The sequence below is a fragment of the Thalia democratica genome, chromosome 7 (genome assembly GCF_965202585.1).
Source record: "Thalia democratica chromosome 7, ktThaDemo2.hap1.1, whole genome shotgun sequence".
NCBI lineage: Eukaryota > Metazoa > Chordata > Thaliacea > Salpida > Salpidae > Thalia > Thalia democratica.
In genome coordinates this window covers 190405-334583 of record NC_139171.1, presented here as the reverse complement: position 1 = coordinate 334583, position 144179 = coordinate 190405, and positions in this window count along the sequence as shown.

The following is a 144179-nucleotide window of genomic DNA, read 5'->3' as shown; positions in this document are numbered from 1 at the left end:
TGTTTTAGTCAAGAATTGTTTGTGTAAGAGTGCTAAAACGTATGGATTATACATTGACGAAAGCAAGCATAGGTGTTTTTTAATGTAAAAAGTTCAGAAGGCTGTAAAATTTTTTCTAATCAATTTTAAGCAAAAATAAAAAAAGCGTGTCGTAGCCAATACATAAAACAACATGTTTGCAAAGTTTTAACTGTTTTAGTCAAGAATTGTTTGTGTAAGAGTGCTAAAACGTATGGATTATACATTAACGAAAGCAAGCATAGGTGTTTTTTAATGTAAAAAGTTCAGAAGGCTGTAAAATTTTTTCTAATCAATTTTAAGCAAAAATAAAAAAAGCGTGTCGTAGCCAATACATTAAACAACATGTTTGCAAAGTTTTAACTGTTTTAGTCAAGAATTGTTTGTGTAAGAGTGCTAAAACGTATGGATTATACATTGACGAAAGCAAGCATAGGTGTTTTTTAATGTAAAAAGTTCAGAAGACTGTAAAATTTTTTCTAAACAATTTTAAGCAAAATAAAAAAAGCCTGTCGTAGCCATTACATTAAACAACATGTTTGCAAAGTTTTAACTGTTTTAGTCAAGAATTGTTTATGTAAGAGTGCTAAAACGTATGGATTATACATTGACGAAAGCAAGCATAGGTGTTTTTTAATGTAAAAAGTTCAGAAGGCTTTAAAATTTTTTCTAATCAATTTTAAGCAAAAATAAAAAAAGCGTGTCGTAGCCAATACATTAAACAACATGTTTGCAAAGTTTTAACTGTTTTAGTCAAGAATTGTTTTTGTAAGAGTGCTAAAACGTATGGATTATACATAGACTAGTAAAAAGTTCAGAAGACTTTAAAATTTTTTCTAAACAATTTTAAGCAAAAATAAAAAAAGCGTGTCGTAGCCAATACATTAAACAACATATTTGCAAAGTTTTAACTGTTTTAGTCAAGAATTGTTTGTGTAAGAGTGCTAAAACGTATGGATTATACATTGACTAGTAAAAAGTTCAGAAGACTGTAAAATTTTTTCTAAACAATTTTAAGCAAAAATAAAAAAAGCGTGTCGTAGCCAATACATTAAATAACATGTTTGCAAAGTTTTAACTGTTTTAGTCAAGAATTGTTTGTGTAAGAGTGCTAAAACGTATGGATTATACATTGACTAGTAAAAAGTTCAGAAGACTGTAAAATTTTTTCTAAACAATTTTAAGCAAAAATAAAAAAAGCGTGTCGTAGCCAATACATTAAACAACATGTTTGCAAAGTTTTAACTGTTTTAGTCAAGAATTGTTTGTGTAAGAGTGCTAAAACGTATGGATTATACATTGACTAGTAAAAAGTTCAGATGGCTGTAAAATTTTTTCTAAACAATTTTAAGCAAAAATAAAACAAGCGTGTCGTAGCCAATACATTAAACAACATATTTGCAAAGTTTTAACTGTTTTAGTCAAGCATTGTTTGTGTAAGAGTGCTAAAACGTATGGATTATACATTGACGAAAGCAAGCATAGGTGTTTTTTAATGTAAAAAGTTCAGAAGGCTGTAAAATTTTTTCTAAACAATTTTAAGCAAAAATAAAAAAAGCGTGTCGTAGCCAATACATTAAACAACATATTTGCAAAGTTTTAACTGTTTTAGTCAAGAATTGTTTGTGTAAGAGTGCTAGAACGTATGGATTATACATTGACTAGTAAAAAGTTCAGAAGACTGTAAAATTTTTTCTAAACAATTTTAAGCAAAAATAAAAAAAGCGTGTCGTTGCCAATACATTAAACAACATAGTTGCAAAGTTTTAACTGTTTTAGTCAAGAATTGTTTGTGTAAGAGTGCTAAAACGTATGGATTATACATTGACGAAAGCAAGCATAGGTGTTTTTTAATGTAAAAAGTTCAGAAGGCTGTAAAATTTTTTCTAATCAATTTTAAGCAAAAATAAAAAAAGCGTGTCGTAGCCAATACATAAAACAACATATTTGCAAAGTTTTAACTGTTTTAGTCAAGAATTGTTTGTGTAAGAGTGCTAAAACGTATGGATTATACATTGACTAGTAAAAAGTTCAGAAGACTGTAAAATTTTTTTTAAACAATTTTAAGCAAAAATAAAAAAAGCGTGTCGTAGCCAATACATAAAACAACATGTTTGCAAAGTTTTAACTGTTTTAGTCAAGAATTGTTTGTGTAAGAGTGCTAAAACGTATGGATTATACATTGACTAGTAAAAAGTTCAGAAGACTGTAAAATTTTTTCTAAACAATTTTAAGCAAAAATAAAAAAAGCGTATCGTAGCCAATACATTAAACAACATATTTGCAAAGTTTTAACTGTTTTAGTCAAGAATTGTTTGTGTAAGAGTGCTAAAACGTATGGATTATACATTGACGAAAGCAAGCATAGGTGTTTTTTAATGTAAAAAGTTCAGAAGGCTGTAAAATTTTTTCTAATCAATTTTAAGCAAAAATAAAAAAAGCGTGTCGTAGCAAATACATTAAACAACATGTTTGCAAAGTTTTAACTGTTTTAGTCAAGAATTGTTTGTGTAAGAGTGCTAAAACGTATGGATTATACATTGACTAGTAAAAAGTTCAGAAGACTGTAAAATTTTTTCTAAATAATTTTAAGCAAAAATAAAAAAAGCGTGTCGTAGCCAATACATTAAACAACATGTTTGCAAAGTTTTAACTGTTTTAGTCAAGAATTGTTTGTGTAAGAGTGCTAAAACGTATGGATTATACATTGACGAAAGCAAGCATAGGTGTTTTTTAATGTAAAAAGTTCGGAAGGCTGTAAAATTTTTTCTAATCAATTTTAAGCAAAAATAAAAAAAGCGTGTCGTAGCCAATACATTAAACAACATGTTTGCAAAGTTTTAACTGTTTTAGTCAAGAATTGTTTGTGTAAGAGTGCTAAAACGTATGGATTATACATTGACTAGTAAAAAGTTCAGAAGGCTGTAAAATTTTTCCTAAACAATTTTAAGCAAAAATAAAAAAAGCGTGTCGTAGCCAATACATTAAACAACATGTTTGCAAAGTTTTAACTGTTTTAGTCAAGAATTGTTTGTGTAAGAGTGCTAAAACGTATGGATTATACATTGACGAAAGCAAGCATAGGTGTTTTTTTAATGTAAAAAGTTCAGAAGGCTGTAAAATTTTTTATAATCAATTTTAAGCAACAAAAAAAAAAAGCGTGTCGTAGCCAATACATAAAACAACATGTTTGCAAAGTTTTAACTGTTTTAGTCAAGAATTGTTTGTGTAAGAGTGCTAAAACGTATGGATTATACATTGACTAGTAAAAAGTTCAGAAGACTTTAAATTTTTTCTAAACAATTTTAAGCAAAAATAAAAAAAGCGTATCGTAGCCAATACATTAAACAACATATTTGCAAAGTTTTAACTGTTTTAGTCAAGAATTGTTTGTGTAAGAGTGCTAAAACGTATGGATTATACATTGACGAAAGCAAGCATAGGTGTTTTTTAATGTAAAAAGTTCAGAAGGCTGTAAAATTTTTTCTAATCAATTTTAAGCAAAAAAAAGAAAGCGTGTCGTAGCAAATACATTAAACAACATGTTTGCAAAGTTTTAACTGTTTTAGTCAAGAATTGTTTGTGTAAGAGTGCTAAAACGAATGGATTATACATTGACTAGTAAAAAGTTCAGAAGACTGTAAAATTTTTTCTAAACAATTTTAAGCAAAAATAAAAAAAGCTTGTCGTAGCCAATACATTAAACAACATATTTGCAAAGTTTTAACTGTTTTAGTCAAGAATTGTTTGTATAAGAGTGCTAAAACGTATGGATTATACATTGACGAAAGCAAGCATAGGTGTTTTTTAATGTAAAAAGTTCGGAAGGCTGTAAAATTTTTTCTAAACAATTTTAAGCAAAAATAAAAAAAGCGTGTCGTAGCCAATACATTAAACAACATGTTTGCAAAGTTTTAACTGTTTTAGTCAAGAATTGTTTGTGTAAGAGTGCTAAAACGTATGGATTATACATTGACTAGTAAAAAGTTCAGAAGGCTGTAAAATTTTTTCTAAACAATTTTAAGCAAAAATAAAAAAAGCGTGTCGTAGCCAATACATTAAACAACATGTTTGCAAAGTTTTAACTGTTTTAGTCAAGAATTGTTTGTGTAAGAGTGCTAAAACGTATGGATTATACATTGACTAGTAAAAAGTTCAGAAGGCTGTAAAATTTTTTCTAAACAATTTTAAGCAAAAATAAAAAAAGCGTGTCGTAGCCAATACATTAAACAACATGTTTGCAAAGTTTAAACTGTTTTAGTCAAGAATTGTTTGTGTAAGAGTGCTAAAACGTATGGATTATACATTGACGAAAGCAAGCATAGGTGTTTTTTAATGTAAAAAGTTCAGAAGGCTGTAAAATTTTTTCTAATCAATTTTAAGCAAAAATAAAAAAAGCGTGTCGTAGCCAATACATTAAACAACATGTTTGCAAAGTTTTAACTGTTTTAGTCAAGAATTGTTTGTGTAAGAGTGCTAAAACGTATGGATTATACATTGACTAGTAAAAAGTTCAGAAGACTGTAAAATTTTTTCTAAACAATTTTAAGCAAAAATAAAAAAAGCGTGTCGTAGCCAATACATTAAACAACATGTTTGCAAAGTTTTAACTGTTTTAGTCAAGAATTGTTTGTGTAAGAGTGCTAAAACGTATGGATTATACATTGACTAGTAAAAAGTTCAGAAGACTTTAAATTTTTTCTAAACAATTTTAAGCAAAAATAAAAAAAGCGTATCGTAGCCAATACATTAAACAACATGTTTGCAAAGTTTTAACTGTTTTAGTCAAGAATTGTTTGTGTAAGAGTGCTAAAACGTATGGATTATACATTGACGAAAGCAAGCATAGGTGTTTTTTAATGTAAAAAGTTCAGAAGGCTGTAAAATTTTTTCTAATCAATTTTAAGCAAAAATAAAAAAAGCGTGTCATAGCTAATACATTGAACAACATGTTTGCAAAGTTTCAACTGTTTTAGTCAAGAATTGTTTGTGTAAGAGTGCTAAAACGTATGGATTGTACATTGACTAGTAAAAAGTTCAGAAGACTGTAAAATTTTTTCTAAACAATTTTAAGCAAAAATAAAAAAAGCGTGTCGTAGCCAATACATTAAACAACATGTTTGCAAAGTTTTAACTGTTTTAGTCAAGAATTGTTTGTGTAAGAGTGCTAAAACGTATGGATTATACATTGACGAAAGCAAGCATAGGTGTTTTTTAATGTAAAAAGTTCAGAAGGCTGTAAAATTTTTTCTAATCAATTTTAAGCAAAAAAAAGAAAGCGTGTCGTAGCCAATACATTAAACAACATATTTGCAAAGTTTTAACTGTTTTAGTCAAGAATTGTTTGTATAAGAGTGCTAAAACGTATGGATTATACATTGACGAAAGCAAGCATAGGTGTTTTTTAATGTAAAAAGTTCGGAAGGCTGTAAAATTTTTTCTAAACAATTTTAAGCAAAAATAAAAAAAGCGTGTCGTAGCCAATACATTAAACAACATGTTTGCAAAGTTTTAACTGTTTTAGTCAAGAATTGTTTGTGTAAGAGTGCTAAAACGTATGGATTATACATTGACTAGTAAAAAGTTCAGAAGGCTGTAAAATTTTTTCTAAACAATTTTAAGCAAAAATAAAAAAAGCGTGTCGTAGCCAATACATTAAACAACATGTTTGCAAAGTTTTAACTGTTTTAGTCAAGAATTGTTTGTGTAAGAGTGCTAAAACGTATGGATTATACATTGACGAAAGCAAGCATAGGTGTTTTTTAATGTAAAAAGTTCAGAAGGCTGTAAAATTTTTTCTAATCAATTTTAAGCAAAAATAAAAAAAGCGTGTCGTAGCCAATACATTAAACAACATGTTTGCAAAGTTTTAACTGTTTTAGTCAAGAATTGTTTGTGTAAGAGTGCTAAAACGTATGGATTATACATTGACTAGTAAAAAGTTCAGAAGACTGTAAAATTTTTTCTAAACAATTTTAAGCAAAAATAAAAAAAGCGTGTCGTAGCCAATACATTAAACAACATGTTTGCAAAGTTTAAACTGTTTTAGTCAAGAATTGTTTGTGTAAGAGTGCTAAAACGTATGGATTATACATTGACTAGTAAAAAGTTCAGAAGACTTTAAATTTTTTCTAAACAATTTTAAGCAAAAATAAAAAAAGCGTATCGTAGCCAATACATTAAACAACATGTTTGCAAAGTTTTAACTGTTTTAGTCAAGAATTGTTTGTGTAAGAGTGCTAAAACGTATGGATTATACATTGACGAAAGCAAGCATAGGTGTTTTTTAATGTAAAAAGTTCAGAAGGCTGTAAAATTTTTTCTAATCAATTTTAAGCAAAAATAAAAAAAGCGTGTCATAGCCAATACATTGAACAACATGTTTGCAAAGTTTTAACTGTTTTAGTCAAGAATTGTTTGTGTAAGAGTGCTAAAACGTATGGATTGTACATTGACTAGTAAAAAGTTCAGAAGACTGTAAAATTTTTTCTAAACAATTTTAAGCAAAAATAAAAAAAGCGTGTCGTAGCCAATACATTAAACAACATGTTTGCAAAGTTTTAACTGTTTTAGTCAAGAATTGTTTGTGTAAGAGTGCTAAAACGTATGGATTATACATTGACGAAAGCAAGCATAGGTGTTTTTTAATGTAAAAAGTTCAGAAGGCTGTAAAATTTTTTCTAATCAATTTTAAGCAAAAAAAAGAAAGCGTGTCGTAGCCAATACATTAAACAACATATTTGCAAAGTTTTAACTGTTTTAGTCAAGAATTGTTTGTATAAGAGTGCTAAAACGTATGGATTATACATTGACGAAAGCAAGCATAGGTGTTTTTTAATGTAAAAAGTTCGGAAGGCTGTAAAATTTTTTCTAATCAATTTTAAGCAAAAAAAAGAAAGCGTGTCGTAGCCAATACATTAAACAACATATTTGCAAAGTTTTAACTGTTTTAGTCAAGAATTGTTTGTATAAGAGTGCTAAAACGTATGGATTATACATTGACGAAAGCAAGCATAGGTGTTTTTTAATGTAAAAAGTTCAGAAGGCTGTAAAATTTTTTCTAAACAATTTTAAGCAAAAATAAAAAAAGCGTATCGTAGCTAATACATTAAACAACATGTTTGCAAAGTTTTAACTGTTTTAGTCAAGAATTGTTTGTGTAAGAGTGCTAAAACGTATGGATTATACATTGACGAAAGCAAGCATAGGTGTTTTTTAATGTAAAAAGTTCAGAAGGCTGTAAAATTTTTTTTAATCAATTTTAAGCAAAAATAAAAAAAGCGTGTCATAGCCAATACATTGAACAACATGTTTGCAAAGTTTTAACTGTTTTAGTCAAGAATTGTTTGTGTAAGAGTGCTAAAACGTATGGATTATACATTGACTAGTAAAAAGTTCAGAAGACTGTAAAATTTTTTCTAAACAATTTTAAGCAAAAATAAAAAAAGCGTGTCGTAGCCAATACATTAAAATACATGTTTGCAAAGTTTTAACTGTTTTAGTCAAGAATTGTTTGTGTAAGAGTGCTAAAACGTATGGATTATACATTGACTAGTAAAAAGTTCAGAAGACTTTAAATTTTTTCTAAACAATTTTAAGCAAAAATAAAAAAAGCGTATCGTAGCCAATACATTAAACAACATGTTTGCAAAGTTTTAACTGTTTTAGTCAAGAATTGTTTGTGTAAGAGTGCTAAAACGTATGGATTATACATTGACGAAAGCAAGCATAGGTGTTTTTTAATGTAAAAAGTTCAGAAGGCTGTAAAATTTTTTCTTATCAATTTTAAGCAAAAATAAAAAAAGCGTGTCATAGCCAATACATTGAACAACATGTTTGCAAAGTTTTAACTGTTTTAGTCAAGAATTGTTTGTGTAAGAGTGCTAAAACGTATGGATTGTACATTGACTAGTAAAAAGTTCAGAAGACTGTAAAATTTTTTCTAAACAATTTTAAGCAAAAATAAAAAAAGCGTGTCGTAGCCAATACATTAAACAACATGTTTGCAAAGTTTTAACTGTTTTAGTCAAGAATTGTTTGTGTAAGAGTGCTAAAACGTATGGATTATACATTGACGAAAGCAAGCATAGGTGTTTTTTAATGTAAAAAGTTCAGAAGGCTGTAAAATTTTTTCTAATCAATTTTAAGCAAAAAAAAGAAAGCGTGTCGTAGCCAATACATTAAACAACATATTTGCAAAGTTTTAACTGTTTTAGTCAAGAATTGTTTGTATAAGAGTGCTAAAACGTATGGATTATACATTGACGAAAGCAAGCATAGGTGTTTTTTAATGTAAAAAGTTCGGAAGGCTGTAAAATTTTTTCTAATCAATTTTAAGCAAAAAAAAGAAAGCGTGTCGTAGCCAATACATTAAACAACATATTTGCAAAGTTTTAACTGTTTTAGTCAAGAATTGTTTGTATAAGAGTGCTAAAACGTATGGATTATACATTGACGAAAGCAAGCATAGGTGTTTTTTAATGTAAAAAGTTCAGAAGGCTGTAAAATTTTTTCTAAACAATTTTAAGCAAAAATAAAAAAAGCGTATCGTAGCTAATACATTAAACAACATGTTTGCAAAGTTTTAACTGTTTTAGTCAAGAATTGTTTGTGTAAGAGTGCTAAAACGTATGGATTATACATTGACGAAAGCAAGCATAGGTGTTTTTTAATGTAAAAAGTTCAGAAGGCTGTAAAATTTTTTCTAATCAATTTTAAGCAAAAATAAAAAAAGCGTGTCATAGCCAATACATTGAACAACATGTTTGCAAAGTTTTAACTGTTTTAGTCAAGAATTGTTTGTGTAAGAGTGCTAAAACGTATGGATTATACATTGACTAGTAAAAAGTTCAGAAGACTGTAAAATTTTTTCTAAACAATTTTAAGCAAAAATAAAAAAAGCGTGTCGTAGCCAATACATTAAACAACATGTTTGCAAAGTTTTAACTGTTTTAGTCAAGAATTGTTTGTGTAAGAGTGCTAAAACGTATGGATTATACATTGACTAGTAAAAAGTTCAGAAGACTTTAAATTTTTTCTAAACAATTTTAAGCAAAAATAAAAAAAGCGTATCGTAGCCAATACATTAAACAACATGTTTGCAAAGTTTTAACTGTTTTAGTCAAGAATTGTTTGTGTAAGAGTGCTAAAACGTATGGATTATACATTGACGAAAGCAAGCATAGGTGTTTTTTAATGTAAAAAGTTCAGAAGGCTGTAAAATTTTTTCTAATCAATTTTAAGCAAAAATAAAAAAAGCGTGTCATAGCCAATACATTGAACAACATGTTTGCAAAGTTTTAACTGTTTTAGTCAAGAATTGTTTGTGTAAGAGTGCTAAAACGTATGGATTGTACATTGACTAGTAAAAAGTTCAGAAGACTGTAAAATTTTTTCTAAACAATTTTAAGCAAAAATAAAAAAAGCGTGTCGTAGCCAATACATTAAACAACATGTTTGCAAAGTTTTAACTGTTTTAGTCAAGAATTGTTTGTGTAAGAGTGCTAAAACGTATGGATTATACATTGACGAAAGCAAGCATAGGTGTTTTTTAATGTAAAAAGTTCAGAAGGCTGTAAAATTTTTTCTAATCAATTTTAAGCAAAAATAAAAAAAGCGTGTCGTAGCCAATACATTAAACAACATATTTGCAAAGTTTTAACTGTTTTAGTCAAGAATTGTTTGTATAAGAGTGCTAAAACGTATGGATTATACATTGACGAAAGCAAGCATAGGTGTTTTTTAATGTAAAAAGTTCGGAGGGCTGTAAAATTTTTTCTAAACAATTTTAAGCAAAAATAAAAAAAGCGTGTCGTAGCCAATACATTAAACAACATGTTTGCAAAGTTTTAACTGTTTTAGTCAAGAATTGTTTGTGTAAGAGTGCTAAAACGTATGGATTATACATTGACTAGTAAAAAGTTCAGAAGGCTGTAAAATTTTTTCTAAACAATTTTAAGCAAAATTAAAAAAAGCGTGTCGTAGCCAATACATTAAACAACATGTTTGCAAAGTTTTAACTGTTTTAGTCAAGAATTGTTTGTGTAAGAGTGCTAAAACGTATGGATTATACATTGACGAAAGCAAGCATAGGCGTTTTTTAATGTAAAAAGTTCAGAAGGCTGTAAAATTTTTTCTAATCAATTTTAAGCAAAAATAAAAAAAGCGTGTCGTAGCCAATACATTAAACAACATGTTTGCAAAGTTTTAACTGTTTTAGTCAAGAATTGTTTGTGTAAGAGTGCTAAAACGTATGGATTATACATTGACTAGTAAAAAGTTCAGAAGACTGTAAAATTTTTTCTAAACAATTTTAAGCAAAAATAAAAAAAGCGTGTCGTAGCCAATACATTAAACAACATGTTTGCAAAGTTTTAACTGTTTTAGTCAAGAATTGTTTGTGTAAGAGTGCTAAAACGTATGGATTATACATTGACTAGTAAAAAGTTCAGAAGACTTTAAATTTTTTCTAAACAATTTTAAGCAAAAATAAAAAAAGCGTATCGTAGCCAATACATTAAACAACATGTTTGCAAAGTTTTAACTGTTTTAGTCAAGAATTGTTTGTGTAAGAGTGCTAAAACGTATGGATTATACATTGACGAAAGCAAGCATAGGTGTTTTTTAATGTAAAAAGTTCAGAAGGCTGTAAAATTTTTTCTAATCAATTTTAAGCAAAAATAAAAAAAGCGTGTCATAGCCAATACATTGAACAACATGTTTGCAAAGTTTTAACTGTTTTAGTCAAGAATTGTTTGTGTAAGAGTGCTAAAACGTATGGATTATACATTGACTAGTAAAAAGTTCAGAAGACTGTAAAATTTTTTCTAAACAATTTTAAGCAAAAATAAAAAAAGCGTGTCGTAGCCAATACATTAAACAACATGTTTGCAAAGTTTTAACTGTTTTAGTCAAGAATTGTTTGTGTAAGAGTGCTAAAACGTATGGATTATACATTGACTAGTAAAAAGTTCAGAAGACTTTAAATTTTTTCTAAACAATTTTAAGCAAAAATAAAAAAAGCGTATCGTAGCCAATACATTAAACAACATGTTTGCAAAGTTTTAACTGTTTTAGTCAAGAATTGTTTGTGTAAGAGTGCTAAAACGTATGGATTATACATTGACGAAAGCAAGCATAGGTGTTTTTTAATGTAAAAAGTTCAGAAGGCTGTAAAATTTTTTCTAATCAATTTTAAGCAAAAATAAAAAAAGCGTGTCATAGCCAATACATTGAACAACATGTTTGCAAAGTTTTAACTGTTTTAGTCAAGAATTGTTTGTGTAAGAGTGCTAAAACGTATGGATTGTACATTGACTAGTAAAAAGTTCAGAAGACTGTAAAATTTTTTCTAAACAATTTTAAGCAAAAATAAAAAAAGCGTGTCGTAGCCAATACATTAAACAACATGTTTGCAAAGTTTTAACTGTTTTAGTCAAGAATTGTTTGTGTAAGAGTGCTAAAACGTATGGATTATACATTGACGAAAGCAAGCATAGGTGTTTTTTAATGTAAAAAGTTCAGAAGGCTGTAAAATTTTTTCTAATCAATTTTAAGCAAAAATAAAAAAAGCGTGTCGTAGCCAATACATTAAACAACATATTTGCAAAGTTTTAACTGTTTTAGTCAAGAATTGTTTGTATAAGAGTGCTAAAACGTATGGATTATACATTGACGAAAGCAAGCATAGGTGTTTTTTAATGTAAAAAGTTCGGAAGGCTGTAAAATTTTTTCTAAACAATTTTAAGCAAAAATAAAAAAAGCGTGTCGTAGCCAATACATTAAACAACATGTTTGCAAAGTTTTAACTGTTTTAGTCAAGAATTGTTTGTGTAAGAGTGCTAAAACGTATGGATTATACATTGACTAGTAAAAAGTTCAGAAGGCTGTAAAATTTTTTCTAAACAATTTTAAGCAAAAATAAAAAAAGCGTGTCGTAGCCAATACATTAAACAACATGTTTGCAAAGTTTTAACTGTTTTAGTCAAGAATTGTTTGTGTAAGAGTGCTAAAACGTATGGATTATACATTGACGAAAGCAAGCATAGGTGTTTTTTAATGTAAAAAGTTCAGAAGGCTGTAAAATTTTTTCTAATCAATTTTAAGCAAAAATAAAAAAAGCGTGTCGTAGCCAATACATTAAACAACATGTTTGCAAAGTTTTAACTGTTTTAGTCAAGAATTGTTTGTGTAAGAGTGCTAAAACGTATGGATTATACATTGACTAGTAAAAAGTTCAGAAGACTGTAAAATTTTTTCTAAACAATTTTAAGCAAAAATAAAAAAAGCGTGTCGTAGCCAATACATTAAACAACATGTTTGCAAAGTTTTAACTGTTTTAGTCAAGAATTGTTTGTGTAAGAGTGCTAAAACGTATGGATTATACATTGACTAGTAAAAAGTTCAGAAGACTTTAAATTTTTTCTAAACAATTTTAAGCAAAAATAAAAAAAGCGTATCGTAGCCAATACATTAAACAACATGTTTGCAAAGTTTTAACTGTTTTAGTCAAGAATTGTTTGTGTAAGAGTGCTAAAACGTATGGATTATACATTGACGAAAGCAAGCATAGGTGTTTTTTAATGTAAAAAGTTCAGAAGGCTGTAAAATTTTTTCTAATCAATTTTAAGCAAAAATAAAAAAAGCGTGTCATAGCCAATACATTGAACAACATGTTTGCAAAGTTTTAACTGTTTTAGTCAAGAATTGTTTGTGTAAGAGTGCTAAAACGTATGGATTGTACATTGACTAGTAAAAAGTTCAGAAGACTGTAAAATTTTTTCTAAACAATTTTAAGCAAAAATAAAAAAAGCGTGTCGTAGCCAATACATTAAACAACATGTTTGCAAAGTTTTAACTGTTTTAGTCAAGAATTGTTTGTGTAAGAGTGCTAAAACGTATGGATTATACATTGACGAAAGCAAGCATAGGTGTTTTTTAATGTAAAAAGTTCAGAAGGCTGTAAAATTTTTTCTAATCAATTTTAAGCAAAAAAAAGAAAGCGTGTCGTAGCCAATACATTAAACAACATATTTGCAAAGTTTTAACTGTTTTAGTCAAGAATTGTTTGTATAAGAGTGCTAAAACGTATGGATTATACATTGACGAAAGCAAGCATAGGTGTTTTTTAATGTAAAAAGTTCGGAAGGCTGTAAAATTTTTTCTAATCAATTTTAAGCAAAAAAAAGAAAGCGTGTCGTAGCCAATACATTAAACAACATATTTGCAAAGTTTTAACTGTTTTAGTCAAGAATTGTTTGTATAAGAGTGCTAAAACGTATGGATTATACATTGACGAAAGCAAGCATAGGTGTTTTTTAATGTAAAAAGTTCAGAAGGCTGTAAAATTTTTTCTAAACAATTTTAAGCAAAAATAAAAAAAGCGTATCGTAGCTAATACATTAAACAACATGTTTGCAAAGTTTTAACTGTTTTAGTCAAGAATTGTTTGTGTAAGAGTGCTAAAACGTATGGATTATACATTGACGAAAGCAAGCATAGGTGTTTTTTAATGTAAAAAGTTCAGAAGGCTGTAAAATTTTTTCTAATCAATTTTAAGCAAAAATAAAAAAAGCGTGTCATAGCCAATACATTGAACAACATGTTTGCAAAGTTTTAACTGTTTTAGTCAAGAATTGTTTGTGTAAGAGTGCTAAAACGTATGGATTATACATTGACTAGTAAAAAGTTCAGAAGACTGTAAAATTTTTTCTAAACAATTTTAAGCAAAAATAAAAAAAGCGTGTCGTAGCCAATACATTAAAATACATGTTTGCAAAGTTTTAACTGTTTTAGTCAAGAATTGTTTGTGTAAGAGTGCTAAAACGTATGGATTATACATTGACTAGTAAAAAGTTCAGAAGACTTTAAATTTTTTCTAAACAATTTTAAGCAAAAATAAAAAAAGCGTATCGTAGCCAATACATTAAACAACATGTTTGCAAAGTTTTAACTGTTTTAGTCAAGAATTGTTTGTGTAAGAGTGCTAAAACGTATGGATTATACATTGACGAAAGCAAGCATAGGTGTTTTTTAATGTAAAAAGTTCAGAAGGCTGTAAAATTTTTTCTTATCAATTTTAAGCAAAAATAAAAAAAGCGTGTCATAGCCAATACATTGAACAACATGTTTGCAAAGTTTTAACTGTTTTAGTCAAGAATTGTTTGTGTAAGAGTGCTAAAACGTATGGATTGTACATTGACTAGTAAAAAGTTCAGAAGACTGTAAAATTTTTTCTAAACAATTTTAAGCAAAAATAAAAAAAGCGTGTCGTAGCCAATACATTAAACAACATGTTTGCAAAGTTTTAACTGTTTTAGTCAAGAATTGTTTGTGTAAGAGTGCTAAAACGTATGGATTATACATTGACGAAAGCAAGCATAGGTGTTTTTTAATGTAAAAAGTTCAGAAGGCTGTAAAATTTTTTCTAATCAATTTTAAGCAAAAAAAAGAAAGCGTGTCGTAGCCAATACATTAAACAACATATTTGCAAAGTTTTAACTGTTTTAGTCAAGAATTGTTTGTATAAGAGTGCTAAAACGTATGGATTATACATTGACGAAAGCAAGCATAGGTGTTTTTTAATGTAAAAAGTTCGGAAGGCTGTAAAATTTTTTCTAATCAATTTTAAGCAAAAAAAAGAAAGCGTGTCGTAGCCAATACATTAAACAACATATTTGCAAAGTTTTAACTGTTTTAGTCAAGAATTGTTTGTATAAGAGTGCTAAAACGTATGGATTATACATTGACGAAAGCAAGCATAGGTGTTTTTTAATGTAAAAAGTTCAGAAGGCTGTAAAATTTTTTCTAAACAATTTTAAGCAAAAATAAAAAAAGCGTATCGTAGCTAATACATAAAACAACATGTTTGCAAAGTTTTAACTGTTTTAGTCAAGAATTGTTTGTGTAAGAGTGCTAAAACGTATGGATTATACATTGACGAAAGCAAGCATAGGTGTTTTTTAATGTAAAAAGTTCAGAAGGCTGTAAAATTTTTTCTAATCAATTTTAAGCAAAAATAAAAAAAGCGTGTCATAGCCAATACATTGAACAACATGTTTGCAAAGTTTTAACTGTTTTAGTCAAGAATTGTTTGTGTAAGAGTGCTAAAACGTATGGATTATACATTGACTAGTAAAAAGTTCAGAAGACTGTAAAATTTTTTCTAAACAATTTTAAGCAAAAATAAAAAAAGCGTGTCGTAGCCAATACATTAAACAACATGTTTGCAAAGTTTTAACTGTTTTAGTCAAGAAATGTTTGTGTAAGAGTGCTAAAACGTATGGATTATACATTGACTAGTAAAAAGTTCAGAAGACTTTAAATTTTTTCTAAACAATTTTAAGCAAAAATAAAAAAAGCGTATCGTAGCCAATACATTAAACAACATGTTTGCAAAGTTTTAACTGTTTTAGTCAAGAATTGTTTGTGTAAGAGTGCTAAAACGTATGGATTATACATTGACGAAAGCAAGCATAGGTGTTTTTTAATGTAAAAAGTTCAGAAGGCTGTAAAATTTTTTCTAATCAATTTTAAGCAAAAATAAAAAAAGCGTGTCATAGCCAATACATTGAACAACATGTTTGCAAAGTTTTAACTGTTTTAGTCAAGAATTGTTTGTGTAAGAGTGCTAAAACGTATGGATTGTACATTGACTAGTAAAAAGTTCAGAAGACTGTAAAATTTTTTCTAAACAATTTTAAGCAAAAATAAAAAAAGCGTGTCGTAGCCAATACATTAAACAACATGTTTGCAAAGTTTTAACTGTTTTAGTCAAGAATTGTTTGTGTAAGAGTGCTAAAACGTATGGATTATACATTGACGAAAGCAAGCATAGGTGTTTTTTAATGTAAAAAGTTCAGAAGGCTGTAAAATTTTTTCTAATCAATTTTAAGCAAAAAAAAGAAAGCGTGTCGTAGCCAATACATTAAACAACATATTTGCAAAGTTTTAACTGTTTTAGTCAAGAATTGTTTGTATAAGAGTGCTAAAACGTATGGATTATACATTGACGAAAGCAAGCATAGGTGTTTTTTAATGTAAAAAGTTCGGAAGGCTGTAAAATTTTTTCTAAACAATTTTAAGCAAAAATAAAAAAAGCGTGTCGTAGCCAATACATTAAACAACATGTTTGCAAAGTTTTAACTGTTTTAGTCAAGAATTGTTTGTGTAAGAGTGCTAAAACGTATGGATTATACATTGACTAGTAAAAAGTTCAGAAGGCTGTAAAATTTCTTCTAAACAATTTTAAGCAAAAATAAAAAAAGCGTGTCGTAGCCAATACATTAAACAACATGTTTGCAAAGTTTTAACTGTTTTAGTCAAGAATTGTTTGTGTAAGAGTGCTAAAACGTATGGATTATACATTGACGAAAGCAAGCATAGGTGTTTTTTAATGTAAAAAGTTCAGAAGGCTGTAAAATTTTTTCTAATCAATTTTAAGCAAAAATAAAAAAAGCGTGTCGTAGCCAATACATTAAACAACATGTTTGCAAAGTTTTAACTGTTTTAGTCAAGAATTGTTTGTGTAAGAGTGCTAAAACGTATGGATTATACATTGACTAGTAAAAAGTTCAGAAGACTGTAAAATTTTTTCTAAACAATTTTAAGCAAAAATAAAAAAAGCGTATCGTAGCCAATACATTAAACAACATGTTTGCAAAGTTTTAACTGTTTTAGTCAAGAATTGTTTGTGTAAGAGTGCTAAAACGTATGGATTATACATTGACTAGTAAAAAGTTCAGAAGACTTTAAAATTTTCTAATTAATTTTAAGCAAAAATAAAAAAAGCGTATCGTAGCCAATACATTAAACAACATGTTTGCAAAGTTTTAACTGTTTTAGTCAAGAATTGTTTGTGTAAGAGTGCTAAAACGTATGGATTATACATTGACGAAAGCAAGCATAGGTGTTTTTTAATGTAAAAAGTTCAGAAGGCTGTAAAATTTTTTCTAATCAATTTTAAGCAAAAATAAAAAAAGCGTGTCATAGCCAATACATTGAACAACATGTTTGCAAAGTTTTAACTGTTTTAGTCAAGAATTGTTTGTGTAAGAGTGCTAAAACGTATGGATTGTACATTGACTAGTAAAAAGTTCAGAAGACTGTAAAATTTTTTCTAAACAATTTTAAGCAAAAATAAAAAAAGCGTGTCGTAGCCAATACATTAAACAACATGTTTGCAAAGTTTTAACTGTTTTAGTCAAGAATTGTTTGTGTAAGAGTGCTAAAACGTATGGATTATACATTGACGAAAGCAAGCATAGGTGTTTTTTAATGTAAAAAGTTCAGAAGGCTGTAAAATTTTTTCTAATCAATTTTAAGCAAAAAAAAGAAAGCGTGTCGTAGCCAATACATTAAACAACATATTTGCAAAGTTTTAACTGTTTTAGTCAAGAATTGTTTGTATAAGAGTGCTAAAACGTATGGATTATACATTGACGAAAGCAAGCATAGGTGTTTTTTAATGTAAAAAGTTCGGAAGTCTGTAAAATTTTTTCTAATCAATTTTAAGCAAAAAAAAGAAAGCGTGTCGTAGCCAATACATTAAACAACATATTTGCAAAGTTTTAACTGTTTTAGTCAAGAATTGTTTGTATAAGAGTGCTAAAACGTATGGATTATACATTGACGAAAGCAAGCATAGGTGTTTTTTAATGTAAAAAGTTCAGAAGGCTGTAAAATTTTTTCTAAACAATTTTAAGCAAAAATAAAAAAAGCGTATCGTAGCTAATACATTAAACAACATGTTTGCAAAGTTTTAACTGTTTTAGTCAAGAATTGTTTGTGTAAGAGTGCTAAAACGTATGGATTATACATTGACGAAAGCAAGCATAGGTGTTTTTTAATGTAAAAAGTTCAGAAGGCTGTAAAATTTTTTCTAATCAATTTTAAGCAAAAATAAAAAAAGCGTGTCGTAGCAAATACATTGAACAACATGTTTGCAAAGTTTTAACTGTTTTAGTCAAGAATTGTTTGTGTAAGAGTGCTAAAACGTATGGATTGTACATTGACTAGTAAAAAGTTCAGAAGACTGTAAAAATTTTTCTAAACAATTTTAAGCAAAAATAAAAAAAGCGTGTCGTAGCCAATACATTAAACAACATGTTTGCAAAGTTTTAACTGTTTTAGTCAAGAATTGTTTGTGTAAGAGTGCTAAAACGTATGGATTATACATTAACTAGTAAAAAGTTCAGAAGGCTGTAAAATTTTTTCTAATCAATTTTAAGCAAAAATAAAAAAAGCGTGTCGTAGCCAATACATAAAACAACATGTTTGCAAAGTTTTAACTGTTTTAGTCTAGAATTGTTTGTGTAAGAGTGCTAAAACGTATGGATTATACATTGACTAGTAAAAAGTTCAGAAGACTGTAAAATTTTTTCTAAACAATTTTAAGCAAAAATAAAAAAAGCGTATCGTAGCCAATACATTAAACAACATATTTGCAAAGTTTTAACTGTTTTAGTCAAGAATTGTTTGTGTAAGAGTGCTAAAACGTATGGATTATACATTGACGAAAGCAAGCATAGGTGTTTTTTAATGTAAAAAGTTCAGAAGGCTGTAAAATTTTTTCTAATCAATTTTAAGCAAAAATAAAAAAAGCGTGTCGTAGCAAATACATTAAACAACATGTTTGCAAAGTTTTAACTGTTTTAGTCAAGAATAGTTTGTGTAAGAGTGCTAAAACGTATGGATTATACATTAACTAGTAAAAAGTTCAGAAGACTGTAAAATTTTTTTTTAAACAATTTTAAGCAAAAATAAAAAAAGCGTGTCGTAGCCAATACATTAAACAACATATTTGCAAAGTTTTAACTGTTTTAGTCAAGAATTGTTTGTGTAAGAGTGCTAAATCGTATGGATTATACATTGACTAGTAAAAAGTTCAGAAGACTGTAAAATTTTTTCTAAACAGTTTTAAGCAAAAATAAAAAAAGCGTGTCGTAGCCAATACATTAAACAACATATTTGCAAAGTTTTAACTGTTTTAGTCAAGAATTGTTTGTGTAAGAGTGCTAAAACGTATGGATTATTCATTGACGAAAGCAAGCATAGGTGTTTTTTAATGTAAAAAGTTCAGAAGACTGTAAAATTTTTTCTAAACAATTTTAAGCAAAAATAAAAAAAGCGTGTCGTAGCCAATACATTAAACAACATATTTGCAAAGTTTTAACTGTTTTAGTCAAGAATTGTTTGTGTAAGAGTGCTAAAACGTATGGATTATACATTGACTAGTAAAAAGTTCAGAAGACTGTAAAATTTTTTCTAAACAATTTTAAGCAAAAATAAAAAAAGCGTGTCGTAGCCAATACATTAAACAACATATTTGAAAAGTTTTAACTGTTTTAGTCAAGAATTGTTTGTGTAAGAGTGCTAAAACGTATGGATTATACATTGACGAAAGCAAGCATAGGTGTTTTTTAATGTAAAAAGTTCAGAAGACTGTAAAATTTTTTCTAAACAATTTTAAGCAAAAATAAAAAAAGCGTGTCGTAGCCAATACATTAAACAACATATTTGCAAAGTTTTAACTGTTTTAGTAAAGAATTTTTTGTGTAAGAGTGCTATTACGTATGGATTATACATTGACGAAAGCAAGCATAGGTGTTTTTTAATGTAAAAAGTTCAGAAGACTGTAAATTTTTTTCTAAACATTTTTAAGCAAAAATAAAAAAAGCGTGTCGTAGCCAATACATTAAACAACATATTTGCAAAGTTTTAACTGTTTTAGTCAAGAATTGTTTGTGTAAGAGTGCTAAAACGTATGGATTATACATTGACTAGTAAAAAGTTCAGAAGACTGTAAAATTTTTTTTGAACAATATTAAGCAAAAATAAAAAAAGCGTGTCGTAGCCAATACATTAAACAATATGTTTGCAAAGTTTTAACTGTTTTAGTCAAGAATTGTTTGTGTAAGAGTGCTAAAACGTATGGATTATACATTGACGAAAGCAAGCATAGGTGTTTTTTAATGTAAAAAGTTCAGAAGGCTGTAAAATTTTTTCTAATCAATTTTAAGCAAAAATAAAAAAAGCATGTCGTAGCCAATACATTAAACAACATGTTTGCAAAGTTTTAACTGTTTTAGTCAAGAATTGTTTGTGTAAGAGTGCTAAAACGTATGGATTATACATTGACTAGTAAAAAGTTCAGAAGACTGTAAAATTTTTTCTAAACAATTTTAAGCAAAAAAAAAAAAAGCGTGTCGTAGCCAATACATTAAACAACATGTTTGCAAAGTTTTAACTGTTTTAGTCAAGAATTGTTTGTGTAAGAGTGCTAAAACGTATGGATTATACATTGACGAAAGCAAGCATAGGTGTTTTTTAATGTAAAAAGTTCAGAAGGCTGTAAAATTTTTTCTAATCAATTTTAAGCAAAAATAAAAAAATTGTGTCGTAGCCAATACATTAAACAACATGTTTGCAAAGTTTTAACTGTTTTAGTCAAGAATTGTTTGTGTAAGAGTGCTAAAACGTATGGATTATACATTGACTAGTAAAAAGTTCAGAAGACTTTAAAATTTTTTCTAAACAATTTTAAGCAAAAATAATAAAAGCTTGTCGTAGCCAATACATTAAACAACATATTTGCAAAGTTTTAACTGTTTTAGTCAAGAATTGTTTGTGTAAGAGTGCTAAAACGTATGGATTATACATTGACTAGTAAAAAGTTCAGAAGACTGTAAAATTTTTTCTAAACAATTTTAAGCAAAAATAAAAAAAGCGTGTCGTAGCCAATACATTAAACAACATAGTTGCAAAGTTTTAAATGTTTTAGTCAAGAATTGTTTGTTTAAGAGTGCTAAAACGTATGGATCATACATTGACGAAAGCAAGCATAGGTGTTTTTAATGTAAAAAGTTCAGAAGGCTGTAAAATTTTTTCTAATCAATTTTAAGCAAAAATAAAAAAAGCGTTTCGTAGCCAATACATTAAACAACATATTTGCAAAGTTTTAACTGTTTTAGTCAAGAATTGTTTGTGTAAGAGTGCTAAAACGTATGGATTATACATTGACTAGTAAAAAGTTCAGAAGACTGTAAAGTTTTTTATAAACAGTTTTAAGCAAAAATAAATAAAGCGTGTCGTAGCCAATACATTAAACAACATGTTTGCAAAGTTTTAACTGTTTTAGTCAAGAATTGTTTGGGTAAGAGTGCTAAAACGTATGGATTATACATTGACTAGTAAAAAGTTCAGAAGACTGTAAAATTTTTTCTAAACAATTTTAAGCAAAAATAAAAAAAGCGTGTCGTAGCCAATACATTAAACAACATGTTTGCAAAGTTTTAACTGTTTTAGTCAAGAATTGTTTGTGTAAGAGTGCTAAAACGTGTGGATTATACATTGACTAGTAAAAAGTTCAGAAGACTGTAAAATTTTTTCTAAACAATTTTAAGCAAAAATAAAAAAAGCGTGTCGTAGCCAATACATTAAACAACATATTTGCAAAGTTTTAACTGTTTTAGTCAAGAATTGTTTGTGTAAGAGTGCTAAAACGTATGGATTATACATTGAGTAGTAAAAAGTTCAGAAGACTGTAAAATTTTTTCTAAACAATTTTAAGCAAAAATAAAAAAAGCGTGTCGTAGCCAATACATTAAACAACATATTTGCAAAGTTTTAACTGTTTTAGTCAAGAATTGTTTGTGTAAGAGTGCTAAAACGTAAGGATTATACATTGACTAGTAAAAAGTTCAGAAGACTGTAAAATTTTTTCTAAACAATTTTAAGCAAAAATAAAAAAAGCGTGTCGTAGCCAATACATTAAACAACATGTTTGCAAAGTTTTAACTGTTTTAGTCAAGAATTGTTTGTGTAAGAGTGCTAAAACGTATGGATTATACATTGACTAGTAAAAAGTTCAGAAGACTGTAAAATTTTTTCTAAACAATTTTAAGCAAAAATAAAAAAAGCGTGTCGTAGCCAATACATTAAACAACATGTTTGCAAAGTTTTAACTGTTTTAGTCAAGAATTGTTTGTGTAAGAGTGCTAAAACGTATGGATTATACATTGACGAAAGCAAGCATAGGTGTTTTTTAATGTAAAAAGTTCAGAAGGCTGTTAAATTTTTTCTAATCAATTTTAAGCAAAAATAAAAAAAGTGTATCGTAGCCAATACATTAAACAACATGATGCAAAGTTTTAACTGTTTTAGTCAAGAATTGGTTGTGTAAGAGTGCTAAAACGTATGGATTATACATTGACTAGTAAAAAGTTCAGAAGACTGTAAAATTTTTTCTAAACAATTTTAAGCAAAAATAAAAAAAGCGTGTCGTAGCCAGTACATTAAACAACATGTTTGCAAAGTTTTAACTGTTTTAGTCAAGAATTGTTTGTGTAAGAGTGCTAAAACGTATGGATTATACATTGACTAGTAAAAAGTTCAGAAGACTGTAAAATTTTTTCTAAACAATTTTAAGCAAAAATGAAAAAAGCGTGTCGTAGCCAATACATTAAACAACATATTTGCAAAGTTTTAACTGTTTTAGTCAAGAATTGTTTGTGTAAGAATACTAAAACGTATGGATTATACATTGACTAGTAAAAAGTTCAGAAGACTGTAAAATTTTTTCTAAACAATTTTAAGCAAAAATAAAAAAAGCGTGTCGTAGCCAATACATTAAACAACATGTTTGCAAAGTTTTAACTGTTTTAGTCAAGAATTGTTTGTATAAGAGTGCTAAAACGTATGGATTATACATTGACGAAAGCAAGCATAGGTGTTTTTTAATGTAAAAAGTTCGGAAGGCTGTAAAATTTTTTCTAATCAATTTTAAGCAAAAATAAAAAAAGCGTGTCGTAGCCAATACATTAAACAACATGTTTGCAAAGTTTTAACTGTTTTAGTCAAGAATTGTTTGTGTAAGAGTGCTAAAACGTATGGATTGTACATTGACTAGTAAAAAGTTCAGAAGACTGTAAAATTTTTTCTAAACAATTTTAAGCAAAAATAAAAAAAGCGTGTCGTAGCCAATACATTAAACAACATGTTTGCAAAGTTTTAACTGTTTTAGTCAAGAATTGTTTGTGTAAGAGTGCTAAAACGTATGGATTATACATTAACTAGTAAAAAGTTCAGAAGGCTGTAAAATTTTTTCTAATCAATTTTAAGCAAAAATAAAAAAAAGCGTGTCGTAGCCAATACATAAAACAACATGTTTGCAAAGTTTTAATTGTTTTAGTCAAGAATTGTTTGTGTAAGAGTGCTAAAACGTATGGATTATACATTGACTAGTAAAAAGTTCAGAAGACTGTAAAATTTTTTCTAAACAATTTTAAGCAAAAATGAAAAAAGCGTGTCGTAGCCAATACATTAAACAACATATTTGCAAAGTTTTAACTGTTTTAGTCAAGAATTGTTTGTGTAAGAATACTAAAACGTATGGATTATACATTGACTAGTAAAAAGTTCAGAAGACTGTAAAATTTTTTCTAAACAATTTTAAGCAAAAATAAAAAAAGCGTGTCGTAGCCAATACATTAAACAACATGTTTGCAAAGTTTTAACTGTTTTAGTCAAGAATTGTTTGTGTAAGAGTGCTAAAACGTATGGATTATACATTGACGAAAGCAAGCATAGGTGTTTTTTAATGTAAAAAGTTCAGAAGGCTGTTAAATTTTTTCTAATCAATTTTAAGCAAAAATAAAAAAAGCGTGTCGTAGCCAATACATTAAACAACATGTTTGCAAAGTTTTAACTGTTTTAGTCAAGAATTGGTTGTGTAAGAGTGCTAAAACGTATGGATTATACATTGACTAGTAAAAAGTTCAGAAGACTGTAAAATTTTTTCTAAACAATTTCAAGCAAAAATAAAAAAAGCGTGTCGTAGCCAATACATTAAACAACATGTTTGCAAAGTTTTAACTGTTTTAGTCAAGAATTGTTTGTGTAAGAGTGCTAAAACGTATGGATTATACATTGACTAGTAAAAAGTTCAGAAGACTGTAAAATTTTTTCTAAACAATTTTAAGCAAAAATGAAAAAAGCGTGTCGTAGCCAATACATTAAACAACATATTTGCAAAGTTTTAACTGTTTTAGTCAAGAATTGTTTGTGTAAGAATACTAAAACGTATGGATTATACATTGACTAGTAAAAAGTTCAGAAGACTGTAAAATTTTTTCTAAAGAATTTTAAGCAAAAATAAAAAAAGCGTGTCGTAGCCAATACATTAAACAACATGTTTGCAAAGTTTTAACTGTTTTAGTCAAGAATTGTTTGTGTAAGAGTGCTAAAACGTATGGATTATACATTGACTAGTAAAAAGTTCAGAAGACTGTAAATTTTTTCTAAACAATTTTAAGCAAAAATAAAAAAAGCGTGTCGTAGCCAATACATAAAACAACATGTTTGCAAAGTTTTAACTGTTTTAGTCAAGAATTGTTTGTATAAGAGTGCTAAAACGTATGGATTATACATTGACGAAAGCAAGTATAGGTGTTTTTTAATGTAAAAAGTTCGGAAGGCTGTAAAATTTTTTCTAATCAATTTTAAGCAAAAATAAAAAAAGCGTGTCGTAGCCAATACATTAAACAACATGTTTGCAAAGTTTTAACTGTTTTAGTCAAGAATTGTTTGTGTAAGAGTGCTAAAACGTATTGATTGTACATTGACTAGTAAAAAGTTCAGAAGACTGTAAAATTTTTTCTAAACAATTTTAAGCAAAAATAAAAAAAGCGTGTCGTAGCCAATACATTAAACAACATGTTTGCAAAGTTTTAACTGTTTTAGTCAAGAATTGTTTGTGTAAGAGTGCTAAAACGTATGGATTATATATTAACTAGTAAAAAGTTCAGAAGGCTGTAAAATTTTTTCTAATCAATTTTAAGCAAAAATAAAAAAAAGCGTGTCGTAGCCAATACATAAAACAACATGTTTGCAAAGTTTTAACTGTTTTAGTCAAGGATTGTTTTTGTAAGAGTGCTAAAACGTATGGATTATACATTGACTAGTAAAAAGTTCAGAATACTGTAAAATTTTTTCTAAACAATTTTAAGCAAAAATAAAAAAAGCGTGTCGTAGCCAATACATTAAACAACATGTTTGCAAAGTTTTAACTGTTTTAGTCAAGAATTGTTTGTGTAAGAGTGCTAAAACGTATGGATTATACATTGACTAGTAAAAAGTTCAGAAGACTGTAAAATTTTTTCTAAACAATTTTAAGCAAAAATAAAAAAAGCGTGTCGTAGCCAATACATTAAACAACATGTTTGCAAAGTTTTAACTGTTTTAGTCAAGAATTGTTTGTGTAAGAGTGCTAAAACGTATGGATTATACATTGACTAGTAAAAAGTTCAGAAGATTGTAAAATTTTTTCTAAACAATTTTAAGCAAAAATGAAAAAAGCGTGTCGTAGCCAATACATTAAACAACATATTTGCAAAGTTTTAACTGTTTTAGTCAAGAATTGTTTGTGTAAGAATACTAAAACGTATGGATTATACATTGACTAGTAAAAAGTTCAGAAGACTGTAAAATTTTTTCTAAACAATTTTAAGCAAAAATAAAAAAAGCGTGTCGTAGCCAATACATTAAACAACATGTTTGCAAAGTTTTAACTGTTTTAGTCAAGAATTGTTTGTGTAAGAGTGCTAAAACGTATGGATTATACATTGACTAGTAAAAAGTTCAGAAGACTGTAAAATTTTTTCTAAACAATTTTAAGCAAAAATAAAAAAAGCGTGTCGTAGCCAATACATTAAACAACATGTTTGCAAAGTTTTAACTGTTTTAGTCAAGAATTGTTTGTATAAGAGTGCTAAAACGTATGGATTATACATTGACGAAAGCAAGCATAGGTGTTTTTTAATGTAAAAAGTTCGTAAGGCTGTAAAATTTTTTCTAATCAATTTTAAGCAAAAATAAAAAAAGCGTGTCGTAGCCAATACATTAAACAACATGTTTGCAAAGTTTTAACTGTTTTAGTCAAGAATTGTTTGTGTAAGAGTGCTAAAACGTATGGATTGTACATTGACTAGTAAAAAGTTCAGAAGACTGTAAAATTTTTTCTAAACAATTTTAAGCAAAAATAAAAAAAGCGTTTCGTAGCCAATACATTAAACAACATGTTTGCAAAGTTTTAACTGTTTTAGTCAAGAATTGTTTGTGTAAGAGTGCTAAAACGTATGGATTATACATTAACTAGTAAAAAGTTCAGAAGGCTGTAAAATTTTTTCTAATCAATTTTAAGCAAAAATAAAAAAAAGCGTGTCGTAGCCAATACATAAAACAACATGTTTGCAAAGTTTTAACTGTTTTAGTCAAGAATTGTTTGTGTAAGAGTGCTAAAACGTATGGATTATACATTGACTAGTAAAAAGTTCAGAAGACTGTAAAATTTTTTCTAAACAATTTTAAGCAAAAATAAAAAAAGCGTATCGTAGCCTATACATTAAACAACATATTTGCAAAGTTTTAACTGTTTTAGTCAAGAATTGTTTGTGTAAGAGTGCTAAAACGTATGGATTTTACATTGACGAAAGCAAGCATAGGTGTTTTTAAATGTAAAAAGTTCAGAAGACTGTAAAATTTTTTCTAATCAATTTTAAGCAAAAATAAAAAAAGCGTGTCGTAGCAAATACATTAAACAACATGTTTGCAAAGTTTTAACTGTTTTAGTCAAGAATTGTTTGTGTAAGAGTGCTAAAACGTATGGATTATACATTAACTAGTAAAAAGTTCAGAAGACTGTAAAACTTTTTTTTAAAACAATTTTAAGCAAAAATAAAAAAAGCGTGTCGTAGCTAATACATTAAACAACATATTTGCAAAGTTTTAACTGTTTTAGTCAAGAATTGTTTGTGTAAGAGTGCTAAATCGTATGGATTATACATTGACTAGTAAAAAGTTCAGAAGACTGTAAAATTTTTTCTAAACAATTTTAAGCAAAAATAAAAAAAGCGTGTCGTAGCCAATACATTAAACAACATATTTGCAAAGTTTTAACTGTTTTAGTCAAGAATTGTTTGTGTAAGAGTGCTAAAACGTATGGATTATACATTGACGAAAGCAAGCATAGGTGTTTTTTAATGTAAAAAGTTCAGAAGACTGTAAAATTTTTTCTAAACAATTTTAAGCAAAAATAAAAAAAGCGTGTCGTAGCCAATACATTAAACAACATATTTGCAAAGTTTTAACTGTTTTAGTCAAGAATTGTTTGTGTAAGAGTGCTAAAACGTATGGATTATACATTGACTAGTAAAAAGTTCAGAAGACTGTAAAATTTTTTCTAAACAATTTTAAGCAAAAATAAAAAAAGCGTGTCGTAGCCAATACATTAAACAACATATTTGAAATGTTTTAACTGTTTTAGTCAAGAATTGTTTGTGTAAGAGTGCTAAAACGTATGGATTATACATTGACGAAAGCAAGCATACGTGTTTTTTAATGTAAAAAGTTCAGAAGACTGTAAAATTTTTTCTAAATAATTTTAAGCAAAAATAAAAAAAGCGTGTCGTAGCCAATACATTAAACAACATATTTGCAAAGTTTTAACTGTTTTAGTCAAGAATTGTTTGTGTAAGAGTGCTAAAACGTATGGATTATACATTGACTAGTAAAAAGTTCAGAAGGCTGTAAAATTTTTTCTAAACAATTTTAAGCAAAAATAAAAAAAGCGTGTCGTAGCCAATACATTAAACAACATATTTGCAAAGTTTTAACTGTTTTAGTCAAGAATTGTTTGTGTAAGAGTGCTAAAACGTATGGATTATACATTGACTAGTAAAAAGTTCAGAAGACTGTAAAATTTTTTCTAAACAATTTTAAGCAAAAATAAAAAAAGCGTGTCGTAGCCAATACATTAAACAACATATTTGAAATGTTTTAACTGTTTTAGTCAAGAATTGTTTGTGTAAGAGTGCTAAAACGTATGGATTATACATTGACGAAAGCAAGCATAGGTGTTTTTTAATGTAAAAAGTTCAGAAGACTGTAAAATTTTTTCTAAATAATTTTAAGCAAAAATAAAAAAAGCGTGTCGTAGCCAATACATTAAACAACATATTTGCAAAGTTTTAACTGTTTTAGTCAAGAATTGTTTGTGTAAGAGTGCTAAAACGTATGGATTATACATTGACTAGTAAAAAGTTCAGAAGGCTGTAAAATTTTTTCTAAACAATTTTAAGCAAAAATAAAAAAAGCGTGTCGTAGCCAATACATTAAACAACATGTTTGCAAAGTTTTAACTGTTTTAGTCAAGAATTGGTTGTGTAAGAATGCTAAAACGTATGGATTATACATTGACTAGTAAAAAGTTCAGAAGACTGTAAAATTTTTTCTAAACAATTTTAAGCAAAAATAAAAAAAAGCGTGTCGTAGCCAATACATTAAACAACAAGTTTGCAAAGTTTTAAATGTTTTAGTCAAGAATTGTTTGTGTAAGAGTGCTAAAACGTATGGATTATACATTGATGAAAGCAAGCATAGGTGTTTTTTAATGTAAAAAGTTCGGAAGGCTGTAAAATTTTTTCTAATCAATTTTAAGCAAAAATAAAAAAAGCGTGTCGTAGCCAATACATTAAACAACATGTTTGCAAAGTTTTAACTGTTTTAGTCAAGAATTGTTTGTGTAAGAGTGCTAAACGTATGGATTATACATTGACTAGTAAAAAGTTCAGAAGGCTGTAAAATTTTTTCTAAACAATTTTAAGCAAAAATAAAAAAAGCGTGTCGTAGCCAATACATTAAACAACATGTTTGCAAAGTTTTAACTGTTTTAGTCAAGAATTGTTTGTGTAAGAATGCTAAAACGTATGGATTATACATTGACGAAAGCAAGCATAGGTGTTTTTTAATGTAAAAAGTTCAGAAGGCTGTAAAATTTTTTCTAATCAATTTTAAGCAAAAATAAAAAAAGCGTGTCGTAGCCAATACAAAAAACAACATGTTTGCAAAGTTTTAACTGTTTTAGTCAAGAATTGTTTGTGTAAGAGTGCTAAAACGTATGGATTATACATTGACTAGTAAAAAGTTCAGAAGACTTTAAATTTTTTCTAAACAATTTTAAGCAAAAATAAAAAAAGCTTATCGTAGCTAATACATTAAACAACATATTTGCAAAGTTTTAACTGTTTTAGTCAAGAATTGTTTGTGTAAGAGTGCTAAAACGTATGGATTATACATTGACGAAAGCAAGCATAGGTGTTTTTTAATGTAAAAAGTTCAGAAGGCTGTAAAATTTTTTCTAATAAATTTTAAGCAAAAATAAAAAAAGCGTGTCGTAGCAAATACATTAAACAACATGTTTGCAAAGTTTTAACTGTTTTAGTCAAGAATTGTTTGTGTAAGAGTGCTAAAACGTATGGATTATACATTCACTAGTAAAAAGTTCAGAAGACTGTAAAATTTTTTCTAAACAATTTTAAGCAAAAATAAAAAAAGAGTGTCGTAGCCAATACATTAAACAACATATTTGCAAAGTTTTAACTGTTTTAGTCAAGAATTGTTTGTATAAGAGTGCTAAAACGTATGGATTATACATTGACGAAAGCAAGCATAGGTGTTTTTTAATGTAAAAAGTTCGGAAGGCTGTAAAATTTTTTCTAAACAATTTTAAGCAAAAATAAAAAAAGCGTGTCGTAGCCAACACATTAAACAACATGTTTGCAAAGTTTTAACTGTTTTAGTCAAGAATTGTTTGTGTAAGAGTGCTAAAACGTATGGATTATACATTGACTAGTAAAAAGTTCAGAAGGCTGTAAAATTTTTTCTAAACAATTTTAAGCAAAAATAAAAAAAGCGTGTCGTAGCCAATACATTAAACAACATGTTTGCAAAGTTTTAACTGTTTTAGTCAAGAATTGTTTGTGTAAGAGTGCTAAAACGTATGGATTATACATTGACGAAAGCAAGCATAGGTGTTTTTTAATGTAAAAAGTTCAGAAGGCTGTAAAATTTTTTCTAATCAATTTTAAGCAAAAATAAAAAAAGCGTGTCGTAACCAATACATTAAACAACATGTTTGCAAAGTTTTAACTGTTTTAGTCAAGAATTGTTTGTGTAAGAGTGCTAAAACGTATGGATTATACATTGACTAGTAAAAAGTTCAGAAGACTGTAAAATTTTTTCTAAACAATTTTAAGCAAAAATAAAAAAAGCGTGTCGTAGCCAATACATTAAACAACATGTTTGCAAAGTTTTAACTGTTTTAGTCAAGAATTGTTTGTGTAAGAGTGCTAAAACGTATGGATTATACATTGACGAAAGCAAGCATAGGTGTTTTTTAATGTAAAAAGTTCAGAAGGCTGTAAAATTTTTTCTAATCAATTTTAAGCAAAAATAAAAAAAGCGTGTCGTAGCCAATACATTAAACAACATGTTTGCAAAGTTTTAACTGTTTCAGTCAAGAATTGTTTGTGTAAGAGTGCTAAAACGTATGGATTGTACATTGACTAGTAAAAAGTTCAGAAGACTGTAAAATTTTTTCTAAACAATTTTAAGCAAAAATAAAAAAAGCGTGTCGTAGCCAATACATTAAACAACATGTTTGCAAAGTTTTAACTGTTTTAGTCAAGAATTGTTTGTGTAAGAGTGCTAAAACGTATGGATTATACATTAACTAGTAAAAAGTTCAGAAGGCTGTAAAATTTTTTCTAATCAATTTTAAGCAAAAATAAAAAAAGCGTGTCGTAGCCAATACATAAAACAACATGTTTGCAAAGTTTTAACTGTTTTAGTCAAGAATTGTTTGTGTAAGAGTGCTAAAACGTATGGATTATACATTGACTAGTAAAAAGTTCAGAAGACTGTAAAATTTTTTCTAAACAATTTTAAGCAAAAATAAAAAAAGCGTATCGTAGCCAATACATTAAACAACATATTTGCAAAGTTTTAACTGTTTTAGTCAAGAATTGTTTGTGTAAGAGTGCTAAAACGTATGGATTATACATTGACGAAAGCAAGCATAGGTGTTTTTTAATGTAAAAAGTTCAGAAGGCTGTAAAATTTTTTCTAATCAATTTTAAGCAAAAATAAAAAAAGTGTGTCGTAGCAAATACATTAAACAACATGTTTGCAAAGTTTTAACTGTTTTAGTCAAGAATTGTTTGTGTAAGAGTACTAAAACGTATTGATTATACATTAACTAGTAAAAAGTTCAGAAGACTGTAAAATTTTTTTTTAAACAATTTTAAGCAAAAATAAAAAAAGCGTGTCGTAGCCAATACATTAAACAACATATTTGCAAAGTTTTAACTGTTTTAGTCAAGAATTGTTTGTGTAAGAGTGCTAAATCGTATGGATTATACATTGACTAGTAAAAAGTTCAGAAGACTGTAAAATTTTTTTTGAACAATTTTAAGCAAAAATAAAAAAAGCGTGTCGTAGCCAATACATTAAACAACATGTTTGCAAAGTTTTAACTGTTTTAGTCAAGAATTGTTTGTGTAAGAGTGCTAAAACGTATGGATTATACATTGACGAAAGCAAGCATAGGTGTTTTTTAATGTAAAAAGTTCAGAAGACTGTAAAATTTTTTCTAAACAATTTTAAGCAAAAATAAAAAAAGCGTGTCGTAGCCAATACATTAAACAACATGTTTGCAAAGTTTTAACTGTTTTAGTCAAGAATTGTTTGTGTAAGAGTGCTAAAACGTATGGATTATACATTGACTAGTAAAAAGTTCAGAAGACTGTAAAATTTTTTCTTAACAATTTTAAGCAAAAATAAAAAAAGCGTGTCGTAGCCAATACATTAAACAACATGTTTCCAAAGTTTTAACTGTTTTAGTCAAGAATTGTTTGTGTAAGAGTGCTAAAACGTATGGATTATACATTGACGAAAGCAAGCATAGGTGTTTTTTAATGTAAAAAGTTCAGAAGGCTGTAAAATTTTTTCTAAACAATTTTAAGCAAAAATAAAAAAAGCGTGTCGTAGCCAATACATTAAACAACATGTTTGCAAAGTTTTAACTGTTTTAGTCAAGAATTGTTTGTGTAAGAGTTCTAAAACGTTTGGATTATACATTGACTAGTAAAAAGTTCAGAAGACTGTAAAATTTTTTCTAAACAATTTTAAGCAAAAATAAAAAAAGCGTGTCGTAGCCAATACATTAAACAACATAGTTGCAAAGTTTTAAATGTTTTAGTCAAGAATTGTTTGTTTAAGAGTGCTAAAACGTATGGATTATACATTGACGAAAGCAAGCATAGGTGTTTTTAATGTAAAAAGTTCAGAAGGCTGTAAAATTTTTTCTAATCAATTTTAAGCAAAAATAAAAAAAGCGTGTCGTAGCCAATACATTAAACAACATATTTGCAAAGTTTTAACTGTTTTAGTGAAGAATTGTTTGTGTAAGAATGCTAAAACGTATGGATTATACATTGACTAGTAAAAAGTTCAGAAGACTGTAAAGTTTTTTATAAACATATTTAAGCAAAAATAAATAAAGCGTGTCGTAGCCAATACATTAAACAACATGTTTGCAAAGTTTTAACTGTTTTAGTCAAGAATTGTTTGGGTAAGAGTGCTAAAACGTATGGATTATACATTGACTAGTAAAAAGTTCACAAGACTGTAAAATTTTTTCTAAACAATTTTAAGCAAAAATAAAAAAAGCGTGTCGTAGCCAATACATTAAACAACATGTTTGCAAAGTTTTAACTGTTTTAGTCAAGAATTGTTTGTGTAAGAGTGCTAAAACGTATGGATTATACATTGACTAGTAAAAAGTTCAGAAGACTGTAAAAATTTTTCTAAACAATTTTAAGCAAAAATAAAAAAAGCGTGTCGTAGCCAATACATTAAACAACATATTTGCAAAGTTTTAACTGTTTTAGTCAAGAATTGTTTGTGTAAGAGTGCTAAAACGTATGGATTATACATTGACTAGTAAAAAGTTCAGAAGACTGTAAAATTTTTTCTAAACAATTTTAAGCAAAAATAAAAAAAGCGTGTCGTAGCCAATACATTAAACAACATATTTGCAAAGTTTTAACTGTTTTAGTCAAGAATTGTTTGTGTAAGAGTGCTAAAACGTATGGATTATACATTGACTAGTAAAAAGTTCAGAAGACTGTAAAATTTTTTCTAAACAATTTTAAGCAAAAATAAAAAAAGCGTGTCGTAGCCAATACATTAAACAACATATTTGCAAAGTTTTAACGGTTTTAGTCAAGAATTGTTTGTGTAAGAGTGCTAAAACGTATGGATTATACATTGACTAGTAAAAAGTTCAGAAGACTGTAAAATTTTTTCTAAACAATTTTAAGCAAAAATAAAAAAAGCGTGTCGTAGCCAATACATTAAACAACATGTTTGCAAAGTTTTAACTGTTTTAGTCAAGAATTGTTTGTGTAAGAGTGCTAAAACGTATGGATTATACATTGACTAGTAAAAAGTTCAGAAGACTATAAAATTTTTTCTAAACAATTTTAAGCAAAAATAAAAAAAGCGTGTCGTAGCCAATACATTAAACAACATGTTTGCAAAGTTTTAACTGTTTTAGTCAAGAATTGTTTGTGTAAGAGTGCTAAAACGTATGGATTATACATTGACGAAAGCAAGCATAGGTGTTTTTTAATGTAAAAAGTTCAGAAGGCTGTTAAATTTTTTCTAATCAATTTTAAGCAAAAATAAAAAAAGCGTGTCGTAGCCAATACATTAAACAACATGTTTGCAAACTTTTAACTGTTTTAGTCAAGAATTGGTTGTGTAAGAGTGCTAAAACGTATGGATTATACATTGACTAGTAAAAAGTTCAGAAGGCTGTAAAATTTTTTCTAAACAATTTTAAGCAAAAATAAAAAAAGCGTGTCGTAGCCAATACATCAAACAACATGTTTGCAAAGTTTTAACTGTTTTAGTCAAGAATTGTTTGTGTAAGAGTGCTACAACGTATGGATTATACATTGACTAGTAAAAAGTTCAGAAGACTGTAAAATTTTTTCTAAACAATTTTAAGCAAAAATAAAAAAAGCGTGTCGTAGCCAATACATTAAACAACATATTTGCAAAGTTTTAACTGTTTTAGTCAAGAATTGTTTGTGTAAGAATACTAAAACGTATGGATTATACATTGACTAGTAAAAAGTTCAGAAGACTATAAAATTTTTTCTAATCAATTTTAAGCAAAAATAAAAAAAAGCGTGTCGTAGCCAATACATAAAACAACATGTTTGCAAAGTTTTAACTGTTTTAGTCAAGAATTGTTTGTGTAAGAGTGCTAAAACGTATGGATTATACATTGACTAGTAAAAAGTTCAGAAGACTGTAAAATTTTTTCTAAACAATTTTAAGCAAAAATAAAAAAAGCGTATCGTAGCCAATACATTAAACAACATATTTGCAAAGTTTTAACTGTTTTAGTCAAGAATTGTTTGTGTAAGAGTGCTAAAACGTATGGATTATACATTGACGAAAGCAAGCATAGGTGTTTTTTAATGTAAAAAGTTCAGAAGGCTGTAAAATTTTTTCTAATCAATTTTAAGCAAAAATAAAAAAAGCGTGTCGTAGCAAATACATTAAACAACATGTTTGCAAAGTTTTAACTGTTTTAGTCAAGAATTGTTTGTGTAAGAGTGCTAAAACGTATGGATTATACATTAACTAGTAAAAAGTTCAGAAGACTGTAAATTTTTTTTTAAACAATTTTAAGCAAAAATAAAAAAAGCGTGTCGTAGCCAATACATTAAACAACATATTTGCAAAGTTTTAACTGTTTTAGTCAAGAATTGTTTGTGTAAGAGTGCTAAATCGTATGGATTATACATTGACTAGTAAAAAGTTCAGAAGACTGTAAAATTTTTTCTAAACAATTTTAAGCAAAAATAAAAAAAAGCGTGTCGTAGCCAATACATAAAACAACATGTTTGCAAAGTTTTAACTGTTTTAGTCAAGAATTGTTTGTGTAAGAGTGCTAAAACGTATGGATTATACATTGACTAGTAAAAAGTTCAGAAGACTATAAAATTTTTTCTAAACAATTTTAAGCAAAAATAAAAAAAGCGTATCGTAGCCAATACATTAAACAACATATTTGCAAAGTTTTAACTGTTTTAGTCAAGAATTGTTTGTGTAAGAGTGCTAAAACGTATGGATTATACATTGACGAAAGCAAGCATAGGTGTTTTTTAATGTAAAAAGTTCAGAAGGCTGTAAAATTTTTTCTAATCAATTTTAAGCAAAAATAAAAAAAGCGTGTCGTAGCAAATACATTAAACAACATGTTTGCAAAGTTTTAACTGTTTTAGTCAAGAATTGTTTGTGTAAGAGTGCTAAAACGTATGGATTATACATTAACTAGTAAAAAGTTCAGAAGACTGTAAAATTTTTTTTTAAACAATTTTAAGCAAAAATAAAAAAAGCGTGTCGTAGCCAATACATTAAACAACATATTTGCAAAGTTTTAACTGTTTTAGTCAAGAATTGTTTGTGTAAGAGTGCTAAATCGTATGGATTATACATTGACTAGTAAAAAGTTCAGAAGACTGTAAAATTTTTTCTAAACAATTTTAAGCAAAAATAAAAAAAGCGTGTCGTAGCCAATACATTAAACAACATATTTGCAAAGTTTTAACTGTTTTAGTCAAGAATTGTTTGTGTAAGAGTGCTAAAACGTATGGATTATACATTGACGAAAGCAAGCATAGGTGTTTTTTAATGTAAAAAGTTCAGAAGACTGTAAAATTTTTTCTAAACAATTTTAAGCAAAAATAAAAAAAGCGTGTCGTAGCCAATACATTAAACAACATATTTGCAAAGTTTTAACTGTTTTAGTCAAGAATTGTTTGTGTAAGAGTGCTAAAACGTATAGATTATACATTGACTAGTAAAAAGTTCAGAAGACTGTAAAATTTTTTCTAAACAATTTTAAGCAAAAATAAAAAAAGCGTGTCGTAGCCAATACATTAAACAACATATTTGAAAAGTTTTAACTGTTTTAGTCAAGAATTGTTTGTGTAAGAGTGCTAAAACGTATGGATTATACATTGACGAAAGCAAGCATAGGTGTTTTTTAATGTAAAAAGTTCAGAAACTGTAAAATTTTTTCTAAACAATTTTAAGCAAAAATAAAAAAAGCGTGTCGTAGCCAATACATTAAACAACATATTTGCAAAGTTTTAACTGTTTTAGTAAAGAATTGTTTGTGTAAGAGTGCTATTACTTATGGATTATACATTGACGAAAGCAAGCATAGGTGTTTTTTAATGTAAAAAGTTCAGAAGACTGTAAAATTTTTTCTAAACATTTTTTAGCAAAAATAAAAAAAGCGTGTCGTAGCCAATACATTAAACAACATATTTGCAAAGTTTTAACTGTTTTAGTCAAGAATTGTTTGTGTAAGAGTGCTAAAACGTATAGATTATACATTGACTAGTAAAAAGTTCAGAAGACTGTAAAATTTTTTCTAAACAATTTTAAGCAAAAATAAAAAAAGCATGTCGTAGCCAATACATTAAACAACATATTTGAAAAGTTTTAACTGTTTTAGTCAAGAATTGTTTGTGTAAGAGTGCTAAAACGTATGGATTATACATTGACGAAAGCAAGCATATGTTTTTTTAATGTAAAAAGTTCAGAAGACTGTAAAATTTTTTCTAAACAATTTTAAGCAAAAATAAAAAAAGCGTGTCGTAGCCAATACATTAAACAACATATTTGCAAAGTTTTAACTGTTTTAGTAAAGAATTGTTTGTGTAAGAGTGCTATTACTTATGGATTATACATTGACGAAAGCAAGCATAGGTGTTTTTTAATGTAAAAAGTTCAGAAGACTGTAAAATTTTTTCTAAACAATTTTAAGCAAAAATAAAAAAAGCGTGTCGTAGCCAATACATTAAACAACATGTTTGCAAAGTTTTAACTGTTTTAGTCAAGAATTGTTTGTGTAAGAGTGCTAAAACGTATGGATTATACATTAACGAAAGCAAGCATAGGTGTTTTTTAATGTAAAAAGTTCAGAAGGCTGTAAAATTTTTTCTAATCAATTTTAAGCAAAAATAAAAAAAGCGTGTCGTAGCCAATACATTAAACAACATGTTTGCAAAGTTTTAACTGTTTTAGTCAAGAATTGTTTGTGTAAGAGTGCTAAAACGTATGGATTATACATTGACGAAAGCAAGCATAGGTGTTTTTTAATGTAAAAAGTTCAGAAGGCTGTAAAATTTTTTCTAATCAATTTTAAGCAAAAATAAAAAAATCGTGTCGTAGCCAATACATTAAACAACATGTTTGCAAAGTTTTAACTGTTTTAGTCAAGAATTGTTTGTGTAAGAGTGCTAAAACGTATGGATTATACATTGACTAGTAAAAAGTTCAGAAGACTTTAAAATTTTTTCTAAACAATTTTAAGCAAAAATAAAAAAAGCTTGTCGTAGCCAATACATTAAACAACATATTTGCAAAGTTTTAACTGTTTTAGTCAAGAATTGTTTGTGTAAGAATGCTAAAACGTATGGATTATACATCGACTAGTAAAAAGTTCAGAAGACTGTAAAATTTTTTCTAAACAAATTTAAGCAAAAATAAAAAAAGCGTGTCGTAGCCAATACATTAAACAACATAGTTGCAAAGTTTTAAATGTTTTAGTCAAGATTTGTTTGTTTAAGAGTGCTAAAACGTATGGATTATACATTGACGAAAGCAAGCATAGGTGTTTTTAATGTAAAAAGTTCAGAAGGCTGTAAAATTTTTTCTAATAAATTTTAAGCAAAAATAAAAAAAGCTAACGTAGCCAATACATTAAACAACATATTTGCAAAGTTTTAACTGTTTTAGTCAAGAATTGTTTGTGTAAGAGTGCTAAAACGTATGGATTATACATTGACTAGTAAAAAGTTCAGAAGACTGTAAAGTTTTTTATAAACAATTTTAAGCAAAAATAAATAAAGCGTGTCGTAGCCAATACATTAAACAACATGTTTGCAAAGTTTTAACTGTTTTTGTCAAGAATTGTTTGGGTAAGAGTGCTAAAACGTATGGATTATACATTGACTAGTAAAAAGTTCAGAAGACTGTAAAATTTTTTCTAAACAATTTTAAGCAAAAATAAAAAAGCGTGTCGTAGCCAATACATTAAACAACATATTTGCAAAGTTTTAACTGTTTTAGTCAAGAATTGTTTGTGTAAGAGTGCTAAAACGTATGGATTATACATTGACTAGTAAAAAGTTCAGAAGACTGTAAAATTTTTTCTAAACAATTTTAAGCAAAAATAAAAAAGCGTGTCGTAGCCAATACATTAAACAACATATTTGCAAAGTTTTAACTGTTTTAGTCAAGAATTGTTTGTGTAAGAGTGCTAAAACGTATGGATTATACATTGACTAGTAAAAAGTTCAGAAGACTGTAAAATTTTTTCTAAACAATTTTAAGCAAAAATAAAAAAAGCGTGTCGTAGCCAATACATTAAACAACATATTTGCAAAGTTTTAACGGTTTTAGTCAAGAATTGTTTGTGTAAGAGTGCTAAAACGTATGGATTATACATTGACTAGTAAAAAGTTCAGAAGAGTGTAAAATTTTTTCTAAACAATTTTAAGCAAAAATAAAAAAAGCGTGTCGTAGCCAATACATTAAACAACATGTTTGCAAAGTTTTAACTGTTTTAGTCAAGAATTGTTTGTGTAAGAGTGCTAAAACGTATGGATTATACATTGACTAGTAAAAAGTTCAGAAGACTGTAAAATTTTTTCTAAACAATTTTAAGCAAAAATAAAAAAAGCGTGTCGTAGCCAATACATTAAACAACATGTTTGCAAAGTTTAACTGTTTTAGTCAAGAATTGTTTGTGTAAGAGTGCTAAAACGTATGGATTATACATTGACTAGTAAAAAGTTCAGAAGACTGTAAAATTTTTTCTAAACAATTTTAAGCAAAAATAAAAAAAGCGTATCGTAGCCAATACATTAAACAACATGTTTGCAAAGTTTTAACTGTTTTAGTCAAGAATTGTTTGTGTAAGAGTGCTAAAACGTATGGATTATACATTGACGAAAGCAAGCATAGGTGTTTTTTAATGTAAAAAGTTCAGAAGGCTGTAAAATTTTTTCTAATCAATTTTAAGCAAAAATAAAAAAAGCGTGTCGTAGCCAATACATTAAACAACATGTTTGCAAAGTTTTAACTGTTTTAGTCAAGAATTGTTTGTGTAAGAGTGCTAAAACGTATGGATTATACATTGACTAGTAAAAAGTTCAGAAGACTTTAAAATTTTTTCTAAACAATTTTAAGCAAAAATAAAAAAAGCTTGTCGTAGCCAATACATTAAACAACATATTTGCAAAGTTTTAACTGTTTTAGTCAAGAATTGTTTGTGTAAGAATGCTAAAACGTATGGATTATACATCGACTAGTAAAAAGTTCAGAAGACTGTAAAATTTTTTCTAAACAAATTTAAGCAAAAATAAAAAAAGCGTGTCGTAGCCAATACATTAAACAACATAGTTGCAAAGTTTTAAATGTTTTAGTCAAGAATTGTTTGTTTAAGAGTGCTAAAACGTATGGATTATACATTGACGAAAGCAAGCATAGGTGTTTTTAATGTAAAAAGTTCAGAAGGCTGTAAAAGTTTTTCTAATAAATTTTAAGCAAAAATAAAAAAAGCTAACGTAGCCAATACATTAAACAACATATTTGCAAAGTTTTAACTGTTTTAGTCAAGAATTGTTTGTGTAAGAGTGCTAAAACGTATGGATTATACATTGACTAGTAAAAAGTTCAGAAGACTGTAAAGTTTTTTATAAACAATTTTAAGCAAAAATAAATAAAGCGTGTCGTAGCCAATACATTAAACAACATGTTTGCAAAGTTTTAACTGTTTTTGTCAAGAATTGTTTGGGTAAGAGTGCTAAAACGTATGGATTATACATTGACTAGTAAAAAGTTCAGAAGACTGTAAAATTTTTTCTAAACAATTTTAAGCAAAAATAAAAATAGCGTGTCGTAGCCAATACATTAAACAACATGTTTGCAAAGTTTTAACTGTTTTAGTCAAGAATTGTTTGTGTAAGAGTGCTAAAACGTATGGATTATACATTGACTAGTAAAAAGTTCAGAAGACTGTAAAATTTTTTCTAAACAATTTTAAGCAAAAATAAAAAAGCGTGTCGTAGCCAATACATTAAACAACATATTTGCAAAGTTTTAACTGTTTTAGTCAAGAATTGTTTGTGTAAGAGTGCTAAAACGTATGGATTATACATTGACTAGTAAAAAGTTCAGAAGACTGTAAAATTTTTTCTAAACAATTTTAAGCAAAAATAAAAAAGCGTGTCGTAGCCAATACATTAAACAACATATTTGCAAAGTTTTAACTGTTTTAGTCAAGAATTGTTTGTGTAAGAGTGCTAAAACGTATGGATTATACATTGACTAGTAAAAAGTTCAGAAGACTGTAAAATTTTTTCTAAACAATTTTAAGCAAAAATAAAAAAAGCGTGTCGTAGCCAATACATTAAACAACATATTTGCAAAGTTTTAACGGTTTTAGTCAAGAATTGTTTGTGTAAGAGTGCTAAAACGTATGGATTATACATTGACTAGTAAAAAGTTCAGAAGAGTGTAAAATTTTTTCTAAACAATTTTAAGCAAAAATAAAAAAAGCGTGTCGTAGCCAATACATTAAACAACATGTTTGCAAAGTTTTAACTGTTTTAGTCAAGAATTGTTTGTGTAAGAGTGCTAAAACGTATGGATTATACATTGACTAGTAAAAAGTTCAGAAGACTGTAAAATTTTTTCTAAACAATTTTAAGCAAAAATAAAAAAAGCGTGTCGTAGCCAATACATTAAACAACATGTTTGCAAAGTTTAACTGTTTTAGTCAAGAATTGTTTGTGTAAGAGTGCTAAAACGTATGGATTATACATTGACTAGTAAAAAGTTCAGAAGACTGTAAAATTTTTTCTAAACAATTTTAAGCAAAAATAAAAAAAGAGCGTGTCGTAGCCAATACATTAAACAACATGTTTGCAAAGTTTTAACTGTTTTAGTCAAGAATTGTTTGTGTAAGAGTGCTATTACTTATGGATTATACATTGACGAAAGCAAGCATAGGTGTTTTTTAATGTAAAAAGTTCAGAAGACTGTAAAATTTTTTCTAAACATTTTTTAGCAAAAATAAAAAAAGCGTGTCGTAGCCAATACATTAAACAACATATTTGCAAAGTTTTAACTGTTTTAGTCAAGAATTGTTTTTGTAAGAGTGCTAAAACGTATAGATTATACATTGACTAGTAAAAAGTTCAGAAGACTGTAAAATTTTTTCTAAACAATTTTAAGCAAAAATAAAAAAAGCGTGTCGTAGCCAATACATTAAACAACATATTTGAAAAGTTTTAACTGTTTTAGTCAAGAATTGTTTGTGTAAGAGTGCTAAAACGTATGGATTATACATTGACGAAAGCAAGCATATGTTTTTTTAATGTAAAAAGTTCAGAAGACTGTAAAATTTTTTCTAAACAATTTTAAGCAAAAATAAAAAAAGCGTGTCGTAGCCAATACATTAAACAACATATTTGCAAAGTTTTAACTGTTTTAGTAAAGAATTGTTTGTGTAAGAGTGCTAAAACGTATGGATTATACATTAACGAAAGCAAGCATAGGTGTTTTTTAATGTAAAAAGTTGAGAAGGCTGTAAAATTTTTTCTAATCAATTTTAAGCAAAAATAAAAAAAGCGTGTCGTAGCCAATACATTAAACAACATGTTTGCAAAGTTTTAACTGTTTTAGTCAAGAATTGTTTGTGTAAGAGTGCTAAAACGTATGGATTATACATTGACGAAAGCAAGCATAGGTGTTTTTTAATGAAAAAGTTCAGAAGGCTGTAAAATTTTTTCTAATCAATTTTAAGCAAAAATAAAAAAATCGTGTCGTAGCCAATACATTAAACAACATGTTTGCAAAGTTTTAACTGTTTTAGTCAAGAATTGTTTGTGTAAGAGTGCTAAAACGTATGGATTATACATTGACTAGTAAAAAGTTCAGAAGACTTTAAAATTTTTTCTAAACAATTTTAAGCAAAAATAAAAAAAGCTTGTCGTAGCCAATACATTAAACAACATATTTGCAAAGTTTTAACTGTTTTAGTCAAGAATTGTTTGTGTAAGAATGCTAAAACGTATGGATTATACATCGACTAGTAAAAAGTTCAGAAGACTGTAAAATTTTTTCTAAACAAATTTAAGCAAAAATAAAAAAAGCGTGTCGTAGCCAATACATTAAACAACATAGTTGCAAAGTTTTAAATGTTTTAGTCAAGAATTGTTTGTTTAAGAGTGCTAAAACGTATGGATTATACATTGACCAAAGCAAGCATAGGTGTTTTTAATGTAAAAAGTTCAGAAGGCTGTAAAATTTTTTCTAATAAATTTTAAGCAAAAATAAAAAAAGCGTATCGTAGCCAATACATTAAACAACATATTTGCAAAGTTTTAACTGTTTTAGTCAAGAATTGTTTGTGTAAGAGTGCTAAAACGTATGGATTATACATTGACGAAAGCAAGCATAGGTGTTTTTTAATGTAAAAAGTTCAGAAGACTATAAAATTTTTTCTAAATAATTTTAAGCAAAAATAAAAAAAGCGTGTCGTAGCCAATACATTAAACAACATATTTGCAAAGTTTTAACTGTTTTAGTCAAGAATTGTTTGTGTAAGAGTGCTAAAACGTATGGATTATACATTGACTAGTAAAAAGTTCAGAAGGCTGTAAAATTTTTTCTAAACAATTTTAAGCAAAAATAAAAAAAGCGTGTCGTAGCCAATACATTAAACAACATGTTTGCAAAGTTTTAACTGTTTTAGTCAAGAATTGTTTGTGTAAGAGTGCTAAAACGTATGGATTATACATTGACTAGTAAAAAGTTCAGAAGGCTGTAAAATTTTTTCTAAACAATTTTAAGCAAAAATAAAAAAAGCGTGTCGTAGCCAATACATTAAACAACATGTTTGCAAAGTTTTAACTGTTTTAGTCAAGAATTGTTTGTGTAAGAATGCTAAAACGTATGGATTATACATTGACTAGTAAAAAGTTCAGAAGACTGTAAAATTTTTTCTAAACAATTTTAAGCAAAAATAAAAAAAAGCGTGTCGTAGCCAATACATTAAACAACAAGTTTGCAAAGTTTTAAATGTTTTAGTCAAGAATTGTTTGTGTAAGAGTGCTAAAACGTATGGATTATACATTGATGAAAGCAAGCATAGGTGTTTTTTAATGTAAAAAGTTCGGAAGGCTGTAAAATTTTTTCTAATCAATTTTAAGCAAAAATAAAAAAAGCGTGTCGTAGCCAATACATTAAACAACATGTTTGCAAAGTTTTAACTGTTTTAGTCAAGAATTGTTTGTGTAAGAGTGCTAAAACGTATGGATTATACATTGACTAGTAAAAAGTTCAGAAGGCTGTAAAATTTTTTCTAAACAATTTTAAGCAAAAATAAAAAAAGCGTGTCGTAGCCAATACATTAAACAACATGTTTGCAAAGTTTTAACTGTTTTAGTCAAGAATTGTTTGTGTAAGAATGCTAAAACGTATGGATTATACATTGACGAAAGCAAGCATAGGTGTTTTTTAATGTAAAAAGTTCAGAAGGCTGTAAAATTTTTTCTAATCAATTTTAAGCAAAAATAAAAAAAGCGTGTCGTAGCCAATACATAAAACAACATGTTTGCAAAGTTTTAACTGTTTTAGTCAAGAATTGTTTGTGTAAGAGTGCTAAAACGTATGGATTATACATTGACTAGTAAAAAGTTCAGAAGACTTTAAATTTTTTCTAAACAATTTTAAGCAAAAATAAAAAAAGCGTATCGTAGCTAATACATTAAACAACATATTTGCAAAGTTTTAACTGTTTTAGTCAAGAATTGTTTGTGTAAGAGTGCTAAAACGTATGGATTATACATTGACGAAAGCAAGCATAGGTGTTTTTTAATGTAAAAAGTTCAGAAGGCTGTAAAATTTTTTCTAATAAATTTTAAGCAAAAATAAAAAAAGCGTGTCGTAGCAAATACATTAAACAACATGTTTGCAAAGTTTTAACTGTTTTAGTCAAGAATTGTTTGTGTAAGAGTGCTAAAACGTATGGATTATACATTCACTAGTAAAAAGTTCAGAAGACTGTAAAATTTTTTCTAAACAATTTTAAGCAAAAATAAAAAAAGAGTGTCGTAGCCAATACATTAAACAACATATTTGCAAAGTTTTAACTGTTTTAGTCAAGAATTGTTTGTATAAGAGTGCTAAAACGTATGGATTATACATTGACGAAAGCAAGCATAGGTGTTTTTTAATGTAAAAAGTTCGGAAGGCTGTAAAATTTTTTCTAAACAATTTTAAGCAAAAATAAAAAAAGCTTGTCGTAGCCAACACATTAAACAACATGTTTGCAAAGTTTTAACTGTTTTAGTCAAGAATTGTTTGTGTAAGAGTGCTAAAACGTATGGATTATACATTGACTAGTAAAAAGTTCAGAAGGCTGTAAAATTTTTTCTAAACAATTTTAAGCAAAAATAAAAAAAGCGTGTCGTAGCCAATACATTAAACAACATGTTTGCAAAGTTTTAACTGTTTTAGTCAAGAATTGTTTGTGTAAGAGTGCTAAAACGTATGGATTATACATTGAGGAAAGCAAGCATAGGTGTTTTTTAATGTAAAAAGTTCAGAAGGCTGTAAAATTTTTTCTAATCAATTTTAAGCAAAAATAAAAAAAGCGTGTCGTAGCCAATACATTAAACAACATGTTTGCAAAGTTTTAACTGTTTTAGTCAAGAATTGTTTGTGTAAGAGTGCTAAAACGTATGGATTGTACATTGACTAGTAAAAAGTTCAGAAGACTGTAAAATTTTTTCTAAACAATTTTAAGCAAAAATAAAAAAAGCGTGTCGTAGCCAATACATTAAACAACATGTTTGCAAAGTTTTAACTGTTTTAGTCAAGAATTGTTTGTGTAAGAGTGCTAAAACGTATGGATTATACATTGACGAAAGCAAGCATAGGTGTTTTTTAATGTAAAAAGTTCAGAAGGCTGTAAAATTTTTTCTAATCAATTTTAAGCAAAAATAAAAAAAGCGTGTCGTAGCCAATACATTAAACAACATGTTTGCAAAGTTTTAACTGTTTCAGTCAAGAATTGTTTGTGTAAGAGTGCTAAAACGTATGGATTGTACATTGACTAGTAAAAAGTTCAGAAGACTGTAAAATTTTTTCTAAACAATTTTAAGCAAAAATAAAAAAAGCGTGTCGTAGCCAATACATTAAACAACATGTTTGCAAAGTTTTAACTGTTTTAGTCAAGAATTGTTTGTGTAAGAGTGCTAAAACGTATGGATTATACATTAACTAGTAAAAAGTTCAGAAGGCTGTAAAATTTTTTCTAATCAATTTTAAGCAAAAATAAAAAAAGCGTGTCGTAGCCAATACATAAAACAACATGTTTGCAAAGTTTTAACTGTTTTAGTCAAGAATTGTTTGTGTAAGAGTGCTAAAACGTATGGATTATACATTGACTAGTAAAAAGTTCAGAAGACTGTAAAATTTTTTCTAAACAATTTTAAGCAAAAATAAAAAAAGCGTATCGTAGCCAATACATTAAACAACATATTTGCAAAGTTTTAACTGTTTTAGTCAAGAATTGTTTGTGTAAGAGTGCTAAAACGTATGGATTATACATTGACGAAAGCAAGCATAGGTGTTTTTTAATGTAAAAAGTTCAGAAGGCTGTAAAATTTTTTCTAATCAATTTTAAGCAAAAATAAAAAAAGTGTGTCGTAGCAAATACATTAAACAACATGTTTGCAAAGTTTTAACTGTTTTAGTCAAGAATTGTTTGTGTAAGAGTGCTAAAACGTATTGATTATACATTAACTAGTAAAAAGTTCAGAAGACTGTAAAATTTTTTTTTAAACAATTTTAAGCAAAAATAAAAAAAGCGTGTCGTAGCCAATACATTAAACAACATATTTGCAAAGTTTTAACTGTTTTAGTCAAGAATTGTTTGTGTAAGAGTGCTAAATCGTATGGATTATACATTGACTAGTAAAAAGTTCAGAAGGCTGTAAAATTTTTTCTAAACAATTTTAAGCAAAAATAAAAAAAGCGTGTCGTAGCCAATACATTAAACAACATGTTTGCAAAGTTTTAACTGTTTTAGTCAAGAATTGTTTGTATAAGAGTGCTAAAACGTATGGATTATACATTGACGAAAGCAAGCATAGGTGTTTTTTAATGTAAAAAGTTCGGAAGGCTGTAAAATTTTTTCTAAACAATTTTAAGCAAAAATAAAAAAAGCGTGTCGTAGCCAACACATTAAACAACATGTTTGCAAAGTTTTAACTGTTTTAGTCAAGAATTGTTTGTGTAAGAGTGCTAAAACGTATGGATTATACATTGACTAGTAAAAAGTTCAGAAGGCTGTAAAATTTTTTCTAAACAATTTTAAGCAAAAATAAAAAAAGCGTGTCGTAGCCAATACATTAAACAACATGTTTGCAAAGTTTTAACTGTTTTAGTCAAGAATTGTTTGTGTAAGAGTGCTAAAACGTATGGATTATACATTGAGGAAAGCAAGCATAGGTGTTTTTTAATGTAAAAAGTTCAGAAGGCTGTAAAATTTTTTCTAATCAATTTTAAGCAAAAATAAAAAAAGCGTGTCGTAGCCAATACATTAAACAACATGTTTGCAAAGTTTTAACTGTTTTAGTCAAGAATTGTTTGTGTAAGAGTGCTAAAACGTATGGATTGTACATTGACTAGTAAAAAGTTCAGAAGACTGTAAAATTTTTTCTAAACAATTTTAAGCAAAAATAAAAAAAGCGTGTCGTAGCCAATACATTAAACAACATGTTTGCAAAGTTTTAACTGTTTTAGTCAAGAATTGTTTGTGTAAGAGTGCTAAAACGTATGGATTATACATTGACGAAAGCAAGCATAGGTGTTTTTTAATGTAAAAAGTTCAGAAGGCTGTAAAATTTTTTCTAATCAATTTTAAGCAAAAATAAAAAAAGCGTGTCGTAGCCAATACATTAAACAACATGTTTGCAAAGTTTTAACTGTTTCAGTCAAGAATTGTTTGTGTAAGAGTGCTAAAACGTATGGATTGTACATTGACTAGTAAAAAGTTCAGAAGACTGTAAAATTTTTTCTAAACAATTTTAAGCAAAAATAAAAAAAGCGTGTCGTAGCCAATACATTAAACAACATGTTTGCAAAGTTTTAACTGTTTTAGTCAAGAATTGTTTGTGTAAGAGTGCTAAAACGTATGGATTATACATTGACGAAAGCAAGCATAGGTGTTTTTTAATGTAAAAAGTTCAGAAGGCTGTAAAATTTTTTCTAATCAATTTTAAGCAAAAATAAAAAAAGTGTGTCGTAGCAAATACATTAAACAACATGTTTGCAAAGTTTTAACTGTTTTAGTCAAGAATTGTTTGTGTAAGAGTGCTAAAACGTATTGATTATACATTAACTAGTAAAAAGTTCAGAAGACTGTAAAATTTTTTTTTAAACAATTTTAAGCAAAAATAAAAAAAGCGTGTCGTAGCCAATACATTAAACAACATATTTGCAAAGTTTTAACTGTTTTAGTCAAGAATTGTTTGTGTAAGAGTGCTAAATCGTATGGATTATGCATTGACTAGTAAAAAGTTCAGAAGACTGTAAAATTTTTTTTGAACAATTTTAAGCAAAAATAAAAAAAGCGTGTCGTAGCCAATACATTAAACAACATGTTTGCAAAGTTTTAACTGTTTTAGTCAAGAATTGTTTGTGTAAGAGTGCTAAAACGTATGGATTATACATTGACGAAAGCAAGCATAGGTGTTTTTTAATGTAAAAAGTTCAGAAGACTGTAAAATTTTTTCTAAACAATTTTAAGCAAAAATAAAAAAAGCGTGTCGTAGCCAATACATTAAACAACATGTTTGCAAAGTTTTAACTGTTTTAGTCAAGAATTGTTTGTGTAAGAGTGCTAAAACGTATGGATTATACATTGACTAGTAAAAAGTTCAGAAGACTGTAAAATTTTTTCTAAACAATTTTAAGCAAAAATAAAAAAAGCGTGTCGTAGCCAATACATTAAACAACATGTTTGCAAAGTTTTAACTGTTTTAGTCAAGAATTGTTTGTGTAAGAGTGCTAAAACGTATGGATTATACATTGACGAAAGCAAGCATAGGTGTTTTTTAATGTAAAAAGTTCAGAAGGCTGTAAAATTTTTTTAATCAATTTTAAGCAAAAATAAAAAAAGCGTGTCGTAGCAAATACATTAAACAACATGTTTGCAAAGTTTTAACTGTTTTAGTCAAGAATTGTTTGTGTAAGAGTTCTAAAACGTTTGGATTATACATTGACTAGTAAAAAGTTCAGAAGACTGTAAAATTTTTTCTAAACAATTTTAAGCAAAAATAAAAAAAGCGTGTCGTAGCCAATACATTAAACAACATAGTTGCAAAGTTTTAAATGTTTTAGTCAAGAATTGTTTGTTTAAGAGTGCTAAAACGTATGGATTATACATTGACGAAAGCAAGCATAGGTGTTTTTAATGTAAAAAGTTCAGAAGGCTGTAAAATTTTTTCTAATCAATTTTAAGCAAAAATAAAAAAAGCGTGTCGTAGCCAATACATTAAACAACATATTTGCAAAGTTTTAACTGTTTTAGTCAAGAATTGTTTGTGTAAGAGTGCTAAAACGTATGGATTATACATTGACTAGTAAAAAGTTCAGAAGACTGTAAAGTTTTTTATAAACATATTTAAGCAAAAATAAATAAAGCGTGTCGTAGCCAATACATTAAACAACATGTTTGCAAAGTTTTAACTGTTTTAGTCAAGAATTGTCTGGGTAAGAGTGCTAAAACGTATGGATTATACATTGACTAGTAAAAAGTTCAGAAGACTGTAAAATTTTTTCTAAACAATTTTAAGCAAAAATAAAAAAAGCGTGTCGTAGCCAATACATTAAACAACATGTTTGCAAAGTTTTAACTGTTTTAGTCAAGAATTGTTTGTGTAAGAGTGCTAAAACGTATGGATTATACATTGACTAGTAAAAAGTTCAGAAGACTGTAAAAATTTTTCTAAACAATTTTAAGCAAAAATAAAAAAAGCGTGTCGTAGCCAATAAATTAAACAACATATTTGCAAAGTTTTAACTGTTTTAGTCAAGAATTGTTTGTGTAAGAGTGCTAAAACGTATGGATTATACATTGACTAGTAAAAAGTTCAGAAGACTGTAAAATTTTTTCTAAACAATTTTAAGCAAAAATAAAAAAAGCGTGTCGTAGCCAATACATTAAACAACATATTTGCAAAGTTTTAACTGTTTTAGTCAAGAATTGTTTGTGTAAGAGTGCTAAAACGTATGGATTATACATTGACTAGTAAAAAGTTCAGAAGACTGTAAAATTTTTTCTAAACAATTTTAAGCAAAAATAAAAAAAGCGTGTCGTAGCCAATACATTAAACAACATATTTGCAAAGTTTTAACTGTTTTAGTCAAGAATTGTTTGTGTAAGAGTGCTAAAACGTATGGATTATACATTGACTAGTAAAAAGTTCAGAAGACTGTAAAGTTTTTTATAAACATATTTAAGCAAAAATAAATAAAGCGTGTCGTAGCCAATACATTAAACAACATGTTTGCAAAGTTTTAACTGTTTTAGTCAAGAATTGTCTGGGTAAGAGTGCTAAAACGTATGGATTATACATTGACTAGTAAAAAGTTCAGAAGACTGTAAAATTTTTTCTAAACAATTTTAAGCAAAAATAAAAAAAGCGTGTCGTAGCCAATACATTAAACAACATGTTTGCAAAGTTTTAACTGTTTTAGTCAAGAATTGTTTGTGTAAGAGTGCTAAAACGTATGGATTATACATTGACTAGTAAAAAGTTCAGAAGACTGTAAAAATTTTTCTAAACAATTTTAAGCAAAAATAAAAAAAGCGTGTCGTAGCCAATAAATTAAACAACATATTTGCAAAGTTTTAACTGTTTTAGTCAAGAATTGTTTGTGTAAGAGTGCTAAAACGTATGGATTATACATTGACTAGTAAAAAGTTCAGAAGACTGTAAAATTTTTTCTAAACAATTTTAAGCAAAAATAAAAAAAGCGTGTCGTAGCCAATACATTAAACAACATATTTGCAAAGTTTTAACTGTTTTAGTCAAGAATTGTTTGTGTAAGAGTGCTAAAACGTATGGATTATACATTGACTAGTAAAAAGCTCAGAAGACTGTAAAATTTTTTCTAAACAATTTTAAGCAAAAATAAAAAAAGCGTGTCGTAGCCAATACATTAAACAACATATTTGCAAAGTTTTAACGGTTTTAGTCAAGAATTGTTTGTGTAAGAGTGCTAAAACGTATGGATTATACATTGACTAGTAAAAAGTTCAGAAGACTGTAAAATTTTTTCTAAACAATTTTAAGCAAAAATAAAAAAAGCGTGTCGTAGCCAATACATTAAACAACATGTTTGCAAAGTTTTAACTGTTTTAGTCAAGAATTGTTTGTGTAAGAGTGCTAAAACGTATGGATTATACATTGACTAGTAAAAAGTTCAGAAGACTATAAAATTTTTTCTAAACAATTTTAAGCAAAAATAAAAAAAGCGTGTCGTAGCCAATACATTAAACAACATGTTTGCAAAGTTTTAACTGTTTTAGTCAAGAATTGTTTGTGTAAGAGTGCTAAAACGTATGGATTATACATTGACGAAAGCAAGCATAGGTGTTTTTTAATGTAAAAAGTTCAGAAGGCTGTTAAATTTTTTCTAATCAATTTTAAGCAAAAATAAAAAAAGCGTGTCGTAGCCAATACATTAAACAACATGTTTGCAAACTTTTAACTGTTTTAGTCAAGAATTGGTTGTGTAAGAGTGCTAAAACGTATGGATTATACATTGACTAGTAAAAAGTTCAGAAGGCTGTAAAATTTTTTCTAAACAATTTTAAGCAAAAATAAAAAAAGCGTGTCGTAGCCAATACATCAAACAACATGTTTGCAAAGTTTTAACTGTTTTAGTCAAGAATTGTTTGTGTAAGAGTGCTAAAACGTATGGATTATACATTGACTAGTAAAAAGTTCAGAAGACTGTAAAATTTTTTCTAAACAATTTTAAGCAAAAATAAAAAAAGCGTGTCGTAGCCAATACATTAAACAACATATTTGCAAAGTTTTAACTGTTTTAGTCAAGAATTGTTTGTGTAAGAATACTAAAACGTATGGATTATACATTGACTAGTAAAAAGTTCAGAAGACTATAAAATTTTTTCTAATCAATTTTAAGCAAAAATAAAAAAAAGCGTGTCGTAGCCAATACATAAAACAACATGTTTGCAAAGTTTTAACTGTTTTAGTCAAGAATTGTTTGTGTAAGAGTGCTAAAACGTATGGATTATACATTGACTAGTAAAAAGTTCAGAAGACTGTAAAATTTTTTCTAAACAATTTTAAGCAAAAATAAAAAAAGCGTATCGTAGCCAATACATTAAACAACATATTTGCAAAGTTTTAACTGTTTTAGTCAAGAATTGTTTGTGTAAGAGTGCTAAAACGTATGGATTATACATTGACGAAAGCAAGCATAGGTGTTTTTTAATGTAAAAAGTTCAGAAGGCTGTAAAATTTTTTCTAATCAATTTTAAGCAAAAATAAAAAAAGCGTGTCGTAGCAAATACATTAAACAACATGTTTGCAAAGTTTTAACTGTTTTAGTCAAGAATTGTTTGTGTAAGAGTGCTAAAACGTATGGATTATACATTAACTAGTAAAAAGTTCAGAAGACTGTAAATTTTTTTTTAAACAATTTTAAGCAAAAATAAAAAAAGCGTGTCGTAGCCAATACATTAAACAACATATTTGCAAAGTTTTAACTGTTTTAGTCAAGAATTGTTTGTGTAAGAGTGCTAAATCGTATGGATTATACATTGACTAGTAAAAAGTTCAGAAGACTGTAAAATTTTTTCTAAACAATTTTAAGCAAAAATAAAAAAAAGCGTGTCGTAGCCAATACATAAAACAACATGTTTGCAAAGTTTTAACTGTTTTAGTCAAGAATTGTTTGTGTAAGAGTGCTAAAACGTATGGATTATACATTGACTAGTAAAAAGTTCAGAAGACTATAAAATTTTTTCTAAACAATTTTAAGCAAAAATAAAAAAAGCGTATCGTAGCCAATACATTAAACAACATATTTGCAAAGTTTTAACTGTTTTAGTCAAGAATTGTTTGTGTAAGAGTGCTAAAACGTATGGATTATACATTGACGAAAGCAAGCATAGGTGTTTTTTAATGTAAAAAGTTCAGAAGGCTGTAAAATTTTTTCTAATCAATTTTAAGCAAAAATAAAAAAAGCGTGTCGTAGCAAATACATTAAACAACATGTTTGCAAAGTTTTAACTGTTTTAGTCACGAATTGTTTGTGTAAGAGTGCTAAAACGTATGGATTATACATTAACTAGTAAAAAGTTCAGAAGACTGTAAAATTTTTTTTTAAACAATTTTAAGCAAAAATAAAAAAAGCGTGTCGTAGCCAATACATTAAACAACATATTTGCAAAGTTTTAACTGTTTTAGTCAAGAATTGTTTGTGTAAGAGTGCTAAATCGTATGGATTATACATTGACTAGTAAAAAGTTCAGAAGACTGTAAAATTTTTTCTAAACAATTTTAAGCAAAAATAAAAAAAGCGTGTCGTAGCCAATACATTAAACAACATATTTGCAAAGTTTTAACTGTTTTAGTCAAGAATTGTTTGTGTAAGAGTGCTAAAACGTATGGATTATACATTGACGAAAGCAAGCATAGGTGTTTTTTAATGTAAAAAGTTCAGAAGACTGTAAAATTTTTTCTAAACAATTTTAAGCAAAAATAAAAAAAGTGTGTCGTAGCCAATACATTAAACAACATATTTGCAAAGTTTTAACTGTTTTAGTCAAGAATTGTTTGTGTAAGAGTGCTAAAACGTATAGATTATACATTGACTAGTAAAAAGTTCAGAAGACTGTAAAATTTTTTCTAAACAATTTTAAGCAAAAATAAAAAAAGCGTGTCGTAGCCAATACATTAAACGACATATTTGAAAAGTTTTAACTGTTTTAGTCAAGAATTGTTTGTGTAAGAGTGCTAAAACGTATGGATTATACATTGACGAAAGCAAGCATAGGTGTTTTTTAATGTAAAAAGTTCAGAAGACTGTAAAATTTTTTCTAAACAATTTTAAGCAAAAATAAAAAAAGCGTGTCGTAGCCAATACATTAAACAACATATTTGCAAAGTTTTAACTGTTTTAGTAAAGAATTGTTTGTGTAAGAGTGCTATTACTTATGGATTATACATTGACGAAAGCAAGCATAGGTGTTTTTTAATGTAAAAAGTTCAGAAGACTGTAAAATTTTTTCTAAACATTTTTTAGCAAAAATAAAAAAAGCGTGTCGTAGCCAATACATTAAACAACATATTTGCAAAGTTTTAACTGTTTTAGTCAAGAATTGTTTGTGTAAGAGTGCTAAAACGTATAGATTATACATTGACTAGTAAAAAGTTCAGAAGACTGTAAAATTTTTTCTAAACAATTTTAAGCAAAAATAAAAAAAGCGTGTCGTAGCCAATACATTAAACAACATATTTGAAAAGTTTTAACTGTTTTAGTCAAGAATTGTTTGTGTAAGAGTGCTAAAACGTATGGATTATACATTGACGAAAGCAAGCATATGTTTTTTTAATGTAAAAAGTTCAGAAGACTGTAAAATTTTTTCTAAACAATTTTAAGCAAAAATAAAAAAAGCGTGTCGTAGCCAATACATTAAACAACATATTTGCAAAGTTTTAACTGTTTTAGTAAAGAATTGTTTGTGTAAGAGTGCTATTACTTATGGATTATACATTGACGAAAGCAAGCATAGGTGTTTTTTAATGTAAAAAGTTCAGAAGACTGTAAAATTTTCTCTAAACAATTTTAAGCAAAAATAAAAAAAGCGTGTCGTAGCCAATACATTAAACAACATGTTTGCAAAGTTTTAACTGTTTTAGTCAAGAATTGTTTGTGTAAGAGTGCTAAAACATATGGATTATACATTAACGAAAGCAAGCATAGGTGTTTTTTAATGTAAAAAGTTCAGAAGGCTGTAAAATTTTTTCTAATCAATTTTAAGCAAAAATAAAAAAAGCGTGTCGTAGCCAATACATTAAACAACATGTTTGCAAAGTTTTAACTGTTTTAGTGAAGAATTGTTTGTGTAAGAGTGCTAAAACGTATGGATTATACATTGACTAGTAAAAAGTTCAGAAGACTGTAAAATTTTTTCTAAACAATTTTAAGCAAAAATAAAAAAAGCGTGTCGTAGCCAATACATTAAACAACATATTTGCAAAGTTTTAACTGTTTTAGTCAAGAATTGTTTGTGTAAGAGTGCTAAAACGTATGGATTATACATTGACGAAAGCAAGCATAGGTGTTTTTTAATGTAAAAAGTTCAGAAGACTGTAAAATTTTTTCTAAACAATTTTAAGCAAAATTAAAAAAGTGTGTCGTAGCCAATACATTAAACAACATATTTGCAAAGTTTTAACTGTTTTAGTCAAGAATTGTTTGTGTAAGAGTGCTAAAACGTATAGATTATACATTGACTAGTAAAAAGTTCAGAAGACTGTAAAATTTTTTCTAAACAATTTTAAGCAAAAATAAAAAAAGCGTGTCGTAGCCAATACATTAAACTACATATTTGAAAAGTTTTAACTGTTTTAGTCAAGAATTGTTTGTGTAAGAGTGCTAAAACGTATGGATTATACATTGACGAAAGCAAGCATAGGTGTTTTTTAATGTAAAAAGTTCAGAAGACTGTAAAATTTTTTCTAAACAATTTTAAGCAAAAATAAAAAAAGCGTGTCGTAGCCAATACATTAAACAACATATTTGCAAAGTTTTAACTGTTTTAGTAAAGAATTGTTTGTGTAAGAGTGCTATTACTTATGGATTATACATTGACGAAAGCAAGCATAGGTGTTTTTTAATGTAAAAAGTTCAGAAGACTGTAAAATTTTTTCTAAACATTTTTTAGCAAAAATAAAAAAAGCGTGTCGTAGCCAATACATTAAACAACATATTTGCAAAGTTTTAACTGTTTTAGTCAAGAATTGTTTGTGTAAGAGTGCTAAAACGTATAGATTATACATTGACTAGTAAAAAGTTCAGAAGACTGTAAAATTTTTTCTAAACAATTTTAAGCAAAAATAAAAAAAGCGTGTCGTAGCCAATACATTAAACAACATATTTGAAAAGTTTTAACTGTTTTAGTCAAGAATTGTTTGTGTAAGAGTGCTAAAACGTATGGATTATACATTGACGAAAGCAAGCATATGTTTTTTTAATGTAAAAAGTTCAGAAGACTGTAAAATTTTTTCTAAACAATTTTAAGCAAAAATAAAAAAAGCGTGTCGTAGCCAATACATTAAACAACATATTTGCAAAGTTTTAACTGTTTTAGTAAAGAATTGTTTGTGTAAGAGTGCTATTACTTATGGATTATACATTGACGAAAGCAAGCATAGGTGTTTTTTAATGTAAAAAGTTCAGAAGACTGTAAAATTTTTTCTAAACAATTTTAAGCAAAAATAAAAAAAGCGTGTCGTAGCCAATACATTAAACAACATGTTTGCAAAGTTTTAACTGTTTTAGTCAAGAATTGTTTGTGTAAGAGTGCTAAAACATATGGATTATACATTAACGAAAGCAAGCATAGGTGTTTTTTAATGTAAAAAGTTCAGAAGGCTGTAAAATTTTTTCTAATCAATTTTAAGCAAAAATAAAAAAATCGTGTCGTAGCCAATACATTAAACAACATGTTTGCAAAGTTTTAACTGTTTTAGTCAAGAATTGTTTGTGTAAGAGTGCTAAAACGTATGGATTATACATTGACTAGTAAAAAGTTCAGAAGACTTTAAAATTTTTTCTAAACAATTTTAAGCAAAAATAAAAAAAGCTTGTCGTAGCCAATACATTAAACAACATATTTGCAAAGTTTTAACTGTTTTAGTCAAGAATTGTTTGTGTAAGAATGCTAAAACGTATGGATTATACATCGACTAGTAAAAAGTTCAGAAGACTGTAAAATTTTTTCTAAACAAATTTAAGCAAAAATAAAAAAAGCGTGTCGTAGCCAATACATTAAACAACATAGTTGCAAAGTTTTAAATGTTTTAGTCAAGAATTGTTTGTTTAAGAGTGCTAAAACGTATGGATTATACATTGACGAAAGCAAGCATAGGTGTTTTTAATGTAAAAAGTTCAGAAGGCTGTAAAATTTTTTCTAATAAATTTTAAGCAAAAATAAAAAAAGCTAACGTAGCCAATACATTAAACAACATATTTGCAAAGTTTTAACTGTTTTAGTCAAGAATTGTTTGTGTAAGAGTGCTAAAACGTATGGATTATACATTGACTAGTAAAAAGTTCAGAAGACTGTAAAGTTTTTTATAAACAATTTTAAGCAAAAATAAATAAAGCGTGTCGTAGCCAATACATTAAACAACATGTTTGCAAAGTTTTAACTGTTTTTGTCAAGAATTGTTTGGGTAAGAGTGCTAAAACGTATGGATTATACATTGACTAGTAAAAAGTTCAGAAGACTGTAAAATTTTTCTAAACAATTTTAAGCAAAAATAAAAATAGCGTGTCGTAGCCAATACATTAAACAACATGTTTGCAAAGTTTTAACTGTTTTAGTCAAGAATTGTTTGTGTAAGAGTGCTAAAACGTATGGATTATACATTGACTAGTAAAAAGTTCAGAAGACTGTAAAATTTTTTCTAAACAATTTTAAGCAAAAATAAAAAAGCGTGTCGTAGCCAATACATTAAACAACATATTTGCAAAGTTTTAACTGTTTTAGTCAAGAATTGTTTGTGTAAGAGTGCTAAAACGTATGGATTATACATTGACTAGTAAAAAGTTCAGAAGACTGTAAAATTTTTTCTAAACAATTTTAAGCAAAAATAAAAAAGCGTGTCGTAGCCAATACATTAAACAACATATTTGCAAAGTTTTAACTGTTTTAGTCAAGAATTGTTTGTGTAAGAGTGCTAAAACGTATGGATTATACATTGACTAGTAAAAAGTTCAGAAGACTGTAAAATTTTTTCTAAACAATTTTAAGCAAAAATAAAAAAAGCGTGTCGTAGCCAATACATTAAACAACATATTTGCAAAGTTTTAACGGTTTTAGTCAAGAATTGTTTGTGTAAGAGTGCTAAAACGTATGGATTATACATTGACTAGTAAAAAGTTCAGAAGATTGTAAAATTTTTTCTAAACAATTTTAAGCAAAAATAAAAAAAGCGTGTCGTAGCCAATACATTAAACAACATGTTTGCAAAGTTTTAACTGTTTTAGTCAAGAATTGTTTGTGTAAGAGTGCTAAAACGTATGGATTATACATTGACTAGTAAAAAGTTCAGAAGACTGTAAAATTTTTTCTAAACAATTTTAAGCAAAAATAAAAAAAGCGTGTCGTAGCCAATACATTAAACAACATGTTTGCAAAGTTTAACTGTTTTAGTCAAGAATTGTTTGTGTAAGAGTGCTAAAACGTATGGATTATACATTGACTAGTAAAAAGTTCAGAAGACTGTAAAATTTTTTCTAAACAATTTTAAGCAAAAATAAAAAAAGCGTGTCGTAGCCAATACATTAAACAACATGTTTGCAAAGTTTTAACTGTTTTAGTCAAGAATTGTTTGTGTAAGAGTGCTAAAACGTATGGATTATACATTGACGAAAGCAAGCATAGGTGTTTTTTAATGTAAAAAGTTCAGAAGGCTGTAAAATTTTTTCTAATCAATTTTAAGCAAAAATAAAAAAGCGTGTCGTAGCCAATACATTAAACAACATGTTTGCAAAGTTTTAACTGTTTTAGTCAAGAATTGTTTGTGTAAGAGTGCTAAAACGTATGGATTATACATTGACTAGTAAAAAGTTCAGAAGACTTTAAAATTTTTTCTAAACAATTTTAAGCAAAAATAAAAAAAGCTTGTCGTAGCCAATACATTAAACAACATATTTGCAAAGTTTTAACTGTTTTAGTCAAGAATTGTTTGTGTAAGAATGCTAAAACGTATGGATTATACATCGACTAGTAAAAAGTTCAGAAGACTGTAAAATTTTTTCTAAACAAATTTAAGCAAAAATAAAAAAAGCGTGTCGTAGCCAATACATTAAACAACATAGTTGCAAAGTTTTAAATGTTTTAGTCAAGAATTGTTTGTTTAAGAGTGCTAAAACGTATGGATTATACATTGACGAAAGCAAGCATAGGTGTTTTTAATGTAAAAAGTTCAGAAGGCTGTAAAATTTTTTCTAATAAATTTTAAGCAAAAATAAAAAAAGCTAACGTAGCCAATACATTAAACAACATATTTGCAAAGTTTTAACTGTTTTAGTCAAGAATTGTTTGTGTAAGAGTGCTAAAACGTATGGATTATACATTGACTAGTAAAAAGTTCAGAAGACTGTAAAATTTTTTCTAAACAATTTTAAGCAAAAATAAAAAAGCGTGTCGTAGCCAATACATTAAACAACATATTTGCAAAGTTTTAACTGTTTTAGTCAAGAATTGTTTGTGTAAGAGTGCTAAAACGTATGGATTATACATTGACTAGTAAAAAGTTCAGAAGACTGTAAAATTTTTTCTAAACAATTTTAAGCAAAAATAAAAAAGCGTGTCGTAGCCAATACATTAAACAACATATTTGCAAAGTTTTAACTGTTTTAGTCAAGAATTGTTTGTGTAAGAGTGCTAAAACGTATGGATTATACATTGACTAGTAAAAAGTTCAGAAGACTGTAAAATTTTTTCTAAACAATTTTAAGCAAAAATAAAAAAAGCGTGTCGTAGCCAATACATTAAACAACATATTTGCAAAGTTTAAACGGTTTTAGTCAAGAATTGTTTGTGTAAGAGTGCTAAAACGTATGGATTATACATTGACTAGTAAAAAGTTCAGAAGAGTGTAAAATTTTTTCTAAACAATTTTAAGCAAAAATAAAAAAAGCGTGTCGTAGCCAATACATTAAACAACATGTTTGCAAAGTTTTAACTGTTTTAGTCAAGAATTGTTTGTGTAAGAGTGCTAAAACGTATGGATTATACATTGACTAGTAAAAAGTTCAGAAGACTGTAAAATTTTTTCTAAACAATTTTAAGCAAAAATAAAAAAAGCGTGTCGTAGCCAATACATTAAACAACATGTTTGCAAAGTTTAACTGTTTTAGTCAAGAATTGTTTGTGTAAGAGTGCTAAAACGTATGGATTATACATTGACTAGTAAAAAGTTCAGAAGACTGTAAAATTTTTTCTAAACAATTTTAAGCAAAAATAAAAAAAGCGTGTCGTAGCCAATACATTAAACAACATGTTTGCAAAGTTTTAACTGTTTTAGTCAAGAATTGTTTGTGTAAGAGTGCTAAAACGTATGGATTATACATTGACGAAAGCAAGCATAGGTGTTTTTTAATGTAAAAAGTTCAGAAGGCTGTAAAATTTTTTCTAATCAATTTTAAGCAAAAATAAAAAAAGCGTGTCGTAGCCAATACATTAAACAACATGTTTGCAAAGTTTTAACTGTTTTAGTCAAGAATTGTTTGTGTAAGAGTGCTAAAACGTATGGATTATACATTGACTAGTAAAAAGTTCAGAAGACTTTAAAATTTTTTCTATACAATTTTAAGCAAAAATAAAAAAAGCTTGTCGTAGCCAATACATTAAACAACATATTTGCAAAGTTTTAACTGTTTTAGTCAAGAATTGTTTGTGTAAGAATGCTAAAACGTATGGATTATACATCGACTAGTAAAAAGTTCAGAAGACTGTAAAATTTTTTCTAAACAAATTTAAGCAAAAATAAAAAAAGCGTGTCGTAGCCAATACATTAAACAACATAGTTGCAAAGTTTTAAATGTTTTAGTCAAGAATTGTTTGTTTAAGAGTGCTAAAACGTATGGATTATACATTGACGAAAGCAAGCATAGGTGTTTTTAATGTAAAAAGTTCAGAAGGCTGTAAAATTTTTTCTAAACAATTTTAAGCAAAAATAAAAAAAGCGTGTCGTAGCCAATACATTAAACAACATATTTGCAAAGTTTTAACTGTTTTAGTCAAGAATTGTTTGTGTAAGAGTGCTAAAACGTATGGATTATACATTGACTAGTAAAAAGTTCAGAAGACTGTAAAGTTTTTTATAAACAATTTTAAGCAAAAATAAATAAAGCGTGTCGTAGCCAATACATTAAACAACATGTTTGCAAAGTTTTAACTGTTTTTGTCAAGAATTGTTTGGGTAAGAGTGCTAAAACGTATGGATTATACATTGACTAGTAAAAAGTTCAGAAGACTGTAAAATTTTTTCTAAACAATTTTAAGCAAAAATAAAAATAGCGTGTCGTAGCCAATACATTAAACAACATGTTTGCAAAGTTTTAACTGTTTTAGTCAAGAATTGTTTGTGTAAGAGTGCTAAAACGTATGGATTATACATTGACTAGTAAAAAGTTCAGAAGACTGTAAAATTTTTTCTAAACAATTTTAAGCAAAAATAAAAAAGCGTGTCGTAGCCAATACATTAAACAACATATTTGCAAAGTTTTAACTGTTTTAGTCAAGAATTGTTTGTGTAAGAGTGCTAAAACGTATGGATTATACATTGACTAGTAAAAAGTTCAGAAGACTGTAAAATTTTTTCTAAACAATTTTAAGCAAAAATAAAAAAGCGTGTCGTAGCCAATACATTAAACAACATATTTGCAAAGTTTTAACTGTTTTAGTCAAGAATTGTTTGTGTAAGAGTGCTAAAACGTATGGATTATACATTGACTAGTAAAAAGTTCAGAAGACTGTAAAATTTTTTCTAAACAATTTTAAGCAAAAATAAAAAAAGCGTGTCGTAGCCAATACATTAAACAACATATTTGCAAAGTTTTAACGGTTTTAGTCAAGAATTGTTTGTGTAAGAGTGCTAAAACGTATGGATTATACATTGACTAGTAAAAAGTTCAGAAGAGTGTAAAATTTTTTCTAAACAATTTTAAGCAAAAATAAAAAAAGCGTGTCGTAGCCAATACATTAAACAACATGTTTGCAAAGTTTTAACTGTTTTAGTCAAGAATTGTTTGTGTAAGAGTGCTAAAACGTATGGATTATACATTGACTAGTAAAAAGTTCAGAAGACTGTAAAATTTTTTCTAAACAATTTTAAGCAAAAATAAAAAAAGCGTGTCGTAGCCAATACATTAAACAACATATTTGCAAAGTTTTAACTGTTTTAGTCAAGAATTGTTTGTGTAAGAGTGCTAAAACGTATGAATTATACATTGACTAGTAAAAAGTTAAGAAGACTGTAAAATTATTTCTAAACAATTTTAAGCAAAAATAAAAAAAGCGTGTCGTAGCCAATACATTAAACAACATATTTGCAAAGTTTTAACTGTTTTAGTCAAAAATTGTTTGTGTAAGAGTGCTAAAACGTATGGATTATACATTGACGAAAGCAAGCATAGGTGTTTTTTAATGTAAAAAGTTCAGAAGGCTGTAAAATTTTTTCTAATCAATTTTAAGCAAAAATTAAAAAAGCGTGTCGTAGCCAATTCATTAAACAACATGTTTGCAAAGTTTTAAATGTTTTAGTCAAGAATTGTTTGTGTAAGAGTGCTAAAACGTATGGATTATACATTGACTAGTAAAAAGTTCAGAAGACTGTAAAATTTTTTCTAAACAATTTTAAGCAAAAATAAAAAAAGCGTGTCGTAGCCAATACATTAAACAACATGTTTGCAAAGTTTTAACTGTTTTAGTCAAGAATTGTTTGTGTAAGAGTGCTAAAACGTATGGATTTTACATTGACTAGTAAAAAGTTCAGAAGGCTGTAAAATTTTTTCTAATCAATTTTAAGCAAAAATAAAAAAAGCGTGTCGTAGCCAATACATTAAACAACATGTTTGCAAAGTTTTAAATGTTTTAGTCAAGAATTGTTTGTGTAAGAGTGCTAAAACGTATGGATTATACATTGACTAGTAAAAAGTTCAGAAGACTGTAAAATTTTTTCTAAACAATTTTAAGCAAAAATAAAAAAAGCGTGTCGTAGCCAATACATTAAACAACATGTTTGCAAAGTTTTAACTGTTTTAGTCAAGAATTGTTTGTGTAAGAGTGCTAAAACGTATTGATTATACATTGACTAGTAAAAAGTTCAGAAGACTGTAAAATTTTTTCTAATCAATTTTAAGCAAAAATAAAAAAAGCGTGTCGTAGCCAATACATTAAACAACATGTTTGCAAAGTTTTAACTGTTTTAGTCAAGAATTGTTTGTGTAAGAGTGCTAAAACGTATGAATTATACATTGACTAGTAAAAAGTTAAGAAGACTGTAAAATTTTTTCTAAACAATTTTAAGCAAAAATAAAAAAAGCGTGTCGTAGCCAATACATTAAACAACATATTTGCAAAGTTTTAAATGTTTTAGTCAAGAATTGTTTGTGTAAGAGTGCTAAAACGTATGGATTATACATTGACTAGTAAAAAGTTCAGAAGACTGTAAAATTTTTTCTAAACAATTTTAAGCAAAAATAAAAAAAGCGTGTCGTAGCCAATACATTAAACAACATGTTTGCAAAGTTTTAAATGTTTTAGTCAAGAATTGTTTGTGTAAGAGTGCTAAAACGTATGGATTATACATTGACTAGTAAAAAGTTCAGAAGACTGTAAAATTTTTTCTAAACAATTTTAAGCAAAAATAAAAAAAGCGTGTCGTAGCCAATACATTAAACAACATGTTTGCAAAGTTTTAACTGTTTTAGTCAAGAATTGTTTGTGTAAGAGTGCTAAAACGTATTGATTATACATTGACTAGTAAAAAGTTCAGAAGACTGTAAAATTTTTTCTAATCAATTTTAAGCAAAAATAAAAAAAGCGTGTCGTAGCCAATACATTAAACAACATGTTTGCAAAGTTTTAACTGTTTTAGTCAAGAATTGTTTGTGTAAGAGTGCTAAAACGTATGAATTATACATTGACTAGTAAAAAGTTAAGAAGACTGTAAAATTTTTTCTAAACAATTTTAAGCAAAAATAAAAAAAGCGTGTCGTAGCCAATACATTAAACAACATATTTGCAAAGTTTTAATGTTTTAGTCCAAAATTGTTTGTGTAAGAGTGCTAAAACGTATGGATTATACATTGACGAAAGCAAGCATAGGTGTTTTTTAATGTAAAAAGTTCAGAAGGCTGTAAAATTTTTTCTAATCAATTTTAAGCAAAAATTAAAAAAGCGTGTCGTAGCCGATTCATTAAACAACATGTTTGCAAAGTTTTAACTGTTTTAGTCAAGAATTGTTTGTGTAAGAGTGCTAAAACGTATGGATTATACATTGACTAGTAAAAAGTTAAGAAGACTGTAAAATTTTTTCTAAACAATTTTAAGCAAAAATAAAAAAAGCGTGTCGTAGCCAATACATTAAACAACATATTTGCAAAGTTTTAACTGTTTTAGTCAAGAATTGTTTGTGTAAGAGTGCTAAAACGTATGGATTATACATTGACGAAAGCAAGCATAGGTGTTTTTTAATGTAAAAAGTTCAGAAGGCTGTAAAATTTTTTCTAATCAATTTTAAGCAAAAATAAAAAAAGCGTGTCGTAGCCAATACATTAAACAACATGTTTGCAAAGTTTTAAATGTTTTAGTCAAGAATTGTTTGTGTAAGAGTGCTAAAACGTATGGATTATACATTGATTAGTAAAAAGTTCAGAAGACTGTAAAATTTTTTCTAAACAATTTTAAGCAAAAATAAAAAAAGCGTGTCGTAGCCAATACATTAAACAACATGTTTGCAAAGTTTTAACTGTTTTAGTCAAGAATTGTTTGTGTAAGAGTGCTAAAACGTATTGATTATACATTGACTAGTAAAAAGTTCAGAAGACTGTAAAATTTTTTCTAATCAATTTTAAGCAAAAATAAAAAAAGCGTGTCGTAGCCAATACATTAAACAACATGTTTGCAAAGTTTTAACTGTTTTAGTCAAGAATTGTTTGTGTAAGAGTGCTAAAACGTATGAATTATACATTGACTAGTAAAAAGTTAAGAAGACTGTAAAATTTTTTCTAAACAATTTTAAGCAAAAATAAATAAAGCGTGTCGTAGCCAATACATTAAACAACATATTTGCAAAGTTTTAACTGTTTTAGTCAAAAATTGTTTGTGTAAGAGTGCTAAAACGTATGGATTATACATTGACGAAAGCAAGCATAGGTGTTTTTTAATGTAAAAAGTTCAGAAGGCTGTAAAATTTTTTCTAATCAATTTTAAGCAAAAATTAAAAAAGCGTGTCGTAGCCAATTCATTAAACAACATGTTTGCAAAGTTTTAAATGTTTTAGTCAAGAATTGTTTGTGTAAGAGTGCTAAAACGTATGGATTATACATTGACTAGTAAAAAGTTCAGAAGGCTGTAAAATTTTTTCTAATAAATTTTAAGCAAAAATAAAAAAAGCGTGTCGTAGCCAATACATTAAACAACATGTTTGCAAAGTTTTAACTGTTTTAGTCAAGAATTGTTTGTGTAAGAGTGCTAAAACGTATGGATTTTACATTGACTAGTAAAAAGTTCAGAAGACTGTAAAATTTTTTCTAATCAATTTTAAGCAAAAATAAAAAAAGCGTGTCGTAGCCAATACATTAAACAACATGTTTGCAAAGTTTTAACTGTTTTAGTCAAGAATTGTTTGTGTAAGAGTGCTAAAACGTATGGATTATACATTGACTAGTAAAAAGTTCAGAAGACTGTAAAATTTTTTCTAAACAATTTTAAGCAAAAATAAAAAAAGCGTGTCGTAGCCAATACATTAAACAACATGTTTGCAAAGTTTTAACTGTTTTAGTTAAGAATTGTTTGTGTAAGAGCGCTAAAACGTATGGATTATACATTGACGAAAGCAAGCATAGGTGTTTTTTAATGTAAAAAGTTCAGAAGGCTGTAAAATTTTTTTCTAATCAATTTTAAGCAAAAATAAAAAAAGCGTGTCGTAGCCAATACATTAAACAACATGTTTGCAAAGTTTTAACTGTTTTAGTCAAGAATTGTTTGTGTAAGAGTGCTAAAACGTATGGATTATACATTGACTAGTAAAAAGTTCAGAAGACTGTAAAATTTTTTCTAAACAATTTTAATCAAAAATAAAAAAAACGTGTCGTAGCCAATACATTTAACAACATGTTTGCAAAGTTTTAACTGTTTTAGTCAAGAATTGTTTGTGTAAGAGTGCTAAAACGTATGGATTATACATTGACTAGTAAAAAGTTCAGAAGACTGTAAAATTTTTACTAAGCAATTTTAAGCAAAAATAAAAAAAGCGTGTCTTAGCCAATACATTAAACAACATATTTGCAAAGTTTTAACTGTTTTAGTCAAGAATTGTTTGTGTAAGAGTGCTAAAACGTATGGATTATACATTGACTAGTAAAAAGTTAAGAAGACTGTAAAATTTTTTCTAATCAATTTTAAGCAAAAATAAAAAAAGCGTGTCGTAGCCAATACATTAAACAACATGTTTGCAAAGTTTTAACTGTTTTAGTCAAGAATTGTTTGTGTAAGAGTGCTAAAACGTATGGATTATACATTGACTAGTAAAAAGTTCAGAAGACTGTAAAATTTTTTCTAAACAATTTTAATCAAAAATAAAAAAAACGTGTCGTAGCCAATACATTTAACAACATGTTTGCAAAGTTTTAACTGTTTTAGTCAAGAATTGTTTGTGTAAGAGTGCTAAAACGTATGGATTATACATTGACTAGTAAAAAGTTCAGAAGACTGTAAAATTTTTACTAAGCAATTTTAAGCAAAAATAAAAAAAGCGTGTCTTAGCCAATACATTAAACAACATATTTGCAAAGTTTTAACTGTTTTAGTCAAGAATTGTTTGTGTAAGAGTGCTAAAACGTATGGATTATACATTGACTAGTAAAAAGTTAAGAAGACTGTAAAATTTTTTCTAAACAATTTTAAGCAAAAATAAAAAAAGCGTGTCGTAGCCAATACATTAAACAACATGTTTGCAAAGTTTTAACTGTTTTAGTCAAGAATTGTTTGTGTAAGAGTGCTAAAACGTATGGATTATACATTGACGAAAGCAAGCATAGGTGTTTTTTAATAAAAAAAAGTTCAGAAGGCTGTAAAATTTTTTCTAATCAATTTTAAGGAAAAATAAAAAAAGCGTGTCGTAGCCAATACATTAAACAACATGTTTGCAAAGTTTTAAATGTTTTAGTCAAGAATTGTTTGTGTAAGAGTGCTAAAACGTATGGATTATACATTCACTAGTAAAAAGTTCAGAAGACTGTAAAATTTTTTCTAAACAATTTTAAGCAAAAATAAAAAAAGCGTGTCGTAGCCAATACATTAAACAACATGTTTGCAAAGTTTTAACTGTTTTAGTCAAGAATTGTTTGTGTAAGAGTGCTAAAACGTATGAATTATACATTGACTAGTAAAAAGTTAAGAAGACTGTAAAATTTTTTCTAAACAATTTTAAGCAAAAATAAAAAAACCTGTCATAGCCAATACATTAAACAACATATTTGCAAAGTTTTAACGGTTTTAGTCAAGAATTGTTTGTGTAAGAGTGCTAAAACGTATGGATTATACATTGACTAGTAAAAAGTTCAGAAGACTGTAAAATTTTTTCTAAACAATTTTAAGCAAAAATAAAAAAAGCGTGTCGTAGCCAATACATTAAACAACATATTTGCAAAGTTTTAACTGTTTTAGTCAAGAATTGTTTGTGTAAGAGTGCTAAAACGTATGGATTATACATTGACTAGTAAAAAGTTCAGAAGACTGTAAAATTTTTTCTAAACAATTTTAAGCAAAAATAAAAAAAGCGTGTCGTAGCCAATACATTAAACAACATATTTGCAAAGTTTTAACGGTTTTAGTCAAGAATTGTTTGTGTAAGAGTGCTAAAACGTATGGATTATACATTGACTAGTAAAAAGTTCAGAAGACTGTAAAATTTTTTCTAAACAATTTTAAGCAAAAATAAAAAAAGCGTGTCGTAGCCAATACATTAAACAACATGTTTGCAAAGTTTAACTGTTTTAGTCAAGAATTGTTTGTGTAAGAGTGCTAAAACGTATGGATTATACATTGACTAGTAAAAAGTTCAGAAGACTGTAAAATTTTTTCTAAACAATTTTAAGCAAAAATAAAAAAAGCGTGTCGTAGCCAATACATTAAACAACATGTTTGCAAAGTTTTAACTGTTTTAGTCACGAATTGTTTGTGTAAGAGTGCTAAAACGTATGGATTATACATTGACGAAAGCAAGCATAGGTGTTTTTTAATGTAAAAAGTTCAGAAGGCTGTAAAATTTTTTCTAATCAATTTTAAGCAAAAATAAAAAAAGCGTGTCGTAGCCAATACATTAAACAACATGTTTGCAAAGTTTTAACTGTTTTAGTCAAGAATTGTTTGTGTAAGAGTGCTAAAACGTATGGATTATACATTGACTAGTAAAAAGTTCAGAAGACTGTAAAATTTTTTCTAAACAATTTTAAGCAAAAATAAAAAAATCGTGTCGTAGCCAATACATTAAACAACATGTTTGCAAAGTTTTAACTGTTTTAGTCGAGATTAGTTTGTTTAAAAGTGCTAAAACGTATGGATTATACATTGACAAAAGCAAGCATAGGTGTTTTTTAATGTAAAAAGTTCAGAAGACTGTAAAAATTTTTCTAATCAATTTTAAGCAAAAATAAAAAAAAGCGTGTCGTAGCCAATACATTAAACAACATGTTTGCAAAGTTTTAACTGTTTTAGTCAAGAATTGTTTGTGTAAGAGTGCTAAAACGTATGGATTATACATTGACTAGTAAAAAGTTCAGAAGACTGTAAAATTTTTTCTAAACAATTTTAAGCAAAAATAAAAAAGCGTGTCGTAGCCAATACATTAAACAACATGTTTGCAAATTTTTAACTGTTTTAGTCAAGAATTGTTTGTGTAAGAGTGCTAAAACGTATGGATTATACATTGACGAAAGCAAGCATGGGTGTTTTTTAATGTAAAAAGTTCAGAAGGCTGTAAAATTTTTTCTAATCAATTTTAAGCAAAAATAAAAAAAGCGTGTCGTAGCCAATACATTAAACAACATGTTTGCAAAGTTTTAAATGTTTTAGTCAAGAATTGTTTGTGTAAGAGTGCTAAAACGTATGGATTATACATTGACTAGTAAAAAGTTCAGAGGACTGTAAAATTTTTTCTAAACAATTTTAAGCAAAAATAAAAAAAGCGTGTCGTAGCCAATACATTAAACAACATGTTTGCAAAGTTTTAACTGTTTTAGTCAATAATTGTTTGTGTAAGAGTGCTAAAACGTATGGATTATACATTGACTAGTAAAAAGTTCAGAAGACTGTAAAATTTTTTCTAAACAATTTTAAGCAAAAATAAAAAAAGCGTGTCTTAGCCAATACATTAAACAACATATTTGCAAAGTTTTAACTGTTTTAGTCAAGAATTGTTTGTGTAAGAGTGCTAAAACGTATGGATTATACATTGACTAGTAAAAAGTTCAGAAGACTGTAAAATTTTTTCTAAACAATTTTAAGCAAAAATAAAAAAAGCGTGTCGTAGCCAATACATTAAACAACATGTTTGCAAAGTTTTAACTGTTTTAGTCACGAATTGTTTGTGTAAGAGTGCTAAAACGTATGGATTATACATTGACGAAAGCAAGCATAGGTGTTTTTTAATGTAAAAAGTTCAGAAGGCTGTAAAATTTTTTCTAATCAATTTTAAGCAAAAATAAAAAAAGCGTGTCGTAGCCAATACATTAAACAACATGTTTGCAAAGTTTTAACTGTTTTAGTCAAGAATTGTTTTTGTAAGAGCGCTAAAACGTATGGATTATACATTGACTAGTAAAAAGTTCAGAAGACTGTAAAATTTTTTCTAAACAATTTTAAGCAAAAATAAAAAAATCGTGTCGTAGCCAATACATTAAACAACATGTTTGCAAAGTTTTAACTGTTTTAGTCGAGATTAGTTTGTTTAAAAGTGCTAAAACGTATGGATTATACATTGACAAAAGCAAGCATAGGTGTTTTTTAATGTAAAAAGTTCAGAAGACTGTAAAAATTTTTCTAATCAATTTTAAGCAAAAATAAAAAAAAGCGTGTCGTAGCCAATACATTAAACAACATGTTTGCAAAGTTTTAACTGTTTTAGTCAAGAATTGTTTGTGTAAGAGTGCTAAAACGTATGGATTATACATTGACTAGTAAAAAGTTCAGAAGACTGTAAAATTTTTTCTAAACAATTTTAAGCAAAAATAAAAAAGCGTGTCGTAGCCAATACATTAAACAACATGTTTGCAAATTTTTAACTGTTTTAGTCAAGAATTGTTTGTGTAAGAGTGCTAAAACGTATGGATTATACATTGACGAAAGCAAGCATGGGTGTTTTTTAATGTAAAAAGTTCAGAAGGCTGTAAAATTTTTTCTAATCAATTTTAAGCAAAAATAAAAAAAGCGTGTCGTAGCCAATACATTAAACAACATGTTTGCAAAGTTTTAAATGTTTTAGTCAAGAATTGTTTGTGTAAGAGTGCTAAAACGTATGGATTATACATTGACTAGTAAAAAGTTCAGAGGACTGTAAAATTTTTTCTAAACAATTTTAAGCAAAAATAAAAAAAGCGTGTCGTAGCCAATACATTAAACAACATGTTTGCAAAGTTTTAACTGTTTTAGTCAATAATTGTTTGTGTAAGAGTGCTAAAACGTATGGATTATACATTGACTAGTAAAAAGTTCAGAAGACTGTAAAATTTTTTCTAAACAATTTTAAGCAAAAATAAAAAAAGCGTGTCTTAGCCAATACATTAAACAACATATTTGCAAAGTTTTAACTGTTTTAGTCAAGAATTGTTTGTGTAAGAGTGCTAAAACGTATGGATTATACATTGACTAGTAAAAAGTTAAGAAGACTGTAAAATTTTTTCTAAACAATTTTAAGCAAAAATAAAAAAAGCGTGTCGTAGCCAATACATTAAACAACATATTTGCAAAGTTTTAACTGTTTTAGTCAAGAATTGTTTGTGTAAGAGTGCTAAAACGTATGGATTATACATTGACGAAAGCAAGTATAGGTGTTTTTTAATGTAAAAAGTTCAGAAGGCTGTAAATTTTTTCTAATCAATTTTAAGCAAAAATAAAAAAAGCGTGTCGTAGCCAATACATTAAACAACATGTTTGCAAAGTTTTAAATGTTTTAGTCAAGAATTGTTTGTGTAAGAGTGCTAAAACGTATGGATTATACATTGACTAGTAAAAAGTTCAGAAGACTGTAAAATTTTTTCTAAACAATTTTAAGCAAAAATAAAAAAGCGTGTCGTAGCCAATACATTAAACAACATGTTTGCAAATTTTTAACTGTTTTAGTCAAGAATTGTTTGTGTAAGAGTGCTAAAACGTATGGATTATACATTGACGAAAGCAAGCATGGGTGTTTTTTAATGTAAAAAGTTCAGAAGGCTGTAAAATTTTTTCTAATCAATTTTAAGCAAAAATAAAAAAAGCGTGTCGTAGCCAATACATTAAACAACATGTTTGCAAAGTTTTAAATGTTTTAGTCAAGAATTGTTTGTGTAAGAGTGCTAAAACGTATGGATTATACATTGACTAGTAAAAAGTTCAGAGGACTGTAAAATTTTTTCTAAACAATTTTAAGCAAAAATAAAAAAAGCGTGTCGTAGCCAATACATTAAACAACATGTTTGCAAAGTTTTAACTGTTTTAGTCAATAATTGTTTGTGTAAGAGTGCTAAAACGTATGGATTATACATTGACTAGTAAAAAGTTCAGAAGACTGTAAAATTTTTTCTAAACAATTTTAAGCAAAAATAAAAAAAGCGTGTCTTAGCCAATACATTAAACAACATATTTGCAAAGTTTTAACTGTTTTAGTCAAGAATTGTTTGTGTAAGAGTGCTAAAACGTATGGATTATACATTGACTAGTAAAAAGTTCAGAAGACTGTAAAATTTTTTCTAAACAATTTTAAGCAAAAATAAAAAAAGCGTGTCGTAGCCAATACATTAAACAACATGTTTGCAAAGTTTTAACTGTTTTAGTCACGAATTGTTTGTGTAAGAGTGCTAAAACGTATGGATTATACATTGACGAAAGCAAGCATAGGTGTTTTTTAATGTAAAAAGTTCAGAAGGCTGTAAAATTTTTTCTAATCAATTTTAAGCAAAAATAAAAAAAGCGTGTCGTAGCCAATACATTAAACAACATGTTTGCAAAGTTTTAACTGTTTTAGTCAAGAATTGTTTTTGTAAGAGCGCTAAAACGTATGGATTATACATTGACTAGTAAAAAGTTCAGAAGACTGTAAAATTTTTTCTAAACAATTTTAAGCAAAAATAAAAAAATCGTGTCGTAGCCAATACATTAAACAACATGTTTGCAAAGTTTTAACTGTTTTAGTCGAGATTAGTTTGTTTAAAAGTGCTAAAACGTATGGATTATACATTGACAAAAGCAAGCATAGGTGTTTTTTAATGTAAAAAGTTCAGAAGACTGTAAAAATTTTTCTAATCAATTTTAAGCAAAAATAAAAAAAAGCGTGTCGTAGCCAATACATTAAACAACATGTTTGCAAAGTTTTAACTGTTTTAGTCAAGAATTGTTTGTGTAAGAGTGCTAAAACGTATGGATTATACATTGACTAGTAAAAAGTTCAGAAGACTGTAAAATTTTTTCTAAACAATTTTAAGCAAAAATAAAAAAGCGTGTCGTAGCCAATACATTAAACAACATGTTTGCAAATTTTTAACTGTTTTAGTCAAGAATTGTTTGTGTAAGAGTGCTAAAACGTATGGATTATACATTGACGAAAGCAAGCATGGGTGTTTTTTAATGTAAAAAGTTCAGAAGGCTGTAAAATTTTTTCTAATCAATTTTAAGCAAAAATAAAAAAAGCGTGTCTTAGCCAATACATTAAACAACATGTTTGCAAAGTTTTAAATGTTTTAGTCAAGAATTGTTTGTGTAAGAGTGCTAAAACGTATGGATTATACATTGACTAGTAAAAAGTTCAGAGGACTGTAAAATTTTTTCTAAACAATTTTAAGCAAAAATAAAAAAAGCGTGTCGTAGCCAATACATTAAACAACATGTTTGCAAAGTTTTAACTGTTTTAGTCAATAATTGTTTGTGTAAGAGTGCTAAAACGTATGGATTATACATTGACTAGTAAAAAGTTCAGAAGACTGTAAAATTTTTTCTAAACAATTTTAAGCAAAAATAAAAAAAGCGTGTCTTAGCCAATACATTAAACAACATATTTGCAAAGTTTTAACTGTTTTAGTCAAGAATTGTTTGTGTAAGAGTGCTAAAACGTATGGATTATACATTGACTAGTAAAAAGTTAAGAAGACTGTAAAATTTTTTCTAAACAATTTTAAGCAAAAATAAAAAAAGCGTGTCGTAGCCAATACATTAAACAACATATTTGCAAAGTTTTAACTGTTTTAGTCAAGAATTGTTTGTGTAAGAGTGCTAAAACGTATGGATTATACATTGACGAAAGCAAGTATAGGTGTTTTTTAATGTAAAAAGTTCAGAAGGCTGTAAATTTTTTCTAATCAATTTTAAGCAAAAATAAAAAAAGCGTGTCGTAGCCAATACATTAAACAACATGTTTGCAAAGTTTTAAATGTTTTAGTCAAGAATTGTTTGTGTAAGAGTGCTAAAACGTATGGATTATACATTGACTAGTAAAAAGTTCAGAAGACTGTAAAATTTTTTCTAAACAATTTTAAGCAAAAATAAAAAAAGCGTGTCGTAGCCAATACATTAAACAACATGTTTGCAAAGTTTTAACTGTTTTAGTCAAGAATTGTTTGTGTAAGAGTGCTAAAACGTATTGATTATACATTGACTAGTAAAAAGTTCAGAAGACTGTAAAATTTTTTCTAATCAATTTTAAGCAAAAATAAAAATAGCGTGTCGTATCCAATACATTAAACAACATGTTTGCAAAGTTTTAACTGTTTTAGTCAAGAATTGTTTGTGTAAGAGTGCTAAAACGTATGAATTATACATTGACTAGTAAAAAGTTAAGAAGACTGTAAAATTTTTTCTAAACAATTTTAAGCAAAAATAAAAAAAGCGTGTCGTAGCCAATACATTAAACAACATATTTGCAAAGTTTTAACTGTTTTAGTCAAGAATTGTTTGTGTAAGAGTGCTAAAACGTATGGATTATACATTGACGAAAGCAAGCATAGGTGTTTTTTAATGTAAAAAGTTCAGAAGGCTGTAAAATTTTTTCTAATCAATTTTAAGCAAAAATTAAAAAAGCGTGTCGTAGCCAATACATTAAACAACATGTTTGTAAAGTTTTAACTGTTTTAGTCAAGAATTGTTTGTGTAAGAGTGCTAAAACGTATGGATTATACATTGACTAGTAAAAAGTTCAGAAGACTGTAAAATTTTTTCTAAACAATTTTAAGCAAAAATAAAAAAAGCGTGTCGTAGCCAATACATTAAACAACATGTTTGCAAAGTTTTAACTGTTTTAGTCAAGAATTGTTTGTGTAAGAGTGCTAAAACGTATTGATTATACATTGACTAGTAAAAAGTTCAGAAGACTGTAAAATTTTTTCTAATCAATTTTAAGCAAAAATAAAAATAGCGTGTCGTATCCAATACATTAAACAACATGTTTGCAAAGTTTTAACTGTTTTAGTCAAGAATTGTTTGTGTAAGAGTGCTAAAACGTATGAATTATACATTGACTAGTAAAAAGTTAAGAAGACTGTAAAATTTTTTCTAAACAATTTTAAGCAAAAATAAAAAAAGCGTGTCGTAGCCAATACATTAAACAACATATTTGCAAAGTTTTAACTGTTTTAGTCAAGAATTGTTTGTGTAAGAGTGCTAAAACGTATGGATTATACATTGACGAAAGCAAGCATAGGTGTTTTTTAATGTAAAAAGTTCAGAAGGCTGTAAAATTTTTTCTAATCAATTTTAAGCAAAAATTAAAAAAGCGTGTCGTAGCCAATACATTAAACAACATGTTTGTAAAGTTTTAACTGTTTTAGTCAAGAATTGTTTGTGTAAGAGTGCTAAAACGTATGGATTATACATTGACTAGTAAAAATTTCAGAAGACTGTAAAATTTTTTCTAAACAATTTTAAGCAAAAATAAAAAAAGCGTGTCGTAGCCAATACATTAAACAACATGTTTGCAAAGTTTTAACTGTTTTAGTCAAGAATTGTTTGTGTAAGAGTGCTAAAACGTATGGATTATACATTGACTAGTAAAAAGTTCAGAAGACTGTAAAATTTTTTCTAAACAATTTTAAGCAAAAATAAAAAAAGCGTGTCGTAGCCAATACATTAAACAACATGTTTGCAAAGTTTTAACTGTTTTAGTCAAGAATTGTTTGTGTAAGAGCGCTAAAACGTATGGATTATACATTGACGAAAGCAAGCATAGGTGTTTTTTAATGTAAAAAGTTCAGAAGGCTGTAAAATTTTTTCTAATCAATTTTAAGCAAAAATAAAAAAAGCGTGTCGTAGCCAATACATTAAACAACATGTTTGCAAAGTTTTAACTGTTTTAGTCAAGAATTGTTTGTGTAAGAGTGCTAAAACGTATGGATTATACATTGACTAGTAAAAAGTTCAGAAGACTGTAAAATTTTTTCTAAACAATTTTAATCAAAAATAAAAAAAACGTGTCGTAGCCAATACATTTAACAACATGTTTGCAAAGTTTTAACTGTTTTAGTCAAGAATTGTTTGTGTAAGAGTGCTAAAACGTATGGATTATACATTGACTAGTAAAAAGTTCAGAAGACTGTAAAATTTTTTCTAAACAATTTTAAGCAAAAATAAAAAAAGCGTGTCTTAGCTAATACATTAAACAACATATTTGCAAAGTTTTAACTGTTTTAGTCAAGAATTGTTTGTGTAAGAGTGCTAAAACGTATGGATTATACATTGACTAGTAAAAAAATAAGAAGACTGTAAAATTTTTTCTAAACAATTTTAAGCAAAAATAAAAAAAGCGTGTCGTAGCCAATACATTAAACAACATATTTGCAAAGTTTTAACTGTTTTAGTCAAGAATTGTTTGTGTAAGAGTGCTAAAACGTATGGATTATACATTGACGAAAGCAAGCATAGGTGTTTTTTAATAAAAAAAAGTTCAGAAGGCTGTAAAATTTTTTCTAATCAATTTTAAGCAAAAATAAAAAAAGCGTGTCGTAGCCAATACATTAAACAACATGTTTGCAAAGTTTTAAATGTTTTAGTCAAGAATTGTTTGTGTAAGAGTGCTAAAACGTATGGATTATACATTCACTAGTAAAAAGTTCAGAAGACTGTAAAATTTTTTCTAAACAATTTTAAGCAAAAATAAAAAAAACGTGTCGTAGCCAATACATTAAACAACATGTTTGCAAAGTTTTAACTGTTTTAGTCAAGAATTGTTTGTGTAAGAGTGCTAAAACGTATGGATTATACATTGACTAGTAAAAATTTCAGAAGACTGTAAAATTATTTTCTAAACAATTTTAAACAAAAATAAAAAAAGCGTGTCGTAGCCAATACATTAAACAACATGTTTGCAAAGTTTTAACTGTTTTAGTCAAGAATTGTTTGTGTAAGAGTGCTAAAACGTATGGATTATACATTGACTAGTAAAAAGTTCAGAAGACTGTAAAATTTTTTCTAAACAATTTTAAGCAAAAATAAAAAAAGCGTGTCGTAGCCAATACATTAAACAACATATTTGCAAAGTTGTAACTGTTTTAGTCAAGAATTGTTTGTGTAAGAGTGCTAAAACGTATGGATTATACATTGACTAGTAAAAAGTTCAGAAGGCTGTAAAATTTTTTCTAATCAATTTTAAGCAAAAATAAAAAAAGCGTGTCGTAGCCAATACATTAAACAACATGTTTGCAAAGTTTTAACTGTTTTAGTCAAGAATTGTTTGTGTAAGAGTGCTAAAACGTATGGATTATACATTGACTAGTAAAAAGTTCAGAAGACTGTAAAATTTTTTCTAAACAATTTTAAGCAAAACTAAAAAAAGCGTGTCGTAGCCAATACATAAAACAACATGTTTGCAAAGTTTTAACTGTTTTAGTCAAGAATTGTTTGTGTAAGAGTGCTAAAACGTATGGATTATACATTGACTAGTAAAAAGTTCAGAAGACTGTAAATTTTTTTCTAAACAATTTTAAGCAAAAATAAAAAAGGCGTGTCGTAGCCAATACATTAAACAACATGTTTGCAAAGTTTTAACTGTTTTAGTCAAGAATTGTTTGTGTAAGAGTGCTAAAACGTATGGATTATACATTGACTAGTAAAAAGTTCAGAAGACTGTAAAACTTTTTTTAAACAATTTTAAGCAAAAATAAAAAAAGCGTGTCGTAGCCAATACATTAAACAACATATTTGCAAAGTTTTAACTGTTTTAGTCAAGAATTGTTTGTGTAATAGTGCTAAAACGTATGGATTATACATTGACTAGTAAAAGGTTCAGAAGACTGTAAAATTTTTTCTAAACAATTTTAAGCAAAAATAAAAAAAGCGTGTCATAGCCAATACATTAAACAACATATTTGCAAAGTTTTAACGGTTTTAGTCAAGAATTGTTTGTGTAAGAGTGCTAAAACGTATGGATTATACATTGACTAGTAAAAAGTTAAGAAGACTGTAAAATTTTTTCTAAACAATTTTAAGCAAAAATAAAAAAAGCGTGTCGTAGCCAATACATTAAACAACATGTTTGCAAAGTTTTAACTGTTTTAGTCACGAATTGTTTGTGTAAGAGTGCTAAAACGTATGGATTATACATTGACGAAAGCAAGCATAGGTGTTTTTTAATGTAAAAAGTTCAGAAGGCTGTAAAATTTTTTCTAATCAATTTTAAGCAAAAATAAAAAAAGCGTGTCGTAGCCAATACATTAAACAACATGTTTGCAAAGTTTTAACTGTTTTAGTCAAGAATTGTTTGTGTAAGAGCGCTAAAACGTATGGATTATACATTGACTAGTAAAAAGTTCAGAAGACTGTAAAATTTTTTCTAAACAATTTTAAGCAAAAATAAAAAAATCGTGTCGTAGCCAATACATTAAACAACATGTTTGCAAAGTTTTAACTGTTTTAGTCGAGATTAGTTTGTTTAAAAGTGCTAAAACGTATGGATTATACATTGACAAAAGCAAGCATAGGTGTTTTTTAATGTAAAAAGTTCAGAAGACTGTAAAAATTTTTCTAATCAATTTTAAGCAAAAATAAAAAAAAGCGTGTCGTAGCCAATACATTAAACAACATGTTTGCAAAGTTTTAACTGTTTTAGTCAAGAATTGTTTGTGTAAGAGTGCTAAAACGTATGGATTATACATTGACTAGTAAAAAGTTCAGAAGACTGTAAAATTTTTTCTAAACAATTTTAAGCAAAAATAAAAAAGCGTAACGTAGCCAATACATTAAACAACATGTTTGCAAATTTTTAACTGTTTTAGTCAAGAATTGTTTGTGTAAGAGTGCTAAAACGTATGGATTATACATTGACGAAAGCAAGCATGGGTGTTTTTTAATGTAAAAAGTTCAGAAGGCTGTAAAATTTTTTCTAATCAATTTTAAGCAAAAATAAAAAAAGCGTGTCGTAGCCAATACATTAAACAACATGTTTGCAAAGTTTTAAATGTTTTAGTCAAGAATTGTTTGTGTAAGAGTGCTAAAACGTATGGATTATACATTGACTAGTAAAAAATTCAGAGGACTGTAAAATTTTTTCTAAACAATTTTAAGCAAAAATAAAAAAAGCGTGTCGTAGCCAATACATTAAACAACATGTTTGCAAAGTTTTAACTGTTTTAGTCAATAATTGTTTGTGTAAGAGTGCTAAAACGTATGGATTATACATTGACTAGTAAAAAGTTCAGAAGACTGTAAAATTTTTTCTAAACAATTTTAAGCAAAAATAAAAAAAGCGTGTCTTAGCCAATACATTAAACAACATATTTGCAAAGTTTTAACTGTTTTAGTCAAGAATTGTTTGTGTAAGAGTGCTAAAACGTATGGATTATACATTGACTAGTAAAAAGTTAAGAAGACTGTAAAATTTTTTCTAAACAATTTTAAGCAAAAATAAAAAAAGCGTGTCGTAGCCAATACATTAAACAACATATTTGCAAAGTTTTAACTGTTTTAGTCAAGAATTGTTTGTGTAAGAGTGCTAAAACGTATGGATTATACATTGACGAAAGCAAGTATAGGTGTTTTTTAATGTAAAAAGTTCAGAAGGCTGTAAATTTTTTCTAATCAATTTTAAGCAAAAATAAAAAAAGCGTGTCGTAGCCAATACATTAAACAACATGTTTGCAAAGTTTTAAATGTTTTAGTCAAGAATTGTTTGTGTAAGAGTGCTAAAACGTATGGATTATACATTGACTAGTAAAAAGTTCAGAAGACTGTAAAATTTTTTCTAAACAATTTTAAGCAAAAATAAAAAAAGCGTGTCGTAGCCAATACATTAAACAACATGTTTGCAAAGTTTTAACTGTTTTAGTCAAGAATTGTTTGTGTAAGAGTGCTAAAACGTATTTATTATACATTGACTAGTAAAAAGTTCAGAAGACTGTAAAATTTTTTCTAATCAATTTTAAGCAAAAATAAAAATAGCGTGTCGTATCCAATACATTAAACAACATGTTTGCAAAGTTTTAACTGTTTTAGTCAAGAATTGTTTGTGTAAGAGTGCTAAAACGTATGAATTATACATTGACTAGTAAAAAGTTAAGAAGACTGTAAAATTTTTTCTAAACAATTTTAAGCAAAAATAAAAAAAGCGTGTCGTAGCCAATACATTAAACAACATATTTGCAAAGTTTTAACTGTTTTAGTCAAGAATTGTTTGTGTAAGAGTGCTAAAACGTATGGATTATACATTGACGAAAGCAAGCATAGGTGTTTTTTAATGTAAAAAGTTCAGAAGGCTGTAAAATTTTTTCTAATCAATTTTAAGCAAAAATTAAAAAAGCGTGTCGTAGCCAATACATTAAACAACATGTTTGTAAAGTTTTAACTGTTTTAGTCAAGAATTGTTTGTGTAAGAGTGCTAAAACGTATGGATTATACATTGACTAGTAAAAAGTTCAGAAGACTGTAAAATTTTTTCTAAACAATTTTAAGCAAAAATAAAAAAAGCGTGTCGTAGCCAATACATTAAACAACATGTTTGCAAAGTTTTAACTGTTTTAGTCAAGAATTGTTTGTGTAAGAGTGCTAAAACGTATGGATTATACATTGACTAGTAAAAAGTTCAGAAGACTGTAAAATTTTTTCTAAACAATTTTAAGCAAAAATAAAAAAAGCGTGTCGTAGCCAATACATTAAACAACATGTTTGCAAAGTTTTAACTGTTTTAGTCAAGAATTTTTTGTGTAAGAGCGCTAAAACGTATGGATTATACATTGACGAAAGCAAGCATAGGTGTTTTTTAATGTAAAAAGTTCAGAAGGCTGTAAAATTTTTTCTAATCAATTTTAAGCAAAAATAAAAAAAGCGTGTCGTAGCCAATACATTAAACAACATGTTTGCAAAGTTTTAACTGTTTTAGTCAAGAATTGTTTGTGTAAGAGTGCTAAAACGTATGGATTATACATTGACTAGTAAAAAGTTCAGAAGACTGTAAAATTTTTTCTAAACAATTTTAATCAAAAATAAAAAAAACGTGTCGTAGCCAATACATTTAACAACATGTTTGCAAAGTTTTAACTGTTTTAGTCAAGAATTGTTTGTGTAAGAGTGCTAAAACGTATGGATTATACATTGACTAGTAAAAAGTTCAGAAGACTGTAAAATTTTTTCTAAACAATTTTAAGCAAAAATAAAAAAAGCGTGTCTTAGCTAATACATTAAACAACATATTTGCAAAGTTTTAACTGTTTTAGTCAAGAATTGTTTGTGTAAGAGTGCTAAAACGTATGGATTATACATTGACTAGTAAAAAGTTAAGAAGACTGTAAAATTTTTTCTAAACAATTTTAAGCAAAAATAAAAAAAGCGTGTCGTAGCCAATACATTAAACAACATATTTGCAAAGTTTTAACTGTTTTAGTCAAGAATTGTTTGTGTAAGAGTGCTAAAACGTATGGATTATACATTGACGAAAGCAAGCATAGGTGTTTTTTAATAAAAAAAAGTTCAGAAGGCTGTAAAATTTTTTCTAATCAATTTTAAGCAAAAATAAAAAAAGCGTGTCGTAGCCAATACATTAAACAACATGTTTGCAAAGTTTTAAATGTTTTAGTCAAGAATTGTTTGTGTAAGAGTGCTAAAACGTATGGATTATACATTCACTAGTAAAAAGTTCAGAAGACTGTAAAATTTTTTCTAAACAATTTTAAGCAAAAATAAAAAAAACGTGTCGTAGCCAATACATTAAACAACATGTTTGCAAAGTTTTAACTGTTTTAGTCAAGAATTGTTTGTGTAAGAGTGCTAAAACGTATGGATTATACATTGACTAGTAAAAATTTCAGAAGACTGTAAAATTATTTTCTAAACAATTTTAAACAAAAATAAAAAAAGCGTGTCGTAGCCAATACATTAAACAACATGTTTGCAAAGTTTTAACTGTTTTAGTCAAGAATTGTTTGTGTAAGAGTGCTAAAACGTATGGATTATACATTGACTAGTAAAAAGTTCAGAAGACTGTAAAATTTTTTCTAAACAATTTTAAGCAAAAATAAAAAAAGCGTGTCGTAGCCAATACATTAAACAACATATTTGCAAAGTTTTAACTGTTTTAGTCAAGAATTGTTTGTGTAAGAGTGCTAAAACGTATGGATTATACATTGACTAGTAAAAAGTTCAGAAGGCTGTAAAATTTTTTCTAATCAATTTTAAGCAAAAATAAAAAAAGCGTGTCGTAGCCAATACATTAAACAACATGTTTGCAAAGTTTTAACTGTTTTAGTCAAGAATTGTTTGTGTAAGAGTGCTAAAACGTATGGATTATACATTGACTAGTAAAAAGTTCAGAAGACTGTAAAATTTTTTCTAAACAATTTTAAGCAAAACTAAAAAAAGCGTGTCGTAGCCAATACATAAAACAACATGTTTGCAAAGTTTTAACTGTTTTAGTCAAGAATTGTTTGTGTAAGAGTGCTAAAACGTATGGATTATACATTGACTAGTAAAAAGTTCAGAAGACTGTAAATTTTTTTCTAAACAATTTTAAGCAAAAATAAAAAAGGCGTGTCGTAGCCAATACATTAAACAACATGTTTGCAAAGTTTTAACTGTTTTAGTCAAGAATTGTTTGTGTAAGAGTGCTAAAACGTATGGATTATACATTGAATAGTAAAAAGTTCAGAAGACTGTAAAACTTTTTTTAAACAATTTTAAGCAAAAATAAAAAAAGCGTGTCGTAGCCAATACATTAAACAACATATTTGCAAAGTTTTAACTGTTTTAGTCAAGAATTGTTTGTGTAATAGTGCTAAAACGTATGGATTATACATTGACTAGTAAAAGGTTCAGAAGACTGTAAAATTTTTTCTAAACAATTTTAAGCAAAAATAAAAAAAGCGTGTCATAGCCAATACATTAAACAACATATTTGCAAAGTTTTAACGGTTTTAGTCAAGAATTGTTTGTGTAAGAGTGCTAAAACGTATGGATTATACATTGACTAGTAAAAAGTTAAGAAGACTGTAAAATTTTTTCTAAACAATTTTAAGCAAAAATAAAAAAAGCGTGTCGTAGCCAATACATTAAACAACATGTTTGCAAAGTTTTAACTGTTTTAGTCAAGAATTGTTTGTGTAAGAGTGCTAAAACGTATGGATTATACATTGACGAAAGCAAGCATAGGTGTTTTTTAATGTAAAAAGTTCAGAAGGCTGTAAAATTTTTTCTAATCAATTTTAAGCAAAAATTAAAAAAGCGTGTCGTAGCCAATACATTAAACAACATGTTTGTAAAGTTTTAACTGTTTTAGTCAAGAATTGTTTGTGTAAGAGTGCTAAAACGTATGGATTATACATTGACTAGTAAAAAGTTCAGAAGACTGTAAAATTTTTTCTAAACAATTTTAAGCAAAAATAAAAAAAGCGTGTCGTAGCCAATACATTAAACAACATGTTTGCAAAGTTTTAACTGTTTTAGTCAAGAATTGTTTGTGTAAGAGTGCTAAAACGTATGGATTATACATTGACTAGTAAAAAGTTCAGAAGACTGTAAAATTTTTTCTAAACAATTTTAAGCAAAAATAAAAAAAGTGTGTCGTAGCCAATACATTAAACAACATGTTTGTAAAGTTTTAACTGTTTTAGTCAAGAATTGTTTGTGTAAGAGCGCTAAAACGTATGGATTATAAATTGACGAAAGCAAGCATAGGTGTTTTTTAATGTAAAAAGTTCAGAAGGCTGTAAAATTTTTTCTAATCAATTTTAAGCAAAAATAAAAAAAGCGTGTCGTAGCCAATACATTAAACAACATGTTTGCAAAGTTTTAACTGTTTTAGTCAAGAATTGTTTGTGTAAGAGTGCTAAAACGTATGGATTATACATTGACTAGTAAATAGTTCAGAAGACTGTAAAATTTTTTCTAAACAATTTTAATCAAAAATAAAAAAAACGTGTCGTAGCCAATACATTTAACAACATGTTTGCAAAGTTTTAACTGTTTTAGTCAAGAATTGTTTGTGTAAGAGTGCTAAAACGTATGGATTATACATTGACTAGTAAAAAGTTCAGAAGACTGTAAAATTTTTTCTAAACAATTTTAAGCAAAAATAAAAATAGCGTGTCTTAGCTAATACATTAAACAACATATTTGCAAAGTTTTAACTGTTTTAGTCAAGAATTGTTTGTGTAAGAGTGCTAAAACGTATGGATTATACATTGACTAGTAAAAAGTTAAGAAGACTGTAAAATTTTTTCTAAACAATTTTAAGCAAAAATACAAAAAGCGTGTCGTAGCCAATACATTAAACAACATATTTGCAAAGTTTTAACTGTTTTAGTCAAGAATTGTTTGTGTAAGAGTGCTAAAACGTATGGATTATACATTGACGAAAGCAAGCATAGGTGTTTTTTAATAAAAAAAAGTTCAGAAGGCTGTAAAATTTTTTCTAATCAATTTTAAGCAAAAATAAAAAAAGCGTGTCGTAGCCAATACATTAAACAACATGTTTGCAAAGTTTTAAATGTTTTAGTCAAGAATTGTTTGTGTAAGAGTGCTAAAACGTATGGATTATACATTCACTAGTAAAAAGTTCAGAAGACTGTAAAATTTTTTCTAAACAATTTTAAGCAAAAATAAAAAAAACGTGTCGTAGCCAATACATTAAACAACATGTTTGCAAAGTTTTAACTGTTTTAGTCAAGAATTGTTTGTGTAAGAGTGCTAAAACGTATGGATTATACATTGACTAGTAAAAATTTCAGAAGACTGTAAAATTATTTTCTAAACAATTTTAAACAAAAATAAAAAAAGCGTGTCGTAGCCAATACATTAAACAACATGTTTGCAAAGTTTTAACTGTTTTAGTCAAGAATTGTTTGTGTAAGAGTGCTAAAACGTATGGATTATACATTGACTAGTAAAAAGTTCAGAAGACTGTAAAATTTTTTCTAAACAATTTTAAGCAAAAATAAAAAAAGCGTGTCGTAGCCAATACATTAAACAACATATTTGCAAAGTTTTAACTGTTTTAGTCAAGAATTGTTTGTGTAAGAGTGCTAAAACGTATGGATTATACATTGACTAGTAAAAAGTTCAGAAGGCTGTAAAATTTTTTCTAATCAATTTTAAGCAAAAATAAAAAAAGCGTGTCGTAGCCAATACATTAAACAACATGTTTGCAAAGTTTTAACTGTTTTAGTCAAGAATTGTTTGTGTAAGAGTGCTAAAACGTATGGATTATACATTGACTAGTAGAAAGTTCAGAAGACTGTAAAATTTTTTCTAAACAATTTTAAGCAAAACTAAAAAAAGCGTGTCGTAGCCAATACATAAAACAACATGTTTGCAAAGTTTTAACTGTTTTAGTCAAGAATTGTTTGTGTAAGAGTGCTAAAACGTATGGATTATACATTGACTAGTAAAAAGTTCAGAAGACTGTAAATTTTTTTCTAAACAATTTTAAGCAAAAATAAAAAAGGCGTGTCGTAGCCAATACATTAAACAACATGTTTGCAAAGTTTTAACTGTTTTAGTCAAGAATTGTTTGTGTAAGAGTGCTAAAACGTATGGATTATACATTGACTAGTAAAAAGTTCAGAAGACTGTAAAACTTTTTTTAAACAATTTTAAGCAAAAATAAAAAAAGCGTGTCGTAGCCAATACATTAAACAACATATTTGCAAAGTTTTAACTGTTTTAGTCAAGAATTGTTTGTTTAAGAGTGCTAAAACGTATGGATTATACATTGACTAGTAAAAGGTTCAGAAGACTGTAAAATTTTTTCTAAACAATTTTAAGCAAAAATAAAAAAAGCGTGTCATAGCCAATACATTAAACAACATATTTGCAAAGTTTTAACGGTTTTAGTCAAGAATTGTTTGTGTAAGAGTGCTAAAACGTATGGATTATACATTGACTAGTAAAAAGTTAAGAAGACTGTAAAATTTTTTCTAAACAATTTTAAGCAAAAATAAAAAAAGCGTGTCGTAGCCAATACATTAAACAACATGTTTGCAAAGTTTTAATTGTTTTAGTCAAGAATTGTTCGTGTAAGAGTGCTAAAACGTATGGATTATACATTGACTAGTAAAAAGTTCAGAAGACTGTAAAATTTTTTCTAAACAATTTTAAGCAAAAATAAAAAAAGCGTGTCGTAGCCAATACATTAAACAACATATTTGCAAAGTTTTAACTGTTTTAGTCAAGAATTATTTGTGTAAGAGTGCTAAAACGTATGGATTATACATTGACGAAAGCAAGCATAGGTGTTTTTTAATGTAAAAAGTTCAGAAGACTGTAAATTTTTTTCTTAACAATTTTAAGCAAAAATAAAAAAAGCGTGTCGTAGCCAATACATTAAACAACATGTTTGCAAAGTTTTAACTGTTTTAGTCAAGAATTGTTTGTGTAAGAGTGCTAAAACGTATGGATTATACATTGACTAGTAAAAAGTTCAGAAGACTGTAAAATTTTTTCTAAACAATTTTAAGCAAAAATAAAAAAAGCGTGTCGTAGCCAATACATAAAACAACATGTTTGCAAAGTTTTAACTGTTTTAGTCAAGAATTGTTTGTGTAAGAGTGCTAAAACGTATGGATTATACATTGACTAGTAAAAAGTTCAGAAGACTGTAAATTTTTTTCTAAACAATTTTAAGCAAAAATAAAAAAAGCGTGTCGTAGCCAATACATTAAAAAACATGTTTGCAAAGTTTTAACTGTTTAGGTCAAGAATTGTTTGTGTAAGAGTGCTAAAACGTATGGATTATACATTGACTAGTAAAAAGTTCAGAAGAATGTAAAATTTTTTCTAAACAATTTTAAGCAAAAATAAAAAAAGCGTGTCGCAGCCAATACATTAAACAACATATTTGCAAAGTTTTAACTGTTTTAGTCAAGAATTGTTTGTGTATTAGTGCTAAAACGTATGGATTATACATTGACTAGTAAAAAGTTCAGAAGACTGTAAATTTTTTTTTAAACAATTTTAAGCAAAAATAAAAAAAGCGTGTCATAGCCAATACATTAAACAACATATTTGCAAAGTTTTAACGGTTTTAGTCAAGAATTGTTTGTGTAAGAGTGCTAAAACGTATGGATTATACATTGACTAGTAAAAAGTTCAGAAGACTGTAAAATTTTTTCTAAACAATTTTAAGCAAAAATAAAAAAAGCGTGTCGTAGCCAATACATTAAACAACATGTTTGCAAAGTTTTAATTGTTTTAGTCAAGAATTGTTTGTGTAAGAGTGCTAAAACGTATGGATTATACATTGACTAGTAAAAAGTTCAGAAGACTGTAAAATTTTTTCTAAACAATTTTAAGCAAAAATAAAAAAAGCGTGTCGTAGCCAATACATTAAACAACATATTTGCAAAGTTTTAACTGTTTTAGTCAAGAATTGTTTGTGTAAGAGTGCTAAAACGTATGGATTATACATTGACGAAAGCAAGCATAGGTGTTTTTTAATGTAAAAAGTTAAGAAGACTGTAAAATTTTTTCTAAACAATTTTAAGCAAAAATAAAAAAAGCGTGTCGTAGCCAATACATTAAACAACATATTTGCAAAGTTTTAACTTTTTTAGTCAAGAATTGTTTGTATAAGAGTGCTAAAACGTATGGATTATACATTGACTAGTAAAAATATCAGAAGACTGTAAATTTTTTTCTAAACAATTTTAAGCAAAAATAAAAAAAGCGTGTCGTAGCCAATACATTAAACAACATATTTGCAAAGTTTTAACTGATTTAGTCAAGAATTGTTTGTGTAAGAGTTTTAAAACGTATGGATTATACATTGACGAAAGCAAGCATAGGTGTTTTTTAATGTAAAAAGTTCAGAAGACTGTAAAATTTTTTCTAAACAATTTTAAGCAAAAATAAAAAAAGCGTGTCGTAGCCAATACATTAAACAACATATTTGCAAAGTTTTAACTCGTTTAGTCAAGAATTGTTTGTGTAAGAGTGCTAAAACGTATGGATTATACATTGACGAAAGCAAGCATAGGTGTTTTTTAGAGTAAAAAGTTCAGAAGACTGTAAATTTTTTTCTAAACTATTTTAAGCAAAAATAAAAAAAGCGTGTCGCAGCCAATACATTAAACAACATATTTGCAAAGTTTTAACTGTTTTAGTTAAGAATTGTTTGTATAAGAGTGCTAAAACGTATGGATTATACATTGACTAGTAAAAAGTTCAGAAGACTGTAAAATTTTTTCTAAACAATTTTAAGCAAAAATAAAAAAAGTGTGTCGTAGCCAATACGTTAAACAACATGTTTTCAAAGTTTTAACTGTTTTAGTCAAGAATTGTTTGTGTAAGAGTGCTAAAACGTATGGATTATACATTGACTAGTAAAAAGTTCAGAAGACTGTAAAATTTTTTCTAAACAATTTTAAGCAAAAATAAAAAAAGCGTGTCGTAGCCAATACATTAAACAACATATTTGCAAAGTTTTAACTGTTTTAGTCAAGAATTGTTTGTGTAAGAGTGCTAAAACGTATGGATTATACATTGACGAAAGCAAGCATAGGTGTTTTTTAATGTAAAAAGTTAAGAAGACTGTAAAATTTTTTCTAAACAATTTTAAGCAAAAATAAAAAAAGTGTGTCGTAGCCAATACATTAAACAACATATTTGCAAAGTTTTAACTTTTTTAGTCAAGAATTGTTTGTATAAGAGTGCTAAAACGTATGGATTATACATTGACTAGTAAAAATATCAGAAGACTGTAAATTTTTTTCTAAACAATTTTAAGCAAAAATAAAAAAAGCGTGTCGTAGCCAATACATTAAACAACATATTTGCAAAGTTTTAACTGATTTAGTCAAGAATTGTTTGTGTAAGAGTTTTAAAACGTATGGATTATACATTGACGAAAGCAAGCATAGGTGTTTTTTAATGTAAAAAGTTCAGAAGACTGTAAAATTTTTTCTAAACAATTTTAAGCAAAAATAAAAAAAGCGTGTCGTAGCCAATACATTAAACAACATATTTGCAAAGTTTTAACTCGTTTAGTCAAGAATTGTTTGTGTAAGAGTGCTAAAACTTATGGATTATACATTGACGAAAGCAAGCATAGGTGTTTTTTAGAGTAAAAAGTTCAGAAGACTGTAAATTTTTTTCTAAACTATTTTAAGCAAAAATAAAAAAAGCGTGTCGCAGCCAATACATTAAACAACATATTTGCAAAGTTTTAACTGTTTTAGTCAAGAATTGTTTGTGTAAGAGTGCTAATACGTATGGATTATACATTGACTAGTAAAAAGTTCAGAAGACTGTAAATTTTTTTTTAAACAATTTTAAGCAAAAATAAAAAAAGCGTGTCGTAGCCAATACATTAAACAACATGTTTGAAAAGTTTTAACTGTTTTAGTTAAGAATTGTTTGTATAAGAGTGCTAAAACGTATGGATTATACATTGACTAGTAAAAAGTTCAGAAGACTGTAAAATTTTTTCTAAACAATTTTAAGCAAAAATAAAAAAAGCGTGTCGTAGCCAATACGTTAAACAACTTGTTTTCAAAGTTTTAACTGTTTTAGTCAAGAATTGTTTGTGTAAGAGTGCTAAAACGTATGGATTATACATTGACTAGTAAAAAGTTCAGAAGACCGTAAAATTTTTTCTAAACAATTTTAAGCAAAAATAAAAAAAGCGTGTCGTAGCCAATACATTAAACAACATATTTGCAAAGTTTTAACTGTTTTAGTCAAGAATTGTTTGTGTAAGAGTGCTAAAACGTATGGATTATACATTGACTAGTAAAAAGTTCAGAAGACTGTAAAATTTTTTCTAAACAATTTTAAGCAAAAATAAAAAAAGCGTGTCGTAGCCAATACATTAAACAACATATTTGCAAAATTTTAACTGTTTTAGTCAAGAATTGTTTGTGTAAGAGTGCTAAAACGTATGTATTATACATTGACGAAAGCAAGCATAGGTGTTTTTTAATGTAAAAAGTTCAGAAGACTGTAAAATTTTTTCTAAACAATTTTAAGCAAAAATAAAAAAAGCGTGTCGTAGCCAATACATTAAACAACATATTTGCAAAGTTTTAACTTTTTTAGTCAAGAATTGTTTGTATAAGAGTGCTAAAACGTATGGATTATACATTGACTAGTAAAAATATCAGAAGACTGTAAATTTTTTTCTAAACAATTTTAAGCAAAAATAAAAAAAGCGTGTCGTAGCCAATACATTAAACAACATATATGCAAAGTTTTAACTGATTTAGTCAAGAATTGTTTGTGTAAGAGTTTTAAAACGTATGGATTATACATTGACGAAAGCAAGCATAGGTGTTTTTTAATGTAAAAAGTTCAGAAAACTGTAAAATTTTTTCTAAACAATTTTAAGCAAAAATAAAAAAAGCGTGTCGTAGCCAATACATTAAACAACATATTTGCAAAGTTTTAACTGTTTTAGTCAAGAATTGTTTGTGTAAGAGTGCTAAAACGTATGGATTATACATTGACGAAAGCAAGCATAGGTGTTTTTTAATGTAAAAAGTTCAGAAGACTGTAAAATTTTTTCTAAACAATTTTAATCAAAAATAAAAAAAGCGTGTCGTAGCCAATACATTAAACAACATATTTGCAAAGTTTTAACTGTTTTAGTCAAGAATTGTTTGTGCAAGAGTGCTAAAATGTATGGATTATACATTGACTAGTAAAAAGTTCAGAAGACTGTAAAATTTTTTCTAAACAATTTTAAGCAAAAATAAAAAAAGCGTGTCGTAGCCAATACATTAAACAACATTTTTGCAAAGTTTTAACTGTTTTAGTCAAGAATAGTTTGTGTAAGAGTGCTAAAACGTATGGATTATACATTGACGAAAGCAAGCATAGGTGTTTTTTAATGTAAAAAGTTCAGAAGACCGTAAAATTTTTCTAAACAATTTTAAGCAAAAATAAAAAAAGCGTGTCGTAGCCAATACATTAAACAACATATTTGCAAAGTTTTAACTGTTTTAGTCAAGAATTGTTTGTGTAAGAGTGCTAAAACGTATGGATTATACGTTGACTAGTAAAAAGTTCAGAAGACTGTAAAATTTTTTCTAAACAATTTTAAGCAAAAATAAAAAAAAAGCGTGTCGTAGCCAATACATTAAACAACATATTTGCAAAGTTTTAACTGTTTTAGTCAAGAATTGTTTGTGTAAGAGTGCTAAAACGTATGGATTATACATTGACGAAAGCAAGCATAGGTGTTTTTTAATGTAAAAAGTTCAGAAGACTGTAAAATTTTTTCTAAACAATTTTAATCAAAAATAAAAAAAGCGTGTCGTAGCCAATACATTAAACAACATATTTGCAAAGTTTTAACTGTTTTAGTCAAGAATTGTTTGTGCAAGAGTGCTAAAACGTATGGATTATACATTGACTAGTAAAAAGTTCAGAAGACTGTAAAATTTTTTTAAACAATTTTAAGCAAAAATAAAAAAAGCGTGTCGTAGCCAATACATTAAACAACATATTTGCAAAGTTTTAACTGTTTTAGTCAAGAATTGTTTGTGTAAGAGTGCTAAAACGTATGGATTATACATTGACTAGTAAAAAGTTCAGAAGAGTGTAAAATTTTTCTAAACAATTTTAAGCAAAAATAAAAAAAGCGTGTCGTAGCCAATACATCAAACAACATATTTGCAAAGTTTTAACTGTTTTAGTCAAGAATTGTTTGTGTAAGAGTGCTAAAACTTATGGATTATACATTGACTAGTAAAAAGTTCAGAAGATTGTAAAATTTTTCTAAACAATTTTAAGCAAAAATAAAAAAAGCGTGTCGTAGCCAATACATTAACCAACATATTTGCAAAGTTTTAACTGTTTTAGTCAAGAATTGTTTGTGTAAGAGTGCTAAAACGTATGGATTATACATTGACTAGTAAAAAGTTCAGAAGACTGTAAAATTTTTTCTAAACAATTTTAAGCAAAAATAAAAAAAGCGTGTCGTAGCCAATACATTAAACAACATATTTGCAAAGTTTTAACGGTTTTAGTCAAGAATTGTTTGTGTAAGAGTGCTAAAACGTATGGATTATACATTGACTAGTAAAAAGTTCAGAAGACTGTAAAATTTTTTCTAAACAATTTTAAGCAAAAATAAAAAAAGCGTGTCGTAGTCAATACAATAAACAACATGTTTGCAAATTTTTAACTGTTTTAGTCAAGAATTGTTTGTGTAAGAGTGCTAAAACGTATATATTATACATTGACTAGTAAAAATTTCAGAAGACTGTAAAATTTTTTCTAAACAATTTTAAGCAAAAATAAAAAAAGCGTGTCGTAGCCAATACATTAAACAACATATTTGCAAAGTTTTAAATGTTTTAGTCAAGAATTGTTTGTGCAAGAGTGCTAAAACGCATGGATTATACATTGACTAGTAAAAAGTTCAGAAGACTGTAAAATTTTTTTAAAACATTTTTAAGCCAAAATAAAAAAAGCGTGTCGTAGCCAATACATTAAACAACATATTTGCAAAGTTTTAACTGTTTTAGTCAAGAATTGTTTGTGTAAGAGTGCTAAAACGTATGGATTATACATTGACTAGTAAAAAGTTCAGAAGACTTTAAATTTTTTCTAAACAATTTTAAGCAAAAATAAAAAAAGCGTATCGTAGCCAATACATTAAACAACATATTTGCAAAGTTTTAACTGTTTTAGTCAAGAATTGTTTGTGTAAGAGTGCTAAAACGTATGGATTATACATTGACGAAAGCAAGCATAGGTGTTTTTTAATGTAAAAAGTTCAGAAGGCTGTAAAATTTTTTCTAATAAATTTTAAGCAAAAATAAAAAAAGCGTGTCGTAGCAAATACATTAAACAACATGTTTGCAAAGTTTTAACTGTTTTAGTCAAGAATTGTTTGTGTAAGAGTGCTAAAACGTATGGATTATACATTGACTAGTAAAAAGTTCAGAAGGCTGTAAAATTTTTTCTAATCAATTTTAAGCAAAAATAAAAAAAGCGTGTCGTAGCCAATACATTAAACAACATGTTTGCAAAGTTTTAACTGTTTTAGTCAAGAATTGTTTGTGTAAGAGTGCTAAAACGTATGGATTATACATTGACTAGTAAAAAGTTCAGAAGACTGTAAAATTTTTTCTAAACAATTTTAAGCAAAACTAAAAAAAGCGTGTCGTAGCCAATACATAAAACAACATGTTTGCAAAGTTTTAACTGTTTTAGTCAAGAATTGTTTGTGTAAGAGTGCTAAAACGTATGGATTATACATTGACTAGTAAAAAGTTCAGAAGACTGTAAATTTTTTTCTAAACAATTTTAAGCAAAAATAAAAAAAGCGTGTCGTAGCCAATACATTAAACAACATGTTTGCAAAGTTTTAACTGTTTTAGTCAAGAATTGTTTGTGTAAGAGTGCTAAAACGTATGGATTATACATTGACTAGTAAAAAGTTCAGAAGACTGTAAAACTTTTTTTAAACAATTTTAAGCAAAAATAAAAAAAGCGTGTCGTAGCCAATACATTAAACAACATATTTGCAAAGTTTTAACTGTTTTAGTCAAGAATTGTTTGTGTAATAGTGCTAAAACGTATGGATTATACATTGACTAGTAAAAGGTTCAGAAGACTGTAAAATTTTTTCTAAACAATTTTAAGCAAAAATAAAAAAAGCGTGTCATAGCCAATACATTAAACAACATATTTGCAAAGTTTTAACGGTTTTAGTCAAGAATTGTTTGTGTAAGAGTGCTAAAACGTATGGATTATACATTGACTAGTAAAAAGTTAAGAAGACTGTAAAATTTTTTGTAAACAATTTTAAGCAAAAATAAAAAAAGCGTGTCGTAGCCAATACATTAAACAACATGTTTGCAAAGTTTTAATTGTTTTAGTCAAGAATTGTTTGTGTAAGAGTGCTAAAACGTATGGATTATACATTGACTAGTAAAAAGTTCAGAAGACTGTAAAATTTTTTCTAAACAATTTTAAGCAAAAATAAAAAAAGCGTGTCGTAGCCAATACATTAAACAACATATTTGCAAAGTTTTAACTGTTTTAGTCAAGAATTATTTGTGTAAGAGTGCTAAAACGTATGGATTATACATTGACGAAAGCAAGCATAGGTGTTTTTTAATGTAAAAAGTTCAGAAGACTGTAAATTTTTTTCTTAACAATTTTAAGCAAAAATAAAAAAAGCGTGTCGTAGCCAATACATTAAACAACATGTTTGCAAAGTTTTAACTGTTTTAGTCAAGAATTGTTTGTGTAAGAGTGCAAAAACGTATGGATTATACATTGACTAGTAAAAAGTTCAGAAGACTGTAAAATTTTTTCTAAACAATTTTAAGCAAAAATAAAAAAAGCGTGTCGTAGCCAATACATAAAACAACATGTTTGCAAAGTTTTAACTGTTTTAGTCAAGAATTGTTTGTGTAAGAGTGCTAAAACGTATGGATTATACATTGACTAGTAAAAAGTTCAGAAGACTGTAAATTTTTTTCTAAACAATTTTAAGCAAAAATAAAAAAAGCGTGTCGTAGCCAATACATTAAAAAACATGTTTGCAAAGTTTTAACTGTTTTAGTCAAGAATTGTTTGTGTAAGAGTGCTAAAACGTATGGATTATACATTGACTAGTAAAAAGTTCAGAAGACTGTAAAATTTTTTCTAAACAATTTTAAGCAAAAATAAAAAAAGCGTGTCGCAGCCAATACATTAAAAAACATATTTGCAAAGTTTTAACTGTTTTAGTCAAGAATTGTTTGTGTATTAGTGCTAAAACGTATGGATTATACATTGACTAGTAAAAAGTTCAGAAGACTGTAAATTTTTTTTTAAACAATTTTAAGCAAAAATAAAAAAAGCGTGTCATAGCCAATACATTAAACAACATATTTGCAAAGTTTTAACGGTTTTAGTCAAGAATTGTTTGTGTAAGAGTGCTAAAACGTATGGATTATACATTGACTAGTAAAAAGTTCAGAAGACTGTAAAATTTTTTCTAAACAATTTTAAGCAAAAATAAAAAAAGCGTGTCGTAGCCAATACATTAAACAACATGTTTGCAAAGTTTTAATTGTTTTAGTCAAGAATTGTTTGTGTAAGAGTGCTAAAACGTATGGATTATACATTGACTAGTAAAAAGTTCAGAAGACTGTAAAATTTTTTCTAAACAATTTTAAGCAAAAATAAAAAAAGCGTGTCGTAGCCAATACATTAAACAACATATTTGCAAAGTTTTAACTGTTTTAGTCAAGAATTGTTTGTGTAAGAGTGCTAAAACGTATGGATTATACATTGACGAAAGCAAGCATAGGTGTTTTTTAATGTAAAAAGTTAAGAAGACTGTAAAATTTTTTCTAAACAATTTTAAGCAAAAATAAAAAAAGCGTGTCGTAGCCAATACATTAAACAACATATTTGCAAAGTTTTAACTTTTTTAGTCAAGAATTGTTTGTATAAGAGTGCTAAAACGTATGGATTATACATTGACTAGTAAAAATATCAGAAGACTGTAAATTTTTTTCTAAACAATTTTAAGCAAAAATAAAAAAAGCGTGTCGTAGCCAATACATTAAACAACATGTTTGCAAAGTTTTAACTGTTTTAGTCAAGAATTGTTTGTGTAAGAGTGCTAAAACGTATGGATTATACATTGACTAGTAAAAAGTTCAGAAGACTGTAAATTTTTTTCTAAACAATTTTAAGCAAAAATAAAAAAAGCGTGTCGTAGCCAATACATTAAAAAACATGTTTGCAAAGTTTTAACTGTTTTAGTCAAGAATTGTTTGTGTAAGAGTGCTAAAACGTATGGATTATACATTGACTAGTAAAAAGTTCAGAAGACTGTAAAATTTTTTCTAAACAATTTTAAGCAAAAATAAAAAAAGCGTGTCGCAGCCAATACATTAAACAACATATTTGCAAAGTTTTAACTGTTTTAGTCAAGAATTGTTTGTGTATTAGTGCTAAAACGTATGGATTATACATTGACTAGTAAAAAGTTCAGAAGACTGTAAATTTTTTTTTAAACAATTTTAAGCAAAAATAAAAAAAGCGTGTCATAGCCAATACATTAAACAACATATTTGCAAAGTTTTAACGGTTTTAGTCAAGAATTGTTTGTGTAAGAGTGCTAAAACGTATGGATTATACATTGACTAGTAAAAAGTTCAGAAGACTGTAAAATTTTTTCTAAACAATTTTAAGCAAAAATAAAAAAAGCGTGTCGTAGCCAATACATTAAACAACATGTTTGCAAAGTTTTAATTGTTTTAGTCAAGAATTGTTTGTGTAAGAGTGCTAAAACGTATGGATTATACATTGACTAGTAAAAAGTTCAGAAGACTGTAAAATTTTTTCTAAACAATTTTAAGCAAAAATAAAAAAAGCGTGTCGTAGCCAATACATTAAACAACATATTTGCAAAGTTTTAACTGTTTTAGTCAAGAATTGTTTGTGTAAGAGTGCTAAAACGTATGGATTATACATTGACGAAAGCAAGCATAGGTGTTTTTTAATGTAAAAAGTTAAGAAGACTGTAAAATTTTTTCTAAACAATTTTAAGCAAAAATAAAAAAAGCGTGTCGTAGCCAATACATTAAACAACATATTTGCAAAGTTTTAACTTTTTTAGTCAAGAATTGTTTGTATAAGAGTGCTAAAACGTATGGATTATACATTGACTAGTAAAAATATCAGAAGACTGTAAATTTTTTTCTAAACAATTTTAAGCAAAAATAAAAAAAGCGTGTCGTAGCCAATACATTAAACAACATATTTGCAAAGTTTTAACTGATTTAGTCAAGAATTGTTTGTGTAAGAGTTTTAAAACGTATGGATTATACATTGACGAAAGCAAGCATAGGTGTTTTTTAATGTAAAAAGTTCAGAAGACTGTAAAATTTTTTCTAAACAATTTTAAGCAAAAATAAAAAAAGCGTGTCGTAGCCAATACATTAAACAACATATTTGCAAAGTTTTAACTCGTTTAGTCAAAAATTGTTTGTGTAAGAGTGCTAAAACGTATGGATTATACATTGACGAAAGCAAGCATAGGTGTTTTTTAGAGTAAAAAGTTCAGAAGACTGTAAATTTTTTCTAAACTATTTTAAGCAAAAATAAAAAAAGCGTGTCGCAGCCAATACATTAAACAACATATTTGCAAAGTTTTAACTGTTTTAGTCAAGAATTGTTTGTGTAATAGTGCTAAAACGTATGGATTATACATTGACTAGTAAAAAGTTCAGAAGACTGTAAATTTTTTTTTAAACAATTTTAAGCAAAAATAAAAAAAGCGTGTCGTAGCCAATACATTAAACAACATGTTTGAAAAGTTTTAACTGTTTTAGTTAAGAATTGTTTGTATAAGAGTGCTAAAACGTATGGATTATACATTGACTAGTAAAAAGTTCAGAAGACTGTAAAATTTTTTCTAAACAATTTTAAGCAAAAATAAAAAAAGCATGTCGTAGCCAATACGTTAAACAACATGTTTTCAAAGTTTTAACTGTTTTAGTCAAGAATTGTTTGTGTAAGAGTGCTAAAACGTATTGATTATACATTGACTAGTAAAAAGTTCAGAAGACTGTAAAATTTTTTCTAAACAATTTTAAGCAAAAATAAAAAAAGCGTGTCGTAGCCAATACATTAAACAACATGTTTGCAAAGTTTTAACTGTTTTAGTCAAGAATTGTTTGTGTAAGAGTGCTAAAACGTATGGATTATATATTGACTAGTAAAAAGTTCAGTAGACTGTAAAATTTTTTCTAAACAATTTTAAGCAAAAATAAAAAAAGCGTGTCGTAGCCAATACATTAAACAACATATTTGCTAAGTTTTAACTGTTTTAGTCTAGAATTGTTTGTGTAAGAGTGCTAAAACGTATGGATTATACATTGACGAAAGCAAGCATAGGTGTTTTTTAATGTAAAAAGTTCAGAAGGCTGTAAAATTTTTTCTAATCAATTTTAAGCAAAAATAAAAAAAGCGTGTCGTAGCCAATTCATTAAACAACATGTTTGCAAAGTTTTAACTGTTTTAGTCAAGAATTGTTTGTGTAAGAGTGCTAAAACGTATGGATTATACATTGACTAGTAAAAAGTTCAGAAGACTGTAAAATTTTTTCTAAACAATTTTAAGCAAAAATAAAAAAAGCGTGTCGTAGCCAATACATTAAACAACATATTTGCAAAGTTTTAACTGTTTTAGTCAAGAATTGTTTGTGTAAGAGTGCTAAAACGTATGGATTATACATTGACGAAAGCAAGCATAGGTGTTTTTTAATGTAAAAAGTTAAGAAGACTGTAAAATTTTTTCTAAACAATTTTAAGCAAAAATAAAAAAAGCGTGTCGTAGCCAATACATTAAACAACATATTTGCAAAGTTTTAACTTTTTTAGTCAAGAATTGTTTGTATAAGAGTGCTAAAACGTATGGATTATACATTGACTAGTAAAAATATCAGAAGACTGTAAATTTTTTTCTAAACAATTTTAAGCAAAAATAAAAAAAGCGTGTCGTAGCCAATACATTAAACAACATATTTGCAAAGTTTTAACTGATTTAGTCAAGAATTGTTTGTGTAAGAGTTTTAAAACGTATGGATTATACATTGACGAAAGCAAGCATAGATGTTTTTTAATGTAAAAAGTTCAGAAGACTGTAAAATTTTTTCTAAACAATTTTAAGCAAAAATAAAAAAAGCGTGTCGTAGCCAATACATTAAACAACATATTTGCAAAGTTTTAACTCGTTTAGTCAAGAATTGTTTGTGTAAGAGTGCTAAAACGTATGGATTATACATTGACGAAAGCAAGCATAGGTGTTTTTTAGAGTAAAAAGTTCAGAAGACTGTAAATTTTTTTCTAAACTATTTTAAGCAAAAATAAAAAAAGCGTGTCTTAGCCAATACATTAAACAACATATTTGCAAAGTTTTAACTGTTTTAGTCAAGAATTGTTTGTGTAAGAGTGCTAATACGTATGGATTATACATTGACTAGTAAAAAGTTCAGAAGACTGTAAATTATTTTTTAAACAATTTTAAGCAAAAATAAAAAAAGCGTGTCGTAGCCAATACATTAAACAACATGTTAGAAAAGTTTTAACTGTTTTAGTTAAGAATTGTTTGTATAAGAGTGCTAAAACGTATGGATTATACATTGACTAGTAAAAAGTTCAGAAGACTGTAAAATTTTTTCTAAACAATTTTAAGCAAAAATAAAAAAAGCGTGTCGTAGCCAATACGTTAAACAACATGTTTTCAAAGTTTTAACTGTTTTAGTCAAGAATTGTTTGTGTAAGAGTGCTAAAACGTATGGATTATACATTGACTAGTAAAAAGTTCAGAAGACCGTAAAATTTTTTCTAAACAATTTTAAGCAAAAATAAAAAAAGCGTGTCGTAGCCAATACATTAAACAACATATTTGCAAAGTTTTAACTGTTTTAGTCAAGAATTGTTTGTGTAAGAGTGCTAAAACGTATGGATTATACATTGACTAGTAAAAAGTTCAGAAGACTGTAAAATTTTTTCTAAACAATTTTAAGCAAAAATAAAAAAAGCGTGTCGTAGCCAATACATTAAACAACATATTTGCAAAGTTTTAACTGTTTTAGTCAAGAATTGTTTGTGTAAGAGTGCTAAAACGTATGTATTATACATTGAAGAAAGCAAGCATAGGTGTTTTTTAATGTAAAAAGTTCAGAAGACTGTAAAATTTTTTCTAAACAATTTTAAGCAAAAATAAAAAAAGCGTGTCGTAGCCAATACATTAAACAACATATTTGCAAAGTTTTAACTTTTTTAGTCAAGAATTGTTTGTATAAGAGTGCTAAAACGTATGGATTATACATTGACTAGTAAAAATATCAGAAGACTGTAAATTTTTTTCTAAACAATTTTAAGCAAAAATAAAAAAAGCGTGTCGTAGCCAATACATTAAACAACATATTTGCAAAGTTTTAACTGATTTAGTCAAGAATTGTTTGTGTAAGAGTTTTAAAACGTATGGATTATACATTGACGAAAGCAAGCATAGGTGTTTTTTAATGTAAAAAGTTCAGAAAACTGTAAAATTTTTTCTAAACAATTTTAAGCAAAAATAAAAAAAGCGTGTCGTAGCCAATACATTAAACAACATATTTGCAAAGTTTTAACTGTTTTAGTCAAGAATTGTTTGTGTAAGAGTGCTAAAACGTATGGATTATACATTGACGAAAGCAAGCATAGGTGTTTTTTAATGTAAAAAGTTCAGAAGACTGTAAAATTTTTTCTAAACAATTTTAATCAAAAATAAAAAAAGCGTGTCGTAGCCAATACATTAAACAACATATTTGCAAAGTTTTAACTGTTTTAGTCAAGAATTGTTTGTGCAAGAGTGCTAAAATGTATGGATTATACATTGACTAGTAAAAAGTTCAGAAGACTGTAAAATTTTTTCTAAACAATTTTAAGCAAAAATAAAAAAAGCGTGTCGTAGCCAATACATTAAACAACATTTTTGCAAAGTTTTAACTGTTTTAGTCAAGAATAGTTTGTGTAAGAGTGCTAAAACGTATGGATTATACATTGACGAAAGCAAGCAAAGGTGTTTTTTAATGTAAAAAGTTCAGAAGACCGTAAAATTTTTCTAAACAATTTTAAGCAAAAATAAAAAAAGCGTGTCGTAGCCAATACATTAAACAACATATTTGCAAAGTTTTAACTGTTTTAGTCAAGAATTGTTTGTGTAAGAGTGCTAAAACGTATGGATTATACGTTGACTAGTAAAAAGTTCAGAAGACTGTAAAATTTTTTCTAAACAATTTTAAGCAAAAATAAAAAAAAGCGTGTCGTAGCCAATACATTAAACAACATATTTGCAAAGTTTTAACTGTTTTAGTCAAGAATTGTTTGTGTAAGAGTGCTAAAACGTATGGATTATACATTGACGAAAGCAAGCATAGGTGTTTTTTAATGTAAAAAGTTCAGAAGACTGTAAAATTTTTTCTAAACAATTTTAATCAAAAATAAAAAAAGAGTGTCGTAGCCAATACATTAAACAACATATTTGCAAAGTTTTAACTGTTTTAGTCAAGAATTGTTTGTGCAAGAGTGCTAAAACGTATGGATTATACATTGACTAGTAAAAAGTTCAGAAGACTGTAAAATTTTTTTAAACAATTTTAAGCAAAAATAAAAAAAGCGTGTCGTAGCCAATACATTAAACAACATATTTGCAAAGTTTTAACTGTTTTAGTCAAGAATTGTTTGTGTAAGAGTGCTAAAACGTATGGATTATACATTGACTAGTAAAAAGTTCAGAAGACTGTAAAATTTTTTTAAACAATTTTAAGCAAAAATAAAAAAAGCGTGTCGTAGCCAATACATCAAACAACATATTTGCAAAGTTTTAACTGTTTTAGTCAAGAATTGTTTGTGTAAGAGTGCTAAAACTTATGGATTATACATTGACTAGTAAAAAGTTCAGAAGATTGTAAAATTTTTCTAAACAATTTTAAGCAAAAATAAAAAAAGCGTGTCGTAGCCAATACATTAACCAACATATTTGCAAAGTTTTAACTGTTTGAGTCAAGAATTGTTTGTGTAAGAGTGCTAAAACGTATGGATTATACATTGACTAGTAAAAAGTTCAGAAGACTGTAAAATTTTTTCTAAACAATTTTAAGCAAAAATAAAAAAAGCGTGTCATAGCCAATACATTAAACAACATATTTGCAAAGTTTTAACGGTTTTAGTCAAGAATTGTTTGTGTAAGAGTGCTAAAACGTATGGATTATACATTGACTAGTAAAAAGTTCAGAAGACTGTAAAATTTTTTCTAAACAATTTTAAGCAAAAATAAAAAAAGCGTGTCGTAGTCAATACAATAAACAACATGTTTGCAAAGTTTTAACTGTTTTAGTCAAGAATTGTTTGTGTAAGAGTGCTAAAACGTATAGATTATACATTGACTAGTAAAAATTTCAGAAGACTGTAAAATTTTTTCTAAACAATTTTAAGCAAAAATAAAAAAAGCGTGTCGTAGCCAATACATTAAACAACATATTTGCAAAGTTTTAAATGTTTTAGTCAAGAATTGTTTGTGCAAGAGTGCTAAAACGCATGGATTATACATTGACTAGTAAAAAGTTCAGAAGACTGTAAAATTTTTTTTAAACATTTTTAAGCCAAAATAAAAAAAGCGTGTCGTAGCCAATACATTAAACAACATATTTGCAAAGTTTTAACTGTTTTAGTCAAGAATTGTTTGTGTAAGAGTGCTAAAACGTATGGATTATACATTGACTAGTAAAAAGTTCAGAAGAGTGTAAAATTTTTCTAAACATTTTTAAGCAAAAATAAAAAAAGTGTGTCGTAGCCAATACATTAAACAACATATTTGCAAAGTTTTAACTGTTTTAGTCAAGAATTGTTTGTGTAAGAGTGCTAAAACGTATGGATTATACATTGACTAGTAAAAAGTTCAAAAGACTGTAAAATTTTTTCTAAACAATTTTAAGCAAAAATAAAAAAAGCGTGTCGTAGCCAATACATTAAACAACATATTTGCAAAGTTTTAACGGTTTTAGTCAAGAATTGTTTGTGTAAGAGTGCTAAAACGTATGGATTATACATTGACTAGTAAAAAGTTCAGAAGACTGTAAAATTTTTTCTAAACAATCTTAAGCAAAAATAAAAAAAGCGTGTCGTAGTCAATACATTAAACAACATGTTTGCAAAGTTTTAACTGTTTTAGTCAAGAATTGTTTGTGTAAGAGTGCTAAAACGTATGGATTATACATTGACGAAAGCAAGCATATGTGTTTTTTAATGTAAAAAGTTCAGAAGGCTGTAAAATTTTTTCTTATAAATTTTAAGCAAAAATAAAAAAAGCGTGTCGTAGCCAATACATTAAACAACATGTTTGCAAAGTTTTAACTGTTTTAGTCAAGAATTGTTTGTGTGGATTATACATTGACTAGTAAAAAGTTCAGAAGACTGTAAAATTTTTTCTAAACAATTTTAAGCAAAAATAAAAAAAGCGTGTCGTAGCCAGTACATTAAACAACATGTTTGCAAAGTTTTAACTGTTTTAGTCAAGAATAGTTTGTGTAAGAATGCTAAAACGTATGGATTATACATTGACGAAAGCAAGCATAGGTGTTTTTTAATGTAAAAAGTTCAGAAGACCGTAAAATTTTTTCTAATCGATTTTAAGCAAAATTAAAAAAAGCGTGTCGTAGCCAATACATTAAACAACATGTTTGCAAAGTTTTAACTGTTTTAATCAAGAATTGTTTGTGTAAGAGTGCTAAAACGTATGGATTATACATTGACTAGTAAAAAGTTCAGAAGACTGTAAAATTTTTTCTAAACAATTTTAAGCAAAAATAAAAAAAAGCGTGTCGTAGCCAATACATTAAACAACATATTTGCAAAGTTTTAACTGTTTTAGTCAAGAATTGTTTGTGCAAGAGTGCTAAAACGTATGGATTATACATTGACTAGTAAAAAGTTCAGAAGACTGTAAAAATTTTTTTAAACATTTTTAAGCCAAAATAAAAAAAGCGTGTCGTAGCCAATACATTAAACAACATATTTGCAAAGTTTTAACTGTTTTAGTCAAGAATTGTTTGTGTAAGAGTGCTAAAACGTATGGATTATACATTGACTAGTAAAAAGTTCAGAAGAGTGTAAAATTTTTCTAAACAATTTTAAGCAAAAATAAAAAAAGTTTGTCGTAGCCAATACATTAAACAACATATTTGCAAAGTTTTAACTGTTTTAGTCAAGAATTGTTTGTGTAAGAGTGCTAAAACGTATGGATTATACATTGACTAGTAAAATGTTCAAAAGACTGTAAAATTTTTTCTAAACAATTTTAAGCAAAAATAAAAAAAGCGTGTCTTAGCCAATACATTAAACAACATATTTGGAAAGTTTTAACGGTTTTAGTCAAGAATTGTTTGTGTAAGAGTGCTAAAACGTATGGATTATACATTGACTAGTAAAAAGTTCAGAAGACTGTAAAATTTTTTCTAAACAATCTTAAGCAAAAATAAAAAAAGCGTGTCGTAGTCAATACATTAAACAACATGTTTGCAAAGTTTTAACTGTTTTAGTCAAGAATTGTTTGTGTAAGAGTGCTAAAACGTATGGATTATACATTGACTAGTAAAAAGTTCAGAAAACTGTAAAATTTTTTCTAAACAATTTTAAGCAAAAATAAAAAAAGCGTGTCGTAGCCAATACATTAAACAACATGTTTGCAAAGTTTTAACTGTTTTAGTCAAGAATTGTTTGTGTAAGAGTGCTAAAACGTATGGATTATACATTGACGAAAGCAAGCATATGTGTTTTTTAATGTTAAAAGTTCAGAAGGCTGTAAAATTTTTTCTAATCGATTTTAAGCAAAATTAAAAAAAGCGTGTCGTAGCCAATACATTAAACAACATGTTTGCAAAGTTTTAACTGTTTTAATCAAGAATTGTTTGTGTAAGAGTGCTAAAACGTATGGATTATACATTGACTAGTAAAAAGTTCAGAAGACTGTAAAATTTTTTCTAAACAATTTTAAGCAAAAATAAAAAAAAGCGTGTCGTAGCCAATACATTAAACAACATATTTGCAAAGTTTTAACTGTTTTAGTCAAGAATTGTTTGTGCAAGAGTGCTAAAACGTATGGATTATACATTGACTAGTAAAAAGTTCAGAAGACTGTAAAAATTTTTTTAAACATTTTTAAGCCAAAATAAAAAAAGCGTGTCGTAGCCAATACATTAAACAACATATTTGCAAAGTTTTAACTGTTTTAGTCAAGAATTGTTTGTGTAAGAGTGCTAAAACGTATGGATTATACATTGACTAGTAAAAAGTTCAGAAGAGTGTAAAATTTTTCTAAACAATTTTAAGCAAAAATAAAAAAAGTTTGTCGTAGCCAATACATTAAACAACATATTTGCAAAGTTTTAACTGTTTTAGTCAAGAATTGTTTGTGTAAGAGTGCTAAAACGTATGGATTATACATTGACTAGTAAAATGTTCAAAAGACTGTAAAATTTTTTCTAAACAATTTTAAGCAAAAATAAAAAAAGCGTGTCTTAGCCAATACATTAAACAACATATTTGGAAAGTTTTAACGGTTTTAGTCAAGAATTGTTTGTGTAAGAGTGCTAAAACGTATGGATTATACATTGACTAGTAAAAAGTTCAGAAGACTGTAAAATTTTTTCTAAACAATCTTAAGCAAAAATAAAAAAAGCGTGTCGTAGTCAATACATTAAACAACATGTTTGCAAAGTTTTAACTGTTTTAGTCAAGAATTGTTTGTGTAAGAGTGCTAAAACGTATGGATTATACATTGACTAGTAAAAAGTTCAGAAAACTGTAAAATTTTTTCTAAACAATTTTAAGCAAAAATAAAAAAAGCGTGTCGTAGCCAATACATTAAACAACATGTTTGCAAAGTTTTAACTGTTTTAGTCAAGAATTGTTTGTGTAAGAGTGCTAAAACGTATGGATTATACATTGACGAAAGCAAGCATATGTGTTTTTTAATGTTAAAAGTTCAGAAGGCTGTAAAATTTTTTTTAATCAATTTTAAGCAAAAATAAAAAAAGCGTGTCGTAGCAAATACATTAAACAACATGTTTGCAAAGTTTTAACTCTTTTAGTCAAGAATTGTTTGTGTAAGAGTGCTAAAACGTATGGATTATACATTGACTAGTAAAAAGTTCAGAAGACTGTAAAATTTTTTCTAAACAATTTTAAGCAAAAATAAAAAAAGCGTGTCGTAGCAAATACATTAAACAACATGTTTGCAAAGTTTTAACTGTTTTAGTCAAGAACAGTTTGTGTAAGAATGCTAAAACGTATGGATTATACATTGACTAGTAAAAAGTTCAGAAGACTGTAAAATTTTTTCTAAACAATTTTAAGCAAAAATAAAAAAAGCGTGTCATAGCCAATACATTAAACAACATATTTGCAAAGTTTTAACGGTTTTAGTCAAGAATTGTTTGTGTAAGAGTGCTAAAACGTATGGATTATACATTGACTAGTAAAAAGTTCAGAAGACTGTAAAATTTTTTCTAAACAATTTTAAGCAAAAATAAAAAAAGCGTGTCGTAGTCAATACAATAAACAACATGTTTGCAAAGTTTTAACTGTTTTAGTCAAGAATTGTTTGTGTAAGAGTGCTAAAACGTATAGATTATACATTGACTAGTAAAAATTTCAGAAGACTGTAAAATTTTTTCTAAACAATTTTAAGCAAAAATAAAAAAAGCGTGTCGTAGCCAATACATTAAACAACATATTTGCAAAGTTTTAAATGTTTTAGTCAAGAATTGTTTGTGCAAGAGTGCTAAAACGCATGGATTATACATTGACTAGTAAAAAGTTCAGAAGACTGTAAAATTTTTTTTAAACATTTTTAAGCCAAAATAAAAAAAGCGTGTCGTAGCCAATACATTAAACAACATATTTGCAAAGTTTTAACTGTTTTAGTCAAGAATTGTTTGTGTAAGAGTGCTAAAACGTATGGATTATACATTGACTAGTAAAAAGTTCAGAAGAGTGTAAAATTTTTCTAAACATTTTTAAGCAAAAATAAAAAAAGTGTGTCGTAGCCAATACATTAAACAACATATTTGCAAAGTTTTAACGGTTTTAGTCAAGAATTGTTTGTGTAAGAGTGCTAAAACGTATGGATTATACATTGACTAGTAAAAAGTTCAGAAGAGTGTAAAATTTTTCTAAACATTTTTAAGCAAAAATAAAAAAAGTGTGTCGTAGCCAATACATTAAACAACATATTTGCAAAGTTTTAACGGTTTTAGTCAAGAATTGTTTGTGTAAGAGTGCTAAAACGTATGGATTATACATTGACTAGTAAAAAGTTCAGAAGACTGTAAAATTTTTTCTAAACAATCTTAAGCAAAAATAAAAAAAGCGTGTCGTAGTCAATACATTAAACAACATGTTTGCAAAGTTTTAACTGTTTTAGTCAAGAATTGTTTGTGTAAGAGTGCTAAAACGTATGGATTATACATTGACGAAAGCAAGCATATGTGTTTTTTAATGTAAAAAGTTCAGAAGGCTGTAAAATTTTTTCTTATAAATTTTAAGCAAAAATAAAAAAAGCGTGTCGTAGCCAATACATTAAACAACATGTTTGCAAAGTTTTAACTGTTTTAGTCAAGAATTGTTTGTGTGGATTATACATTGACTAGTAAAAAGTTCAGAAGACTGTAAAATTTTTTCTAAACAATTTTAAGCAAAAATAAAAAAAGCGTGTCGTAGCCAGTACATTAAACAACATGTTTGCAAAGTTTTAACTGTTTTAGTCAAGAATAGTTTGTGTAAGAATGCTAAAACGTATGGATTATACATTGACGAAAGCAAGCAGAGGTGTTTTTTAATGTAAAAAGTTCAGAAGACCGTAAAATTTTTTCTAATCGATTTTAAGCAAAATTAAAAAAAGCGTGTCGTAGCCAATACATTAAACAACATGTTTGCAAAGTTTTAACTGTTTTAATCAAGAATTGTTTGTGTAAGAGTGCTAAAACGTATGGATTATACATTGACTAGTAAAAAGTTCAGAAGACTGTAAAATTTTTTCTAAACAATTTTAAGCAAAAATAAAAAAAAGCGTGTCGTAGCCAATACATTAAACAACATATTTGCAAAGTTTTAACTGTTTTAGTCAAGAATTGTTTGTGCAAGAGTGCTAAAACGTATGGATTATACATTGACTAGTAAAAAGTTCAGAAGACTGTAAAAATTTTTTTAAACATTTTTAAGCCAAAATAAAAAAAGCGTGTCGTAGCCAATACATTAAACAACATATTTGCAAAGTTTTAACTGTTTTAGTCAAGAATTGTTTGTGTAAGAGTGCTAAAACGTATGGATTATACATTGACTAGTAAAAAGTTCAGAAGAGTGTAAAATTTTTCTAAACAATTTTAAGCAAAAATAAAAAAAGTTTGTCGTAGCCAATACATTAAACAACATATTTGCAAAGTTTTAACTGTTTTAGTCAAGAATTGTTTGTGTAAGAGTGCTAAAACGTATGGATTATACATTGACTAGTAAAATGTTCAAAAGACTGTAAAATTTTTTCTAAACAATTTTAAGCAAAAATAAAAAAAGCGTGTCTTAGCCAATACATTAAACAACATATTTGGAAAGTTTTAACGGTTTTAGTCAAGAATTGTTTGTGTAAGAGTGCTAAAACGTATGGATTATACATTGACTAGTAAAAAGTTCAGAAGACTGTAAAATTTTTTCTAAACAATCTTAAGCAAAAATAAAAAAAGCGTGTCGTAGTCAATACATTAAACAACATGTTTGCAAAGTTTTAACTGTTTTAGTCAAGAATTGTTTGTGTAAGAGTGCTAAAACGTATGGATTATACATTGACTAGTAAAAAGTTCAGAAAACTGTAAAATTTTTTCTAAACAATTTTAAGCAAAAATAAAAAAAGCGTGTCGTAGCCAATACATTAAACAACATGTTTGCAAAGTTTTAACTGTTTTAGTCAAGAATTGTTTGTGTAAGAGTGCTAAAACGTATGGATTATACATTGACGAAAGCAAGCATATGTGTTTTTTAATGTTAAAAGTTCAGAAGGCTGTAAAATTTTTTTTAATCAATTTTAAGCAAAAATAAAAAAAGCGTGTCGTAGCAAATACATTAAACAACATGTTTGCAAAGTTTTAACTCTTTTAGTCAAGAATTGTTTGTGTAAGAGTGCTAAAACGTATGGATTATACATTGACTAGTAAAAAGTTCAGAAGACTGTAAAATTTTTTCTAAACAATTTTAAGCAAAAATAAAAAAAGCGTGTCGTAGCCAATACATTAAACAACATGTTTGCAAAGTTTTAACTGTTTTAGTCAAGAACAGTTTGTGTAAGAATGCTAAAACGTATGGATTATACATTGACGAAAGCAAGCATAGGTGTTTTTTAATGTAAAAAGTTCAGAAGACCGTAAAATTTTTTCTAATCAATTTTAAGCAAAATTAAAAAAAGCGTGTCGTAGCCAATACATTAAACAACATGTTTGCAAAGTTTTAACTGTTTTAGTCAAGAATTGTTTGTGTAAGAGTGCTAAAACGTATGGATTATACATTGACTAGTAAAAAGTTCAGAAGACTGTAAAATTTTTTCTAAACAATTTTAAGCAAATATAAAAAAAGCGTGTCGTAGCCAATACATTAAACAACATATTTGCAAAGTTTTAACTGTTTTAGTCAAGAATTGTTTGTGTAAGAGTGCTAAAACGTATGGATTATACATTGACTAGTAAAAAGTTCAGAAGACTGTAAAATTTTTTCTAAACAATTTTAAGCAAAAATAAAAAAAAGCGTGTCGTAGCCAATACATTAAACAACATATTTGCAAAGTTTTAACTGTTTTAGTCAAGAATTGTTTGTGTAAGAGTGCTAAAACGTATGGATTATACATTGACGAAAGCAAGCATAGGTGTTTTTTAATGTAAAAAGTTCAGAAGACTGTAAAATTTTTTCTAAACAATTTTAAGCAAAAATAAAAAAAGCGTGTCGTAGCCAATACATTAAACAACATATTTGCAAAGTTTTAACTGTTTTAGTCTAGAATTGTTTGTGCAAGAGTGCTAAAACGTATGGATTATACATTGACTAGTAAAAAGTTCAGAAGACTGTAAATTTTTTTTTAAACAATTTTAAGCAAAAATAAAAAAAGCGTGTCGTAGCCAATACATTTAACAACATATTTGCAAAGTTTTAACTGTTTTAGTCAAGAATTGTTTGTGTAAGAGTGCTAAAACGTATTGATTATACATTGACTAGTAAAAAGTTCAGAAGACTGTAAAATTTTTTCTAAACAATTTTAAGCAAAAATAAAAAAAAAGCGTGTCGTAGCCAATACATTAAACAACATATTTGCAAAGTTTTAACTGTTTTAGTTAAGAATTGTTTGTGTAAGAGTGCTAAAACATATGGATTATACATTGACGAAAGCAAGCATAGGTGTTTTTTAATGTAAAAAGTTCAGAAGACCGTAAAATTTTTCTAAACAATTTTAAGCAAAAATAAAAAAAGCGTGTCGTAGCCAATACATTAAACAACATATTTGCAAAGTTTTAACTGTTTTAGTCAAGAATTGTTTGTGTAAGAGTGCTAAAACGTATGGATTATACATTGACGAAAGCAAGCATAGGTGTTTTTTAATGTAAAAAGTTCAGAAGACCGTAAAATTTTTTCTAAACAATTTTAAGCAAAAATAAAAAAGCGTGTCGTAGCCAATACATTAAACAACATATTTGCAAAGTTTTAACTGTTTTAGTCAAGAATTGTTTGTGTAAGAGTGCTAAAACGTATGGATTATACATTGACTAGTAAAAAGTTCAGAAGACTGTAAAATTTTTTCAAAACAATTTCAAGCAAAAATAAAAAAAGCGTGTCGTAGCCAATACATTAAACAACATATTTGCAAAGTTTTAACTGTTTTAGTCAAGAATTGTTTGTGTAAGAGTGCTAAAACGTATGGATTATACATTGACTAGTAAAAAGTTCAGAAGACTTTAAAATTTTTTCTAAACAATTTTAAGCAAAAATAAAAAAAAGCGTGTCGTAGCCAATACATTAAACAACATATTTGCAAAGTTTTAACTGTTTTAGTCAAGAATTGTTTGTGTAAGAGTGCTAAAACGTATGGATTATACATTGACGAAAGCAAGCATAGGTGTTTTTTAATGTAAAAAGTTCAGAAGACTGTAAAATTTTTTCTAAACAATTTTAAGCAAAAATAAAAAAAGCGTGTCGTAGCCAATACATTAAACAACATATTTGCAAAGTTTTAACTGTTTTAGTCAAGAATTGTTTGTGCAAGAGTGCTAAAACGTATGGATTATACATTGACTAGTAAAAAGTTCAGAAGACTGTAAAATTTTTTCAAAACAATTTCAAGCAAAAATAAAAAAAGCGTGTCGTAGCCAATACATTAAACAACATATTTGCAAAGTTTTAACTGTTTTAGTCAAGAATTGTTTGTGTAAGAGTGCTAAAACGTATGGATTATACATTGACTAGTAAAAAGTTCAGAAGACTTTAAAATTTTTTCTAAACAATTTTAAGCAAAAATAAAAAAAAGCGTGTCGTAGCCAATACATTAAACAACATATTTGCAAAGTTTTAACTGTTTTAGTCAAGAATTGTTTGTGTAAGAGTGCTAAAACGTATGGATTATACATTGACGAAAGCAAGCATAGGTGTTTTTTAATGTAAAAAGTTCAGAAGACTGTAAAATTTTTTCTAAACAATTTTAAGCAAAAATAAAAAAAGCGTGTCGTAGCCAATACATTAAACAACATATTTGCAAAGTTTTAACTGTTTTAGTCTAGAATTGTTTGTGCAAGAGTGCTAAAACGTATGGATTATACATTGACTAGTAAAAAGTTCAGAAGACTGTAAAATTTTTTCTAAACAATTTTAAGCAAAAATAAAAAAAAAGCGTGTCGTAGCCAATACATTAAACAACATATTTGCAAAGTTTTAACTGTTTTAGTCAAGAATTGTTTGTGTAAGAGTGCTAAAACGTATGGATTATACATTGACGAAAGCAAGCATAGGTGTTTTTTAATGTAAAAAGTTCAGAAGACCGTAAAATTTTTTCTAAACAATTTTAAGCAAAAATAAAAAAGCGTGTCGTAGCCAATACATTAAACAACATATTTGCAAAGTTTTAACTGTTTTAGTCAAGAATTGTTTGTGTAAGAGTGCTAAAACGTATGGATTATACATTGACTAGTAAAAAGTTCAGAAGACTTTAAAATTTTTTCTAAACAATTTTAAGCAAAAATAAAAAAGTGTGTCGTAGCCAATACATTAAACAACATATTTGCAAAGTTTTAACTGTCTTAGTCAAGAATTGTTTGTGTAAGAGTGCTAAAACGTATGGATTATACATTGACGAAAGCAAGCATAGGTGTTTTTTAATGTAAAAAGTTCAGAAGACCGTAAAATTTTTTCTAAACAATTTTAAGCAAAAATAAAATAAGCGTGTCGTAGCCAATACATTAAGAAACATATTTGCAAAGTTTTAACTGTTTTAGTCAAGAATTGTTTGTGTAAGAGTGCTAAAACGTATGGATTATACATTGACTAGTAAAAAGTTCAGAAGACTTTAAAATTTTTTCTAAACAATTTTAAGCAAAAATAAAAAAAGCGTGTCGTAGCCAATACATTAAACAACATATTTGCAAAGTTTTAACTGTCTTAGTCAAGAATTGTTTGTGTAAGAGTGCTAAAACGTATGGATTATACATTGACGAAAGCAAGCATAGGTGTTTCTTAATGTAAAAAGTTAAGAAGACTGTAAAATTTTTTTCTAAACAATTTTAAGTAAAAATAAAAAAAGCGTGTCGTAGCCAATACATTAAACAACAAAATATTTGCAAAGTTTTAACTGTTTTAGTCAAGAATTGTTTGTGTAAGAGTGCTAAAACGTGTGGATTATACATTGACTAGTAAAAAGTTCAGAAGACTGTAAATTTTTTTCTAAACAATTTTAAGCAAAAATAAAAAAAGCGTGTCGTAGCCAATACATCAAACAACATATTTGCAAAGTTTTAACTGTTTTAGTCAAGAATTGTTTGTGTAAGAGTGCTAAAACGTATGGATTATACATTGACTAGTGAAAAGTTCAGAAGACTGTAAAACTTTTTCTAAACAATTTTAAGCAAAAATAAAAAAAGCGTGTCGTAGCCAATACATTAAACAATATATTTGCAAAGCTTTAACTGTTTTAGTCAAGAATTGTTTGTGTAAGAGTGCCAAAACCTATGGATTATACATTGACTAGTAAAAAGTTCAGAAGACTGTAAAAATTTTTCTAAACAATTTTAAGCAAAAATGAAAAAAGCGTGTCGTAGCCAATACATTAAACAACATATTTGCAAAGTTTTAACTGTTTTAGTCGAGAATTGTTTGTGTAAGAATGCTAAAACGTATGGATTATACATTGACGAAAGCAAGCATAGGTGTTTTTTAATGTAAAAAGTTCAGAAGACCGTAAAATTTTTTCTAAACAATTTTAAGCAAAAATAAAAAAAGCGTGTTGTAGCCAATAAATTAAACAACATATTTGCAAAGTTTTAACTGTTTTAGTCAAGAATTGTTTGTGTAAGAGTGCTAAAACGTATGGATTATACATTGACGAAAGCAAGCATAGGTGTTTTTTAATGTAAAAAGTTCAGAAGGCCGTAAAATTTTTTCTAATCAATTTTAAGCAAAAATAAAAAAAGCGTGTCGTAACCAATACATTTAACAACATGTTTGCAAAGTTTTAACTGTTTTAGTCAAGAATTGTTTGTGTAAGAGTGCTAAAACGTATGGATTATACATTGACTAGTAAAAAGTTCAGAAGACTTTAAAATTTTTTCTAAACAATTTTAAGCAAAAATAAAAAAAGCGTGTCTTAGCCAATACATTAAACAACATATTTGCAAAGTTTTAACTGTTTTAGTCAAGAATTGTTTGTGTAAGAGTGCTAAAACGTATGGATTATACATTGACTAGTAAAAAGTTCAGAAGACTGTAAATATTTTTCTAAACAATTTTAAGCAAAAATGAAAAAAGCGTGTCGTAGCCAATAAATTAAACAACATATTTGCAAAGTTTTAACTGTTTTAGTCAAGAATTGTTTGTGTAAGAGTGCTAAAACGTATGGATTATACATTGACGAAAGCAAGCATAAGTGTTTTTTAATGTAAAAAGTTCATGAGACCGTAAAATTTTTTCTAAACAATTTTAAGCAAAAATAAAAAAAGCGTGTCGTAGCCAATACATTAAACAACATATTTGCAAAGTTTTAACTGTTTTAGTCAAGAATTGTTTGTGTAAGAGTGCTAAAACGTATGGATTATACATTGACTAGTAAAAAGTTCAGAAGACTGTAAAATTTTTTCTAAACAATTTTAAGCAAAAATAAAAAAAGCGTGTCGTAGCCAATACATTAAACAACATATTTGCAAAGTTTTAACTGTTTTAGTCAAGAATTGTTTGTGTAAGAGTGCTAAAACGTATGGATTATACATTGACTAGTAAAAAGTTCAGAAGACTGTAAAATTTTTTCAAAACAATTTCAAGCAAAAATAAAAAAAGCGTGTCGTAGCCAATACATTAAACAACATATTTGCAAAGTTTTAACTGTTTTAGTCAAGAATGGTTTGTGTAAGAGTGCTAAAACGTATGGATTATACATTGACGAAAGCAAGCATAGGTGTTTCTTAATGTAAAAAGTTAAGAAGACTGTAAAATTTTTTCTTAACAATTTTAAGCAAAAATAAAAAAAGCGTGTCGTAGCCAATACATTAAACAACAAAATATTTGCAAAGTTTTAACTGTATTAGTCAAGAATTGTTTGTGTAAGAGTGCTAAAACGTGTGGATTATACATTGACTAGTAAAAAGTTCAGAAGACTGTAAAATTTTTTCTAAACAATTTTAAGCAAAAATAAAAAAAGCGTGTCGTAGCCAATACATCAAACAACATATTTGCAAAGTTTTAACTGTTTTAGTCAAGAATTGTTTGTGTAAGAGTGCTAAAACGAATGGATTATACATTGACTAGTAAAAAGTTCAGAAGACTGTAAAACTTTTTCTAAACAATTTTAAGCAAAAATAAAAAAAGCGTGTCGTAGCCAATACATTAAACAACATATTTGCAAAGTTTTAACTGTTTTAGTCAAGAATTGTTTTATGTAAGAGTGCTAAAACCTATGGATTATACATTGACTAGTAAAAAGTTCAGAAGACTGTAAAAATTTTTCTAAACAATTTTAAGCAAAAATGAAAAAAGCGTGTCGTAGCCAATACATTAAACAACATATTTGCAAAGTTTTAACTGTTTTAGTCGAAAATTGTTTGTGTAAGAATGCTAAAACGTATGGATTATACATTGACGAAAGCAAGCATAGGTGTTTTTTAATGTAAAAAGTTCAGAAGACCGTAAAATTTTTTTTAAACAATTTTAAGCAAAAATAAAAAAAGCGTGTCGTAGCCAATAAATTAAACAACATATTTGCAAAGTTTTAACTGTTTTAGTCAAGAATTGTTTGTGTAAGAGTGCTAAAACGTATGGATTATACATTGACGAAAGCAAGCATAGGTGTTTTTTAATGTAAAAAGTTCAGAAGGCTGTAAATTTTTTCTAATCAATTTTAAGCAAAAATAAAAAAAGCGTGTCGTAACCAATACATTTAACAACATGTTTGCAAAGTTTTAACTGTTTTAGTCAAGAATTGTTTGTGTAAGAGTGCTAAAACGTATGGATTATACATTGACTAGTAAAAAGTTCAGAAGACTGTAAAATTTTTTCTAAACAATTTTAAGCAAAAATAAAAAAAGCGTGTCTTAGCCAATACATTAAGTAACATATTTGCAAAGTTTTAACTGTTTTAGTCAAGAATTGTTTGTGTAAGAGTGCTAAAACGTATGGATTATACATTGACTAGTAAAAAGTTCAGAAGACTGTAAATATTTTTCTAAACAATTTTAAGCAAAAATGAAAAAAGCGTGTCGTAGCCAATACATTTAACAACATATTTGCGAAGTTTTAACTGTTTTAGTCAAGAATTGTTTGTGTAAGAGTGCTAAAACGTATGGATTATACATTGTCGAAAGCAAGCATAAGTGTTTTTTAATGTAAAAAGTTCATGAGACCGTAAAATTTTTTCTAAACAATTTTAAGCAAAAATAAAAAAAGCGTGTCGTAGCCAATACATTAAACAACATATTTGCAAAGTTTTAACTGTTTTAGTCAAGAATTGTTTGTGTAAGAGTGCTAAAACGTATGGATTATACATTGACGAAAGCAAGCATAGGTGTTTTTCAATGTAAAAAGTTAAGAAGACTGTAAAATTTTTTCTAAACAATTTTAAGCAAAAATAAAAAAAACGTGTCGTAGCCAATACATTAAACAACATATTTGCCAAGTTTTAACTGTTTTAGTCAAGAATTGTTTGTGTAAGAGTGCTAAAACGTATGAATTATACATTGACTAGTAAAAAGTTCAGAAGACTGTAGAATTTTTTCTAAACAATTTTAAGCAAAAATAAAAAAAGCGTGTCGTAGCCAATACATTAAACAACATATTTGCAAAGTTTTAACTGTTTTAGTCAAGAATTGTTTGTGTAAGAGTGCTAAAACGTATGGATTATACATTGACTAGTAAAAAGTTCAGAAGACTGTAAAATTTTTTCAAAACAATTTCAAGCAAAAATAAAAAAAGCGTGTCGTAGCCAATACATTAAACAACATATTTGCAAAGTTTTAACTGTTTTAGTCAAGAATTGTTTGTGTAAGAGTGCTAAAACGTATGGATTATACATTGACTAGTAAAAAGTTCAGAAGACTTTAAAATTTTTTCTAAACAATTTTAAGCAAAAATCAAAAAAGCGTGTCGTAGCCAATACATTAAACAACATATTTGCAAAGTTTTAACTGTCTTAGTCAAGAATTGTTTGTGTAAGAGTGCTAAAACGTATGGATTATACATTGACGAAAGCAAGCATAGGTGTTTTTTAATGTAAAAAGTTCAGAAGACCGTAAAATTTTTTCTAAACAATTTTAAGCAAAAATAAAATAAGCGTGTCGTAGCCAATACATTAAGAAACATATTTGCAAAGTTTTAACTGTTTTAGTCAAGAATTGTTTGTGTAAGAGTGCTAAAACGTATGGATTATACATTGACTAGTAAAAAGTTCAGAAGACTTTAAAATTTTTTCTAAACAATTTTAAGCAAAAATAAAAAAAGCGTGTCGTAGCCAATACATTAAACAACATATTTGCAAAGTTTTAACTGTTTTAGTCAAGAATTGTTTGTGTAAGAGTGCTAAAACGTATGGATTATACATTGACGAAAGCAAGCATAGGTGTTTCTTAATGTAAAAAGTTAAGAAGACTGTAAAATTTTTTCTAAACAATTTTAAGCAAAAATAAAAAAAGCGTGTCGTAGCCAATACATTAAACAACAAAATATTTGCAAAGTTTTAACTGTTTTAGTCAAGAATTGTTTGTGTAAGAGTGCTAAAACGTGTGGATTATACATTGACTAGTAAAAAGTTCAGAAGACTGTAAAATTTTTTCTAAACAATTTTAAGCAAAAATAAAAAAAGCGTGTCGTAGCCAATACATCAAACAACATATTTGCAAAGTTTTAACTGTTTTAGTCAAGAATTGTTTATGTAAGAGTGCTAAAACGTATGGATTATACATTGACTAGTAAAAAGTTCAGAAGACTGTAAAACTTTTTCTAAACAATTTTAAGCAAAAATAAAAAAAGCGTGTCGTAGCCAATACATTAAACAACATATTTGCAAAGCTTTAACTGTTTTAGTCAAGAATTGTTTGTGTAAGAGTGCTAAAACCTATGGATTATACATTGACTAGTAAAAAGTTCAGAAGACTGTAAAAATTTTTCTAAACAATTTTAAGCAAAAATGAAAAAAGCGTGTCGTAGCCAATACATTAAACAACATATTTGCAAAGTTTTAACTGTTTTAGTCGAGAATTGTTTGTGTAAGAATGCTAAAACGTATGGATTATACATTGACGAAAGCAAGCATAGGTGTTTTTTAATGTAAAAAGTTCAGAAGACCGTAAAATTTTTTCTAAACAATTTTAAGCAAAAATAAAAAAAGCGTGTCGTAGCCAATAAATTAAACAACATATTTGCAAAGTTTTAACTGTTTTAGTCAAGAATTGTTTGTGTAAGAGTGCTAAAACGTATGGATTATACATTGACGAAAGCAAGCATAGGTGTTTTTTAATGTAAAAAGTTAAGAAGACTGTAAAATTTTTTCTAAACAATTTTAAGCAAAAATAAAAAAAACGTGTCGTAGCCAATACATTAAACAACATATTTGCCAAGTTTTAACTGTTTTAGTCAAGAATTGTTTGTGTAAGAGTGCTAAAACGTATGGATTATACATTGACTAGTAAAAAGTTCAGAAGACTGTAAAATTTTTTCTAAACAATTTTAAGCAAAAATAAAAAAAGCGTGTCGTAGCCAATACATTAAACAACATATTTGCAAAGTTTTAACTGTTTTAGTCAAGAATTGTTTGTGTAAGAGTGCTAAAACGTATGGATTATACATTGACGAAAGCAAGCATAGGTGTTTCTTAATGTAAAAAGTTAAGAAGACTGTAAAATTTTTTCTAAACAATTTTAAGCAAAAATAAAAAAAGCGTGTCGTAGCCAATACATTAAACAACAAAATATTCGCAAAGTTTTAACTGTTTTAGTCAAGAATTGTTTGTGTAAGAGTGCTAAAACGTGTGGATTATACATTGACTAGTAAAAAGTTCAGAAGACTGTAAAATTTTTTCTAAACAATTTTAAGCAAAAATAAAAAAAAAGCGTGTCGTAGCCAATACATCAAACAACATATTTGCAAAGTTTTAACTGTTTTAGTCAAGAATTGTTTGTGTAAGAGTGCTAAAACGAATGGATTATACATTGACTAGTAAAAAGTTCAGAAGACTGTAAAACTTTTTCTAAACAATTTTAAGCAAAAATAAAAAAAGCGTGTCGTAGCCAATACATTAAACAACATATTTGCAAAGTTTTAACTGTTTTAGTCAAGAATTGTTTGTGTAAGAGTGCTAAAACCTATGGATTATACATTGACTAGTAAAAAGTTCAGAAGACTGTAAAAATTTTTCTTAACAATTTTAAGCAAAAATGAAAAAAGCGTGTCGTAGCCAATACATTAAACAACATATTTGCAAAGTTTTAACTGTTTTAGTCGAGAATTGTTTGTGTAAGAATGCTAAAACGTATGGATTATACATTGACGAAAGCAAGCATAGGTGTTTTTTAATGTAAAAAGTTCAGAAGACCGTAAAATTTTTTCTAAACAATTTTAAGCAAAAATAAAAAAGTGTGTCGTAGCCAATAAATTAAACAACATATTTGCAAAGTTTTAACTGTTTTAGTCAAGAATTGTTTATGTAAGAGTGCTAAAACGTATGGATTATACATTGACTAGTAAAAAGTTCAGAAGACTGTAAAACTTTTTCTAAACAATTTTAAGCAAAAATAAAAAAAGCGTGTCGTAGCCAATACATTAAACAACATATTTGCAAAGCTTTAACTGTTTTAGTCAAGAATTGTTTGTGTAAGAGTGCTAAAACCTATGGATTATACATTGACTAGTAAAAAGTTCAGAAGACTGTAAAAATTTTTCTAAACAATTTTAAGCAAAAATGAAAAAAGCGTGTCGTAGCCAATACATTAAACAACATATTTGCAAAGTTTTAACTGTTTTAGTCGAGAATTGTTTGTGTAAGAATGCTAAAACGTATGGATTATACATTGACGAAAGCAAGCATAGGTGTTTTTTAATGTAAAAAGTTCAGAAGACCGTAAAATTTTTTCTAAACAATTTTAAGCAAAAATAAAAAAAGCGTGTCGTAGCCAATAAATTAAACAACATATTTGCAAAGTTTTAACTGTTTTAGTCAAGAATTGTTTGTGTAAGAGTGCTAAAACGTATGGATTATACATTGACGAAAGCAAGCATAGGTGTTTTTTAATGTAAAAAGTTAAGAAGACTGTAAAATTTTTTCTAAACAATTTTAAGCAAAAATAAAAAAAACGTGTCGTAGCCAATACATTAAACAACATATTTGCCAAGTTTTAACTGTTTTAGTCAAGAATTGTTTGTGTAAGAGTGCTAAAACGTATGGATTATACATTGACTAGTAAAAAGTTCAGAAGACTGTAAAATTTTTTCTAAACAATTTTAAGCAAAAATAAAAAAAGCGTGTCGTAGCCAATACATTAAACAACATATTTGCAAAGTTTTAACTGTTTTAGTCAAGAATTGTTTGTGTAAGAGTGCTAAAACGTATGGATTATACATTGACGAAAGCAAGCATAGGTGTTTCTTAATGTAAAAAGTTAAGAAGACTGTAAAATTTTTTCTAAACAATTTTAAGCAAAAATAAAAAAAGCGTGTCGTAGCCAATACATTAAACAACAAAATATTCGCAAAGTTTTAACTGTTTTAGTCAAGAATTGTTTGTGTAAGAGTGCTAAAACGTGTGGATTATACATTGACTAGTAAAAAGTTCAGAAGACTGTAAAATTTTTTCTAAACAATTTTAAGCAAAAATAAAAAAAAAGCGTGTCGTAGCCAATACATCAAACAACATATTTGCAAAGTTTTAACTGTTTTAGTCAAGAATTGTTTGTGTAAGAGTGCTAAAACGAATGGATTATACATTGACTAGTAAAAAGTTCAGAAGACTGTAAAACTTTTTCTAAACAATTTTAAGCAAAAATAAAAAAAGCGTGTCGTAGCCAATACATTAAACAACATATTTGCAAAGTTTTAACTGTTTTAGTCAAGAATTGTTTGTGTAAGAGTGCTAAAACCTATGGATTATACATTGACTAGTAAAAAGTTCAGAAGACTGTAAAAATTTTTCTTAACAATTTTAAGCAAAAATGAAAAAAGCGTGTCGTAGCCAATACATTAAACAACATATTTGCAAAGTTTTAACTGTTTTAGTCGAGAATTGTTTGTGTAAGAATGCTAAAACGTATGGATTATACATTGACGAAAGCAAGCATAGGTGTTTTTTAATGTAAAAAGTTCAGAAGACCGTAAAATTTTTTCTAAACAATTTTAAGCAAAAATAAAAAAGTGTGTCGTAGCCAATAAATTAAACAACATATTTGCAAAGTTTTAACTGTTTTAGTCAAGAATTGTTTGTGTAAGAGTGCTAAAACGTATGGATTATTAATTGACGAAAGCAAGCATAGGTGTTTTTTAATGTAAAAAGTTCAGAAGGCTGTAAAATTTTTTCTAATCAATTTTAAGCAAAAATAAAAAAAGCGTGTCGTAACCAATACATTTAACAACATGTTTGCAAAGTTTTAACTGTTTTAGTCAAGAATTGTTTGTGTAAGAGTGCTAAAACGTATGGATTATACATTGACTAGTAAAAAGTTAAGAAGACTGTAAATATTTTTCTAAACAATTTTAAGCAAAAATGAAAAAAGCGTGTCGTAGCCAATACATTTAACAACATATTTGCAAAGTTTTAACTGTTTTAGTCAAGAATTGTTTGTGTAAGAGTGCTAAAACGTATGGATTATACATTGACGAAAGCAAGCATAAGTGTTTTTTAATGTAAAAAGTTCATGAGACCGTAAAATTTTTTCTAAACAATTTTAAGCAAAAATAAAAAAAGCGTGTCTTAGCCAATACATTAAACAACATATTTGCAAAGTTTTAACTGTTTTAGTCAAGAATTGTTTGTGTAAGAGTGCTAAAACGTATGGATTATACATTGACGAAAGCAAGCATAGGTGTTTTTCAATGTAAAAAGTTAAGAAGACTGTAAAATTTTTTCTAAACAATTTTAAGCAAAAATAAAAAAAACGTGTCGTAGCCAATACATTAAACAACATATTTGCCAAGTTTTAACTGTTTTAGTCAAGAATTGTTTGTGTAAGAGTGCTGAAACGTATGAATTATACATTGACTAGTAAAAAGTTCAGAAGACTGTAAAATTTTTTCTAAACAATTTTAAGCAAAAATAAAAAAAGCGTGTCGTAGCCAATACATTAAACAACATATTTGCAAAGTTTTAACTGTTTTAGTCAAGAATTGTTTGTGTAAGAGTGCTAAAACGTATGGATTATACATTGACTAGTAAAAAGTTCAGAAGACTGTAAAATTTTTTCAAAACAATTTCAAGCAAAAATAAAAAAAGCGTGTCGTAGCCAATACATTAAACAACATATTTGCAAAGTTTTAACTGTTTTAGTCAAGAATTGTTTGTGTAAGAGTGCTAAAACGTATGGATTATACATTGACTAGTAAAAAGTTCAGAAGACTTTAAAATTTTTTCTAAACAATTTTAAGCAAAAATAAAAAAAGCGTGTCGTAGCCAATACATTAAACAACATATTTGCAAAGTTTTAACTGTCTTAGTCAAGAATTGTTTGTGTAAGAGTGCTAAAACGTATGGATTATACATTGACGAAAGCAAGCATAGGTGTTTTTAAATGTAAAAAGTTCAGAAGACTGTAAAATTTTTTCTAAACAATTTTAAGCAAAAATAAAAAAAGCGTGTCGTAGCCAATACATTAAACAACATATTTGCAAAGTTTTAACTGTTTTAGTCAAGAATTGTTTGTGAAAGAGTGCTAAAACGTATGGATTATACATTGACTAGTAAAAGTTCAGAAGACTGTAAAATTTTTTCTAAACAATTTTAAGCAAAAATAAAAAAAGCGTGTCGTAGCCAATACATTAAACAACATATTTGCAAAGTTTTAACTGTTTTAGTCAAGAATTGTTTGTGTAAGAGTGCTAAAACGTATGGATTATACATTTACTAGTAAAAAGTTCAGAAGACTTTAAAATTTTTTCTAAACAATTTTAAGCAAAAATAAAAAAAGCGTGTCGTAGCCAATACATTAAACAACATATTTGCAAAGTTTTAACTGTTTTAGTCAAGAATTGTTTGTGTAAGAGTGCTAAAACGTATGGATTATACATTGACTAGTAAAAGTTCAGAAGACTGTAAAATTTTTTCTAAACAATTTTAAGCAAAAATAAAAAAAGCGTGTCGTAGCCAATACATTAAACAACATATTTGCAAAGTTTTAACTGTTTTAGTCAAGAATTGTTTGTGTAAGAGTGCTAAAACGTATGGATTATACATTTACTAGTAAAAAGTTCAGAAGACTTTAAAATTTTTTCTAAACAATTTTAAGCAAAAATAAAAAAAGCGTGTCGTAGCCAATACATTAAACAACATATTTGCAAAGTTTTAACTGTTTTAGTCAAGAATTGTTTGTGTAAGAGTGCTAAAACTTATGGATTATACATTGACTAGTAAAAGTTCAGAAGACTGTAAAATTTTTTCTAAACAATTTTAAGCAAAAATAAAAAAAGCGTGTCGTAGCCAATACATTAAACAACATATTTGCAAAGTTTTAACTGTTTTAGTCAAAAATTGTTTGTGTAAGAGTGCTAAAACGTATGGATTATACATTGACGAAAGCAAGCATAGGTGTTTTTTAATGTAAAAAGTTCAGAAGACTGTAAAATTTTTTCTAAACAATTTTAAGCAAAAATAAAAAAAGCGTGTCGTAGCCAATACATTAAACAACATATTTGCAAAGTTTTAACTGTTTTAGTCAAGAATTGTTTGTGTAAGAGTGCTAAAACGTATGGATTATACATTGACTAGTAAAAATTTCAGAAGACTGTAAAATTTTTTTTAAACAATTTCAAGCAAAAATAAAAAAGGGTGTCGTAGCCAATACATTAAACAACATATTTGCAAAGTTTTAACTGTTTAAGTCAAGAATTGTTTGTGTAAGAGTGCTAAAACGTATGGATTATACATTGACTAGTAAAAAGTTCAGAAGACTGTAAAATTTTTTCTAAACAATTTTAAGCAAAAATAAAAAAAGCGTGTCGTAGCCAATACATTAAACAACATATTTGCAAAGTTTTAACTGTTTTAGTCAAGAATTGTTTGCGTAAGAGTGCTAAAACTTATGGATTATACATTGACGAAAGCAAGCATAGGTGTATTTTAATGTAAAAAGTTCAGAAGACTGTAAAATTTTTTCTAAACAATTTTAAGCAAAAATGAAAAAAGCGTGTCGTAGCCAATACATTAAACAACATATTTGCAAAGTTTTAACTGTTTTAGTCAAGAATTGTTTGTGTAAGAGTGCTAAAACGTATGGATTATACATTGACAAAAGCAAGCATAGGTGTTTTTTAATGTAAAAAGTTCAGAAGACCGTAAAATTTTTTCTAAACAATTTTAAGCAAAAATAAAATAAGCGTGTCGTAGCCAATACATTAAGAAACATATTTGCAAAGTTTTAACTGTTTTAGTCAAGAATTGTTTGTGTAAGAGTGCTAAAACGTATGAATTATACATTGACGAAAGAAAGCATAGGTGTTTCTTAATGTAAAAAGTTAAGAAGACTGTAAAATTTTTTCTAAACAATTTTAAGCAAAAATGAAAAAAGCGTGTCGTAGCCAATACATTAAACAACATATTTGCAAAGTTTTAACTGTTTTAGTCAAGAATTGTTTGCGTAAGAGTGCTAAAACTTATGGATTATACATTGACGAAAGCAAGCATAGGTGTTTTTTAATGTAAAAAGTTCAGAAGACTGTAAAATTTTTTCTAAACAATTTTAAGCAAAAATGAAAAAAGCGTGTCGTAGCCAATACATAAAAAAACATATTTGCAAAGTTTTAACTGTTTTAGTCAAGAATTGTTTGTGTAAGAGTGCTAAAACGTATGGATTATACATTGACGAAAGCAAGCATAGGTGTTTTTTAATGTAAAAAGTTCAGAAGACCGTAAAATTTTTTCTAAACAATTTTAAGCAAAAATAAAATGAGCGTGTCGTAGCCAATACATTAAGAAACATATTTGCAAAGTTTTAACTGTTTTAGTCAAGAATTGTTTGTGTAAGAGTGCTAAAACGTATGGATTATACATTGACGAAAGCAAGCATAGGTGTTTCTTAATGTAAAAAGTTAAGAAGACTGTAAAATTTTTTCTAAACAATTTTAAGCAAAAATAAAAAAAGCGTGTCGTAGCCAATACATTAAACAACAAAATATTTGCAAAGTTTTAACTGTTTTAGTCAAGAATTGTTTGTGTAAGAGTGCTAAAACGTGTGGATTATACATTGACTAGTAAAAAGTTCAGAAGACTGTAAAATTTTTTCTAAACAATTTTAAGCAAAAATAAAAAAAGCGTGTCGTAGCCAATACATCAAACAACATATTTGCAAAGTTTTAACTGTTTTAGTCAAAAATTTTTTGTGTAAGAGTGCTAAAACGTATGGATTATACATTGACTAGTAAAAAGTTCAGAAGACTGTAAAACTTTTTCTAAACAATTTTAAGCAAAAATAAAAAAAGCGTGTCGTAGCCAATACATTAAACAACATATTTGCAAAGTTTTAACTGTTTTGGTCAAGAATTGTTTGTGTAAGAGTGCTAAAACTTATGGATTATACATTGACTAGTAAAAAGTTCAGATGACTGTAAAATTTTTTCTAAACAATTTTAAGCAAAAATGAAAAAAGCGTGTCGTAGCCAATACATTAAACAACATATTTGCAAAGTTTTAACTGTTTTAGTAGAGAATTGTTTGTGTAAGAATGCTAAAACGTATGGATTATACATTGACGAAAGCAAGCATAGGTGTTTTTTAATGTAAAAAGTTCAGAAGACCGTAAAATTTTTTCTAAACAATTTTAAGCAAAAATAAAAAAAGCGTGTCGTAGCTAATAAATTAAACAACATATTTGCAAAGTTTTAACTGTTTTAGTCAAGAATTGTTTGTGTAAGAGTGCTAAAACGTATGGATTATACATTGACGAAAGCAAGCATAGGTGTTTTTTAATGTAAAAAGTTCAGAAGGCTGTAAAATTTTTTCTAATCAATTTTAAGCAAAAATAAAAAAAGCGTGTCGTAACCAATACATTTAACAACATGTTTGCAAAGTTTTAACTGTTTTAGTCAAGAATTGTTTGTGTAAGAGTGCTAAAACGTATGGATTATACATTGACTAGTAAAAAGTTCAGAAGACTGTAAAATTTTTTCTAAACAATTTTAAGCAAAAATAAAAAAAGCGTGTCTTAGCCAATACATTAAACAACATATTTGCAAAGTTTTAACTGTTTTAGTCAAGAATTGTTTGTGTAAGAGTGCTAAAACGTATGGATTATACATTGACTAGTAAAAAGTTCAGAAGACTGTAAAATTTTTTCTGTACAATTTTAAGCAAAAATAAAAAAAGCGTGTCGTAGCCAATACATTAAACAACATATTTGCAAAGTTTTAACTGTTTTAGTAAAGAATTGTTTGTGTAAGAGTGCTAAAACGTATGGATTATACATTGACGAAAGCAAGCATAGGTGTTTTTTAATGTAAAAAGTTCAGAAGGCTGTAAAATTTTTTCTAAACAATTTTAAGCAAAAATAAAAAAAGCGTGTCGTAGCCAATACATTAAACAACATGTTTGCAAAGTTTTAACTGTTTTAGTCAAGAATTGTTTGTGTAAGAGTGCTAAAACGTATGGATTATACATTGACTAGTAAAAAGTTCAGAAGACTGTAAAATTTTTTCTAAACAATTTTAAGCAAAAATAAAAAAAGCGTGTCGTAGCCAATACATTAAACAACATGTTTGCAAAGTTTTAACTGTTTTAGTCAAGAATTGTTTGTGTAAGAGTGCTAAAACGTATGGATTATACATTGACTAGTAAAAAGTTCAGAAGACTGTAAAATTTTTTCTAAACAATTTTAAGCAAAAATAAAAAAAGCGTGTCGTAGCCAATACATTAAACAACATATTTGCAAAGTTTTAACTGTTTTAGTAAAGAATTGTTTGTGTAAGAGTGCTAAAACGTATGGATTATACATTGACGAAAGCAAGCATAGGTGTTTTTTAATGTAAAAAGTTCAGAAGGCTGTAAAATTTTTTCTAAACAATTTTAAGCAAAAATAAAAAAAGCGTGTCGTAGCCAATACATTAAACAACATGTTTGCAAAGATTTAACTGTTTTAGTCAAGAATTGTTTGTGTAAGAGTGCTAAAACGTATGGATTATACATTGACTAGTAAAAAGTTCAGAAGACTGTAAAATTTTTTCTAAACAATTTTAAGCAAAAATAAAAAAAGCGTGTCTTAGCCAATACATTAAACAACATATTTGCAAATTTTAACTGTTTTAGTCAAGAATTGTTTGTGTAAGAGTGCTAAAACGTATGGATTATACATTGACTAGTAAAAAGTTCAGAAGACTGTAAAATTTTCTCTATACAATTTTAAGCAAAAATAAAAAAAGCGTGTCGTAGCCAATACATTAAACAACATATTTGCAAAGTTTTAACTGTTTTAGTAAAGAATTGTTTGTGTAAGAGTGCTAAAACGTATGGATTATACATTGACGAAAGCAAGCATAGGTGTTTTTTAATGTAAAAAGTTCAGAAGGCTGTAAAATTTTTTCTAAACAATTTTAAGCAAAAATAAAAAAAGCGTGTCGTAGCCAATACATTAAACAACATGTTTGCAAAGTTTTAACTGTTTTAGTCAAGAATTGTTTGTGTAAGAGTGCTAAAACATATGGATTATACATTGACTAGTAAAAAGTTCAGAAGACTGTAAAATTTTTTCTAAACAATTTTAAGCAAAAATAAAAAAAGCGTGTCGTAGCCAATACATTAAACAACATGTTTGCAAAGTTTTAACTGTTTTAGTCAAGAATTGTTTGTGTAAGAGTGCTAAAACGTATGGATTATACATTGACTAGTAAAAAGTTCAGAAGACTGTAAAATTTTTTCTAAACAATTTTAAGCAAAAATAAAAAAAGCGTGTCTTAGCCAATACATTAAACAACATGTTTGCAAAGTTTTAACTGTTTTAGTCAAGAATTGTTTGTGTAAGAGTGCTAAAACGTATGGATTATACATTGACTAGTAAAAAGTTCAGAAGACTGTAAAATTTTTACTAAACAATTTTAAGCAAAAATAAAAAAAAGCGTGTCGTAGCCAATACATTAAACAACATATTTGCAAAGTTTTAACTGTTTTAGTCAAGAATTGTTTGTGTAAGAGTGCTAAAACGTATGGATTATACATTGAATAGTAAAAAGTTCAGAAGAGTGTAAAATTTTTTCTAAACAATTTTAAGCAAAAATAAAAAAAGCGTGTCGTAGCCAATACATTAAACAACATATTTGCAAAGTTTTAACTGTTTTAGTCAAGAATTGTTTGTGTAAGAGTGCTAAAACGTATGGATTATACATTGACTAGTAAAAAGTTCAGAAGACTGTAAAATTTTTTCTAAACAATTTTAAGCAAAAATGAAAAAAGCGTGTCCTTGCCAATACATTAAACAACATATTTGCAAAGTTTTAACTGTTTTAGTCAAGAATTGTTTGTGTAAGAGTGCTAAAACGTATGGATTATACATTGACTAGTAAAAAGTTCAGAAGACTGTAAAATTTTTTCTAAACAATTTTAAGCAAAAATAAAAAAAGCGTGTCGTAGCCAATACATTAAACAACATATTTGCAAAGTTTTAACTGTTTTAGTTAAGAATTGTTTGTGTAAGAGTGCTAAAACGTATGGATTATACATTGACTAGTAAAAAGTTCAGAAGACTGTAAAATTTTTTCTAAACAATTTTAAGCAAAAATAAAAAAAGCGTGTCGTAGCCAATACATTAAACAACATATTAGCAAAGTTTTAACTGTTTAAGTTAAGAATTGTTTGTGTAAGAGTGCTAAAACGTATGGATTATACATTGACGAAAGCAAGCATAGGTGTTTTTTAATGTAAAAAGTTCAGAAGACCGTAAAATTTTTTCTAAACTATTTTAAGCAAAAATAAAAAAAGCGTGTCGTAGCCACTACATTAAACAACATGTTTGCAAAGTTTTAACTGTTTTAGTCAAGAATTGTTTGTGTAAGAGTGCTAAAACGTATGGACTATACATTGACTAGTAAAAAGTTCAGAAGACTGTAAAAATTTTTCTAAACAATTTTAAGCAAAAATAAAAAAAGCGTGTCGTAGCCAATACATTAAACAACATATTTGCAAAGTTTTAACTGTTTTAGTCAAGAATTGTTTGTGTAAGAGTGCTAAAACGTATGGATTATACATTGACTAGTAAAAAGTTCAGAAGACTGTAAAACTTTTTCTAAACAATTTTAAGCAAAAATAAAAAAAGCGTGTCGTAGCCTATACATTAAACAACATGTTTGCAAAGTTTTAACTGTTTTAGTCAAGAATTGTTTGTGTAAGAGTGCTAAAACGTATGGATTATACATTGACGAAAGCAAGCATAGGTGTTTTTTAATGTAAAAAGTTCAGAAGGCTGTAAAATTTTTTCTAAACAATTTTAAGCAAAAATAAAAAAAGCGTGTCGTAGCCAATACATTAAACAACATGTTTGCAAAGTTTTAACTGTTTTAGTCAAGAATTGTTTGTGTAAGAGTGCTAAAACGAATGGATTATACATTGACGAAAGCAAGCATAGGTGTTTTTTAATGTAAAAAGTTCAGAAGGCTGTAAATTTTTTCTAATCAATTTAAAGCAAAAATAAAAAAAGCGTGTCGTAACCAATACATTAAACAACATGTTTGCAAAGTTTTAACTGTTTTAGTCAAGAATTGTTTGTGTAAGAGTGCTAAAACGTATGGATTATACATTGACTAGTAAAAAGTTCAGAAGACTGTAAAATTTTTTCTAAACAATATTAAGCAAAAATAAAAAAAGCGTGTCGTAGCCAATACATTAAACAACATATTTGCAAAGTTTTAACTGTTTTAGTCAAGAATTGTTTGTGTAAATGTGCTAAAACGTATGGATTATACATTGACTAGTAAAAAGTTCAGAAGACTGTAAAATTTTTTCTAAACAATTTTAAGCAAAAATAAAAAAGCGTGTCGTAGCCAATACATTAAACAACATATTTGCAAAGTTTTAACTGTTTTAGTCAAGAATTGTTTGTGTAAGAGTGCTAAAACGTATGGATTATACCTTGACGAAAGCAAGCATAGGTGTTTTTTAATGTAAAAAGTTCAGAAGGCTGTAAAATTTTTTCTAAACAATTTTAAGCAAAAATAAAAAAAGCGTGTCGTAGCCAATACATTAAACAACATGTTTGCAAAGTTTTAACTGTTTTAGTCAAGAATTGTTTGTGTAAGAGTGCTAAAACGTATGGACTATACATTGACTAGTAAAAAGTTCAGAAGACTGTAAAAATTTTTCTAAACAATTTTAAGCAAAAATAAAAAAGCGTGTCGTAGCCAATACATTAAACAACATATTTGCAAAGTTTTAACTGTTTTAGTCAAGAATTGTTTGTGTAAGAGTGCTAAAACGTATGGATTATACATTGACTAGTAAAAAGTTCAGAAGACTGTAAAACTTTTTCTAAACAATTTTAAGCAAAAATAAAAAAAGCGTGTCGTAGCCAATACATTAAACAACATATTTGCAAAGTTTTAACTGTTTTAGTCAAGAATTGTTTGTGTAAATGTGCTAAAACGTATGGATTATACATTGACTAGTAAAAAGTTCAGAAGACTGTAAAATTTTTTCTAAACAATTTTAAGCAAAAATAAAAAAGCGTGTCGTAGCCAATACATTAAACAACATATTTGCAAAGTTTTAACTGTTTTAGTCAAGAATTGTTTGTGTAAGAGTGCTAAAACGTATGGATTATACCTTGACGAAAGCAAGCATAGGTGTTTTTTAATGTAAAAAGTTCAGAAGGCTGTAAAATTTTTTCTAAACAATTTTAAGCAAAAATAAAAAAAGCGTGTCGTAGCCAATACATTAAACAACATGTTTGCAAAGTTTTAACTGTTTTAGTCAAGAATTGTTTGTGTAAGAGTGCTAAAACGTATGGACTATACATTGACTAGTAAAAAGTTCAGAAGACTGTAAAAATTTTTCTAAACAATTTTAAGCAAAAATAAAAAAAGCGTGTCGTAGCCAATACATTAAACAACATATTTGCAAAGTTTTAACTGTTTTAGTCAAGAATTGTTTGTGTAAGAGTGCTAAAACGTATGGATTATACATTGACTAGTAAAAAGTTCAGAAGACTGTAAAACTTTTTCTAAACAATTTTAAGCAAAAATAAAAAAAGCGTGTCGTAGCCTATACATTAAACAACATATTTGCAAAGTTTTAACTGTTTTAGTCAAGAATTGTTTGTGTAAGAGTGCTAAAACGTATGGATTATACATTAAAGAAAGCAAGCATAGGTGTTTTTTAATGTAAAAAGCTCAGAAGGCTGTAAAATTTTTTCTAAACAATTTTAAGCAAAAATAAAAAAAGCGTGTCGTAGCCAATACATTAAACAACATGTTTGCAAAGTTTTAACTGTTTTAGTCAAGAATTGTTTGTGTAAGAGTGCTAAAACGAATGGATTATACATTGACAAAAGCAAGCATAGGTGTTTTTTAATGTAAAAATTTCAGAAGGCTGTAAAATTTTTTCTAATCAATTTAAAGCAAAAATAAAAAAAGCGTGTCGTAGTCAATACATTAAACAACATGTTTGCAAAGTTTTAACTGTTTTAGTCAAGAATTGTTTGTGTAAGAGTGCTAAAACGTATGGATTATACATTGACTAGTAAAAAGTTCAGAAGACTGTAAAATTTTTTCTAAACAATATTAAGCAAAAATAAAAAAAGCGTGTTGTAGCCAATACATTAAACAACATATTTGCAAAGTTTTAACTGTTTTAGTCAAGAATTGTTTGTGTAAATGTGCTAAAACGTATGGATTATACATTGACTAGTAAAAAGTTCAGAAGACTGTAAAATTTTTTCTAAACAATTTTAAGCAAAAATAAAAAAGCGTGTCGTAGCCAATACATTAAACAACATATTTGCAAAGTTTTAACTGTTTTAGTCAAGAATTGTTTGTGTAAAAGTGCTAAAACGTATGGATTATACATTGACGAAAGCAAGCATAGGTGTTTTTTAATGTAAAAAGTTCAGAAGGCTGTAAAATTTTTTCTAAACAATTTTAAGCAAAAATAAATAAAGCGTGTCGTAGCCAATACATTAAACAACATGTTTGCAAAGTTTTAACTGTTTTAGTCAAGAATTGTTTGTGTAAGAGTGCTAAAACGTATGGATTATACATTGACTAGTAAAAAGTTCAGAAGACTGTAAAATTTTTTCTAAACAATTTTAAGCAAAAATAAAAAAAAGCGTGTCGTAGCCAATACATTAAACAACATGTTTGCAAAGTTTTAACTGTTTTAGTCAAGAATTGTTTGTGTAAGAGTGCTAAAACGTATGGATTATACATTGACTAGTAAAAAGTTCAGAAGACTGTAAAATTTTTTCTAAACAATTTTAAGCAAAAATAAAAAAATTGTGTCGTAGCCAATACATTAAACAACATGTTTGCAAAGTTTTAACTGTTTTAGTCAAGAATTGTTTGTGTAAGAGTGCTAAAACGTATGGATTATACATTGACTAGTAAAAAGTTCAGAAGACTGTAAAATTTTTACTAAACAATTTTAAGCAAAAATAAAAAAAGCTTGTCGTAGCCAATACATTAAACAACATATTTGCAAAGTTTTAACTGTTTTAGTCAAGAATTGTTTGTGTAAGAGTGCTAAAACGTATAGATTATACATTGACTAGTAAAAAGTTCAGAAGAGTGTAAAATTTTTTCTAAACAATTTTAAGCAAAAATAAAAAAAGCGTGTCGTAGCCAATACATTAAACAACATGTTTGCAAAGTTTTAACTGTTTTAGTCAAGAATTGTTTGTGTAAGAGTGCTAAAACGTATGGATTATACATTGACGAAAGCAAGCATAGGTGTTTTTTAATGTAAAAAGTTCAGAAGACTGTAAAATTTTTTCTAAACAATTTTAAGCAAAAATAAAAAAATTGTGTCGTAGCCAATACATTAAACAACATGTTTGCAAAGTTTTAACTGTTTTAGTCAAGAATTGTTTGTGTAAGAGTGCTAAAACGTATGGATTATACATTGACTAGTAAAAAGTTCAGAAGACTGTAAAATTTTTACTAAACAATTTTAAGCAAAAATAAAAAAAGCGTGTCGTAGCCAATACATTAAACAACATATTTGCAAAGTTTTAACTGTTTTAGTCAAGAATTGTTTGTGTAAGAGTGCTAAAACGTATAGATTATACATTGACTAGTAAAAAGTTCAGAAGAGTGTAAAATTTTTTCTAAACAATTTTAAGCAAAAATAAAAAAAGCGTGTCGTAGCCAATACATTAAACAACATGTTTGCAAAGTTTTAACTGTTTTAGTCAAGAATTGTTTGTGTAAGAGTGCTAAAACGTATGGATTATACATTGACTAGTAAAAAGTTCAGAAGACTGTAAAATTTTTTCTAAACAATTTTAAGCAAAAATAAAACAAGTGTGTCGTAGCCAATACATTAAACAACATATTTGCAAAGTTTTAACTGTTTTAGTCAAGAATTGTTTGTGTAAGAGTGCTAAAACGTATGGATTATACATTGACTAGTAAAAAGTTCAGAAGACTGTAAAATTTTTTCTAAACAATTTTAAGCAAAATATAAAAAAAGCGTGTCGTAGCAAATACATTAAACAACATATTTGCAAAGTTTTAACTGTTTTAGTTAAGAATTGTTTGTGTAAGAGTGCTAAAACGTATGGATTATACATTGACTAGTAAAAAGTTCAGAAGACTGTAAAATTTTTTCTAAACAATTTTAAGCAAAAATAATAAAAGCGTGTCGTAGCCAATACATTAAACAACATGTTTGCAAAGTTTTAACTGTTTTAGTCAAGAATTGTTTGTGTAAGAGTGCTAAAACGTATGGATTATACATTGACGAAAGCAAGCATAGGTGTTTTTTAATGTAAAAATTCAGAAGACCGTAAAATTTTTTCTAAACAATTTTAAGCAAAAATAAAAAAAGCGTGTCGTAGCCAATACATTAAACAACATATTTGCAAAGTTTTAACTGTTTTAGTCAAGAATTGTTTGTGTAAGAGTGCTAAAACGTATGGATTATACATTGACGAAAGCAAGCATAGGTGTTTTTTAATGTAAAAAGTTCAGAAGACTGTAAAATTTTTTCTAAACAATTTTAAGCAAAAATAAAAAAAGCGTGTCGTAGCCAATACATTAAACAACATGTTTGCAAAGTTTTAACTGTTTTAGTCAAGAATTGTTTGTGTAAGAGTGCTAAAACGTATGGACTATACATTGACTAGTAAAAAGTTCAGAAGACTGTAAAAATTTTTCTAAACAATTTTAAGCAAAAATAAAAAAAGCGTGTCGTAGCCAATACATTAAACAACATGTTTGCAAAGTTTTAACTGTTTTAGTCAAGAATTGTTTGTGTAAGAGTGCTAAAACGTATGGATTATACATTGACTAGTAAAAAGTTCAGAAGACTGTAAAATTTTTTCTAAAGAATTTTAAGCGAAAATAAAAAAAGCGTATCGTAGCCAATACATTAAACAACATGTTTGCAAAGTTTTAACTGTTTTAGTCAAGAATTGTTTGTGTAAGAGTGGTAAAACGTATGGATTATACATTGACGAAAGCAAGCATAGGTGTTTTTTAATGTAAAAAGTTCAGAAGGCTGTAAAATTTTTTCTAAACAATTTTAAGCAAAAATAAAAAAAGCGTGTCGTAGCTAATACATTAAACAACATGTTTGCAAAGTTTTAACTGTTTTAGTCAAGAATTGTTTGTGTAAGAGTGCTAAAACGTATGGATTATACATTGACTAGTAAAAAGTTCAGAAGACTGTAAAATTTTTTCTAAACAATTTTAAGCAAAAATAAAAAAAGCGTGTCGTAGCCAATACATTAAACAACATGTTTGCAAAGTTTTAACTGTTTTAGTCAAGAATTGTTTGTGTAAGAGTGCTAAAACGTATGGATTATACATTGACTAGTAAAAAGTTCAGAAGACTGTAAAATTTTTTCTAAACAATTTTAAGCAAAAATAAAAAAAAGCGTGTCGTAGCCAATACATTAAACAACATATTTGCAAAGTTTTAACTGTTTTAGTCAAGAATTGTTTGTGTAAGAGTGCTAAAACGTATGGACTATACCTTGACGAAAGCAAGCATAGGTGTTTTTTAATGTAAAAAGTTCAGAAGGCTGTAAAATTTTTTCTAAACAATTTTAAGCAAAAATAAAAAAAGCGTGTCGTAGCCAATACATTAAACAACATGTTTGCAAAGTTTTAACTGTTTTAGTCAAGAATTGTTTGTGTAAGAGTGCTAAAACGTATGGACTATACATTGACTAGTAAAAAGTTCAGAAGACTGTAAAATTTTTTCTAAACAATTTTAAGCAAAAATAAAAAAAGCGTGTCGTAGCCAATACATTAAACAACATATTTGCAAAGTTTTAACTGTTTTAGTCAAGAATTGTTTGTGTAAGAGTGCTAAAACGTATGGATTATACATTGACTAGTAAAAAGTTCAGAAGACTGTAAAACTTTTTCTAAACAATTTTAAGCAAAAATAAAAAAAGCGTGTCGTAGCCTATACATTAAACAACATATTTGCAAAGTTTTAACTGTTTTAGTCAAGAATTGTTTGTGTAAGAGTGCTAAAACGTATGGATTATACATTAAAGAAAGCAAGCATAGGTGTTTTTTAATGTAAAAAGCTCAGAAGGCTGTAAAATTTTTTCTAAACAATTTTAAGCAAAAATAAAAAAAGCGTGTCGTAGCCAATACATTAAACAACATGTTTGCAAAGTTTTAACTGTTTTAGTCAAGAATTGTTTGTGTAAGAGTGCTAAAACGAATGGATTATACATTGACAAAAGCAAGCATAGGTGTTTTTTAATGTAAAAAGTTCAGAAGGCTGTAAAATTTTTTCTAATCAATTTAAAGCAAAAATAAAAAAAGCGTGTCGTAGCCAATACATTAAACAACATGTTTGCAAAGTTTTAACTGTTTTAGTCAAGAATTGTTTGTGTAAGAGTGCTAAAACGTATGGATTATACATTGACTAGTAAAAAGTTCAGAAGACTGTAAAATTTTTTCTAAACAATATTAAGCAAAAATAAAAAAAGCGTGTCGTAGCCAATACATTAAACAACATATTTGCAAAGTTTTAACTGTTTTAGTCAAGAATTGTTTGTGTAAATGTGCTAAAACGTATGGATTATACATTGACTAGTAAAAAGTTCAGAAGACTGTAAAATTTTTTCTAAACAATTTTAAGCAAAAATAAAAAAGCGTGTCGTAGCCAATACATTAAACAACATATTTGCAAAGTTTTAACTGTTTTAGTCAAGAATTGTTTGTGTAAAAGTGCTAAAACGTATGGATTATACATTGACGAAAGCAAGCATAGGTGTTTTTTAATGTAAAAAGTTCAGAAGGCTGTAAAATTTTTTCTAAACAATTTTAAGCAAAAATAAATAAAGCGTGTCGTAGCCAATACATTAAACAACATGTTTGCAAAGTTTTAACTGTTTTAGTCAAGAATTGTTTGTGTAAGAGTGCTAAAACGTATGGATTATACATTGACTAGTAAAAAGTTCAGAAGACTGTAAAATTTTTTCTAAACAATTTTAAGCAAAAATAAAAAAAAGCGTGTCGTAGCCAATACATTAAACAACATGTTTGCAAAGTTTTAACTGTTTTAGTCAAGAATTGTTTGTGTAAGAGTGCTAAAACGTATGGATTATACATTGACTAGTAAAAAGTTCAGAAGACTGTAAAATTTTTTCTAAACAATTTTAAGCAAAAATAAAAAAATTGTGTCGTAGCCAATACATTAAACAACATGTTTGCAAAGTTTTAACTGTTTTAGTCAAGAATTGTTTGTGTAAGAGTGCTAAAACGTATGGATTATACATTGACTAGTAAAAAGTTCAGAAGACTGTAAAATTTTTACTAAACAATTTTAAGCAAAAATAAAAAAAGCGTGTCGTAGCCAATACATTAAACAACATATTTGCAAAGTTTTAACTGTTTTAGTCAAGAATTGTTTGTGTAAGAGTGCTAAAACGTATAGATTATACATTGACTAGTAAAAAGTTCAGAAGACTGTAAAATTTTTTCTAAACAATTTTAAGCAAAAATAAAAAAAGCGTGTCGTAGCCAATACATTAAACAACATGTTTGCAAAGTTTTAACTGTTTTAGTCAAGAATTGTTTGTGTAAGAGTGCTAAAACGTATGGATTATACATTGACTAGTAAAAAGTTCAGAAGACTGTAAAATTTTTTCTAAACAATTTTAAGCAAAAATAAAACAAGTGTGTCGTAGCCAACACATTAAACAACATATTTGCAAAGTTTTAACTGTTTTAGTCAAGAATTGTTTGTGTAAGAGTGCTAAAACGTATGGATTATACATTGACTAGTAAAAAGTTCAGAAGACTGTAAAATTTTTTCTAAACAATTTTAAGCAAAATATAAAAAAAGCGTGTCGTAGCAAATACATTAAACAACATATTTGCAAAGTTTTAACTGTTTTAGTTAAGAATTGTTTGTGTAAGAGTGCTAAAACGTATGGATTATACATTGACTAGTAAAAAGTTCAGAAGACTGTAAAATTTTTTCTAAACAATTTTAAGCAAAAATAAAAAAAGCGTGTCGTAGCCAATACATTAAACAACATGTTTGCAAAGTTTTAACTGTTTTAGTCAAGAATTGTTTGTGTAAGAGTGCTAAAACGTATGGATTATACATTGACGAAAGCAAGCATAGGTGTTTTTTAATGTAAAAAGTTCAGAAGACCGTAAAATTTTTTCTAAACAATTTTAAGCAAAAATAAAAAAAGCGTGTCGTAGCCAATACATTAAACAACATATTTGCAAAGTTTTAACTGTTTTAGTCAAGAATTGTTTGTGTAAGAGTGCTAAAACGTATGGATTATACATTGACGAAAGCAAGCATAGGTGTTTTTTAATGTAAAAAGTTCAGAAGACTGTAAAATTTTTTCTAAACAATTTTAAGCAAAAATAAAAAAAGCGTGTCGTAGCCAATACATTAAACAACATGTTTGCAAAGTTTTAACTGTTTTAGTCAAGAATTGTTTGTGTAAGAGTGCTAAAACGTATGGATTATACATTGACTAGTAAAAAGTTCAGAAGACTGTAAAATTTTTTCTAAACAATTTTAAGCAAAAATAAAACAAGTGTGTCGTAGCCAATACATTAAACAACATATTTGCAAAGTTTTAACTGTTTTAGTCAAGAATTGTTTGTGTAAGAGTGCTAAAACGTATGGATTATACATTGACTAGTAAAAAGTTCAGAAGACTGTAAAATTTTTTCTAAACAATTTTAAGCAAAATATAAAAAAAGCGTGTCGTAGCAAATACATTAAACAACATATTTGCAAAGTTTTAACTGTTTTAGTTAAGAATTGTTTGTGTAAGAGTGCTAAAACGTATGGATTATACATTGACTAGTAAAAAGTTCAGAAGACTGTAAAATTTTTTCTAAACAATTTTAAGCAAAAATAAAAAAAGCGTGTCGTAGCCAATACATTAAACAACATGTTTGCAAAGTTTTAACTGTTTTAGTCAAGAATTGTTTGTGTAAGAGTGCTAAAACGTATGGATTATACATTGACGAAAGCAAGCATAGGTGTTTTTTAATGTAAAAAGTTCAGAAGACCGTAAAATTTTTTCTAAACAATTTTAAGCAAAAATAAAAAAAGCGTGTCGTAGCCAATACATTAAACAACATGTTTGCAAAGTTTTAACTGTTTTAGTCAAGAATTGTTTGTGTAAGAGTGCTAAAACGTATGGATTATACATTGACTAGTAAAAAGTTCAGAAGACTGTAAAATTTTTTCTAAAGAATTTTAAGCGAAAATAAAAAAAGCGTATCGTAGCCAATACATTAAACAACATGTTTGCAAAGTATTAACTGTTTTAGTCAAGAATTGTTTGTGTAAGAGTGGTAAAACGTATGGATTATACATTGACGAAAGCAAGCATAGGTGTTTTTTAATGTAAAAAGTTCAGAAGGCTGTAAAATTTTTTCTAAACAATTTTAAGCAAAAATAAAAAAAGCGTGTCGTAGCTAATACATTAAACAACATGTTTGCAAAGTTTTAACTGTTTTAGTCAAGAATTGTTTGTGTAAGAGTGCTAAAACGTATGGATTATACATTGACTAGTAAAAAGTTCAGAAGACTGTAAAATTTTTTCTAAACAATTTTAAGCAAAAATAAAAAAAGCGTGTCGTAGCCAATACATTAAACAACATGTTTGCAAAGTTTTAACTGTTTTAGTCAAGAATTGTTTGTGTAAGAGTGCTAAAACGTATGGATTATACATTGACGAAAGCAAGCATAGGTGTTTTTTAATGTAAAAAGTTCAGAAGACCGTAAAATTTTTTCTAAACAATTTTAAGCAAAAATAAAAAAAGCGTGTCGTAGCCAATACATTAAACAACATATTTGCAAAGTTTTAACTGTTTTAGTCAAGAATTGTTTGTGTAAGAGTGCTAAAACGTATGGATTATACATTGACGAAAGCAAGCATAGGTGTTTTTTAATGTAAAAAGTTCAGAAGACTGTAAAATTTTTTCTAAACAATTTTAAGCAAAAATAAAAAAAGCGTGTCGTAGCCAATACATTAAACAACATGTTTGCAAAGTTTTAACTGTTTTAGTCAAGAATTGTTTGTGTAAGAGTGCTAAAACGTATGGATTATACATTGACTAGTAAAAAGTTCAGAAGACTGTAAAATTTTTTCTAAACAATTTTAAGCAAAAATAAAACAAGTGTGTCGTAGCCAATACATTAAACAACATATTTGCAAAGTTTTAACTGTTTTAGTCAAGAATTGTTTGTGTAAGAGTGCTAAAACGTATGGATTATACATTGACTAGTAAAAAGTTCAGAAGACTGTAAAATTTTTTCTAAACAATTTTAAGCAAAATATAAAAAAAGCGTGTCGTAGCAAATACATTAAACAACATATTTGCAAAGTTTTAACTGTTTTAGTTAAGAATTGTTTGTGTAAGAGTGCTAAAACGTATGGATTATACATTGACTAGTAAAAAGTTCAGAAGACTGTAAAATTTTTTCTAAACAATTTTAAGCAAAAATAAAAAAAGCGTGTCGTAGCCAATACATTAAACAACATGTTTGCAAAGTTTTAACTGTTTTAGTCAAGAATTGTTTGTGTAAGAGTGCTAAAACGTATGGATTATACATTGACGAAAGCAAGCATAGGTGTTTTTTAATGTAAAAAGTTCAGAAGACCGTAAAATTTTTTCTAAACAATTTTAAGCAAAAATAAAAAAAGCGTGTCGTAGCCAATACATTAAACAACATGTTTGCAAAGTTTTAACTGTTTTAGTCAAGAATTGTTTGTGTAAGAGTGCTAAAACGTATGGATTATACATTGACTAGTAAAAAGTTCAGAAGACTGTAAAATTTTTTCTAAAGAATTTTAAGCGAAAATAAAAAAAGCGTATCGTAGCCAATACATTAAACAACATGTTTGCAAAGTTTTAACTGTTTTAGTCAAGAATTGTTTGTGTAAGAGTGGTAAAACGTATGGATTATACATTGACGAAAGCAAGCATAGGTGTTTTTTAATGTAAAAAGTTCAGAAGGCTGTAAAATTTTTTCTAAACAATTTTAAGCAAAAATAAAAAAAGCGTGTCGTAGCTAATACATTAAACAACATGTTTGCAAAGTTTTAACTGTTTTAGTCAAGAATTGTTTGTGTAAGAGTGCTAAAACGTATGGATTATACATTGACTAGTAAAAAGTTCAGAAGACTGTAAAATTTTTTCTAAACAATTTTAAGCAAAAATAAAAAAAGCGTGTCGTAGCCAATACATTAAACAACATGTTTGCAAAGTTTTAACTGTTTTAGTCAAGAATTGTTTGTGTAAGAGTGCTAAAACGTATGGATTATACATTGACTAGTAAAAAGTTCAGAAGACTGTAAAATTTTTTCTAAACAATTTTAAGCAAAAATAAAAAAAAGCGTGTCGTAGCCAATACATTAAACAACATATTTGCAAAGTTTTAACTGTTTTAGTCAAGAATTGTTTGTGTAAGAGTGCTAAAACGTATGGATTATACATTGACTAGTAAAAAGTTCAGAAGACTGTAAAACTTTTTCTAAACAATTTTAAGCAAAAATAAAAAAAGCGTGTCGTAGCCTATACATTAAACAACATATTTGCAAAGTTTTAACTGTTTTAGTCAAGAATTGTTTGTGTAAGAGTGCTAAAACGTATGGATTATACATTGACGAAAGCAAGCATAGGTGTTTTTTAATGTAAAAAGCTTAGAAGGCTGTAAAATTTTTTCTAAACAATTTTAAGCAAAAATAAAAAAAGCGTGTCGTAGCCAATACATTAAACAACATGTTTGCAAAGTTTTAACTGTTTTAGTCAAGAATTGTTTGTGTAAGAGTGCTAAAACGAATGGATTATACATTGACGAAAGCAAGCATAGGTGTTTTTTAATGTAAAAAGTTCAGAAGGCTGTAAAATTTTTTCTAATCAATTTAAAGCAAAAATAAAAAAAGCGTGTCGTAACCAATACATTAAACAACATGTTTGCAAAGTTTTAACTGTTTTAGTAAAGAATTGTTTGTGTAAGAGTGCTAAAACGTATGGATTATACATTGACTAGTAAAAAGTTCAGAAGACTGTAAAATTTTTTCTAAACAATTTTAAGCAAAAATAAAAAAAGCGTGTCGTAGCCAATACATTAAACAACATATTTGCAAAGTTTTAACTGTTTTAGTCAAGAATTGTTTGTGTAAGAGTGCTAAAACGTATGGATTATACATTGACGAAAGCAAGCATAGGTGTTTTTTAATGTAAAAAGTTCAGAAGGCTGTAAAATTTTTTCTAAACAATTTTAAGCAAAAATAAAAAAAGCGTGTCGTAGCCAATACATTAAACAACATGTTTGCAAAGTTTTAACTGTTTTAGTCAAGAATTGTTTGTGTAAGAGTGCTAAAACGTATGGATTATACATTGACTAGTAAAAAGTTCAGAAGACTGTAAAATTTTTTCTAAACAATTTTAAGCAAAAATAAAAAAAAGCGTGTCGTAGCCAATACATTAAACAACATGTTTGCAAAGTTTTAACTGTTTTAGTCAAGAATTGTTTGTGTAAGAGTGCTAAAACGTATGGATTATACATTGACTAGTAAAAAGTTCAGAAGACTGTAAAATTTTTTCTAAACAATTTTAAGCAAAAATAAAAAAAGCGTGTCGTAGCCAATACATTAAACAACATGTTTGCAAAGTTTTAACTGTTTTAGTCAAGAATTGTTTGTGTAAGAGTGCTAAAACGTATGGATTATACATTGACTAGTAAAAAGTTCAGAAGACTGTAAAATTTTTACTAAACAATTTTAAGCAAAAATAAAAAAAGCGTGTCGTAGCCAATACATTAAACAACATATTTGCAAAGTTTTAACTGTTTTAGTCAAGAATTGTTTGTGTAAGAGTGCTAAAACGTATAGATTATACATTGACTAGTAAAAAGTTCAGAAGAGTGTAAAATTTTTTCTAAACAATTTTAAGCAAAAATAAAAAAAGCGTGTCGTAGCCAATACATTAAACAACATGTTTGCAAAGTTTTAACTGTTTTAGTCAAGAATTGTTTGTGTAAGAGTGCTAAAACGTATGGATTATACATTGACTAGTAAAAAGTTCAGAAGACTGTAAAATTTTTTCTAAACAATTTTAAGCAAAAATAAAACAAGCGTGTCGTAGCCAATACATTAAACAACATATTTGCAAAGTTTTAACTGTTTTAGTCAAGAATTGTTTGTGTAAGAGTGCTAAAACGTATGGATTATACATTGACTAGTAAAAAGTTCAGAAGACTGTAAAATTTTTTCTAAAGAATTTTAAGCAAAATATAAAAAAAGCGTGTCGTAGCCAATACATTAAACAACATATTTGCAAAGTTTTAACTGTTTTAGTTAAGAATTGTTTGTGTAAGAGTGCTAAAACGTATGGATTATACATTGACTAGTAAAAAGTTCAGAAGACTGTAAAATTTTTTCTAAACAATTTTAAGCAAAAATAAAAAAAGCGTGTCGTAGCCAATACATTAAACAACATGTTTGCAAAGTTTTAACTGTTTTAGTCAAGAATTGTTTCTGTAAGAGTGCTAAAACGTATGGATTATACATTGACGAAAGCAAGCATAGGTGTTTTTTAATGTAAAAAGTTCAGAAGACCGTAAAATTTTTTCTAAACAATTTTAAGCAAAAATAAAAAAAGCGTGTCGTAGCCAATACATTAAACAACATATTTGCAAAGTTTTAACTGTTTTAGTCAAGAATTGTTTGTGTAAGAGTGCTAAAACGTATGGATTATACATTGACGAAAGCAAGCATAGGTGTTTTTTAATGTAAAAAGTTCAGAAGACTGTAAAATTTTTTCTAAACAATTTTAAGCAAAAATAAAAAAAGCGTGTCGTAGCCAATACATTAAACAACATGTTTGCAAAGTTTTAACTGTTTTAGTCAAGAATTGTTTGTGTAAGAGTGCTACAACGTATGGACTATACATTGACTAGTAAAAAGTTCAGAAGACTGTAAAAATTTTTCTAAACAATTTTAACCAAAAATAAAAAAAGCGTGTCGTAGCCAATACATTAAACAACATGTTTGCAAAGTTTTAACTGTTTTAGTCAAGAATTGTTTGTGTAAGAGTGCTAAAACGTATGGATTATACATTGACTAGTAAAAAGTTCAGAAGACTGTAAAATTTTTTCTAAACAATTTTAAGCAAAAATAAAAAAAGCGTGTCGTAGCCAATACATTAAACAACATGTTTGCAAAGTTTTAACTGTTTTAGTCAAGAATTGTTTGTGTAAGAGTGGTAAAACGTATGGATTATACATTGACGAAAGCAAGCATAGGTGTTTTTTAATGTAAAAAGTTCAGAAGGCTGTAAAATTTTTTCTAATCAATTTTAAGCAAAAATAAAAAAAGCGTGTCGTAGCCAATACATTAAACAACATGTTTGCAAAGTTTTAACTGTTTTAGTCAAGAATTGTTTGTGTAAGAGTGCTAAAACGTATGGATTATACATTGACTATTAAAAAGTTCAGAAGACTGTAAAATTTTTTCTAAACAATTTTAAGCAAAAATAAAAAAAAGCGTGTCGTAGCCAATACATTATACAACATGTTTGCAAAGTTTTAACTGTTTTAGTCAAGAATTGTTTGTGTAAGAGTGCTAAAACGTATGGATTATACATTGACTAGTAAAAAGTTCAGAAGACTGTTAAATTTTTTCTAAACAATTTTAAGCAAAAATAAAAAAAAGCGTGTCGTAGCCAATACATTAAACAACATGTTTGCAAAGTTTTAACTGTTTTAGTCAAGAATTGTTTGTGTAAGAGTGCTAAAACGTATGGATTATACATTGACGAAAGCAAGCATAGGTGTTTTTTAATGTAAAAAAATCAGAAGGCTGTAAAATTTTTTCTAATCAATTTTAAGCAAAAATAAAAAAAGCGTGTCGTAGCCAATACATTAAACAACATGTTTGCAAAGTTTTAACTGTTTTAGTCAAGAATTGTTTGTGTAAGAGTGCTAAAACGTTTGGATTATACATTGACTAGTAAAAAGTTCAGAAGACTGTAAAATTTTTTCTAAACAATTTTAAGCAAAAATAAAAAAAGCATGTCGTAGCCAATACATTAAACAACATGTTTGCAAAGTTTTAGCTGTTTTAGTCAAGAATTGTTTGTGTAAGAGTGCTAAAACGTATGGATTATACATTGACGAAAGCAAGCATAGGAGTTTTTTAATGTAAAAAGTTCAGAAGGCTGTAAAATTTTTTCTAATCAATTTTAAGCAAAAATAAAAAAAGCGTGTCGTAGCCAATACATTAAACAACATGTTTGCAAAGTTTTAACTGTTTTAGTCAAGAATTGTTTCTGTAAGAGTGCTAAAACGTATGGATTATACATTGACGAAAGCAAGCATAGGTGTTTTTTAATGTAAAAAGTTCAGAAGACCGTAAAATTTTTTCTAAACAATTTTAAGCAAAAATAAAAAAAGCGTGTCGTAGCCAATACATTAAACAACATATTTGCAAAGTTTTAACTGTTTTAGTCAAGAATTGTTTGTGTAAGAGTGCTAAAACGTATGGATTATACATTGACGAAAGCAAGCATAGGTGTTTTTTAATGTAAAAAGTTCAGAAGACTGTAAAATTTTTTCTAAACAATTTTAAGCAAAAATAAAAAAAGCGTGTCGTAGCCAATACATTAAACAACATGTTTGCAAAGTTTTAACTGTTTTAGTCAAGAATTGTTTGTGTAAGAGTGCTAAAACGTATGGACTATACATTGACTAGTAAAAAGTTCAGAAGACTGTAAAAATTTTTCTAAACAATTTTAACCAAAAATAAAAAAAGCGTGTCGTAGCCAATACATTAAACAACATGTTTGCAAAGTTTTAACTGTTTTAGTCAAGAATTGTTTGTGTAAGAGTGCTAAAACGTATGGATTATACATTGACTAGTAAAAAGTTCAGAAGACTGTAAAATTTTTTCTAAACAATTTTAAGCAAAAATAAAAAAAGCGTGTCGTAGCCAATACATTAAACAACATGTTTGCAAAGTTTTAACTGTTTTAGTCAAGAATTGTTTGTGTAAGAGTGGTAAAACGTATGGATTATACATTGACGAAAGCAAGCATAGGTGTTTTTTAATGTAAAAAGTTCAGAAGGCTGTAAAATTTTTTCTAATCAATTTTAAGCAAAAATAAAAAAAGCGTGTCGTAGCCAATACATTAAACAACATGTTTGCAAAGTTTTAACTGTTTTAGTCAAGAATTGTTTGTGTAAGAGTGCTAAAACGTATGGATTATACATTGACTAGTAAAAAGTTCAGAAGACTGTAAAATTTTTTCTAAACAATTTTAAGCAAAAATAAAAAAAAGCGTGTCGTAGCCAATACATAAAACAACATGTTTGC